The following is a 142,428-nucleotide window of genomic DNA, read 5'->3' as shown; positions in this document are numbered from 1 at the left end:
CTCCCCCTTTGATCACATAAAAATTGGGGTTACAAACAAGTCTAAGGTAAATTCAAACATACTTCTCCCCCTTTTAAGTGTAAAATATTTAATAATGTCTAAGTAAAGACACTCTTCAGAATTTTCGTTCGAAAAAAAATATTTTTCAGAGAAGAACAGTCATAAAAAAAATTAAGTTTAAAACTAATCTCAGCATTCCCCAAAAAAAAAATTTCTAATTAAAAGAATTCTAAGTGAATATTCATAAGAAGCAATTCTAAGTCAAAAAAAAAATGATAAGGCAATATTATAAAAAAAAACTCTAAGTTAACTTTTATATAAAAAAAATCTAAGTCAATTTTCATAAAAATTTCTAAGATAATAAAAAATTTCTAAGTTAAGTTAAAAATTTTAAATATTTTCTAACACAAATTGAATAACTCTTTTAAAGCATTAAGTAATTTAAATTAATGCTTTTTCAGTTAGTCAATTAAACTTTTCATTTCGATACTTGGCTTCCAGGTCGTGGCGAGGCACTAGGCCTTCTTGGTTATTGGAGCAACAACCACTTCCTTAGACAAAGCCTCATAAAGAAATTAGTTGTTTAATTTCCTTGCTGAAAATGCTAGGTCTAATTTTTAATTTTTAAATTAAATAGGTTTTTTGGAACCCAATAGAGGTTCCTACCTACAGGATTAACCAAGTATTTCCTAGGTATATAGATTTTTAATATATTTCTAATTTGATTTTGATGAAATCTATAATACCAATTTAAACATCCATAATTTCTAAAAGTAGAAATATTTGAACCATTAGATTTTTTCAATATTTCTATTTCTTCTTTTAGTTTTTCATTTTCAATTTTTCAAAATCCTCTATAAGACATGATTTTGCCAAAATTCTCTTTGTTTCTAAAATTTCATTTTCTAATTTGGCATTTTTATTTTCTAATTTATACATGGATTTAGTCATAGCTTTGATACCAAAGTAAAGTTCATCAGGGGGTAAGAGGCATACCTCACTTACCATATCAGACTTGAAGCCTGAATCTCCCCCTGCTTCACTACTTCCATCTGAGGTCGCTCCCCCTTCATCGATGCTGGGTTCTGATGTACTTTGTCCTTCGTGGCTTGCCATCAGTGCAATCCCTGCATATTCTTGAGCTTCTGATTCAGATGAAGAAGTGTCATCCCAAGTTGCTTTTAGGTTGTGTTTCTTGGGTGTCTTCATTTTGACCTTTTTGAGTTCTGGGCAGTCTTCCCTTAGGTGTCCCTCCTTCTGACACTGGTAGCACCGTACCTTTCTTCTACCTTTTTGATTCTTTTTATTCTGCATTTTAAATTTATTAGATCTAAAAAACTTTTTAAAGTTTCTTACCATGTACGCTTCTTGATCGTCTTCGGAGTCTGACTCAGGTTCATCCTTGTTGGTTGCGTTCAGCGCCATAGTCTGGGTTGTGTCCTTTGATATCTCTGCATATCTAGTTTCATGTAATTCAAGGGTAGAAAACAACTCTTCTAAAGTACTTACCTCCAGGTCTTTTGAGATGTAGTAAGCATCGACGATTGATGTCCACTCCGGAGTTCTTGGAAACGGGTTGAGCGCATAGTGTATAGTGTCCCGGTTTGTTACCGTTTCACCAAGGTTTTCGAGACCAGTAACTAGTTCTTTTACCTTTGCATGTAGACTGACTACTTTCTCACCTTTCTCCAGACGGATGTTCATCAGTTTGTTGCGGAGGATGTCCCTTCTAGCGAGCTTCGCTTCGGACGTGCCTTCGTGGAGTTCCAAGAACTTCTCCCAAAGTTCTTTAGCGGATAAATAGTTTCCGATGCGGTTGACCTCTTGAGGCGGTAACACGCTCAGCAGGTGATGTTTCGCACGGTTGTTTGCTACCGACTCATTCTGCTCCTTCTTTATCCAATCGCTCTCTTCTTTTTCTTTTCCATCTTTATCTATTGGAGCTACAAAGCCATATTTCATAATAAATCGAATTTCAAAATCTATTTTTAGGAATACCTCCATACGACGCTTCCAGTCTACGAAGTTCCCCTCGAATTTTGGTGGAACAATGCTTGGTCCGGCCATCTTTGTTGCTTCGATCGGCGGTTAGTGTAGGACCGTTAGATTCGATAGAAGGGGGGTGAATATCGATTCGAAAATATCGAGTATAAACGCAGCGGAAAAGTAAAATAGACACAATGGTTTTACTTCGTTCGGAGCCTGTGACGACTCCTACTCGAAGGCCCGTGGTCCTTGACCACTTTCGTTGGGCAATCATTAGCAATTCGAAATGATGATTACAAAAGAACCGTACAGGGAATGCTAATGAAAACTGAAAACAAATACCACCAAAAAGGGAAAAGAACGGAGCGTAGTGTCGGAGCTTTGTTGGCGTCGCACTGAACGTCGAGCAGCAAGACCAGCAGTAGAAGAGTTCTCAGCTTAATTGATTGATTCTGAAGCTCCTGCCTGGGACTTCTTTTATATGCTGTTCCGGGCGCCTGGATTCAGCAGGGATCTCCTGGTCCGTAAATTTCGGACCAGGGGATGGTCCACTGATCTGAACCTTTGATTTGAATGGACCCTATCTTTAAATAAATAGGGTTTATTCAAATCAAAGGTCCATATGTAGTGGACCATCCCCTGGTCCGCAATTTGCGGACCAGGAGATCTGCTCCCGCCTGGATTCCTTCCGGGCGCCTGGAATGTGACGTAACTGCTCAAACCGAGATGCTCCACGTGGCGACGACTTGGCTGGATAGAATTCGCCTTCCGGGCGCCCGGACCTCCGAGCGCCCGGATTCCCTCCGGGCGCCCGGACCACCTTGTTCCAGAAAACTCCCTTTTCCTACAAAACAAAGTTAGTCCGAGGCAAATATATATCCTGTAAAACAGATTGTTAGCACAGTTAAGGTTCAACAGATGGATAAAAAGAGTATGACTTAGATTCCGTCTTTCCGAGACCGGAATCTAGTCACGATATCGACTTAGACATCCGAAATGGATCTAAGCCGGATCGACGCCTAATGTCCCCTTCCCGGGAACGCGTCCTCACAGTCACTCCCCTCCAGTGACTTACCTCACTTACCTGCCAGACGTCCGGTCAGCCCGTCGACCCGTCTGGACTTCTCGCCAAGCGTCCGGTCAGCCCGTCGACCCGCTTGGACTTCTCGCCAGCTATCCGGTCAGCCCGTCGACCTAGCTGGACTTCTCGCCAAGCGTCCGGTCAGCCCGTCGACCCGCTTGGACTTCTCGCCAGCTATCCGGTCAGCCCGTCGACCTAGCTGGACTTCGTGCCAGACATCCGGTCAGCCCGTCGACCTGTCTGGACTTCTCCTGCACACTCGATCAAAGTGTCAGACAACAACAAACTAACTTAACCTGATTTGTCATTCATCAAAACCTGGGTTAAATCGTTAGTGCTAACCGCACCAACAATCTCCCCCTTTTTGATGGAATGACAACCTGGTTAAGTTAGTGAAAACATATGCAAGAAATAACATGCATTTATGTGGTTTTTAAGTTAGTTTGTATTTTCAATTCTGGTTTAGCTAACTTAACCACCTAACCCTCCCCCTTTGGCATTCATCAAAAATACGCAAGGGTAAACAATCATAGTGTAGAGTTACTGTAAAAAGTAATAAAATTTTGAAACATATATAAGTTTGGTTCAATTTTTAACACCAAGTTAAAAAATAGTCAAGTTGACTTGGGGGAGACAAGTTGAATTTTGAAAAGTATAAGTTTAAAGTTAATCAAGTTTAAGTAAAAAAAATTTCAAATCAGGTTTTTTAATTTTACTTTTCATGTTTAAGTAACATTTACTTTTCAACAAGGTAAATTTTCAACTTCGATTTTTAAAAATAAAGCAAAAATTTTAAACAAGTAAGAATAATTTTTCAAGAAGTAAAATATTTGCCAGGATAAATTTTTAAGGGTAATTTGATAAAAGCTAAGTTTGGAAAGTTGAATTTTCAAGCATATATGTTACAAAAACTAAATAAGTGTAAATTTGCTATACTCATCTTTTAAAATCAGGTTTTTAAAAAAAAATTAGGTGGGATTAAACTTAGTTAATTTTAACTTTTTGAAAACTGGTGTTTTAACATACGTTAGTTTTAAAACACATTTTTTTAAATATAAAAAGTTAATTTCTCCCCCTGAACTTGATACTTTATCTTTAACCAGCTGTCTAACCAATTAGGTACTAACTAACTATCAGAAGATAGTAGCGTTCACTTGGTTAGTCAGATTAAGTTGATTATAACCAGTCAGTGTTTGACTTGACTGATGAACTTAATCTGATTACTGTCTGATTTGTATTTAACGTCCAGACTTATGCTGATGCACTGAGATAAGCATCTTAAGTCCAGACAGTTGGCCTATGCATCTCACCCCTTTCTATGTTTGTCACACACAAGCAAGGTAAGCCTAAGGTGTTGGTGAGATGCTCAAAAACTAGTCCTATGGGTACATGCTTTCTAAGGATTTAAAACTAGTCTAAGGCCAAATCTGTTTTTGAAAGTCTAAAAATGGAGAGTTTTGAAAACAAACAAATTTGACTTATAATTTGAAAGAGTGATTTTTGAAAACAATTTTGAAATTTAAAATTCCTAGTCTATTGAGCACATTCCTAATTTTCGGCGTAAGTTGCTAAACTCACTTTCAGGGAGTGGTTTTGTGAAAATGTCAGCTAAATTTGATTTGGACTCAATGTATTTGAGTTCAATATCACCTTTAGTAACATGATCCCTGATAAAGTGGTGTCTAACTTCAATATGTTTGGTTCTTGAATGATGCACAGGGTTCTTGGTTAAGTTAATTGAACTTATATTGTCAATTAATACTTTTACATTTGTAATGTTTAAGTTGAAATCTTTTAGAGTATGCATTATCCATAGTAATTGTGCAACACATTCACCTATAGCTATGTATTCTGACTCAGTTGTAGATAGAGCAACACAATGTTGCTTTCTACTAAACCAGCTAACAAGTGATGAACCTAATAATTGGCATCCTCCACTTGTGCTCTTGTGGTCTAATTTACATCCAGCATAATCTGAGTCAGAATACTCTATTAGTTCAAAATTATTGGTTCTAGGATACCAAATTCCTACATTTATTGTTCCTTTAAGATATCTAAAAATTCTTTTAACTTGTGTCAAGTGGGATTCCTTAGCACAAGTTTGGTATCTAGCACACATACTAACTACAAATAAAATATCAGGTCGACTTACAGATTTTCCATTTGGGTCATTATCTAAGATTGTGTTCACTGCCATAGGTGTTTTTATTTCTTTTGTATTTTCCATTCCGAATTTTTTAAGTAATTCTTTAGTGTATTTGTGTTGATAAATGTAATTTCCCTCATTTGTTTGTTTGATTTGTAATCCTAAGAAATAAGTTAATTTTCCTACTAGGCTCATTTCAAATTCTTTTTCCATTAGATTAATAAATTCCTCTAAAAAATCTGAATTTGTTGAACCAAATATTATATCATCTACATAAATTTGTGCAATAAATATGTTTGAATTCAATGATTTAACAAACAAGGTTGGGTCAATTTGACCTTGTTTGAATCCTTTAGATGTTAAGTAGGATGTTAGCCTTTCATACCATGCCCTGGGTGCTTGTTTAAGTCCATATAATGCTTTCTTTAACTTAAATACATAATCAGGGTGTTCTAGACTTTCAAACCCAGGAGGTTGACCTACATAAACTTCTTCTTTTATTAGTCCATTAAGAAAGGCAGACTTAACATCCATTTGGTATAGTTTGAACCCTTTATGGGCTGCATAACTTAGTAACAATCTAATGGATTCTAATCTGGCTACTGGGGCATATGTTTCATCATAGTCAAGTCCTTCAACTTGACTAAATCCTTTGGCAACCAGCCTAACCTTATTTCTAGTAATTTCCCCAGTTTCACTTAGTTTGCTTCTGAATACCCATTTTGTTTCTATTATTTTCTTATTCTTAGGTGGTGGAACTAGGTCTCAGACCTCATTACGCTCAAATTGGGCTAGTTCTTCTTGCATAGCTATAATCCAATCTGGGTCTAGTAGAAATTCATCCACAGTTTTGGGTTCAATTTTTGAAATTAATGAAATTTGACTTAAGTTTCTAAAGGATGATCTAGTTTGAACTCTTAAGTCTGGGTCACCGATTATTTGATCAATTGGATGATTTGGGTTAACCCTTATTGTTCTAGGAGGTTGATTCTCTTGATGTTGTTCCTCTTCTTCATGTAACGACCCGCCTTCTACTACTAGACTGTAAGGCCGATCGCTACAGTTATGCTATGCTAACTATGCGGAAAACTGATCTAATTTAAATTTTTAGTTGCTAACTGATCACCATTCTTGGTTCTACATGTACTGGTGGATGTAATCTAAGGTATATCTAACATATACCACATCCCCTATGGTCAAAGAACTGAAATACATGTTTCCCGGCTGTTATCAGGCCTCCCAATCGATCCGTTGATCGATTGGAATGTCGGATCGATCCAGGGATCGATTCAGCCGGTTACTGTACGCGTGACGTAGGTTGGATCGATCCAGTGATCGATCCAGCACGCTACTGTGCCCGGGACGATATTCTGGATCGATCGGCTGATCGATCCAGACTGACCAATCGATCCAGTGATCGATTCCCAAACCTTCTGTTCGCGATAGAAATTGCTGGATCGATCGGACGATCGATCCAGAAACCTACTGTTCGCGGAGCAACTTGCCCGATCGATCAGCTGATCGATTGGGACCCTCCAATCGATCCACCGATCGATTGGGGTTTCGATTTGAAACTCTGATTTCAGCACTGGTTCGTGCCAAAACCTCACACTACAACTATCTAATGCATGATAAACATTCCAATGACATAGGACTAGCAATCTAACTCGTTATAGTGCATGGTTCTTTAATTTCTAGCATTGAACAACTTAAAATGCATAAAAAGCAAAATACTAAAAGTTCATGTTTCTAATTTGCTAAACTCTCCAAGGTCTTTTATTCCAGTTCCTGCCACACACACCATCCTTTGCATTGTCCTCCAGCTCCCTCTGCTAGTCCATCTTTCCTTTACCTTTATCTGCAGTATAAGGAAAAATAGTATCTGTAAGCTTAAAGCTTAGTAAGAAACCATCTACCTCACAAAAACATGCAAGCGATGCAAATATGCTTTACAAATCATGTTATTTGAAAACATGCATTGAGCTTATTAACGCATGGCATACTGAAACATGGTATAAACACTGAAACATGGCATGCATCATAAACTAAGCATATAATCATATCATAGCATCAACTAGAATAAACTATGCTGAAAACCGAACTGAAACTGAAACTATACTTGAGCTAAACTAGTGCTGTTCTGATGCTATAGTCACATATCTAAATAAACTTTGAAAGCTAATAGATATAAGTGAAAATACATAATCATGTTGTTTGGGCCCGGCAACTGTACTTGCTGTGCGCGCATCCCTAACTAGACCCGGGTTTGCAAGTCCCGAATTTAGTAGGGTTAGCTAGGTTATCTAAACCTAGGGACGACTGTGGGAGTCCAACCCAATGGATATCTGATCCAGTACAGTGCCACTGAAAATAAAATACTGAATATAGCTAACTGTTTTAACTTGCTGTTTCTAGGTTATCTGAACCTAGAGCTAGGTTATCTAAACCTAGAGGCGACTATGGGAGCCCACCCATTGGACCGTAGTCCCATGTAAGCTAAAATAAACTGATTTGCTGTTTTAAACGCTTCTAATGCATTTAACTGAGCTATTAAAATGCCTAAGTTGCATCTTTTTACTGATCTAGTTACTTTGTCGAACACCTAGTGTGCCCCAACTCTCCTCTTTATTAGGGAGATCACCTTTAGGCACCCGACAACGTCTACAACCCCAAACTGAAGAGGGTAAACGTGTCCGGCCCATCTAAAGGCGCTCAACTAAATCCCTAAACCTGCGAGGAGGGTTAAAACACCCTACATGTCGACAAAACCTGCATAAAACTAAACTAATACACAGGCAATCCAAACGGAGCTATTATACTGCAGGTGAGGGGTTTCTTACCTCCTGTATGAAGTTTCTTACGATTCTAATCGCTGGAATTCCGGTGGAGATGACCCTTTCGACGATTTACTCACGTCCACGTGCTCTACTCGCGAAGGGAAACGTCCTCGTGCTGAAATCGTCGTCTGAAAATATCCTTGGGGCCCTAGGGAAGGAACCCTAGGGTTTCCTTGGTGTGGCGCCAAAAGAAGGAGGAAGAGGAGAAGAGTTGGCGTGAGGGCTTCGGTGGAGAGGGATTTTGCCGAACCAAAATCTTAAAATAAACCAAACCCTCTTTAAGTTTCCTATTTATATTAAGTGGATTATTGAACCCAACTCCAATATAAATATAATTGGTTCCTCATTCTTTTAGCACGGCCCTACTGGGTTCAACTGGTTACTAACATTCTCCCTAAGCCATAGGTCTCGGGTTCAATTCCCGCTAAGGCCGTTTTCGTTTTCTAATTATTTTTGCTACTTCCGCTACTCGGAAAATTCCGGAAAAATATCTAAAAATTCCAGAAAATCACAGAATAATTCTAATGCAAGTTTGAGAATTTTCGGACGTTACAATCCCCCATACCTTATAAAAAGTTCGTCCTCGAACTTAGAACAATTCCGGGTACTTCTGTCTCATGCTGGCTTCTATCTCCCAAGTTGCCTCTTCTGCTGTGTGACTGTGCCAAATGACTTTGACTAATGGTACTTCCTTGTTCCGCAATTTCTTAGCTGCTCAGTCTATTATCTGAATAGGCCGACTTTCATAGCTGAGGTCTTCGTGGATCTGTACCGACTGGGGCTCAATCACCTGGGTGGCATCTGGGGTATGCTTCTTCAGCATAGAGACATGAAATACGTTGTGGACAGCTGATATTTCCTGGGGTAGCTCTAGCTCATATGCTACCTTGCCCACTCTTCTGCTAATAAGATATGGTCCCACATATCTGGGACTTAGCTTGCCCTTCTTCCCGAAACGCATTACTCCCTTCATGGGAGCCACTCTGAGGAACACTGAATCCCCAACTGAAAACTCTAAGGGTCTGCACCATGATAGCTCTTGGCGGCTTTGAGTGCCTCTATCCTCTGGCGGATCTGTGTTGGCTGTTGTGGTATCTGCGACTAGATCTGGCTCAAGCTCTAGTTCCTTCTGCTCACCACTCTCATACCAGCAGATTGGGGATCTACACCTCCGCCCATAGAGAGCCTCGTAAGTGCCATGCCGATAGTGGCACGATAGTTGTTGTATGCAAATTCTGCTAAGCTCGGATATTTGCACCAACTTCCTTGAAGTCTAGGGCACACGCGGAGCATATCTTCGAGTACCGATTTACTCGCTGCAGCCGACCATCATGCGGATGGAATCTGTCTTGAACTTTAACCGTGCCCAATCTTGTTGTACACACTCCCTGTAAGTGTGATGTAAACTTCTTGCCTCTCATCTGAAATAATGGTACGTGGGACTCCATGAAGTCTCACGATCTCCCGGAGACAACCGAGCTAGCTTCTCCATGGAGTAGGATATCTTGATAGCTAAAAAGTGGGCTGATTTAGTCAACCTGTCGACTATTACCCAGATGGCATCAAAACCATTCGTGGTTCTGGGTAGTCCCACTATGAAGTCCATAGAGATATCCTCCCACTTCCATTCTGGAATCTGTATAGGCTGCAGAACTCCTCCTGGTCGCTGATGTTCTGCCTTGACCCTCTGACAGGTGAGGCAGATGCTAACATATCTGGCGATGTCTCGCTTCATCCCGGGCCACCAAAAATGGTTCTTCAGGTCTTGGTACATTTTGGTGGAACCTGGATGCATCGCATAGGGAGTCTTGTGAGCCTCATCTAAAATCTATCTCCGTAGCTCCTCCTGATCTGGAACACAGAGTCTGTCACCAAAATACAACACCCCGCTATCGGACACTCTGAATTCTCTACTTTCTGATTCTGCTAGCCCTTGCTTGATCTTCTGAATTTCAGGGTCCTGTTCCTAAGCTGACTGAATATCACCAATCAAGGTGGACTCTAAGGTCATAGTAGAGAGCTGTCCAACGATGAGTTCGAGACCGAAATCTACGATCTCCTTCTGTAGGGGTGGTGACATGGCCGTAAGAGATAACAAGGTAGCACTGGATTTTCTGCTAAGTGCGTCGGCTACCTTATTGGCTTTCCCTGGATGGTAGAGGATGTCTATATCGTAGTCTTTGACCAGCTCAAGTCATCTGCGCTGTCGCATATTCAGATCCTTCTGAGTGAAGAAGTACTTCAAACTCTGATGATCTGTATACACTCTGCACTGAACTCCATATAAGTAATGTCTCCAAATTTTGAGAGCGAACACTACTGCTGCAAGCTCGAGGTCATGAGTAGGGTAATTCTTCTCATAATCCTTGAGTTGTCTGGAGGCATAGGCGATCACCTTGCCGTTTTGCATCAGTACTGCTCCTAGTCCCAACTTAGAGGCATCACTATAGATGTCAAAGCTGCTGGTGTTGTCTGGTAGAGCCAAAATGGGAGCACTGGTCAATCTCCTTTTTAGCTCGCTGAAGCTGTTCTCACATCCCGAAATTTCCTGTTCTTTCTGGTAAGAGCTGTCAGTGGGGAGGCTATCCTGGAGAAGTCCTCTACAAACTTTCTGTAATATCCTGCTAATCCCAGAAAGCTCCTGATTTCGCTGGCGTTCTTAGGTCTCTTCCAGTTACTTACTGCTTCTATCTTGCTGGGATCTACCATAACATCATCCTTGGAGATGATGTGACCCAGGAAGGACACCTGATCTAACCAAAATTCACATTTCGTGAACTTGGCGTATAGCTGGTTCTGCTGAAGGGTCTGCAATACTAGTTTCAGGTGCTCTGAGTGTTCTTCCTGAGTTCCTGAGTAGATAAGAATGTCATCGATAAACACAATAATAAACTTATCTAAATACTCCCTGAATACTCTGTTCATGAGATCCATGAATGTAGCTGGAGCATTGGTCACGCCAAAGGGCATGACTACGAACTCGTAGTGTCCGTATCTGGTTTTGAATGCTGTCTTGGGTATATCCCCTTCTTTAACCTTGACCTGATGATAACCCGATCGAGATCTATCTTGGAGAACACCGCTGCCCCTCTCAACTGGTCGAACGTGCATCGAACAGAGATGGACTCCTTCTTGATGTTGACTTGGTTCAGTGATCTGTAGTCACAATCGCATGCTTCCATCCTTCTTCTTCACGAACAACAGGCGCCCCCATGGTGAGTGACTAGGGCGTATGAAGCCCTTGTCAAGCAGCTCTTGTGAAGTTCCTTCAGTTCTGCTGGAGCCATGCGATATGGCGCTTTGGAAATAGGATTGGTGCTGGGGAAGAGATCTATCTCAAATTCAATCTCCCTGACTGGTGCTAGGCCTGGTAACTCCTCAGGGAAGACTGTTGGGTAGTCACATACAACTCGGACCCCTGCTAGCTGTTGGTCCTTGTCCTGGCTGGTATTGACTACATGTGCTAAGTACCCCGTACATCCCGAATCCATCAACTTCTGTGCCTTCATAGCTGAGAGAAATTTTCTGGCTTTTCTCTTTGGTTCTCCGATGTACTCGAACTGTGCTTCTGCTTCGGGTTGGAATACGACTTTCTGTTTACGGCACTCTATGGAAGCACCGTATCTGATCAGGAAGTCCATTCCAAGGATGACGTCGTAGTCAGTCATTTCCAGCAGGATCAGATCACAAAAGAGTTCCCTGTCTGCTATAATGACCGGCACTGCTCTGAGCCAGTGCGTGGATGCCATGATCTCTCCTGAAGGTAGTGCCGTCAAAAACTGACCACTGAGTACCTCTAAGGGTATTTCTAATTTTTCGGAGAACACCCTGGCTATATATGAATGGGTTGCCCCAGTATCAAATAGAACAGTAGCACTATACTGAAAAATGCTAATCTGACCTGTGACCACTATCGAGGCATTGGCTACGTCCTCTCTGGTGAGTGAGTAGATCCTCGCATTCACCGTAGCTGGAGGGGCTTCTAATCTGCCCTGGCTGATAAGTGGACCTTCTAGAGCGGCTTGCATCTGATATAACTGAGCTGGCTGGCCTGCATACTGTGTAAAATACCGGAAAAATGTCGGATAACGATAGGGGAATTTTCCAAAAATTTTAGGAATTTTTCGGGAATTTTTCAGAGCTCGTACGGACAAGTTAACGGGGATAAAAACGGGGCCCGGAAAAGTCTGTTTAGGCTACCCTATTTAAGTGAGGAAATGTTTATATTTCCTTTTCTTTTTATATTTCATTTTCTTTTACCTATTTTTATCACCGTTTTCTCTCTTTTCCCCGTGCCCGACGCCCGCGCCCCCTCCTCTGCCCTAGCCGTATTGCTCCGCCGTTTCCACCGAGCGACAGCGCCACCGCAGCGACGTCGTTCCAGCGTCCCAGCCGCCGGCGACGCACGGAGCAGCGCCGCACCCCCGGTGCCCTAGCGCCGATCACCGCGCAGCGCCTTTCTTCCTTTGTGCTTGTGCCGTAACGCGTCGACGCCCTCTTGGATCTCCTCTTCGCGACGCTACACTATCGTTGCCATTGCCGATCACCAGAGGCACACCATCGGCTCAGTGTGTCCTTCACCTACCTTAGGGTTTGGCCTAGATGTCGACACTGTGGAAATAGGTTTGGCTCTGATCTGGGTATCATGGATCGGCGATTAGTGTTGATTGTTGCTTATTGTGTTACTCATTTTCCTCTGATTGTAGAAACGTGCCCTATCATTGTCGCCGCTACACTAAAGCAGTCGTGGTGAGAGCCATCGTATCTCAAGCTTCACTGATCACCCAGATGGGTTACATTTCATTTCTTCGAATCACACTATCTGAAGTGGGGGTAAAAGGATCCGGAGTTACTACTCATCCATCTCTTCCTTCTGCTTCCAGATTCTTTCATCACGCAGGGATAGATCATTTTGGGGGTAAGATATGATCAGTGTATCAATATTTAAGTGTTTGTTCCATTTCTATACTAGATTGGTTATTTGATTATAGTTTTGGTTGGGTACGCATGAGATTTGATCAGTTGTTTATAATGGAGGGAGGAATTGGAATTATGGTTTGTGATGATGCATGAATTAATAGATCTATAGATTTATGGAGCTTGTGTTTGGAGATTAACATGATTAATTTGCTATCCATGCTAGTTGATTAGTTTTGTTATATGATTAGTTGTCAATGATTTATTAGTGGAATAAACCTAATTACTTCATTAGGTGGAGTGTGATATGAATTTATCCTTATCCAGGACTCAATGTAAGTTGCCATTAATATGATTTTACCCTTTGATTAAAATTGTAGATGATCTATGTTGAAAGAGGATCCTGTGAGTTGCTGACTCATGTCTTGGATTTAAAAGAAGAAAATGTGAAGGGATGATATAGTTCTGATTGAGGTTCGATTGAGGACGTTAGGGATCTTTTGAGGTGAGTGATATTCCGTTTGTTAGGTTAAATCTGTATGCTAGAATGATTGGGATTTTTCCCTAATTGGGCGTGAGTATTTTATTTAGCTGTTTAGTTCATATGAGTTTGACTAAATAAAATATATGTATTGATTTATACAGGATTCGGATTCGGGACGAGCACTTCGACATAGAGGTTGATTAGCTCGATCTATTGGAGGCGGGTACCTCTTGACTTGTCTTTTATGATATTGTCATTGGATATGCATAGTATTTTATAACTACAAGCAATGAACATGTTTACCTTTGGTATGTCACTGTTTGATATCCATAGCATGTTAAATTTGTCGCCTGTGAAGTATCCGTACTTATATCTCGTGATTTGTTACCATGAGTATCTTGTTGCCATGAGTACTTAATTACCATGAGTATCTTAGTTTCTAGAATAAGTGATATACCATGTTTTACTGAGGTTAGGACTAGGTTCTGGACTTTTGGTTTCAGTCATGTGTATCGAGATTATCTGATACATAGGTTTTTATGCCATGACTGGCTTGTGTACCTCTATTTGTATATCACATATGATTCGTGTACCTAGACCTTGATTCTTGATATGTGCATATTGTTGGTACATGTGTTATGGAAGGAGATATGTTTAGGATCTAGGTTGTTATACCATAGAGGACCTGTATGCCTTGGATCCGTGGATTGACCTACTGATACTGTGGTACCCATATTATGTATATATGGATTTTTCTATGCTGATCAGGATATTCCATACTTATTATGTTCAGGACATAGGTTTATGATATTCTATCTAACCTGTGTATTATAGATTTTGGTATGTGACCATCATTTTTACAGTACCTATTTTGTATATATGGATATGGTTATGTTGATCAGTTTTTGTTATGCATACTGACATGCATCATGATTGCATGCTGTGCGATTGTCGGCTCCACTATGGTTGAGCCCATCGCTAGTTACATGTACTGCACACACCCCCACTCATGGTTTAGTGGTATATCAGGCAGGTGTGTGGCGGTTCTGCTGTTTGGCTCCGTTGGTCATATGACCCAGCGTGATAGCCGGCAGTCAGTTCCGCTCTGTTTGGCTCCGCTGGCATTTAGTGTAGCAGCGTAGTAGCCGGCAGACGGTGGACTCTGTTTGGCTCCGTTGGTCAGGTGACTCAGCGTGGTAGCCGGCAGAGATACCTCCCCGTCATCGTGTACCGGGAGTTGAGAGCATTGAGCTCCCCCATTTATGATTTGGGGTCACAGGACAGGAGTACTCCGACAGCATCCCATCCACTCGGTCACTTATCAGGAGCAGTGACGACAGAGTGCACGGTTGTCACAGCCCTACCCACTCGGTCTCACCATTTGTGTGTGAGATGACTGACTGGCGTCAGGGGTGACCAGGACGCATCATTAGCATCATATGCATTGATGCATTTATATTCTTATGATTGTGTTTGCTGCATTTGGTTTTGGTTGGATGCATACTTTTGACCTGCATACAGGATTATTGACACTTTCGGTTTGACGACCCTTTTGCCTGGATAGGAGTTCCTGGTGAGTACAGCTTCCTCAGTTACCTTTCAGTTTTGCATATTCCCTATATATATAATTAGGAAGCTGTATTCCATGTTTGTTGCTGTTTGATATATCTTACTACTCATGTCCATTGGTATTCGCTGAGTTGTTGAACTCACCCCCGTTGACACTATCTTTTTCAGGTACCAGGTTATTTATGGTGTCGCTTGGAGCATCCTGTCTGCTGGTCCCCACGTCACATCAGAAGACTTATCGGTTTCACGTATGTTTTGTTTGTTTTATGCATCAGTTTGTTTAGCTCTGTACTCTGGTTTTATTTTTGAAGTGTTGATGTTGTTATGTGGTATTTTGTATCTGTTATTGGTTGTGTAAGTCTAGCCGGCTAGCAGTTTTGTGTTTGGTTTGTATATGGTTTCTGTCGTTTTCCGTTGTGTTTTGATTTTGGTACAGCCGAGTGGGCTGCTTTACTTATAACTGCGTGGTTGTGTTTTTAATGTATCAGCCGAGTAGGCTGTATCATATAACTGCGTGGTTGTGTGTATATTCCAGCCGCCTGTGGCTGAGGTATATAGTGCTTGTAGAAAAGTTTCAGATTGTCCGCCGTACAGGGGAGATGTTGCCGAAATTTCTTCGGACAGAGACTCCTCTGGGGCGTGACATACTGAATCTGCTGTGGCTGAGGAAGACCGGTCTTGTTCGGGCACTGCTTGGCCATGTGTCCTTCTTGTCCACATTCAAAGCATCCTCGTGTGCCCTTGCGACAAACCCCTGGGTGGAATTTCCCACAAGTAGCACACTTTGGATAACTGGGTCGCTTGCTAGATGGTCCTCCTTTTGGGTCACTCCCTGATTTGCGCTTGCTGTTGGAGTTCCCTTTCTAGTTAGAGCTGTGGCCTTGCTGTTTCTGAGTGTGAGAGTTTCCTTGGCCTTTGGACTCTGAGGAGACTTGTTTCTGCTGCTTTATGCTGTTCTGGTAATGCTCTGTGGTCAAGGCACTGCTCACTAACTCCTTTGTGATTTGTGGCCTATGTATGCCACCAGCCACGTTCACTGCTATCTCTGGCCTTAGCATCTTGAGCATCAACCGAATTCGTTCCTTCTCTGTGTTGACTAGCTCTGGGCATAGACGAGCCAACTTGTTGAATTTCTTCACGGCTTCCTCAACTGAAAGGTTGCCCTGACGAAACTCAGTGAACTCGTCGTAGTGGCGGTTTGTGACCCGGATGTGAAAGAACTTCTCGAAGAACTCCTCGAAGAACTCAGCCCATAACATCTGGTTTACTGGGCGCTTCATTCTGATTCTTTCCCACCACATGCGTGCGTCTCCTATCAGGCAGAAGGAAGCACACTTCACCTTCTCGTGTTCTGGCCAGTCCAGAAGCTCCATCGTGCTCTCCAGTGTTTTGAACCAGGCTTGCGCATCCCATGGTTCGCTAGTGCCTGAGAAGTTTTCTGGCTTGACTCGCTGCCACTGGATCAGATAGGATTCCTTTCTTGGCTCAGCTGTTGGGACTACTGGGGCTGGTGCTGGTGCTGGTGCGGTAGGCTGAGCTGGTGGAACCTCTAAGACTACCAGAGTCGTCAAATTCGGTTCTGGGGTGACTGTGGGGGTATTCTGCTGATTAGCCTTTAAGGTGGCTATTTCCTGTTGCTGTTCAGCTAGCTGCTGCTGTAACTGAGCCACTAATGCTGTAAGGTCTGGAGGAGGCACTGAACTGCCTGCCTCTTGCTGGGGCTCAGTAGCTAGTGCCCTTCTAGCTGGGCGTCCTCGTGCCATTTCTAAAGACATAGAGAACATATGTATAACTAATGTAATCACAGTTATATCACTACTGATATCATGTTTAAAAGACTATCACATACCAACAGGCAGTAGGCATAAAAACATGAACTGTAATAACAAAACAAGGAGTATAAATTAAGTAGAGGTATTCTTACTTGGAAGCTGCAGGTACAATGCTGATGTGTGTGTAGGAAGTATGGAACCTCGCTCTGATACCACTCTGTAACGACCCGCCTTCTACTACTAGACTGTAAGGCCGATCGCTACAGTTATGCTGTGCTAACTATGCGGAAAACTGATCTAATTTAAATTTTTAGTTGCTAACTGATCACCATTCTTGGTTCTACATGTACTGGTGGATGTAATCTAAGGTATATCTAACATATACCACATCCCCTATGGTCAAAGAACTGAAATACATGTTTCCCGGCTGTTATCAGGCCTCCCAATCGATTCGTTGATCGATTGGAACGTCGGATCGATCCAGGGATCGATTCAGCCGGTTACTGTACGCGTGACGTAGGTTGGATCGATCTAGTGATCGATCCAACACGCTACTGTGCCCGGGATGATATTCTGGATCGATCGGCTGATCGATCCAGACTGACCAATCGATCCAGTGATCGATTCCCAAACCTTCTGTTCGCGATAGAAATTGCTGGATCGATCGGACGATCGATCCAGAAACCTACTGTTCGCGGAGCAACTTGCCCGATCGATCAGCTGATCGATTGGGACCCTCCAATCGATCCACCGATCGATTGGGGTTTCTGATTTTGCACTGAAACTCTGATTTCAGCACTGGTTCGTGCCAAAACCTCACACTACAACTATCTAATGCATGATAAACATTCCAATGACATAGGACTAGCAATCTAACTCGTTATAGTGCATGGTTCTTTAATTTCTAGCATTGAACAACTTAAAATGCATAAAAAGCAAAATACTAAAAGTTCATGTTTCTAATTTGCTAAACTCTCCAAGGTCTTTTATTCCAGTTCCTGCCACACACACCATCCTTTGCATTGTCCTCCAGCTCCCTCTGCTAGTCCATCTTTCCTTTACCTTTATCTGCAGTATAAGGAAAAATAGTATCTGTAAGCTTAAAGCTTAGTAAGAAACCATCTACCTCACAAAAACATGCAAGCGATGCAAATATGCTTTACAAATCATGTTATTTGAAAACATGCATTGAGCTTATTAACGCATGGCATACTGAAACATGGTATAAACACTGAAACATGGCATGCATCATAAACTAAGCATATAATCATATCATAGCATCAACTAGAATAAACTATGCTGAAAATCGAACTGAAATTGAAACTATACTGGAGCTAAACTAGTGCTGTTCTGATGCTATAGTCACATATCTGAATAAACTTTGAAAGCTAATAGATATAAGTGAAAATACATAATCATGCTGTTTGGGCCCGGCAACTGTACTTGCTGTGCGCGCATCCCTAACTAGACCCGGGTTTGCAAGTCCCGAATTTAGTAGGGTTAGTTAGGTTATCTAAACCTAGGGACGACTGTGGGAGTCCAACCCAATGGACATCTGATCCAGTACAGTGCCACTGAAAATAAAATACTGAATATAGCTAACTGTTTTAACTTGCTGTTTCTAGGTTATCTGAACCTAGAGCTAGGTTATCTAAACCTAGAGGCGACTATGGGAGTCCACCCATTGGACCGTAGTCCCATGTAAGCTAAAATAAACTGATTTGCTGTTTTAAACGCTTCTAATGCATTTAACTGAGCTATTAAAATGCCTAAGTTGCATCTTTTTACTGATCTAGTTACTTTGTCGAACACCTAGTGTGCCCCAACTCTCCTCTTTATTAGGGAGATCACCTTTAGGCACCCGACAACGTCTACAACCCCAAACTGAAGAGGGTAAACGTGTCCGGCCCATCTAAAGGCGCTCAACTAAATCCCTAAACCTGCGAGGAGGGTTAAAAACACCCTACATGTCGACAAAACCTGCATAAAACTAAACTAATACACAGGCAATCCAAACGGAGCTATTATACTGTAGGTGAGGGGTTTCTTACCTCCTGTATGAAGTTTCTTACGATTCTAATCGCTGGAATTCCGGTGGAGATGACCCTTTCGACGATTTACTCACGTCCACGTGCTCTACTCGCGAAGGGAAACGTCCTCGTGCTGAAATCGTCGTCTGAAAATATCCTTGGGGCCCTAGGGAAGGAACCCTAGGGTTTCCTTGGTGTGGCGCCAAAAGAAGGAGGAAGAGGAGAAGAGTTGGCGTGAGGGCTTCGGTGGAGAGGGATTTTGCCGAACCAAAATCTTAAAATAAACCAAACCCTCTTTAAGTTTCCTATTTATATTAAGTGGATTATTGAACCCAACTCCAATATAAATATAATTGGTTCCTCATTCTTTCAGCACGGCCCTGCTGGGTTCAACTGGTTACTAACATTCTCCTTAAGCCATAGGTCTCGGGTTCAATTCCCGCTAAGGCCGTTTTCGTTTTCTAATTATTTTTGCTACTTCCGCTACTCGGAAAATTCCGGAAAAATATCTAAAAATTCCAGAAAATCACAGAATAATTCTAATGCAAGTTTGAGAATTTTCGGGCGTTACACTTCATGACTTAGAGTTTGGTTGGTTTCTGGAACAAACTCAGGTGTTTGTGTAGATCCTATGTCTTGTTTAGTTTCTTCAAACTTTACATTAGTAGTTTCTTCAATTTTTAAGGTAACCTTATTGTAAATTCTGTAGCCTCTACTATTTAGGGAATATCCTACAAAAATTCCATTTTCAATTTTAGAGGTGAATTTTCCTAAGTATTCTCTTGTATTTAAGATGAAAACTGGGCACCCAAATACCTTAAAATATTTTATATTTGGTTGTTTATTATAAAACAATTCGAAGAACGTTTTGTTATGAGTCTTGTTTATTGTTGTTCTGTTCTGTACATAGCAGCTGCCTAAAAGTATTTAGGTAGGTTATACTCATTTAACATTGTTCTAGAAGCTTCAAGTAAGGTTCTATTTTTTCTTTCTACAATTCCATTTTGTTGGGGGGTTTTAGGGCATGAGAACTCATGATGGTAACCGTTTTCTAGACAAAAGCTGTTAAAGTGGTGATTTTTAAATTCTCCCCCGTTGTCACTCCTAATTCTTTTAATTTTAATATCTTTTTCGTTTTCAATCTGTTTGCAAAAATTTGAAAAAATTTCAAAAGTTTCATCTTTATGTTTTAAGAATTTGACCCAAGTAAACCTAGAATAATCGTCTATAATTACTAAGCAATATAAGTTTCCATTTATATATTTGACTCCATGGGAGTCAAAAAGGTCTAAATGTAGACGTTCTAAGATTGAGTTAGTTTGTGGTTGATTTGTTTGTTTGTGGGTTGATTTAGTTTGTTTGCCTTGTTGACAAGCATTACATATGGTTGAATTTAAGTTAGGTAACTTTGGTAAGCCTTTTACAAGTTCATTTAGTTTACTTATATTTTTAAAGTTGGTGTGAGACATCCTCCTATGCCATAACCTTTTGTGTTAAATAACACTTAATGGAAGAAATGGTTAAGTTGATGACATAGATGTTGTCTTTTCTAAAGCCTTTTAGGCTTATGGTAGGATTATCTAGATGTTTGATTAAACACTCTGTAGATAGAAATTTGACCTTATACCGAGTATCACATAGTTGACTTATACTTAGAAGATTATATTTAAAATTTTCAACAAGTAAAACATTTGTAATTATAAAGTCTAATTTTAATTCAATATTACCTATACCAATTACCTTGGGTTTGCCGTTGTTTCCAAAGGCAACTGTTCCTAGGCTTTTGTAAGTAAGTTGAGTGAATTTGGTGTGATCTCCAGTCATATGTTTGGAGCAACCACTGTCCAAAATCCACTTGATTTCCTACGGTAAGTAAGATTTAAAGTTAGTCTTTTAGCATGCATTATTTAAGTTTAAAATTTTGAGAATAATTTTTAAGTTAAAATTATAATTTGGGAAAAAAATTAAAATTAATTTTTTTTAAGTTTAAAATTAAAATTTTAAATTAATTTTTAAGTTTAAAATTAAAATTTAAAATTAATTTTTAAGTTTAAATTAAAATTTTAAATTAATCTTTAAAAATTAAAATTTGAAATTAATCTTTAAGTTTAAAATTAAAATTTGAAATTGATTTTTAAGTTTAAAATTAAAATTTGAAATTAATTTTTAAGTTTAAAATTAAATTTTGAAATTAATTTTTTAGTTTAAAATTAAAATTTGAAGTTAATTTTTAAGTTTAAAATTAAAATTGAAATTAATTTTTTAAGTTTAAAATTAAAATTTTAAATTAATTTTTTAAGTTTAAAATTAAAATTTGAAATTACTTTTTAAGTTTAAAATTAAAATTTGAAATTAATCTTTAAAAATTAAAATTTGAAATTAATCTTTAAGTTTAAAATTAAAATTTGAAATTAATCTTTAAGTTTAAAATTAAAATTTGAAGTTAATTTTTAAGTTTAAAATTAAAATTTGAAGTTAATTTTTAAGTTTAAAATTAAAATTTGAAATTAATTTTTAAGTTTAAAATTTAAGCCTTATTCATCTCACCCGATCTATATTATCAATCAGGAAATCCTATGATTTTGTAAGATGAAATTGGTTTGATTACAGAGTTTTGGTTTAACTTGTGTTAGATTCAGACTTAGCATTGGTTTCCACAAATAGGCATTTTTCGGATAAACTTCTAAGCTTGGTGAGTCACATGGACATCATTAGAAGTAACCAACCTTTCGAGGTTTTCCGAATAGTCCTATCCACGGAACTTAATACTAAATCTTGGTCTAACTGGTTAGGATTCGTTTAAGGGTAGCTTCGGTCAGTTCCACTTGGCCAAATGCACCAGATCGAAGCCATATCTTTCTAGACATGCGATGCCCAAGCTTCCCTAACGTACTATCATCCAAAAACTTCACCAGTACCATGAGTCAAGTTAAGCTTGGTCTCTTTTTAACTAATCCTAATTACCCTGCCGGGTTAGTTTATTTTGGATTACTCTGTCGGGTAGATTAGTTTTGGAGGTGTCAGCTATTCTGGAGCCTCCCCCTGAATTATTGGCCATTAATTTAGATTTTGATTTTAGGCTTGTGTCGATTCTTTTTATAGTTATAGTTAACTTGGTGATAATTTTGTTGATTTTTAAACTGTTTAGATTTTGAATTTGATTTAGGTTTGTATTTTGGATTTTGGTTTGGTTTATTCACTTTTATATAATGTATTTTTTCTTTAGGTATATAATATTGATTAAGTCCTACTTGCGTGGTCAGACACGCTTTCGGAACCCAAGCTAGATTGGTTGATTTATATTGGGTTATTAATGATTTGAAGGTTTTATTTGAATTCGACTTATATCCTAGTCCGGTTTTATTATAACATGCCTTTTGATTATTTAGGATTAAGTCTAAATTTTTTGATCTTGTTATGAATTTTTCTAACATCTCCTTTAAATTGTTTATTTCATTTTTTAATGATAAATTCTCTTCCTCAAGTGTTAGATCTTGAGTTGGATTCGAATTTTTTAATTGTTCCTTGAGGTTTTGATTTTCCTCAAGAAGTGATTTGTTTTTATTTTCTACTTTAGTTAATTTACTATTTAAACAAGAAATGATTCTAAAAAACTTTTTGTTTAAATTAAAATATACCTCATTCGAGCCTTCGGAAACGAGTACGAACTCGTGGCTTGTTTCGGGTTCAGACCCGTCTTCATCTTCCGACTCATTTTCTGTTTCGGCTTCGCGGGCCATCAGTGCGAGGTGGCTCTGATGTTTCTGCTCTTCTTCCTCCGATTCGTCCGAGGAGTCGTCCCACGTTGCTTTGAGTGCCTTCTTTTTGGTTGGATTTGGTTTGTCGAACTTCAGTTTTGGGCATTCGTTCTTGTAATGTCCCTTTTTGTTGCAGCCGTAGCAAGTCACGTTCTTTTGTTCTGAGGGAGAGCTGATCTTTTGAAGGTCCTTTTTGCTGAAGCTCCTTTTTCTCCTGGTGAACATTTTTCTTACCAAATTCACCAAGTGTTCTTCGTCTTCAAAATCTTGATCGGAGTCTTCTTCAAGTTCAGGCTTGCTTTTCTTCTCTTTGGAGGAACCTGCAAATAAGGCTATACCTTTCTCGGCTCCAGCATTAGTTTGTTCATGTAATTCCAATTCACAGAAAAGCTCGTCTAATTTTAATTCAGAAAGATTCTTAGAAATTTTGTAGGCATCCACTATTGATGCCCACAAACTATTACGTGGAAAGGCGTTTAATGCGTACCTTATTAAGTCTCTGTTCTCCATCTGGTGGCCTATCGCATGATGCCCGTTGAGGATGTTCTTGATCCTCGCGTGGAGTTGATTCGCTGTTTCTCCTTCCTGCATTTTTATATTAAAAATTTTATTTAAAAGCAGGTCTCGTTTTGTTACCTTAGCGTCGCTCATTCCCTCGTGCAGCTCGATCAACTTGTCCCACAGCTCTTTAGCGTTTTTGTGTGGACCGACTATGTTCAGTTCTTCTCTTGTCAATCCGCACTGTAGAGTGTTGATCGCTTTATTTTCTGTTGATGCTTTCTTTTTCAGATCTGCTGTCCAGTCTTCAGGATCCACTAGATTCCCGGAGTTGTCCACTGGAGTTTTGTAGGGTCTCGTAATGCTCATCCACTGGTCGAAGTCTGTTTTGAGGTAGACCTCCATGCGCTTCTTCCAGTACGGGAAGTCGTCCCCGTTGAAGAGTGGAGGTCGCACTGTGCTGAATCCTTCTTGTTGGGACATTCTGTGCGCAGGTAAATAACAAAAAAATATCCCAAGACTTGGTCTTGGATTAGTAGTGCGGGAAGAGAGAAATAAAAAAACTAGATTCGTGTTGCACTAATTTAAGTTAACGATACACCAGTTTTAGAATTAATTGAAAAAAAATTCACCCCCTATCTGATTGGTGGTTGCACCAAATCAGAGCGGTACCTGCTCTGATACCACTTGTAGGACCGTTAGATTCGATAGAGGGGGGGTGAATATCGATTCGAAAATATCGAGTATAAACGCAGCGGAAAAGTAAAATAGACACAATGGTTTTACTTCGTTCGGAGCCTGTGACGACTCCTACTCGAAGGCCCGTGGTCCTTGACCACTTTCGTTGGGCAATCACTAGCAATTCGAAATGATGATTACAAAAGAACCGTACAGGGAATGCTAATGAAAACTGAAAACAAATACCGACAAAAAGGGAAAAGAACGGAGCGTAGTGTCGGAGCTTTGTTGGCGTCGCACTGAACGTCGAGCAGCAAGACCAGCAGTAGAAGAGTTCTCAGCTTAATTGATTGATTCTGAAGCTCCTGCCTGGGGCTTCTTTTATATGCTGTTCCGGGCGCCTGGATTCCTTCCGGGCGCCTGGAATGTGACGTAACTGCTCAAACCGAGATGCTCCACGTGGCGACGACTTGGCTGGATAAAATTCGCCTTCCAGGCGCCCGGATCCCTTCCGGGCGCCCGGACCTCCAGACGCCCGGATCCCTTCCGGGCGCCCGGACCTCCAGACGCCCGAACCACCTTGTTCCAGAAAACTCCCTTTTCCAGCAAAACAAAGTTAGTCCGAGGCAAATATATATCCTGTAAAACAGATTGTTAGCACAGTTAAGGTTCAACAGATGGATAAAAAGAGTATGACTTAGATTCCGTCTTTCCGAGACCGGAATCTAGTCACGATCTCGACTTAGACATCCGAAATGGATCTAAGCCGGATCGACGCCTAATGTCCCCTTCCCGGGAGTCACTCCCCTCCAGTGACTTACCTCACTTACCTGCCAGACGTCCGGTCAGCCCGTCGACCCGTCTGGACTTCTCGCCAAGCGTCCGGTCAGCCCGTCGACCCGCTTGGACTTCTCGCCAAGCGTCTGGTCAGTCCGTCGACCCGCTTGGACTTCTCGCCAGCTATCCGGTCAGCCCGTCGACCTAGCTGGACTTCTCGCCAAGCGTCCGGTTAGCCCGTCGACCCGCTTGGACTTCTCGCCAGCTATCCGGTCAGCCCGTCGACCTAGCTGGACTTCCTGCCAGACATCCGGTCAGCCCGTCGACCTGTCTGGACTTCTCCTGCACACTCGATCAAAGTGTCAGACAACAACAAACTAACTTAACCTGATTTGTCATTCATCAAAACCTGGGTTAAATCGTTAGTGCTAACCGCACCAACAGTTAGTCCTCCTGAAGCGCCTTGCTCTGATACCACTTGTTGGTCCCTTTGGAGGCCGGCAAGAGGGGAGGGGTGAATTGCCCTACAAAATAAAACTCGAACCTTTCTCGGATTTCAACTATATAATGAACACTTGTAATAAATAAATAAAAGAGACTAAGTAAAGAAAAGCAGATACCAGAGTTTTACTTGGTTTGCAATCAGGGGATTGTTAATCCAAGGAATGTAAGCGCACTATCTGATTCTCCTCTGGGCGGAGTAGCCTCTTTACAATGTTGACAGCACAAATGAAAAGAACAGAATTGAAAGCACAGAAGGAATTGATTACAAGTGAGTTATTTGATCTGTGCAGACCAGTACTATATTTATAGTACTGGTCCAAGCGCCTGGAAGGGGTTCCGGGCGCCCTGGAGGGATAAAATCTTATCCCCCAATGATCAGATCGCGTTTGACGCGATCCTGGTCAAAAGTCAGCTCCGGGCGCCCGGACCCCTCAAGTCAACTTTGTTGACTTTTTGTGGTCCGGTTCCACTGCTCCGGTTTAGCTCGTTTCGGTCCGGGTCTGTTCGCTCCGGCTCCGTTAGCTTGGGTGATCTCGGCCTTCCGGAATAGGGCTCACCCGAACCCATGTTCCGGCCTTCTCCTCGAGCAGCCTTCCTTCCCGGTTTCTCGTCCCTCGAACGCCGCGCACGTTCTTCTCGTCCACCGGTGTACTCTTCCGCGGACACCTCGTCCCTCGGACGCACCGAGCCCGTCGGCTTTCTCCCATGACGTCCTTCTCGCTAGCCGCGTCTTCCACTCGACTTCCTGTGTTCCTAAGCTCCTGCACACTTAGACACAAGGGTTAAACAAACGAGGACCTAACTTAGCTTGTTTAATCACATCAAAACACCTTGGGGTTCCAACATCACCCACTGATAAATTAAAGAAATAAATATTAAATATATGCGCTTATTATTATATCAGGATTAAGAGCACACACTTCCATAATAACAAAGGTATTGTTCTTTTATGTAGTCAGTATAAAAAGAAACTATCTTAAATGGTCCTACTCAATACACTCAGAGTGTACTAGTGTAATTTTATAGTCAAGATAAACTAATACCAAATTACACTACGACTATTCCAATGGTTTGTTCCTATCCATCTTAGTCGTGAGCTACTATTTATAATTTATAAGGAACTAATAACATGATCTTCTATGTGTGACACCACACGTCATGTTGTCTACAATATAAATTAATTGAATAACTATACTTAGCATATAAATATATACATTTGACCAATATTATTCTTTATTTCAAAGTAAATGTTTACAAAAAGCTAGACTTTTAGTATACACTCTAACAGTTAGAACTCAAACTCAACGTTCAAACACTACTGTTGAGTTTGTCGGGGGTAATAACAATAATGGAAATAATCTCAATTGATTGATATCTCTAATTGATTTCAATCAATTGAGATTTATTATATTTGGCACACAATCAAGATCGACATAAATCAAATACTAAAAATAATATTTCCAATCTATTATATTACTATGTTTATAATTATTATAATTGTATGTCTTATGTAATCTTTCTATTATTGTTTTAGACAATTTGTATAAATAAACCTATTGATTTTAGTAATAAGATGATTAAAAATATTTATATTATTTCTTTCCTCTACCTATTGATTTCTATCATTCTAATCTTGTTCTGATTCTATTATGATCCTACCAATTCTATTATGATTCTACTAAAAAAATGATTTCGCACGATTTAAAATCAATTCGATGTTCTAGATTATAGGATCGCATGATCCTATGATCGAGAATCACGATTTTACAAATCACAATATCATGAGTACCTACTCTGATTTGGCATATGTCCGGATGTGACGAGATTCAGACCAGCAATATCATTGGTTTTGTATGTTTTTCAATAATATATTATTTACCTATCATAAAAAAAAGACAATAAAATATTTTATGGGCAAATTTAAAAAATATATATGAAGATGTTTTTTATTTGGGCAAAAATTAAAATGACGTCCTAAATCATATAGATCATAAAAGAATGTCACTTTTTTAATTAAAAAAATAAAAATAAAATAAAATAAAAACATCTCATTCCATATTGTATCCTAAATATCTCGTATCCTATATCGTTGCAGTAGTTATCGAATAATGTAGCAGTTATTCGTTGTTTTTTATCAGCTATTATAAAATGTCGAAATTATTCTGTAGTGGTTACAATATGTAAAAACTATTTAAGTAGCTTACTTTAATTAATTTAAAATAATTTTGATAAAATTTAAACAAGTTTAATTAAGTTGGTGAAGTGTATAGATCGTATAATAGTGTTTAGAGTTTAATATTTAGATTTAAGACTATTTTAAATCATTTTGATTAATTTAAAATGATTTTGATTAATTTAAATAATTTTAATAAAATTTAAATAATTTTAAACAAGTTGGTAAAGGATATAAATCATGTAATAGTGTTTAGAGTTGAAAATTTAGATTTAAAATTTTAAGATTTAGAATTTAATCATAACATATAGAAATTACTTGATAGTTACTATAACATATAAAAATTATTCAAAAGCTACTCGTTAGTTACAATAGCGACTTTAGCTACGAGGATTTAGATTGAGATTAAAGAAGGATATTTAATATAATTTTTACAATCTTGACAAATGAAAATAGTTTTTTTTTTTTTTAAGATTGATTGTGACTTCAGTTATCATGCCCAATCTAGTAGACATAATGGCTCCACAATTGGGATTAGAATGAGACATAATTAATTATCATCTGAAAAAATTAATAGTAAATAGTCAATTTAGCCTTATTATTTAATTCCAAGAGGGGACCAGCGTCATATTCTAAAAACTTGAACGATGCATAATAAGCGATCAATTCACATGCAATTAACAGAGGCCCATGCAAATTATGATGTATGTTTTTATTTATTTATTTATTTATTTATTACTAGAAGATCATCGAATTATTATCCGGATATTCATCAATCAATCTCTAATTATAATAAATTGCTAGATTTTTTAAAAAATGGGACTTACAACGAATTTCAAGATAATCTATTATGAATACTTTCTAACTTATTTAACAATCGATAAAAAAAATTATATAAAACTCCGTCAGTTGTCTAAAAATCGATGCTGCCTGATTTAATATTTTTTTCACAATACAATGCCTTTTCTTTTAGTGCATTAAATTAGTTTTGAAAACTAAAATAGTGTCCACCATTATTTTAGTTCGGATCCTCTATTTTGAAATCATATGTCTGTATTTTTTTTATCAATCAGACGATCATGATATTTTTAAAATATATGTAATATCTTTGAGATATGATTTCATTTATTTAGTCGATAAACGAAACAGAAAAAAACACATAATTTTAAGACAAAAGATCCGAACTACTATTATTCTCGCGCCCTCTTGGAGATAAAAGAGGAGCACCCAGTTGCTTTATATATATATTCCCCACCGCCAATTTTCCAAAATGGAATATTCCACTTTAACCCTTCATCTTTCCCTACTTAAATTAATCCCATTCCACTTTCTCAACTCTCATCTAACCAAACGCACTCATGTATGTATTTTTAGGAAAAAATTGTAAGGAGGATCTAAAATTGTAAGGAGGACCTAAATTAAGAGCATCAAATGGGCATTTTCTGAAAAACAAAATAATTAAATGGATGCTCTATCAATAATTTTATCCCAAAAATACTTTTGACTAAGATTACTGTAGTAATTATCAGTAGCTACTACACCATATAAAAATTATCAAGTAGCCATTATAATCTATTCAAGTTAGTAACCAATTGTTATGTGTTGTAGTAACTACTTGCTAACTTTCTATCTAATTGATTGTGATCAAATAATGTTCATTTGAAATGTAGTGAATGTCATGAAATTTTCTCAGTTTATTTTTCTTATTAAAATATTATTTTAATCAAGTTATTACTCCCCAATTAATAAAGTCAATATAAGATAATAATATTATTGTAGGAGCTAGCAATCAGCTGTTACATATTGTAATGTTTTACTTGCTAACTTCTACACAATTGATCATGATCAAATAATATTCATTTAAAATATAGTTGATGTTATAGAATCTTCTTAGTTTATTTTGATCATTGAAATATTATTTTCAACAAGATTATCACTCTCCAATAAATAAAATCAATATATGATGATACTATTATAAAAGCTAACAATCAACTCCTCTATATTATAATAATTATTTGTTAGTTTCTACACAATTGATCATAATTAAATAATGCCCATTTAAAATATAATAAGTGTCAAAAAGTTCTTGTAATAAGTTCCTTCAAATAAAAATGGTAGTCTAGTACACGAAGCTGTCGTCATGTGGGGTCCCGAAGAATGATTCATTGTACACAGTCTTACTCTGTTTTGTGCAATAGGCTATTTCTAATATTCGAACCTGTGACGTTTTGATCATAAAATAATAATTTTATTATTGCGCCAAGACTCCCCTTCTTGTAAGCGTATATATGACTCCTTTCGATTTTTGCCAATGTTTTTTTTTTTTTTGTAAATTGTTTCCTAAAATAAATTTCACATGCTGATGTTGCTTAATATATTTGTTAATAATCTGAATGCATCCCATTCCTATGATTATTAAATTAATGGCCTAAAATTATGATTAATCAAGTCAACGGAGTGATCGCGACGGTTCACACACAGATTTTATTAAAGAAGAATTTTTTTATTTGGGTAAAATTAAAATGACATCCTAAATTATATAAATCATAAAGAAATGTCACTTTTTTAATTTAAAAACAAATAAAAAAAACATCTAATCTCAATATTGGATATTTTATCCCAAATATCTCTCATCCAACAATAACATTGTTGTAGTTATCCATAACTGCTATAATGTACGGTAGTTATTCGTTGTTTCTTATTTTGAGAGTTATTGACCAGCTGCTTAAAATATAGAAGTTACTCTGGAACGGATAGAATAGGTAATAATTTTGATTAATTAAAAATAATTTTAAAAAATTTAAATTATTTTAATAAGTTGGTGAAGTGTATAAATCATATAATAGTATTTAGAGTTTAAGATTTGGAATTAATACTATTTTAAAATGATTTAAATTAATTTAAAGTGATTTTAATTAATTTAAATAATTTTACTCAAATGGCTAAAGTGTATAAATTAAATTATATAATCGTTTGTAGCAGAAAACTCGAAGCAATCGTTAACACTAGGATTTACTTGGTATACACCTCCTTAAGGTGATTAATTCAAGGATCCACACAATGTACACAATACAAATGAAAACCTTACTTTCTTGATCTTTTATTGCTTGAATTTCTTTTGTAGACTCGAAAATGCAGTAGCATTTCTCTCGGAATCTTCCAAAAATTGGTGGTGAAGAGTGGAGAAGAAGAGGTGTCGAATCCCTTGTGAAAACGCCTTTTATCTCACGATCTAAGGTTCCCAATTGATTGACCTTACTCTCAATCGATTGTCATATCAAATTCGTCTATTCAAATCTCGTAATTGACTTTTTTCTGCTTTTCCCAATCGATTACGCAGATTCAATCGATCACTTGATTGATTTAGAAACTCACTATTCGCTCACGATCTTCTCCAAATCAATTACTTAATCGATTAAACTCCTTGCAAACAAAAACCATACCTAATTGATTAGCATAGATTGAATCGATTAGGTCAATCGATTCAACTCTTATTCTCGCAACTTCACTCCGCAAAACTCTCAATCGACTGTGCTTTCTTCTCAATCGATTCAACACTGCTAATCGATTGAACCAGTCGATTAGAGATGTCGAAATCGATTGCTCAATTGCTTCCGGCATCTTCTGTGCTCTTCGCAAATTAAGCTCTAATTGATTAGCTTAGGATCAATCGATTGCTCCAATTGATTATTCAACCCTAATTTGCTTAGTTCAAGTTTAGGATTTCCTTGTCCAACATCCGGTCAACCAAGACTTATTGGGACTTCCTATCTCGTGCTAACTTCTCGTCAAACTTCCGATCACAGAGTACGGTCATCTTTGAGCCACTTGAATTTTCCTCTTACCTAATCGCAGTTAGGACTTTCCTCTTACTAACGTGTGGTCCTCCTTGACCCACTTGGACTTTCCTTTGCCTAATCGCAGTTAGGACTTTTCTTTTCTAACATGTGGCCCTCTTTAATCCATTTGGACTTTACTCTTGCTTAACCCTTGAGTTAGGACTTAACCTTGCCTAATCTTCAATTAAAATTTTATGAGTTAAGTATCCAATCCTCTATGATCCACATGATTTCTCTCATAAACATTATCAAGTATTCGATTAATCTTAACCTACTTGATCTCTTCCCACAGATTATCTAAATATCAAAATTTAAACTCGAATCCACTTAAACTTAATTAAACTGATCAATCTTAATCCAATTACATCAATAATCTTCTAACACAAACTATTCAGTAAGTATTATAAGAGTGAGATCAAAGAAGGATATTAAATATACTTTTACAATCTTGATAAATGAAAATAGCTTTTTTTTTTAAGATTCAATGTGACTTCAGCTATATATCATGCCCAATCTAGTAGACGTACTGGCTCCACAATTGGGACTAGAATGAGACACATTTAATTGACATCTGAAAAAATTAATAGTAAATAGTCAATTTAGCCTTATTAATTAATTCCAAGATGTGCCAACACATACATGCCCAAGCGTCATATTTTACATCATATTATTAATCTTGGTGCAAGTGCATGCATATTGGCGCAAGTGCATGCATATACTAAAAACTTAGAGATGCATAATAAGCGATCGATTCATATGCAATTTTATATTCTTTTATCATGACTAATTATTATATTATTTATCTTATAACAAAGGCCCATGCAAATTATGATGCAAAAGTTTTTAGAAGATAGTTAAATTATTATCTATATTCGTGATTCAATTTTTAATTATAATATATTAATAGAGATTTCCTTTTAAATAGGACATGCAATTATAAAATATTAGATTTTTAAATTATCCATTATGAATATTTTTTGATTTATATTAATAGCCAATAAAAAATTTATATAGAACTCAATTGATCATCCAAATTTAATATTACGTGACCATGCAATACCTTTTCTTTTAGTACATTAAATTAATTTTGAAAACCAAAATAGTGCCCACTATTATTCTCGCTCTTGGAGAAGAAAAGGGTCATCTAAAAGGAGCACCTAGATGCTTTATATCTTCCCCACCGCCAATTTTCCAAAATAGCATATTCCACTCCAACCCTTTATCTTTCCCTATTTAAATTATTCCCATTCCACTTTCCCAGCTCTTATCCAAACCAACACACTCATATACTTTTTTGGGAAAAAATTGTAAGGAGGGCCCTTAAGAGCATTAAATGGGCATTTTTTTAAAAATAATTAAATGGATGCTCTATCAATAATTTTATCCAAAAATACTTTTGACCTACTATTATTATAGTAGTTATCCGTGGCTGTTACACCATATAAAAATTATCGAGTAGTCTACTTATTAACTTGTTTACAATAATCGAATCAAATAATATTTATTTAAAATATAATAAGTATCAAGAATTTTTTAAAATTTATTTTATTCATTGAAATATTATTTTAATTAGACTATCACTCTAATAATCCGCTCCTATGTATGGTAGTATTTTACTGATTAATTTCTATACAATTGATGATATAATATTCATTTGAAATGTTGTTAATGTGTCTCAGGACGTAACGCAGAAGGTAGATACATGATATCTCTGACGTAATAATCAGGGGTTGATTATCAAAAACTGACGATCTGAGGTTTACTCCATCATATATTTATGGTCTATGTACCTACATGAATCTCTCTTCATATCCATGGGATCAACATTAGAGGGACCATTAAAATAGCTGATCTATTTTTTTGAAATACCGTTAATGTCATAAGTTTTCTTAATTTATTTATTTATTAAAATATTATTTTAATTATATTATCACTCTCTATCATGTAGAATCAAAGGATACTGTCATAAAAATTAGATGTTTTTAGATGTTCAATTGAAATGTGTCAGCCTCCTTTAAATTTATTTTGCTTATTTAAATATTATTTTAATTAGATTATTACTTTTTAATAAATTTAAATTAAATAATATTATTCTAGACTAGGGTATAATATAGAAACTATAAATCAGTTATTATACGTTATAGAAATTAATAATTAACTGCTACATTATACGTTTTAAAATAGGATAGTTTACTCTAAAAAGGGACGTTTGATTTATATGGACTCCTTTCGATTTTTGCCAATGTTTTTTTTTGTAAATTGTTTCCTAAAATAAATTTCACATGCTGATGTTGCTTAATATATTTGTTAATAGTATGAATGCATCCCATGCCTATGATTATTAAATTTATGGCCTAAAATTATGATTAATCAAGTCAATGGAGTGATCGTGACGGTTCACACACAGATTAGCTCTCTCTCTCTCTCTATTTTTTTTTTAATTTTTAATTCCAAGTAAAACTAAAAAGAACACGAAAGGGAAAGAGAAAGGTTAGAGGAGAAAGCAAGGGCGGTGGGGAGAAGTCGTCTTTATCTATCGGAACTCAACAGCGAGTAGTAATGGGGAAGCCATCCCTCCTCCCCCTGTCGCTCTATAAAGGCGTCTCCTTTTCGCTTGTGTTCGTTTCATTTCTTTGTTCCGATTCCTATCGTGGTGTTTGATTCGTGGAGCGAGTCGCTGGGGTGTTGCGTTTCCGTTTCCTTCTCCTGCTCGGGGTGACTCCGCTTGGCAGAATTTGATGCAAAGGTGCTTCCTTTCTGCGGCCTTGGCGTCCTTGATTCGGCGTTTTCAGCTGCCGGGAGGCGAGGGCTAACGGTGCGGGGAGATGGCGCGGCGATTTGAGGGGGAAGGTTCGGGTCCGGGGATCCCTAGACGCCCGTATGATGATCCTCAACAGACCGGCGATGCCGTTGCAGGTGAGTTTTTTCTGGGTTGTTTTCCGGAGTGCGACCGTGAGAGTCCTGATTTGTTTGATTGGAAGATTCTTACGGCATAGCGTCGATCGGGAGCTAAAATTGTGTTTTTCTTTTTCAAACTATTATTTGGGTTGTCAAAGAATATGATTTGTTGTCTGTGTCTTACTTGGTCGGAAGCGGTGTATGAGTTTCATCGCAGGTCTTTTTGGTTCTTTTGCCGAGTACTAAACTTAGTCGCTCAAAATTTGCGAGGTCAATGGTGGCCTTTGGATCTTCAAGCTGACAGCTGCTTAACTAATATTTATCATTCCTCCATAGCTACTTCACCTGTTTTCTCAGCCCGTTTGTTGATTACTTGATTTACTTCGTACATTTGCTACATCTCTTATATGTTTTGCTTCGTGCAGATAACACCCTATTTGATGCCTCACAATATGCATTCTTTGGAAAGGAAGGCGCTGAGTTGGGGTGTTTGGAAGACGATGAAGGTCATAATGCTAGTTTTATTAGGATCGATGATGAGTACCACTTCCCTATTATTAAAGACAGAGAGGAAGTTGGTCCTTCCGGAGTACAAGATGTAAATGAGGTACCTTAATGTGATGGAATTGCATGTTGTGTATCCTTTCACGTGACGCCTAGTGCAACATGTTCTTTCTTCAGTAATTGAACCTCTTTCTTGATTTTAATTTCTTCTCTGCCCTGGCCGAAGGACAAACCTCAACATTTTCATCAAATACATAATTATTTGCTTTCCTACAACCAACAGTCTAATAGTCTTTGATATTCACCTTCTCATGCATGCCTAGAGTTGTTTTTTTAACAGTGCACAATTATCAAACTGGTCAAAAACAATCTGACACCTGCAAGGACCAAATGTAGTTATCAATTGTTTAACGTATCTGAGAAGGCTGAATTGGCACATTGATGTTAAACTGTTCAATGAATGCAGGATGCTACACAAACATGCACTCTATTTTTTTTTCTTTTGACCGTATTGACTTCTGAACAATAAACAACTCCATGTGATGAAAATACTGGCTAGATTTTAGAAAGGAAAATATCATACATGAACTACTGAGCAAGTTATATTGTTTCTATGCATGCAAGGGCTCTTTTGCTTTTTCTCCAGCATTTTTTGGAAATAACTTTGATTCATCCCCTATGGTATGATAATATTACCTTTAGTAGCATGACACTGCCCCTGCCAAAGTACAATGAGCGGTATGTTGGTTGTTGTCTCGAGTTTTAATTCAATTTCAGCATAGTTAGCCAAGACACTGCATTTCCGTGCGATATATTCTATAGAGCTTTTCCAATGTTTTTTTTGCTTATGCAACCACCATGAGAAATGTTAGTCTCAACTGATAGGCCTGTTATAATACTTACTTTCTACCCTTTCACTCTTTACTTATTTGTTTAGGGTCATAACTAATGATTCTTGTATAGATAACAAGTTCCCACGTGCATCTTCCTTTATGCAGAAGATTCTCTTTTTTTCATGGAAAATTATTTAATCAAAGATTTGGCTTAATCATTTTCCTAGTGAACATTCTCATTGTTTGCCTCTTGTTTCATGTGCAGGTTGTAGGGTTAGGCTATTTATCTGATGGTGATGACCTTGCAAGCACTTTTGCAAAGGTTGGTTTACTTTTCATAATTTACTACTTTACCATTGCTGTTTGATTTACATAGATCATGAATTTGAAATTTAGTATATTTTGTGTGATTACCAGTATAAACTATTGTTTGCATTATATTGTTTACTGAAAATGCATGTGCAAGAGAAAAAAAATTGTTTGACATTTTCCCCCAAAAATACAGATAAAAGATTAAATATTAAAGTTAGATGTTTAAATATCCTGTTATGAAAAAAAAAACATTTCTTGGTGGGGTCGATTTCCTTCCTATCTCAGCCTTGGGTTCATTTTATGATAACACTTTCCTGGTAACATAGTTACAAGTCCAGAGACTACTGGCTAAACCCACATTTTTGCTACAGCAGGCTAATCATTGTATTGCATTCTGCTTTGCATGGGTTGGTTCACATTGTGCATGGAATAAATCTTTTGTGTGTGCGTGTGCGTGCGTGCGTGTGCAAGCCATGTTCTGTTGGTTATACAGCTATCTCTTTGATAATTGGCTGATACCCTCTCAAGAAGTTCATAGGTTATCTTCTTTTGGGTAAATTCTATTCTTATTATTGTATTTGAATCAGATATGTGAATCCTTTTATCATATGTTTGATGATGCTAGAATTTGTTTCTAGTTTTCCATTTGGTTGAAGCAAGCTTAAACTATCATTGAATTGAAGTGTGGACATTATGAACTATTAAACAAGCTAGTGTATAATGCTGGTTGGGATTCCTGAAACAATAGAATTTGTTGCATAATTGCCTGTCAGGACCTGTCACTGCAAGCATGCTTTTGAATTTAGTCTCACTGTATATTTTTTACCAGTTTTGTATATGCTCCTTGTGCTTGTGTTGTATTGCTTCTGTAGATTTAGTGCATCTTCCATGAAATATAGTATTATTTTAGTTGCTATTTATGTATTATATGCTAGTCATTTGTCATTTTTTTTAGTTCATACTATTATTCTATGTTTACTTGTTGATCAATGCTACTGCAACTTTACTTACAGTTAAACAGAGTGGTTAGTGGTCCAAGGAGTGCTGGAGTTATCGGTGATAGAGGATCTTTTTCTAGAGAAAGTAAGTAGTTTTGTTTATCATCTATACTGCATATGTTTTGGGATCATTAGTCTGCCTGTGTGATGTCATACTTTTTGGTGGATTAACTGCTGGATAATCACATTTGCTCTTCTAGCAAGAATGAAAATAATGAATTTTTAAATTGATTGTAATATAAGGCCACTGTCAAATAATACATGATTTTGGGCCTTTTCTAGATTGAGTGAAAGAGTTTGCTAAATGTAGAGGATTTCAAGAATATGGTTTCCTGAATTTTTTTTATGCTTATTTGTTTAAATTAGAAAGAGTATAAGTTGTTGTCTGGATTAGTGTGTTTGGTTTGTCATAAATTTTCTTTTTTTTTTAGAAAAAGGAGTTTGAAAATTGAAAAGAAAATAAAAACTGAAACAAAAATTTAATTATGGAAACATTCAATAGATTCAATACTGTCATTCCAACACTCGAAAAGAAATAAATTCATGTTGATTGATCCAAATAAAAAATAGAAAGAACCCCAAAACTAAAACAAGAATTGGACGATGGGAATAACCAATAGATTCAATACTGTTATTCCGCCAGAATAAATACAAGTTGATTGATTGTTCCAAATAAGAAATAGGACTAAGAGTCCTTAAGCTAGAGGCAAATCCCATAACTAGAGAGGAATACCATAAACAACAAATACCTCCTGAAAAAGGGAAAAAAATCCCAATTCCATTAATTCAGAACCTCCTATCGATGTCCAGCAGTCCTCAAGCTGGTGAATTGATTTCTCTCGTTCCCAACTTGCTTAAAGCTGGAATCCTTGCATGTTTCACCCTATAATATTGAATAGGATTATTGACTATGCTGATAGAGAACATACTGTCACTATAGAGTATCATTGGACAAGCAAGTGACATTTGTAATTCTTCCATCAATCTTTTCATCCAAATTCCCTCCAGAATTTCCTGGGTAATGACTCTGAACTTCTGCAATAGTGCGAGCTGCAACTTATTGTTTTTGCCTTCTCCATGTGGTCAAATTCCCCAATAGCTGGTAGAAACCCACAAACGTGCGATCTACTTTTTTAAGGAAAAAGTTTTTCTTCTCTGTCAGTTTATCCAAAATTATTCAATAATAGATCTTTTTTTGGTTTTAGGTTCTTCAACTGCAGACTGGACACAGGATGAAGATTATTTAAACTGGATTGATCAGCAAATATTAGATGCTGAAAATATTCAGGAGGGCAAGAGATGGTGGTCACAACCACGTCCCTCATCGTCTCAACATTCTTTATCAAAACCATTGTACAGAGCTTCGTCATACCCACAACAGCCACATTATCAACAACCGTTTCAGCAGCAGCAGCAGCAGGGGAGGCAGCAATACAGTCAGGACTCAATCCTTTCATCCAGCTCAATTTTCACTTCCTACGATTCACATGGTGGACCATCTCAGTCACCATCAAATCTTACACGGCATTTAAGCATTCCCTCTCTTGATACTGGGTTCCAGTTACCTGGTCTAACTCTGGCCCCCTATTCTGATCCTCAGCAACATTCAGGAAGATTGGGTCATTCATCGCACTATGGTCATGACGTAGCCCACAACATAGTTCCTAGTCCTACTACTAGCGGTTGGACAAGGGACTATTTGCTGAACCATACTGGTCTATTTTCTAGTGGCAATGTGTCACCTAACAGGCTTCAGCAACAATTGTCTCTGCCAAGCAATTTGATAGCTTCACAAATATTAACACAGCATCAACAGCATAGATTGCCACAGTTCCAACCATCTCATCTCCGTTTCTCTCACTTGCAAGCTAATTTGTTTGACCCCCATTGTTCCCCTTCGCATATGAGGAACAAGTTTGACTTAGCTATTCCCATGCCTGATCTAAGAGACAATAGACACAGAGCATCACAAAAAGCAAGGCAGCATATTCGATTTTCTCATGGGTCCTCTGATACTGGCAGCTCTAAAGGAGATAACAAATGGCCACAGATTAGATCAAAGTACATGGCACCTGAAGAAATAGAAAGCATTTTGAAGATGCAAAATGCAGCAAGCCACAACAACGATCCTTATATAACTGACTATTATCACCAAGCTTGTCTTGCAAAGAAATCAACTGGAAGGCCGAAAAACAATTTTTATCCAAGAAGCATAAAAGACTTGCTTTCGCGGTCACGTGGTAGTAATGAATCACATGCATCTCTTCAGATTGATGCAGCAGGGAAGGTTCCATTCTCTTCAGTTCGCAGACCTTCCCCTCTTCTTGAAGTTGACATGCTGCCCTGTTATGTGGATGGCTTGTGTGAACAGAAGTCTTCAACGAAGTCCCTTGAGCAGGAGCCACTTGTAGCTGCTAGAATCACCATTGAAGATGGGATCTACCTTCTCCTTGATGTAGATGATATTGATCGGCTTTTGCAGTACAATCCTCCACAAGATGGTGGATCACAACTGAGGCGGAGAAGACAGGTTTCTCTGGATGGACTTGCAGCATCACTTAATCTTGTTGATCCACTGAGACCTGGTGGATCTGGTTATTCTGGTCTTGGTCCAAAGGATGACATTGTCTTCCTTCGCATAGTCTCTCTTGCCAAGGGCCAGAAACTCATATCACGCTATCTTCAACTCCTCAACCCTGGAAGTGATCTCACAAGAATAGTCTGCATGGCCATTTTCCGGCACTTGAGGTTTTTATTTGGTGGTTTGTCATCAGATTCCAGTTCATCAGAAACAGTAAAAATCCTAGCAAAGACTGTTTCTTTTTGCGTGCACAATATGGAATTAAGTGCACTCAGTGCATGTCTTGCTGCCATTGTCTGTTCAACTGAACAACCACCTCTTCGCCCAATTGGAAGTGCTTCTGGTGATGGAGCCACCATTGTCATAAAATCTGTTCTTGATCGGGCAACTCATCTTCTGACAGATCCTCATGCCGCAGGCTCTTACAGCATATCTAAGCGGACTCTGTGGCAGGCATCATTTGATGCTTTCTTTGGGCTTCTGACAGAATATTGTCTGAGTAAATATGATAGCATTCTGCAAATGTTACTCGGCGGGGCATCAAATAATGCGGTACTCGGTTCTGAGGCAACTATAGCAATAAGAAGGGAGATGCCTGTTGATCTCTTACGGGCGAGTCTTCCTCATACAAGTGAGCATCAACGTAAGGTTTTGATTGACTTTGCACAGAAATTGATGCCTGTTACATCTTTTAGTGAACATGGAAGTATTAGCTGACCAACAATCTTGGAATCTATTCTTAGTTGATGCCTTTGAAAAAGAGAAAATAGATGGATATCAAGAACGGTGTGGTAAATGGTATTTCTGTTTTCTCACAAAATTGGCTCTTCAATTAACTGAGCCATGGTTTGAATATTATGTTGGGCCAAGGAATTTGTGGGATCAGGTAACTTCTTTTCTCATGTTGGTAGTACTCTTAGCTTCGTTGTCTTAATAGGAGTTGTGCCACTTGTGCCCGGTGGAGTGGTGGTCAGTCTTCAACGAAGATAAAGATTGCTTCTCTGGAAGAACTCCAAAAAGACATATCAGAAGTGACTTGAGAGACAAACAAGCACTGTCGTTGCTACTTTCTCCCCCTTGTATTAAAGCATTTGGGTGGCGGTGGCGCCTAGACCATGTTATTTTCATGCTTTATTGGTAAGAAGATTCATCTAGCCGGTCTTGAGTACATGACTTGCACTATGCAATCCACACCCCTGTAGTTCTTCCTTCAAGGTTACATGGATTCATAATGGTTGTCACTTGTTAGTTTTAACTCTTTTAGATTGCTTTTTCATTAAGGTTGTGTGAACTGTATCTGCTCATTCTCAATTGAAGCATGAAAATTACTTCTACGACAAACTCTGCGCTTGGATCAATGATTCTTTAGCAGTTAAGATGCATGCCAAATGCAGAATCATTGTTGGGAAAAAAGAAGAAAAAACTAGTGGAGTGTGCAATTTTTGTTGGTTTAAACTCAGGTTCAGTGTGTATTTTGCAAAAGACAATAGTGATCAGCTAGTTTTGTGCTATTTATGATCTCATATTTGCCTCCTCTATCATCTATTATCAGCAAGGGTGCAATTCTAGTGTACTTCAAAGAAAATGATTGATTATGCTTATTCTAAAAGCTATGGGTTTTGTAATGAGTCTAGTATTGATAGTGTGGTAATTAGATGATATTTGTTTCTGATAATCCAAGTATTCAAGTTTCAGTCAAGGTAGATGATGTTTCCTCTAATTTGTAGATCATCTTTCTTTAGTTTGTATATGCCTTCGGGTTATGCTGCGATGGTAAGAGGTGGGATGAATTTGCTAGGTAATGAGTATATCTTATTTAAATTTGTGTTTGAAACTAATTTAATGATATTTTGTCATTAACTTCTAATTGAGCTCCTACTAATATATTGATAATATAATTGAGAAGATATACAATAATGAAAATATTATTAATTCTATTATTTGTACCAATGTAAAATATTAATAATTATTTATGTATTTTAGTAAACTAAAGCACATTTTAAAGTAATTTAAATTAAATTTTATGATAGTTAAATGAAAAGGGTGGAATTAATTTTTCTCTTTTAAAGTTATTTTAAGTTTTTTTATTTATTCTTATCGAGCTGAAGGAGGCTTTTTATAAGCTCAATTAAGATTAAGTTAAACATTTATCACATGTATAAAATTTATATTATTTAATAAGATTTTAAAAGTATTTTTATTTTAGAGAGCAAGCTTGTCCATGCTTTTTTTTATTTTTATTTAGTTTAATATGATATGATTTAAAATATTTAATTTAAGTTTTTTAATTTTTAATTTATTAATTTTTAATAATATTAATTTTTAATTTATTAACATTAAATCAGTTTTTAATTAATAATTTAAGTTATTTTAATTAGATAAATAATTACTTTTGTAATTAAGAATAATGATAAATTAATAGTAATTACAAATGTAATGACAACCTGTGCCTGTGCGTAATTTCTTCGCCGCTTCCTTGGGCTTCGACTGGTCTCTCCTCCTGGAAGACCCGCGAGACCGCGAGAGCTGCTCCTCGGCACCCTGCCGCTCCCTCGGTCGCACGCCTATCCTCCTCGTCGTTCTCGCTCTGGCAGCTGTCGCGGTTGATGCTGTCGCCGGTGGAAGCTCAACTCTGTTAGTCTCCAAAAGTTAGTTTTTTTTTTCCTTTCCCAGATCTAATCGAATAAGCCTATGCCTTTTCCGACCATCATCGCACCGAATTGAGCGATTTCGATCCGTTCGGTTTCTTCGATTTTTTTAAACGATTTAGACTATTGACTTTTCATGATTTGAGATATTCTCGGATCCGAGAAATTGTCTTGAATCGGATCACGAATAAGTTTAACTACCGTCGAATTACTTCATCATTTTTTAAAAATAATTCTTCTCGATGTCAAATTTCTCGCCCTGATGGGGGAGCCTTTTGGTCTGAAGTTAGTTTTTATTGTTGTGAAGGCCAGAAACCTCGCCATGCAGACGCATGAAAAGGAATTCGGTCTAAATAATTTTCTATAAAGAAGGTTATTTTATCTATGCAGATCATGAAATAGTAGAAAGATACTCATATAGATATTAATTAATTACCACAAATTAATGTAAAGGCTGGACCATGTTCTTTAGTGCACCTTGCTGTTTTGTATTGGCATCTGGAATATAGCATTTACATCATCAAATTATTGGAATTTCTTTGGTGGTTCTTTTATGCCATTTTTTATGAGATTTATGAAATTCGATGCACTCTAAACACTGCCATCTTTGTTGATAGGAGATACTTTGGCTTATCTATCAGATGCATTGCAGATAGTCTCTGTCTACAATGATGAAACGCTTTGTCTACATCAATGATGATTCCTCGCAAAACCTATACTGTGACAATAGAATATCAAACAGAAAATACACTATATTGAACTTTCTTCCTAAGAATTTATGGGAGCAGTTCAGGTTTGGAAGCTTTTTTGAACCTCATCCATTAGCACTTCAAGTTACTTATTACTTGTGTACTTTCATCATAATTATCTAACACTTTTTTCTTTGTTTCATTTTTTGGTGAGCATGTAGAATTTGTATGTGAAATAAATTAGGCATATCCCTTCAACTATTCATCTGCATTTACTGCATTATTCAAATTTCTTAACGAACCATTAATATAATTTATCTTCATTGCCAAAATCTTTTAGCTGCTACGTAATTAGAATAATAATCTGCTGCTAAACCAAAATCTGTGTAGACAAATTGCTGCCTGTAGGTTTCTTCTGTTCCAAGACCTTCCTGCTTTTTTTTTTGCCTTTTGTTGTTGTTTAGTTTCTGTTTCTATGAAAAAAAACCCCTGCAATAGGTTTGCTGGCATTATATTTCACATAGTTATGACTATGAAACTTTAGGGAGCCCGCTTAGAATGCCTTGCCTAACAAAGCCCTCTTCAACTTGGTTTATGAACAAAAACGTTCATACTTTGCTAACTAGGGATGACATCAAGGCCTACAATTTAAGTTAGTTGCATAAGCAAATTTCACAGAGAAAATATTTCAATAGTGAAACCAATATTTAAGTAGGAGATTGTTAAACGTGTGGATCCTTAATGACACTCTATATAGTCTAAGGTGCTACACAAGGTTTAAAGGACAACATCAATGAACATCAAGGTTGGTTTTGTGGGAACACTTGATCAATGGAACATCTAGCAGACAAAACATCTAGTTTGGTCAATATAACAGTCAACTCATACTTATATATTGGTTTCACTATTGAATTTTTCTCTCTGTTAAATTTGCTTATGCCGATCCACTCTTCATATGGGGGGCCCTCCTCAACACTGACCATGAAGGCCAATTGAGGCCCTGTAAACTGTAAAGGTTCAAATTTCTCAACCATCACTTGATTGGTTAGCATGTGTTGAGTTCTCTAAGCTTCATATTTTCACAGGTGGCAATATTCCATTATTCACCAATCCTCTGATGAAATGGTACTTCAACTGAATGAGTTTCATCTTTAAATGAAAAACAAATTTGCACTAGGTGTACACCGCCCTAGTTGTTGCGAAAAAGAATATTATAATCCTATTCTCTTAGAAAGTTATTCAACTAAATAATCTCCGTTATACCACATTAGATTATACAAACATTCTCAATTAGTGTCTACACCACCAATGACCCTTGCTCATTTGTAAAGTCAAACCTTTTCTTATGATTGCCATGCTTCATTCATTTCTTGTATGCCTAAGGACCCGTATGATGACATCCTTTTAGGTACTATGCGTTATGATGCTCTATGATGATTGCTAATATTGATTTAAAGGAACTTGCAACATCTATATGTTTTGGCTCATGCAGTTAACCACCTCTTGGCTATGCTTGAAGTTATCAAGCACTTGTGTATTACCTAAAGACTAGGATATAAAGAACTTCAGATCAAGGCAATTTTTCAAGATATATATCATAAGAGAAACATATAGGTTGATTGTTTTATGATCCATGTTTTATTGATTTCGAGTTAGAATAGTGCATGTGGACACAACATATATGACTCTAATATAACTAATGGCTAAACAAGAAATTTTGAACTAAACAGTTAATTGGCTAACCACTTATTAAAAAGGTTCAAGTTGTTGGGCAAGAAATCAATTTATCTATTATATTTGTTCTTTGGAAGGCATCCACACAAATGTATGTGGATAGGAATCACATAGCAGCCACAAATAACCATATATGACGAAAGCAACCTACATATGAAGAAAAATTCTTATCTAGACTTTAAAACCCTATGCTACCTTTGTAACTTGTAACTTGTATAACACTTGGTTGGCAAGTGATGAAAGCTTTAGATATTAGTTATATGCATGTTATATTTTACGGCGATTTACCAAATGGCGCACACAAAGTTGGGAAATTCTCAAATTGCGCACCATACTTTGAGAATGACCAAATGGCGCATTGCTTTGGGCATCCTTCTCGTTCTGCCCCTCCTGCCAACCGTAGGTTTCAATTCCTACTTCCAAAGCATCCAAACCACACTCAAAACATTAAATATAAAAATTATTTATGTGGTTTGGATGCATGCAACCTCAACATCTCTCTCCCTCCCACTCTTTCCACTAGTGGAAAGTAAATCTCTCTCTCACTTCCTCTCACCTGTCAATTTCTACAACTCGATTTTTTTTTTAATATAACTACTAAAATCAGAACCAAGATTTGACAATACTTTCTCCAAACTCTACTCTTTAATGTGGCTACAAATTCGTAGAAATCTAAATAGCCTAGGTTCATCAGTAGCCTAGCTCTTGGTTACACCAATAAGATTTTGCTTTTAGGGTTTAGGAGTTGGGTTATAGTATTAAACACAAAAAAATTTCAAACCGAAAAAATGTTTGAAGTTTGCACAGGGTGCGCGGTAAGGTTCTTAGGGTAACATTACTCTCTCTCTCTCTCTCTCTCTCTCTATATATATATATATATATATATATATATATATAAAATTGATTTCTGTAATTAATTAATACTCTATAATTTATTGATAATTTATAATTATTTATTTGTAGTTATAATTAATTATCTATGTATAATTAACTATTTTGGCATTAATTAATCACAGATAATGTGCCAAAACTGTACAACACAACATGTCACAGTATCAAAACTATACCATTCCAGTTCAAACGGAAACTTTAGAATGACTCGAGATTTGTAACCTTGGCTTGGTATTGAAATGCTGATAGATGTATTCAAATAAATTGCCCCTTTCTGATGTAGTGTTTAATTAATGTTTATTTTTTTTTTTCAATATAACAAACCTTCATATTGAAGTATTAGAGGCTTGTTTTGATTCATTGCTACCACATTTATATTGTAAGAAACTTTGATTTAGTATTAAAGGTCTTGTACAGTAAGAGGAAATGCTATGATTTTCTATTTAGCCATTAGGAATGGATTATTTGCTAATGTTTCTTGGATATCTGTCTTATATTGATGATGTTTTCAGGAGGTTCATGAATCAGTACTTTTTGCTTATTGCCTGCCTCCAGCTGTGGTCACTAATCACTCCTGTGAATCCTGCAAGCACATGGGGCCCACTTATCATTATATTTGCTGTCTCAGCGACAAAAGAGGCATGGGATGACTACAATAGGTATCTTTCTGACAAGCAAGCAAACGAGAAGGAAGTATGGGTTGTAAAGGATGGAATTCGGAAACATGTATAGATTCTTTTTAAACTGATTTTATTATAATTTTGTTTTTGCAACTGACTTTGCTACATCTGGAAGTACAGTTTGTTCCATTAGTTGATCTGTTTCCATCAATCTTATTTCCAAGTTTTTTTCATTGAAATGCTCTCTATATTTTTAGTTTTTACTCAATCTTCTTATGGGATCATGTCTGTTAAGGATTATAACATTTTATTTGTTTCTTTTGTTTCATCTTTAATTTAGAATGAAGTTTGCTCATTTTGGTTTAGGGAGCTAGGCATCTTTTGGTGGGACAAATTTCATATACCATAAACTGTTTTTTAGATTTTTTTTGGATATTTGGTTGAACTCCTTGTGGTTGATACAGAACTTTTTTGTTCTCTGTTATTTTTCAACCTTATGTTTATTTATAGAATCTTATAGAACTTTTAACTTAAGAGTTTTCTTCAATTCATCTTAGGTATGATGACAAAATCTCATGATTTAGTATTTTCTTTTCTAATTATTATTTACATTACTTGTATGTTTAAGTGTGGTAATTATACTCCAAAATCTTTCAATTTCATAACTTGTTACCTTTTTCTGCATTTTTTTAGTTTAACTTTTTTTTTTTTTGCAAAGATCCTAGGTTTACTTGTCCCATGAACAATTTTTTTGGGACTATAAATTTGGATACCAAATTAGACCTAAGCCATTTAGGTTTGTCTCAAATAATGGTATGCTTTTCTAGATTGCTATGGCAATGTCTTATTATATTGTTATATCTGTCTCTCTTTCTCTTTTTTTGGCATTACTCCATAATTTTCTTGATCCTCTTCTGCTGATTTATAGTTTTTTGAAGTAACAAACTCAAGTTGTTGTGTTTCCACTAGCAGTGCCATAGTGTAGTCGGATCCAAATTTTTGGGCTAGTCAAACCTGGTATCATTTTGGAATATTGGAGACTAGGATGTTACTTTTGATATTTAATCGTAGCTAGAGTTTGGAGGTGTCGAATGTGGAAAGGCTAATGTTATAAAATAATTAATTATCTGAGAATTACTAAGCAGTACTATGTAAATGAGGTTAGCAGTCTCCTCTTTGCTCCATTAGAAATTTGGCTGCTGGCATTGTTCATCTGATGATCTGGAGCAGGAATAACATAAAAGAACCAGCAAATGATTGGATTGGTAGGAGCTCTAGTGGGCAATTAGATGGAGATCGAAGAGGAGAGAAGGAAAGAAATTCAGGAGTCTAGGATGAAACACATTGTTTCAGTGAGGTCTGTCTATTTTATACGGCTGTAATTTATTGGTTTATGGTATAGTCCAAACTCAGACGAAACCTTACTCTAAGAATTAAAAATTGCTTAGGATTTTCAAACTTAGTAAGATAGTGATATATTCTGGTCCTCTATCCCACACATGTAGGCCTTAAGTTGATTGCATGTATACTATTGATCAGTTTGGAAGAACTTAACTTTATCGCATCTAATAAACCTAGATTGGTTTTCCCCCACAAATTCTAGTATTCCTTTGACGTCTTAATTTTTTTTTTTCCGTTTTTGTTTCTTAATTCCAGTTTTGTTGGTTGGTGACACATAAAGCATATAATTTTTGTGGGTTGCTGAAACTGCTAATTTGACTGAATTTAACTTTTTTTGATTTTTTACAATTGGGCCGGAGGCATGGCAGGGTATAGTCAGATTTGTCTGCAAAGGGGAAAAAAGGAGAAAAAAAACTTCCTATTGAGTATTCAGTAGGTAGTATCTAATGTTTCTGTGTTGCTCATGAATGATGGAATGCAAGTACTAAGTTTTCAACGTTTCTTGAAGACCTACATATTTGCCATGTGAAGGACCATCTTTATTACTGAAAATTCTTTCTTTATATCAATGGAAATGAATTCTTTATTAGCATCAAGTCGATTGGACAATTTGCAGTTTATAGTGTACTTGTATTTGTCCAATAGTTTCAGACAATGGACATATTCTGCTTTATTACCTTCTTGATTCTGTTACAGATTAAAGCACAAGATATTCATGTTGGTAATATAGTGTGGTTGCGAGAGAATGATGAAGTCCCTTGTGATCTCGTTTTGATTGGGACATCTGAACCACAAGGCATCTGTTATGTGGAGGTAATCAACTAAGTATTTATTAGTGTTTTCTCTTTAATTAGATTTAGTGCAACATGACACATAATAGTAACATTTTATTCGTTAATTAACTAGGGAGCTGGCTACAAGTATTTGGTCATCTAATTCATCACTTTGTTGCTTTGTCCATCTGGAACTTGTGCACCATTTTAGTTATTTATGGGCCACGATGTTATCTATTGTTTTTGGGGGCTTGTGGCCAAAGCCATGAATGCATCAGAATGTTGACAATAACAAAACTCCTTATCATCATAGATATTGATTGCCACATAAGTAAAATGACAATAACAAAACTTATGAGCTTATTTATTTTAGTTAATTATTTTTAATGTCAAAATAAGAAGGGGAGCTTGGCACAACGGTAAAGTTGTTGCTTTGTAATCAAAATGTCACGGGTTCGAATCCGGGAAACAACCTCTTGCAAAAAGCAGATTAAGGTTGCGTAAAATGAATCCTTTTTCGTGCACTGCCCTTTTTTTTATTTTATTTTTAATGTCAAAAGAACATATATTTTCTGAGCGCAACATTTTAGTGGAATTATCATATGGACCCTTGGTTTGAAATTTCGAACTATACTGGGTGACACGGTCAAAATATATCATTGTGATAAAATATCGAAACTCAATACTAGTTGGTATATGTAATTTTTGTTGTGTTGTTGTGTAAATGATGTCGATGAGTACTGTGCCATATTGAATTCGACACCCCGACATGCTACAATTGTGTGAAGATGAATTGAAATAGTTTGTTTTTATTTTTACCTTGTGTCAGCACAATATAATGTTAAAGATACCATTTCTAAATGGAACACAAAGTCTAAAATTAGATATATAGTTGTGTTCTCTTCTTCATCTTCTTGCTTCTTCCTCACAAGTTTCCATCAACACTATACATCAAGATAATGGTACGAAACCAAAATAGTATTGTTCAAGTCAAAGTTCAAAACTCTGGCATAGTTTGAGATTTTCAACCTTGTACTGAACCAACATACCTTACCTGTCAACACTCAACACTAATGTGAACACAGTGACTGACAGTTGAATCCATGCGTTAAGGAATGTCTGCAAATATCTCTGTTTATGCATCAGTGTGCAAGGATATGCAAGTAGTGTTGGTTCATTGCTTAAGTTACCCACAGTTTCTCACTTAGAGAAGTTGATGTTCCTTGCCACTAATCTGCAGTGATGTTATACTAATGTTTAGTCAAAGATATTTAGGGAAGTAATCAATATTTTGTAGGGAATTAATCAATATTTTGTAGGCAATGAATAACAACTTAGCTCAAGCATGGGAATCTTCTTGTTGCAATTTTTAATTGACTAAATTTTATTGAAATGTAGTTACAGGCTACTACTGTTTTCTATATGTAATTAGTTACTATATGATGTTTATATATAGTCAATACCTAACCCATGCTTATCTGATTGTCTCACAAGACCGCTGCTTTAGATGGTGAGACTGATCTAAAGACAAGGGTTCTTCCATCATCTTGTATTGGATTAACACCGGAACAGTTGCATAAAATCAAGGTACTTCACTATGTTTCATTAGTATTTTGATGAAGATTCTCCATATATTCTTAGTTCTTTTTCCCTCTTAAATGAACAGGGTGTGATTGAATGTCCCAATCCTGACAAAGACATCAGAAGATTTGACTCAAATATGCGATTGTTTCCTCCCTTCATTGATAATGACTTGTGTCCATTAACCATCGACAACACGCTTCTACAGTCATGCTATTTGAGGAATACTGAATGGGCTTGTGGAGTTGCTGTTTATACAGGCTAGACAGAAATTCTTGGAATTTTTTTTGTTCTCTTTATTTGTTTATCTTAAAATTTTAAAAAACATTTTTAATATAAAATGATACTTTATCATATAAGGAACAGATACCTACATCAATAATCATAACTTGACATCGTAATGATATTGTAGAATGAGTCCGCATATTTAGAGCATAATTGGAGCTCGTTATTTTAATTTTAAAATGAAAAACTTGTGGTTGGAACTTTCTGTTTTCTCCTTTTCCATCAGTTAATTTTTGGTAAAAAAAAGTCTATCTTTCTCTCATTTATAGAGCATTCCTTTTTTTTTGTAATTTTCATTGGAGCTTGTGAATATCTTTACAGCCGTATGTACAAATAGAAACATGTTCAAATTCTTAGAACTCTAGAATATAGGACGTTATAGATTCAGCCCAGTAGTTGGGAATAATTATCATTTTCTTCTATATGGTCATTTTGAGTTTTCCTCATTTTTGTCAGAACTTATAATTATCCTTTGAATGAAAGAATTCTTAGATTATAATTGGTGTTCAGTTCAGTATTCTTTCTTCCTTTCCGTGTATTGATTGCTGTGTATTGATTAGCATGGTTGCAGCTCAAAACAATAAATGGTAATCTGCTCCTTCATTTTTTCACAGGCAATGAAACCAAATTGGGAATGAGTAGGGGTGTACCTGAGCCAAAACTTACGGCTGTTGATGCAATGATTGATAAGTTGACTGGAGCTATTTTTTTATTCCAAATTGTTGTGGTAATTGTCCTAGGTTTTGCTGGCAACATTTGGAAGGACACTGAAGCCCGCAAGGTACTTTTATATTTTATTTATTACTATTAATTATATTGTCTAAAAACCAAATTTGAAGGACTCAGCTATCTTGTGAAAAATTATTTATGATTATTGCATTCTCCTGGTTAACCACCAACTGCCATCCATGTAGTTGCTTGTATAGACACCATGCTGACATAAGTGGTGTGTTATCATAATCTCTTACCAGTATGCTTGATAGTATTATTAACTGTGATTTATTTTTTAAAAATATTGGTTCCATGTATTCTTTTAGCAGTCTTTTACCCTAATTCATGTCTGACTTGATGATTTGTTGCTGAATGAAATTCTCCTTGATATTTCTTGTTATTCATTGAGAAAGTGAAATGGAAGTAGGCTGAGCTTAAAACATCACTAGCATGAGTACCTGGGCAATTCATGGGTTGCTGATTTCATTGCAGCAGATGAGGAAGATCATGAATGGAAAGGAGTGAGGTGGAGAGGGAGAGATGGGAGTCATTGGTAGGGTTGAGGGAGTCAGGGGAGGGTGTGATCCACACCACAAAAAAGGAGTTTGTGCGTCTGGCGACCCACACACAGACAAAGGATTTCTATGGCCAGACTATGCATGGGTGATACCGTAAGTGGTGCTTGTGTGTGAAGGGAGCAACAATTGTTTTGCGAGTGAAGCGAAGGATAGTGATAACTAGAGTGCACGTAGGAGAACCTAAACACAATGATGACTAGGCTACAATTTGGGGATTAACAAGTGATGATGACTCTTGTGTGCAAGGGGGATGATGAATGTAATGAGAGTGAGTTGGTGATTGTTAAAAGATGCACATGTAGGCCGTGGTGACTCCTAAGTAGACAATGGCGACATTCATATTGGTGAAGGATGAAGGTGGCTAGGCTACACATAGGTAGTGATGGTCAATGCGTATGTGAATGATGATGGTTGGTAGGTTGCATACGGGAGGAGGCAACACAATAATGGGTGTTACGAGTGACGATAGTGGGGCGATAATGAATGTTGCAAGAATGGGTTTGGATGTGTGAGAGGATGGTGTGACCGTGTGACATAAGAGGAAAGAGCTTGTAGGTGCAACAATGATAGTTAACTAACCAAATCAATTTGCTTTGATTTGGGTTGGTTGACATTAAGATTTAAGGGGGTGTTTGGTTGATGGGTTTGGGAATGAGGGAATGGAATGATAGTAAAAGATAGTGTTTGGATTGTGGGTTTGGGAATGACATTTTGGGAATGATTGCTAGATTTATGGGAATCAACCAAACCCATATAACTTGATGGGTTTCATTTCCATTCCTATTCCCATTCCACCCTACTATCAAACCCATACCCATAATCATTCCCATCATTTAACCAAACACCCCCTAAATTTGGTTATATCTCTCATTTCAATTTAATATTTAACTTAAAATTTACAATATTAAAATTTCATTTAACCTAAACTAACAGAACCAAATTGATAATTTCAGTACACTTTCAATTCTATTTAATTATGATTTTGATTTCCTTCAATTTTACACTATATGAATAAACTCCATCTATTCTAGTTCAATTTTGTATAGTTTCAGTCAAATAAACACCCCAAATCAAATCATTTCCTCAATTTTTTTGACAGAATGTGTTCAGTCTGTTTTGGACATCTTATAGTTTTGATTCAATTTTGGCTTGTTTGTAATTTATAAATATATTTGTGTTGCAAATAAATATTTATAAATTATAATATTTGGATGTGAAATCAGTTAAACTAAAATTAAACTGAATCAAATTGATAATTTCATCTTAGTTTGAATTCTACTTATATGCCAATTTGATTTGAGTTTATTAAATTAATATAATAAATTTAATTTGGTCTAATCGTGTCAATTTGATTCAATTTAAATCCAATGAATACTCTTAGTATAATTATATAAAATACATATTAGTAATATATTATACCACATGGATATGATTTTTCTTTCAGTTCAAATCAAAGCAAAGTAAACCAAGTTTTTCAATGTTTATTTTTATTAACCAAACTAAACCAAATTCAATCATGATCAATTTAGTTTGATTTCTATTAAATTTGCATTCAAGCATTAAAATTGTTAAATGTTATTGTTTGGATTTAATTTTTCACTGATAAAATTTTATATTAAAAACAATATAATAAATAAAATTATCAGTCTGCAATATATACTGTATATATGTTCAATTATTCAAAATATATCTCTATGGAAGATATATTTTATTGGTAAAAAAGCTAAATTTGAATTTTTAATTTGGTTTGATTTGTAATGAAGAAAATTAAAATTTATTATGATTCCATCAACCCTGGCCAAACCAAACAAATATGATTTAAAGAACTAAACTTGAATTGAATTTCTAATCTATTTCAGTTTTGTTTTTTGGTTTGAACCAAAAAATATGTTTATTTTTTATTTATTTATAATGAAATATATATATATATATATATATTAAAATTTCCATTTTTTATTCAAGTAAGGTAAATTGTTTTGAGAAAAGATTTTTAAAAGGAAAGAACATATTTAATTTTTTCTTACCCATATTTTTTTTCAATTTTTTTGTTATCATTTTTTAAATATAGGAAGTGTGTGCCCTCCCCCTTGCTACATGGCATGGTAGGCTATGGACTTTAATATAATAATGAAAGTTAACATTGTGATAATTGTTATCAGTGCTAAGGCAACTTATTTGCTTTAGGTGAGTTCTGTCTAGTTTTGCAGTCAGAACATTTTTGCAGTAGAAGTCATTCTTTAGAAAGTTTCTTTTGTATCCACATGTATTTGCCTCCTTGATATGTATTTTAGTGAAAGGGTGTATATATTAGTCTTCTCAGTTGTAAAATATAGCTTTTTATACTCAGAGATTCATCTAGGCATATATATGCAAGAACTTAATATGAGCTTACCTATTCACCAGTATAGTATAAATGTCGTAGCAGTCATTATATCATTTTGATACGCAACTTCGATGAAGCTGCAGAAGGTAACAGTGTTCATCCATCAAATTAAGATTTTCTATATCTTCTTTTCTTCTGTAGTTTATGTAACTCTGTGCGTATTAGATGTTTTTGATTAGTCCAAATATGGTGATTAAAATATGCCCAATGTTTACTTGATTAAGATAGTTGGTTAATGTACGATGAATTAAATTTATATTTAACTGGTGATTGTAGATGTTTACTTGGCTGCACTATTGCTTTTATATTTTTCCTTGGTTTTTGCAACTAATAATTTGTTTCTGGATTAATGTAGCAATGGTATGCCCAGTATCCTGAGGATGGTCCATGGTACGAACTCCTGGTCATTCCCCTACGTTTTGAGCTCTTATGTTCCATTATGATACCTATTTCTCTGAAGGTATGTTATATGCATATGGGAATTATTTTGTTTGTTAGACCCTGAACTTCATTTTCAATATTTCAGTTAGGATAAATACTTTTCAACCTTAGTGTTCTTTGTTAATATATCTACTGAAATATATTATTTTCGATAAGAATTCATGTTCTCATGAATGAAAACTAAGCAATGTGGAAGTATAACTGAAATAAATCCTCCAGAATCTCTGTAAATATGAAGCAATTTTCTCACTTCAACCCTATTTGTAATTTAACAAATTCTATATTATATACAATACTTTATTCCTCCTTGTTTTCAGCTAGCATCTCTGTGGTTTCTCTATTTTGTAGGTGTCTCTTGATCTAGTGAAAAGTATATATGCAAAGTTTATTGACTGGGATGAGGAAATGTATGATCATGAAACGATGACTGCTCCTCATGCAGCGAAGTAGGTGTAGTGTTGCACTCCTACCTTGTTCATAAGTGTGGAGCGTTTTTTGTCTGTTGGCACTAATGGTTTATTTCTTTCAGCACAGCAATAAGTGAAGATCTTGGACAAGTTGAATATATTTTAACTGACAAGACAGGGACACTTACAGAGAATAAGATGAGTTTTAGAAGATGCTGTATCAATGGTACTTTTTATGGCAATGAGAGTGGAGATGCTTTGAAAGGTTATTTTATGACTCAACTATTTCAGTTAATGCTATTTGGTAAATATTTTTGATTTTATCATCCTCAAGCATGTAGAAACACAATCAAAAGTGTGTATTTGATATGGATGACATGGTACAAATACCATTTTTCAAAATTTTCACATTTTTTTCTCGTGTTTCTCTCAAAACTTTGGAGGACTTTCTAAAACATCATTTCAGCCTATTAGTGAAATAGTCATGGATCCCTAAAACGGAAAGAAGTAACATGCTTTCCAGACTGGTGTTAAGAAATGAGGTTTTCTATTGTAATATTGTTGGAATATTTATATAGCTTCCAAGCCTAATCACATATTAGAAAATAACAATGCAGGATTAAACTCATTATGCATAACATTCTTCTTTCATTGGAGCTTAGGTATCTATCAGCATTGGCATTTTTGTTGCAGAGAACAATGAGTGGAGAAGGGGGATGGGGTGAACTGCAACTGATTGGGAATTAAAATTAAGGTAATATTACATGGATAGGGAATGAAGCTGAGGATAAGTGGTAGTGGTAGAGAGGACATGTGATCCTATGTTAATCAAATTTAAGCACAAGTATGCAATGAGTGTACATCCAAGTGTTCATCAACTGTGCTTCTATAAGTTTTTACACTTGAGTCGATTGATATTGGGTCTTCACTTAGAGTCTATGTTCAAGTGTTAGAATTTGACACCGGTATAGAATGGATAGGTGAAGATTGTGTGATCTGTGCAAAGAAGATGGGTAGACCAAGTATTAGCAGATAGCATGACACTAAATTCATTAATTCTTTAATGTGAAGAGAAACCCCTTCAAACTTCAATGAACATGTGTTCTTAGGAATTAGTTGGTACATTGCTTTTAAACATAAATTGACTGACATCACTCTCTGCTCTGTGCCACTGTGAAAGAACTATTGTTCTTGAGATTATATTGACAGGAGGGGTGCAATTTTTAACTTAGATTACACTTAGAAGGCCTGTTCTGAGAAATGTTTACTTGATTGTTCAAGGATCTCATAATCAAAGGGCACTAAAGTAGTCTTTAGTAAAAGAATGTTTGGTTGGCTTGCTGGGATTGTACAACATTACATGGTTTCTTTTTTGTGCTATACTAAGGAAAAAAAACTGTGGTTGTGCTGGATAATTTAAACTGACAAAGAATTGGTTAGTGAAGCTTGGGCCATGGTTCATATATTTTCCTTGAGATTGAGAAGTTGTTGTTGAAGCCCTGTGGGGGAATGGTTTATTGATGTCTGTATAATAAAACTAGCCAATCTGGTTACTTGAATCTCATTGTAGTTAAGATATTTGTTGCTTTTCTTATAAACAAGGATATAATAGTAAGAATTGTTTTGCAGAAGACTAATCACATATACTTTTCTGCTTGTCATACACTTTCACTATGCAGCTAGTTATGCTGATTCTTTTCACGGTTAACCTTGAAAATTAACTATCTATTACATGTATGTTACTGATAGTGCTCTATCACACTCCTATGTGGGAAGTTTTACTATTCTTGTATCTGATAATCTTTTTGTTTAGATAGATGTCGAACTGTTGAATGCTGTCATCAATAATGTTCCTGATGTAATCAGATTTCTTACAATCATGACAATCTGCAATACAGTTGTCCCTGTCAGAAGGTTTTTGACCCGCATTTGAATTTGTTTGTGGTTCTTTAATTGTTATCTATATACTGTTGAATCCTAAAGAATTCTATCTTCTTGTGTAGCATGAGTGGGAATATCTTGTATAAAGCTCAATCTCAGGATGAGGATGCACTTGTTAATGCTGCTGCTAGATTGCATATGGTTCTCATAAGTAAAAACGGGAACAGTCTTGGTAAGTTAGCCTGCTTAGGAAGGTAAGCTTGATGGTTGTCAGGCAAATCTGTTGATTTATAGCATTTTCACCAATGATGATGTTGATGTCTGTTGCTCTCTCAGTGTGCTCATCAGCACAGTTTCTCATCCAGTTGTTTCACATTTGTCTGGGATTATTCTGTTCCAGTTCCTTTTCTCTCTTTCCAGATAATATCCTTTTTTTGACTATTTATTTTGTTGGCAGAAATCAATTTTAATGGCAAACTGATCCACTATGAGATACTAGATACTCTAGAGTTCACTTCCGAACGCAAAAGAATGTCAGTGGTTGTTAAGGATTCTGAGGATGGGAAGATCCTTCTCTTGTCCAAGGGTGCAGATGAAGCTATCCTTCCTTTATCGTATGCTGGTAATTTACTGTTATTGTCATGGTTTGTCTACTTGACAAGTCACTTTGTAGTCGGTTGTGTTTCATTCATACTGTCATTTGATATCATTATCATATGTATCTGGATAGCTAGCCTTGTTGAATCCAGAATCTTTAGAGAGTGTTTATTTTTTATATATTTTTGAATTTCATCAGAATCATATGTATTCTATGTTATGGTTTTAGATATTTGATTGGAATGGGTAGTAACTATCCGGTATATATTTGTGCCTTGCATCATATATCATGGAAGTTTTATGGACCAGTTCATACTGGTTTAGACTTGGAGTCATGACCAATCCAGGCCAATTAATACATGTTCTAACCAATCAAAAGAGGAGTTTTCTAATACCTTTTCTTTCCTATCTCTTTAGTTTTTGTCTGTCTTCCACCTCTATTGTCTTTTCCTTGTCATTTGGGTCGTCTCTTAATTCCCTTGGTTCTCCTTTTCTTACTCTTTATCTCTCCACCTCCTGCACCACTCTTCTTCCTCATCTTTCTCCCTCTGCAATGGTAGCTTTTTATTGTTAAATTTGAAGTTTTTCCATGTTGGACTTCAGCAACATGACCGGTCTCTATTTTCATATTGAATATTTGTTTTTTTTGTTACAATGCAATTCACTGGAGTAGTTCGTATTTTGAACAATATACCATGTTGGATGTTGTTTCTGACTAATTAATTTACACGTGATTTTCCACAAAAAGAAAGCTAGGAATGGAAGTCTTTTCTTCCATATTCCTTGGTGCAACTTTCTTTCACTTATTTCAGTAAATAAGTTATAATTTGATTCTAAGTTGTCTGCAAAGACATGTCATTGTTTTCCTCAACAAGAAAGCTAGGAACAGAAGTCTTCTCTTCCATATTCCTTGCCTCCTTGGTGGAGCTTTCTTTCACTTAGTAAATAACTTATTAGTTTACATGCAGACTTCACTACACATTTTTTTGCCATTGGATCATTTCTACTATTGCTCATAAGAATAGGAAAACTTTTTATCTTGTTAAGGTTGACTGATTGAAATATGAAAAAAAATTATCTTGTGAAGGTTGACTGATTTCCTTATTATTGTTTCTGAAGTATTTGAACATCCAATGTTTTCAAGACCTTAACAGATTTTTCTTTACCGTATAACATGTTAATTGAATGCCATTAAAACTATTTCAGGGCAGCAGATTAGGCCTTTTGTTGATGCTGTGGATCAATATGCTCAGTTGGGTCTGCGAACTCTTTGTTTGGGATGGCGTGAGTTGAAAGATGATGAGTATAAAGATTGGTCACAAGCATTTAAGGAGGCCAGAAGTACATTAGTTAATAGAGAAGTAAGTCATAGTGGTATTTTGTTAAATTTTCATGACATTCAGGAATCTAAGCGTCTTGCTTCCTCTCTGTTTAGTGGAAGCTGGATGAAGTTTGCCAAAGATTAGAGCATGACCTTGAGGTTATTGGCGTTACCGCAGTTGAAGACCAATTGCAGGTTTATTCTTTAGATAATTATTAGCATTTTTTTTCTGTATCTTTAAATTTTCTTGGTCTCTCTTTCATATACATGACACGATGTACTAATGGTATTTTATATCAAACTTTTGCCTTTTTACATTTAGGATGGTGTGCCGGAAACAATTGAAACACTAAGGAAGGCCGGAATCAATTTTTGGATGCTAACTGGCGACAAACAGAAAACAGCCATCCAAATTGCTCTTTTATGCAACTTCATTTCCTCAGGTGCATAGATTTTTTATTACTTTTTTCTTTTGGGCAAATAAGGGTATGTGATATCTATGTTGACCTGATGAAGGTATGCAATATCTACATCAACCTAATGTGGGCGTGTGGTATCTATAATCACCTGATGAGGGTGTGTAGTATCTATAAAGATCCTGATGAAGTATGTGGTATCTTGGCTGGCTTGACTAGACTCCTTGTGTCTGTCTTCTGCGTGTGTGTTGCATGGAATTTCACCAGAGTACTTTCACTAAGATTTCCATATGTTAGATGCAGAATGACAGTTGCTCCGTACTGGCTATTCAATCTTTTTATAGATGTATGTGTAACAAAGGGCTTATGTTGCATGGCTAGGAATTATTAAGTCAACTGGGTGTGCTGGGTAGGTATCTATCTTTGAGAACTTTCATTGTTGTGGGTGCTGAAGGAACTTCCTGTACTTATGCAAACATTTTCCCCTTGGAATTTCGTAAGGTATTCAATTACTAGGATGGGAAGAAGTGTAACCTCAGTAGTTGGCTATCCAAGTATTGAATCCATGTGGCTAAAATTGCAAGTTTCTTAGTTGAATTCTATCTGTTGATCCTTAGCATTCGATGTGTCCTGTTCCAGGCCCAAGAAAGGAGAGTTATGTTTGGTAGTTGACAGAATTCCCAAAATACTGTATAATTAAATACAAATATCCCCTAAACTCTTGGATTAGCTGACCCCTTGAAATTACATGTACTTAGGTGTGGTGGGGATTATTAAAGGGATGTTTTCTTAACCTTAGTTATAAAGACCAGACTGGAAAAGTTTCAGCTTAATATTGACAAGTCAAATTATTGGTCAAATGGTCAAAATGCATAGCAAATTGAGAACTGACCCAAACAAGCTAACTGGTGAGACCAGCTCTAACTAACTTTTCTAATTGCATAACCATTTGCAAAATCCTAAATATATCTGTAGTTTACTATAATTAAAAACATAAGCATTGATAAAAAAAATTTAAATCTGAAAATTTCAAAATTATGTGCTTAATTTTTTAAACACCTAATAGCAGTTGTAAACCATACATCTCAAGTATTAAAAGTTTACAGCTATCACATCTATGCATCTAATACTTAATTATCTCACATTAAAGCAGATAAATGAATATTTTCAAAAATTTTGGAAGAATGACTAAACGGACTGGTTCCTCCCAGTTATCAGCCAGTTCAATTGGATTTTTTTTCCCAGTTGGATGCATATTTGATCCTGTTCTATAACTGGACAAGATCGGACTCGGTTCTGATTTTTTCTGGCCCGACTGACTGGTTCAATCCGATTATTGTGCTCTGAACCAGCAATGTTAAAACGTTGAGTGCCTTAGATTGTATCTGCAACCTATATTAGAGTAATACTTTCACACTGGTTACTTAATGGTTGAAAAAAAAAGTGAGGGAAGAAAAATGGATTAATGGAAAAGTGAAAGGAAGAGAAAGAAAATAAACAAATTGTCTTTTCCTTTTTCTTCTTGTGGGAAAATATGCAAAAGTGGAAGGGAAAGAATAATATGATCTGCCCAGTAATAATTTCATTTACTTGTCATCCACTTTTAATATGATTTGACCAGTTCTTTCATCTGCAATTGGGCTGATTAATATTGGGAGCAATAAGTGATCAGCAATTCTTTTTCTTGGAAGAAAACAAAGAATGGGTGTCCTTATTTTTTCACATTCAGTTTTTCAAGTGACCACTTACTATGGAATGGTCTTATAGTTGGTTGGTGTTCCTGTAGATTGAAAGGGTAATAGTACCAATTAGAATCACCAAACTTCACCTTAACCAATTAGATTGAAAAGGATACCTTAAACAAGGATCTTGAATCATGTATTGCAGAATGCCATACTCCTTTTGGGGGTGGGATCGCTTTCTAACTTCTATGTTCATAAATCACAGTGAGTTGGTTGTTCTGTCTTAAACAAGGATCTTGAATCATGTATTGCAGAGATTGATGTCATACTCCTTATGGTGGTGGGATCCGGTTCTAACTTCTATGTTCATAAATCACAGTGAGTTGGTGGTTTTGTCCTCTGCAACAGCATGAGAAACAGTATGACCAAATGATCTGCTCTTTAGAAGGGAGGACAAAGAGGAAGATGATTCAAAGATAGGGTAGAAGTAACAGGTTATTTAGTTCAGGTGCACATATTTTATTTTGAAGGTTTCTATAATGTTCATGAATCTACTATCTAAGAGGTGATTTTAAATCCAATGAAAACAGAAGAAACACCAAAATAAGAAAGAACTAGAAGTCAGAGCCAACTCTTTTGTCAAAGTTATTAATTATTAGTAATGCAAGTGGTGCTTTGTTCCCTCATTTTTGTGTCTTTCCTTCACTTCCTTGCAACTTTGGTTTATTAAGTGTTGCATATCCTAACTTGGGCAAGCCAAAATTCCATGAGGATCTCAGATAGCTTTGCTTTGTTAAACATTGTCTTGGTCCTGACCTACTTGAATCACACTTTCTTACAATGAACAAGGTTCTGGATGTACTCTATTTCAAATAAATTTTATGAGAAAAAAGTGAAGATGACATCAAATCTCTGGTAGATTTATTTTGTGCTAAGTTGTCATCCTTCTGTTACAAATGGACAAAAGGTACAAAGCAAGATCGTTTAAGGAAGAAAATTTTTATGCAATTATTAAATCAAGTTCAGATTAGATTTTAAACTTGATTTAAGATAAGTGATTGGATATTCTTATGTTGTTTAAGAGATATTCCAATGTGAAGTCTCTGAAAGTTGTAAAAAGGAAACAAGATTGGCCAAAACTCGTGACAAATGTGCATTCAAACAATTACCAAGCTTATTCTTATCTAACAGAGTCCTAAGTAACCCATAATAATCTGAACCAAACTGAAGCTATGTTTGACTTGATTCTTCTGAGAATATTGATGGAATTAGTTTTCAGCTAGCTCTTCTTTTACATTAGCCTTACTCTTTTTTAGCCTTCAAATGTTTGACTCATAGTTTGATCCTCAATACAATCTAGTTTCCTTCCTCCCATCTCTTTATATAAAGCTTCTAGTGTAAATTTATATAATGGTAGGTCGTCTGACTTTTTAGTGTTTCTTGGGAGGGGAATATTTTTCACTTCATTTACAGTTTTACATATTACTTTATGACCTCACCACTACATACATTTTACTATCATCAGAACCCAGAGGACAACTTTTGTTTATTAATGGTAAAACTGAAGATGAAGTTTTAAGAAGTTTAGAGAGAGTCTTACTTACAATGAAGATAACTTCTTCGGAACCCAAGGTACTACTCCTTTGTGACCTGATCTTTTCTACTATATGATCTATAAAATCAGTTAGTCATTGATTTTTATTTGCACTTTAAGTTCACAATAACTATATCATTTGAAATTTTTTGCTGCTAAATCTGGGAAGATAAATAATTAAATCAGTATTGTGTTAGGCTTTATGTAATACCATGTGAACAATTTTATGAACATCCATCTTTATCCAATGGCGTCAAATGGCAATACATCATATTTTGTTGTTTTTAAGCAATTGCATCAGAAATTGTTTCCTCAACTAATACCATAAGAGCAATTGTTTTTTTTGTTGGCTTGAACCTAGAGTGAATTTACTTCTATTGTCAACATATTATTTGGTAATGTAGTTTTGCCTTGATGATGCCCAAACAATCACTGGCTTAAGTTTGCTCACGAATGGTTTGACATGTAAACCATATTTTCTACCTACCTTCCAGTTTAGTATGACTTGTTGATCACTGCAATCAACTATGCTTAGTGTCTTGCAACTCTCTCATAAACCCTTCATGTGTAAATAATGAATCATTAGAGAAACTAGGAATTAAATTAGTTGTCTTGTAAAGGGGAATTATTATGGCATTCCCCTCTACCTAGTTATTATCCTATTATCATCTTTAGTGTTGCATCCTTATGGTTTGTATATTTATAAGTAAACCCTTGTCTATTTACAATTAGTTCTCTAACGCTCCCCTCAAACTTGTTCAAAAATATTGTAAAATCTATCTTGTTATAAATTTGTTCAATTCTAGGACCTCTAAAAAGATTTAATCCTTCTAATTGAAGATTGGAGCTAATAGATGATGTGGTGATCTCCTTGGCTTGCAACTTTTTTTTAAACAAGGTGGCAATTGATATTTGTATGTTTTGCTCTCTCATGATATATTGGAACGGAGACAATGTTCAGCTTGACTATCATGCATCTACTCAGTAAGAGTTGTATCAACTTAGTGATCAACTATTTGCGCCAGATGAGCTAATATGTGGCTGGAGTCAAAATCTTGTATTTTGCCTTCTGATCTGGCCACTAGAACTTGCTTTTTGCTCTTCCAGTATATTAGATTATCTCCAGAATAACATAATAGCTTGATGTGGATTGCTTATCCATGGATGAACCTACGTAATATGCAAATTTGTATCTTACAACTTGAGATGGTTATGATCACGCTATATTGGCGCTTTTCTTGTTGCCCAATGATCATGACATAAAGTCTCAGAAATTGCTTGATCACATTCACAACAAATGAGATGATTAGTCTAGTGACTGTTAGGTTAATTTTCCAACTATCCCCAATACTGAGCATCAGTCTAACATTTTGCGTAGGAGTTTAAATAGCTTAGCTCTTAGCATAGTAACTTTCTCAAGTATATTAAATACATATTTTAATTAAGGCATCAGTGTGTGACAGTGTCTCCCATTGAACAGACAACCTTTATGCCAATGAAATACTTCATGCTGCATAGATATTGTTGAGAAAAAGAATTATTTAGATTTTCATTTTAAACTAAAGAAAAAAAAATCAATTTTCAAAAATTGCAAAAATTTCAGGATATGTTTGTAGATGAAAGTAAAAAAAATCAACCTTAGAATTTGAAAATTATTATTGGTGGTAGAGAAAAGTCATATATTTCATATCTTTCAATAGCTCGTTTGCGATAAAAAAATGTCAGTAGTCATCTTGTTGTACGATTGACATAGCATTAGCTGGGAAGATGCAATCATCTCATAAACACAAAAAATATTGCCACAAAATATTGCGCTTATGTCTGTCCGGTAGCAAGAAAAGAAGCATCAAAACATGCTCTTGAGACAAAAGAATCATGTGACATCATGAAGCACCACTACTAGAACACCATTGCTGGAATTGGACAAGGGATGGCATTAAACACCACTGCTGGAATGTTATTGTTGTGGTGGTTACCCACAAAAGAGAGCAATCAAGGAAAAAGAATGCTATTGTTGTGGAAGTTTATATATGTTATTTTTATCAATGTAAACAATCTTAATATTTTTAATACCAACAGCATCTCCCTTTTATGTGCTATGCAGTGAGTGCAGTGAGTCAATTGCACACCACTTGCATATGCCTTTTAAAACCTTGTTTTCTTGATTTGAATCTCCATTTTCTTGTTCTTGTATTTTATGGTCATCGTCCTCCTTTCTGACTGGAAACTCACATTGAACAATGCACAGAAAAAATGAACCTTCTAGGAGTATAGATATATATGCAGGCCTTATTATCGTCCTTCTAGTCTGTTATCCTATCCTATTGTTAAACAAATGATGGTTAGATGTAAAGATTCAGTCTCTCTAATTATGTAACGTTCAGTAGGCTCTGCATCCAATTAAAGATTATTTGTGTACTATTACTTAATATTATCTCTGACTTGTGTTTATTTTAGTTTAGTCCTCGTTGTGCTGATAATATGAGACTCCTGAAATAAAGGTTAGCATTCTGTGTGTTTTGGTTTAATCTGCTGACTTGGCTGAGAAATTAATTGTATGATCAATTTGAAACAAGGAAATAACAGAGGCCAGTTTTCAGAGAACAAGTGAGACTATTGGTCTGAGAGAAACAGTTTGATCAATTCAAACAAAGAAATAACAGAGTCCAAATTTTATAGAATATATGTAAATAAAAAATTTGGCATGCACAAGGACAATAAGCTTGTGGAACAAAATATTAAAGAAAATAGAAAAACAAATCTTAACGGCTTCTTTTACCTGGTTATTTACTCATTGGCAAAGATGAGTAAGTTATTTTCTGATGCCAAAAATCATTAAGAAAAGGATTACTCTTTTTATTGTTTCAGATGTGTACTGATCACGTCTAGTTTTATTCATTGCTTCAGGCTTCTAGTTTGAGTTTTTGTCTTTCTATCCAGTCTTCTACATCACCTGTTTGGTTGTTTCTCTTTCTTAATGCTACTCAGTTTTTTAACATGCTATTCTCCATTAGTTTTTTAACGTTGCCATGGGTGATCATTACTACAACCATCAAAACCATGAATTCTACTACTATCAGATGGATAATCTTCCAATTCAAGCTCTCAGTATTGCATTTGCTGACACTAAGAGTAGATACATTATATATGAACATACTCCAAAGTCTAAATCATTCAGACTACCAAATGTTTTTGTTGAGAATCTACAATTTCATTTTCCAGGACTCATGTATGCGTGAATGCACTTATCAGAAAGTTACATTGCATGCACTTTATGAAGAACATATAAATCTAGGTGGCTTCAAATATTTCAGCAAGTTTTTATTTTACATTTTCTTTATTGAATTTCTCCTGCATCATTGCTTATGGTACCATTTACTGTTAGTTTAGATTCAATTATTAACTCATTTGATCGCATCTTAATTGTCTCTTCTGTGAAATTAGACAATAGAACTGCATGTCTTCATTAAACACTGACAAATATTTGGTTATTGAATACAATTGGCATCTGATCCAACAGCTAATTTAACAGGACTTAGCTTTTGTTGTGGATGGTTGGGCCCTTGAGATCATTTTGAAACAGTATAGATCTGTATTCACTGAATTGGCAATTCTTTCAAGAACAGCAATCTGCTGTCGGGTGACACCTTCCCAGAAGGCCCAGGTGACCTTTTGTTGATGATGCTTAGAAATTCATTTTGACATATTTCCATGTTGGTGTAAATCTGGTGAATCATTGAAATATTTAACTGTCCAACTACTAGTGTTTCAGTTGTAAAGTTGGTGTAAGAAGAATTTCTTCAAGTATAAAAGAAAACATTAAGATTTATTTATGAAATTGTCTTGCAAGTTTATCAAGAACCAGTATAACAACTAACAAAATGTGGTGTTATTGTGAGTTGAATAGACAATCTTTACTCCCAAATACAACTGATTGCTTTGTGATCACGTCCAGTCATCACACCTATTTAATTGGTTAATCTCTATATATGTTCTTAAGTCTGTCATAGTAAATCTGTAGTAAATTCTTGATGTAACTCCTACAGACTCAGAAATCATCTCATTTTCATTGAAAAAAATTGTGAACTCATTCTGAGATTTTGATTTTAACAATGAATTTTTTTCCTAACAAGCTGATGAGTTTAAATAAAAGTTTGGTCAAGCCTAATGGTTTGCAAGTTGGAGAAAGCATTCTGACTCTAAAACTAGTTAAATCAATCCTAAATGCAGTTAAAAAGAATCATTAGTGATTTCTTTGTTGAATATTACTGGAGTGTTCTATTTAGTCACTTGTAAACTGACCAAATCTCTGGCTTACACCTAAATGATAAAAGTTCATTCCTATTTCTTAAAGCTTGTTGAGCTGCTTAAGTCATGTGATTACCGGACTCTAGCAATTGGTGATGGTGGAAATGATGTGAGGATGATACAAAATGCTGATATTGGCGTCGGGATTAGTGGTCGTGAAGGGCTGCAAGCTGCAAGGGCAGCTGATTATAGCATTGGAAGTGAGTTGCTAGTTTAATTCTCTTTCTATTTATTTGTATTTTACTGATTCCAATTATTTGAGAAATTTTTATAGTTTATCCTCCATGACATTCTTGGTTGACACTTTTTGTGTGGCTATTTTGTTCATAGTTTTAAATTTTGTTTCATCTTGCCCTATATGGGTGAGATGGTCTGTTCTATGAGTGCTCCAATACTGAAACTCTGTTGAAAGATGTGGATATGATAGGGATCATTAAAATTATGATTGGGACCATATTTCAGGGATTCATCGTTTGCATTATTCATGAGGAAGGTTGAATGTATAAGCAATGTGAACAAGAAGGGCTGATGTCGATCTGCTTCAATAAATCCAAAACCTACGGCTTACTTGTTCAATGGATTAGACTAGGTAGTCCTCTTCTTTGTTTTGCTTCCTTGAGGGTGATCTTTGTTCTCTTACTCTTTATTCTTCCCTTATTTGTTCACTGCATCCTCTTTCTTCTTTGTTTTATTCCCCCTCACCTTGATCGATGTCAGTCAACACAAACTCGCTGTGACATATGGGCATCGAAATAATCCCACTACTGCCAACCACCCCAACTAGGCATCAGAATAAGATCCTAAACCTTGGTTTTGCTCATCTATAGTACCAAGGTAGATCAATTATTTTATTCAAACATTTCTTTCCACTTCCACTAGTATCATTAGAATATTAATCATCCAGTAACCATGGTTAGTAATGGAGATGCTAGCCATATCATTTCGAACTACTAAGGTTTCATATCCTACCAAGGTGCTGACAATTGTGAATCATATCCGAAGGGATATTTGAACTGCTATTTGAACTACATTGATTTTCCCATGAAATGTTAGTGAAGGAATTAGATTTTTTGCTTGGGTTGAGCATGTGTGGGCTGAAAGTCGCTATGATGTTTGAGAGACTTTGAATATGCCAATTCTTGAGACGATAAGCATATCTTAAAGACCACAAACACCAAGAGTTCCACATCTTGAATTACCAGATGTGACATATCATCAAGTGTTTGCATGGTAGAGTAATGCGTTTGGTTCAAATTATCATGCATAACCTTGGATATGCGATTATTAGGTAATCGCATAACCAAGATTATATGGAATACAACATAACCTAATGTTGTTTGATTCAATCATAGTAATGTTATAACCTAATTTAACATTTGCAATATTACCCTTGATTTAATTATTTTAATAAGAAAATATAATTTGGGGTGAGAAGCCTATTTAAATTATAGGAGTTGATTGAATCAATTAACTAAAGTTTAAATTAAAAAACTAAAGTTCATTCATCATTGCACTGTGTCATTGTCGTCGTCTTCACCTTTGTCGTCCTTTGTCCGCTTTGCCCGCCGTTGCAGTTGTGCTCAGAAACCATCGTTTGATCGCTTCGCCCGTCGTCGCTGCTCCTAAGAAACTACCAATCGTCGCCGCTATGTTCTCAAAACTGTCGACCGCACCATCCTTCGCTGTCCGTCCCTTCCTCTCCCTAGACCCTCGCTTCGCCCGTCGTCACTACACCTTAGAAACTGTTAGCCGTCTCCCTGCCTCATAAACCGCTGGCCATCGCCGCTGTGCTTTGACAACCACCGGATCTCAGCAGTCCTTGGCGGGGAGAGAAGAACGGGCAGCAGACTCCTCTTTCTGATGAACCATGTCCCAGAAGAAGTCGGTCACAAATTCTTTGTAATAAGGCAACTTGGAGTAGCTAGCGAGGTAGTTGATGTCAATCATGAGGTAATGGTGCCGGGTCAACATCCCTAATTATGTCGAAGGTGAAGAGACACAATCTCGTGGCCTACCGCAAGCCCATTGTTGTCTTGAGAAAGCTCGATAGAGGTAGCTCTGCCCATTTGACCTCTTTAGGTTGGAGGCGACAGAGTGGTGCTGCTTAGGCGGTTCGTCTGGGAGGGACTTTCTTCTCACTCATTGCACAAAGTTTCCTGTGACAAACCTTGAAGATGACGCCGCCCGGATTGACGAACTCCTGGAGTAGGAGAGGAGGTTTGAACATGAGCAGGTCACCCTATTCGTAAATAAGGGACTTGGCGCTGCTGTCGGAGACCAGGGACTTGGCGGCAAAATCCACAAGCTAGGCCTTCCATTCGACGTCGTGGAGCTTGTTGATCACACAGTCGAAGGGGCCTTGCTTGGCGAGTTGCTGCAAGGGGTCAACGGGGACGAGATAAAGGCCGCGAGAAGATTAGGGTTCATACCTTTTCCGATCGCTTTCCAATAGCAGAGAAGAGGCAGAGGATAATTTTGGGAACATTTTTTCATTAATCCTGGAATCATCAAAAACCATCCATTTTGGCAGTAATCCCATTCTCAGTTTTGATGACGTTTGCTGATGTGGTGGGAGTGATTGATTACTTGGGAATCGTTTATTACCTAAACCAAACAGGGTTAAACAATGTAACCTTGGTTCGATAACCAAAGTTGAGTGATTACCCCTAACCAAACGCACCCTAAGATGTAGAATGGCAAGAACAAAAACTGGCTTTACTTTAGAAATGTTTAGAAAACTTTTCAGCCACAGGTCAATAGTAAGTGTTTACATCATGGTATTTTACCAAGTTGTGTTTTTTTCTTTTTGAGCAGATAAATATCTATCCAGATCACTTGTTAATTCTAAGTTGCACAGCTCCATTTTATTAGCAATTATATATCCTTTCTCTAAATCTGAATGTTGACAAAGTATTCTCCTTTTACATATTGAAATTTTTCATGAAAGTTGCCAGCATTTGCCTTATTACTTCTTCCTTGGAACTGCTACGTTATGTTAACTATGCAACTTTGGTATGGTTTGTCAGAATTTAGGTTCCTTAAAAGGTTGATTCTTGTTCATGGGCGCTACTCTTACAACAGAACGGCGTTTCTCTCACAATACTCCTTTTACAAGTCATTGCTGATATGTTTTATACAGATATTGTATGTTCTGGTCCCCTTTGCTATCGGTTTCTGTTTTATTATGATATATTGTAAGAAATCTGTAACAGTTTAATTATCTTATTGACTATTCAAATATTTTTAAGCTTTTCTACCATCAGTAATTTGTGTTGCTTGCAGCTTTTCTTTTTTCTCAGGTGTCTCTGGGACCAGCTTATTCAACTCTATTAGCCTTATGGCTTATAACGTCTTTTACACTAGTGTACCTGTTCTAACAGTTGTTCTTGACAAAGACCTCACAGAAAAGACAGTAATGCAGAACCCCCAAATTTTATTTTATTGTCAAGCTGGAAGGTTAGCAGAACTTGTTCATGCCCAAATAAACTGGTTTAATTTCTTTAATCCTTTCAGCAGCTCCTTCAGGCTTTTCTATCAATACAGTTAAACTCCTGTCTCATTCTTGCTTTCCATTGGGTTATTTGTGACTGTCTTTATTATGTCTAGGCTCTTAAACCCAAGCACATTTGCTGGATGGTTTGGTCGATCATTATATCATGTAAGTGGTTTAGTTTGTTGCTTCACCGTATCCCTTTGAATTTACAAGTTGCAAGTGTCGAGATATACATTGGGCCATTTTGACTTTCAAATTTTCAGGTGTCTACTACCGGGAGACAAATAACTGTTTATATATATGTGTGTTTACTTGTATACAGTTTTTATGCATGAGAATTTTTTTATTTGAAATTAATTTTCTTCCTCGTCCTACTGTTTCTAAACCAAAAAGGGGAGCCTTGGCACAACACTAGAGTTGCTGCCATGTGACCTGGAGGTTACGGGTTCGAGTCTTAGAGACAATATCTTACGAAGCAAAGTAAGACTATGTACCCCACATTGGTGAGAGCTTTGTGTACCGACTTGCCCTTTTAGGGTTCCTAAACCATATATGTTATATTTTATGTTCTTAGCTTCAACTGTTGATTTTTTTTCTCTACGTAACTGAAACTTTTAACAGCTATTTGTATTTCATGCAACCACATCTGCAAACTGTATTGATGTGAGATCTTTTTTAACATTCCTATCATGTCAACATTTTCTTGTTTATAAGCTTCCATCATTGCAGAAATAGTCAGTGTAATCTTCACATCTATTGTTTTTTCTTAGTCGAGATGAGGTTGTAGCTCCTAAATTAATCTTCAGAATTCTTATCCAATTCTGTGCATTCTCGAGTCTACGAACCTCGGTGGTCTGATCAAGAGACTGCTATGTATATAATATTCATTAAGAAAAGGGAAATGGAAAATTGCATGCCTATTCGTTTTAACATAGAATTAGCATCTGGTCTGTCATAATTATCTAATTGGTACGCAATTCGCACAATTAGCTCATGTAGTTGCTAATATTCTCATAATATCAGGCTCTTGTTGTTTTCTTAATAACGGTACACGCATATGCTGATGAGAAAAGTGAGATGGAACAGCTATCAATGGTTGCCCTCTCAGGTTGTATTTGGCTGCAGGCTTTTGTAGTGACAATTGAAATGAAGTAAGCATTTACATCGATATCACACTAGTAGTTCTCATCCAAAATTCTTTGTCCAATCTCTCAATTAATGTATTGTTGAATCTTCCAGTTCCTTCACCATCTTCCATCACCTTGCTATCTGGGGCAACTTATTGTGTTTCTATGGCCTCAACTTAATGATCAGCGCCATACCATCGGCAGGACTGTACACGATCATGTTCCGCCTCTGTAGACAACCATCATACTGGATAACTTTATTTGTGAGTATCTGTCATCCTCGCAATTACTATTTCCAACCTTGTGCTAGCTAACATTCCCTGGTTCCAGCTTATTACTGTGGTAGGAATGGGTCCCGTGCTGGCTCTCAAGTACTTTAGATATACATACAGATCGAGTGCAATTAACATACTTCAGCAGGCAGAGCGATCTCGTGTAGCCACATTCTCGATACGAGACCTTGACTCGCAGCTGAAGTCAATAGAGAAGGATGTTGGCTCATTGGCGTCGCGGAATAAATTCAAGAGCAGTGTTTATGAGCCTTTGATAACAGATTCCCCAACAGCTACCAGAAGAGCCGTTGGGCCGTCTGCGTTTGATTTCTTACAACCAGCTCAATCGAGGTTGTCTTCATCTTATTCGAGAAATTGCAAAGATAATTGACGATAATTTATTTTTCACATACTAAATGAGTATCCTTTAGAACTTTACAGGGATGATCAGAATGCTGGTCTTCTGGAAATTGTATGTATGTTAACAGAGTAGAGATGCTACATCACTTCAAACTTTTGGATGGAATTCTAAAATCAGAGGCTGATAATAAAAACAAATTTTTTTTTAAGATTTAAACTGGTTTTTGATTTCCCATGTGATTCCTTCTTAGAAACGCTTTTGCCATTTGTTATTTCCAGCTTTAAAATTAATAAAAAAATGCTCTTGTTCAGATTTGATAGGGGAAAAACAGATGTACTTTTATCTACTCTGCCTTAATCGTGATAGCTCTTGATGTTTTCAATGCTCTTGTGTTTATAGTAGATTCTTTAATTCAACAATAAAAGTCTTCTAAAGAACGATAAGATTGATTGGTTTAATGTAAAGCCCTCCAGCGGTTAGGTCCTTTAAGAGTCGAATTTCAGCTGCGGACAATTTTAAGAATGGCCGCTTAGATGGATTTTTGAGAACATTTCTCTTTATTTTAATGGTCAGTAGAAAATTTTTATTGGATTGGCTAATGTAATATGTTTTTTATTTTAAAAATATATTTTTTAAAAATAAATTGGTCTATGAGTGAGAGATTGAGTTGGAACGGCTCAAATCAAGTTAGCACTGGCATGATCACATTTGAGCTACATAAAATACAGGTCCACAGAGCTCAGATACGACCTATTTGTCAGATGAGATCTTTTGTCCCGAAAATAACGTGTCCCTGTGTCTCTTCGTCGATTGGACAGCTATGACATTCTCGTGATGTACACTGCATCATTAAAATGTAATTTAATTCGTCCGATCGACGAGAAGACACATGGACACACCATTTTCAGGACAGAAGATCTCATCCTCCCTATTTGCACCATCTTACATAATCAAACTTATTTATTATTTTAAAAAAACTATCTTTACATTTATCCTAATGATTTTTTCCAATATATATATATATATATTATCTCAAGTCAACATCAAGGATAATTCTATCTCTATATTCCTCAAGATTATCAGTATACAATTATTCATAATATTGTCAATATAAAAGATAACAAAGTAACAATTAGATAAAACAATTACTTGAGAATCATTACCAAGATATAAAATAAACAAAACACAATATTTATCTACTAGAAATTCAATCTGTAGTAACCTAATTACAATGTGCTTTATACCATGAGACTTAGATGTCCTCCTGCCCCATTATTATTGACATCAAGAGTAGTAAAAGGGGGAAAAATGTATAAAAACAGATAAATCGAGATCTACTATCAAAATACTAAAAGTTTCACAAAAATACTTCCACAATATTAGACTTTTGTTTTTTTTTTCTTTCTTTTGCAGGCTTCACAAAAAACACCAATCCAACAGAAGGGTAGGTATACAACTTTTCTTGCAAGCTTCATAGAAGCATCAGCCCATCTGACCAGTAACAATATATTTTGCCTGACTAGAGACGCCGCAGTGATGCCATTCGCTTCTCAAGATCATCAACATGAGAATTATCTTGAACTACATTCCTGAAATCAAAGGAATAAAATATTCTTTAACAGAGAAAACGGTGTCTTAGAGCAAGAGAGGAAAAAAAAAGACAGTCCGGTGCACGAAGCTCCCGTCATGTGGGGTCCCGGGGAAGGATCTATTGTACGCTGTCTTACCCTACTTTTATTTGCAAGAGGCTGTTTCCAGGATTCTAACCCGTGACCTTTTGGTCACATGACAACAATTTTACCGTTGCGCCAAGACTCCCCTTCTCTTAGAGCAAGAGAGCAAGGAAATAATTATGAAAATTGGATATGATACCTCAGTTCTACTAATTAGTTTGTCTAAGTCAATTCTCAGTTCGAATTAAAAGGTTCCAATCCATTTTTTATGCATAGGTTCAGAGTTCAATAGGAGGATAAGAACCATACAACCAGATCTAAATATATTTAGGACTAACATAGCTTGGGATTATGAACTGATAAACTGTAACGACTAATCAAATGACAATACTGCAGTAGGAAATTGAGGTATTATTAGAGACAGCAACCATGTAGTAGAATTACTATATAGATCATTATTGTGATTTGCAACAGTTTGTCTCTAATCTTGACTACAATGCATAAAAGTGAAAATCATCTACAAACAGAATAGCATAATTGAAGTTGTAATGTAATGGGGTTGTTCACTAACAACCATATAAAATACCTTGTGACAGCATCAGCTCTCTTGCTGTTGACGGCAATCCGGCCTTTGGGAGCCGAAGATAGCTGGAAAATAAATGCCAAAGAACAGATGTTGAGCTAGCATTGAATAATTAAATAAATCCAGGATGATGAGTATGAAGTTAATATTTAAAATAGCAGACTACACAGGCATGCTAAAGGTGTACCTGTGAAGCAACATCAACACCAATTTCATCAAGCACCTAGAAGCATTAAATGATGGGAGCATGGAATAAGTACCAAGTGAAATGCGAATTATAAAAAAGAAACTGAAATCCAAAGAAGATAGTTTTGGTCCTCCAAGAAGTTGCCATCAATTTTAGCTGGCTATGCATCTATGCTATAACTAAGCAAAAATTGTATTTACCTGGTTCGTCAACTCTTCTGTTTCTTCTTCTGCTTCATCTTTGTCCAAAGTTTCATCAATGGTCTCTGACATCATTTCAAGCTGGCCAAGTTTGAGTAAAAAATTTAACTCATGGGAATCAAACACATGCATATAACACATGGAAATAAATTATAACCTTAAAATGCATTAAATTGAGTTACGGTATTGTAAAATTTACAGATAAATTCTCTATATTTATTCAAAATAAAATTAAAAAATGACAAATATATGTATAGATATTAGTATTTACAAGGCATAATTTTGATGCTTTCTTTGGTTTACAAATGAAACCAAAAAAACTTTATTTCTATCAATTTAAACCAAAATGAACCAATTTGGTCCAAAACTCAACCAAACATAATTTTTCGTTAAGTTTGATCATGGTTTGAGCCAAAAAAGAAAATGACCAACCCTGATTTCTGCACCTATATTTTGCATTTTCATTTTGTTAGTGTGGGAAACTTTGGGAGTAGTATATTGCAGGAGGGACCAATTACCGCCTATCCAAGGGGAAATAATTTAGGACAGATGAAATTGGGATAATCAGATATATATTACTCCAATGTTGCTAATGCATAAAATAAAAAGGAAGAAAGAAAAATGTGGACCCAAGATATTGACAGAATAATTCTCTAAGTATAGACCTACTAATAGGTATCGAAATCCCACAAACCAAAAAAAGATGCTCATTTTTTTCAGCTATTTTTACTGAGCAACTCCTAGAGTCACATATAGTTCAGCAAATATATTCATTGGAACACAATCAACTGAAGTTGCAAACCAATCCTACAGCTGGTGACTAGTTTGACAACATGGATTTAATGAATCTAATCGTTAAACAAAACAAATTCATCTTTTAACACCAAAATTATTATGAATGTAAAAGTTGAAAGCTCAAGGGACTAGAGTTCAGGAACAATACTGTCATGTCCATCTGTGAGGATTGCTTCTGGAATTCTTTCATGAGTTTTGCCTGCTTCCCTGGTTCCATTTGCTGAAAAGTATAATTTGCATGCCAGTGTGTCAGAATAACTGGGCCAACATCTAAGTAACAGTTTTTTCCTTCAACCTAAATTTCTCATCACCTTGTTCATAGCAGCCATTGCCTTGCTTGCACCTTTCATTCCTGTGGAAATTGAGGTGCTTGCATACATTGCCTGAAAAGGTTAAATATCAATTTTCCACATTCAAATCCAAATCCGAGCAATAACATTTCCATAACTCAAGTTGATCAAAACTTCTTGACCTGAGTGTGTGTTGCTATGCCTCTTATCTGAGCACGACTGCCTTGCAGATTAGTAATTTGCTGCCTTAGACGAACAAGCTGACGAGCTAAAATCCGGGTGGCAGCCTGAAAGAGTAAATGCCAAAGCAAGTTGTGTAATATTCATTAGGTGCAGAAAAGTACATGCACGACAAGAAGATCATGTTATAACTTATTATAGAACTCTATAATGATGAGTGCATTCCTGAACAATGAAGAACATTGTTGGAACAAAAAAAATGTCATAACAATGAACAAAAAAACAAGTGCAAAACAAAACTTTCCTCATTCCCAGTTTGCGCAGTCTTCTTGATTTCTGCAACTAGTTTTCTCTCCTGTTTTCATTCATTTGTAAGTAACAATTAGTATGACAAAGGAAATAAAAAAAGTTAATTAATTTAAGTGTGTTGTACTGATGAACACCAAAACCTCTAACTGCAGGGAAGCAATCTCTCGTTCAACACCTGAAAACAAGATAATAGGATCAGAATCACCACTAACATTTGTTCTTATAGAAACTCATAATTTGCAGAAACATTAATGTAAATGTGCTGGACACAAACTTCCTGACTCTGAGTTCTGATCTAACCTAAGATACAACGCAAATAACAACCTTTTCCAATGATGAGCAAACACAGTTAAAAACTCCCGGAATAAAACCTTAATAATCTAAATAACACGGTATACCTCTTGTGGCGACTGCCATTTCTCTTTTACTCGTTCTGAGAGCATCTGCGATGAAGAAAATAGGCACGATTAAAGAGGAAGGTCCAAAATTTTCCCATGCACCGAAGTAATATCAAAGAGAAAAACAGCAAATAAAATAAAACGGAAACAACAAGAACACGTCATTTACTTTTGATCGCACACCACCATCCCGATCCCCAAACATAGCATAGGAGTGCAAATTAGAGTGCCTATCGGCACAACTTGGGTGTGAAAAACAAATGCGATAGCAAATTCATTCTTTTTATGACGAAGAGGAAATGCATCACGCCACTATCAGATCAAAACAAACCGAAACACATGGAATCAAGCGAAACGGGGAGGTGTATGCAATTACAGATCAAGAAAGTATTGTTAATCCTTGCCTTTGGGAGAAGTCTTCTTCTTGAAAATGTTCATCTCTTCCCTTCTCCCGAGCAGAGCGATCGAGCGATCTAAATCTGAGATCGGGAGCAGCAGAGCAGGAGATGGCTAGGGTTTTGGTTCCCAATGATCGAACGGCCTCCGACACTGGCTCACTCGCGCACACAGCCGCCGCGCAGGAAAGTGCATTATATTGCAAAAAAAAAAAAGCGAGAGATATTGCCATATACACGTGTGCCAATGGGAAACGGAGGACCCACTCCAGAAGGTTCAAAGCTTCGACGGCAATAACGTGGGTGGATGGCCGGAGTACATTTAGACTTTCTACTTCTTCCGTGGACCCCACTCCAACGGCTTAATTTGGTATGTTTGAAATAAAAGCAGCGAGTTTTGTTGATTAAGAACATCAGCATTAAGATACGTGCTAAAATCTAATTAGTTTTTTTTTTAAAAAAAAACACAAATTAAATATCGAGATAGATTGATTCACAACGCTATTGGAACGACATCGATGATTATTCTATCAGGCTTCTTCTTCACGCAGTGCCGGAGGCTGCGAATTCGAAGAACTGCGCTCATCTGCGAAATCCAGTCACAAACCTCTCGATCCCTGCAAAGTCCGGCACGATCTTCACGCTGTGGAAGAGCTTCGCCCACCTCGTCGTCATCAAATTCGCAATTAACTTCGTTTGCTCGTCGCCATTCGTCTGCAATCAACTTGGGGAAATCAGCAATGCAGATGAGTTGCGATTAAAGGGAAGCATAAACTTGCCTCGAAAGCAAAGAAGCCACCGGATCTGAGTGCAGAAGCAGAGCCCTGGCACAGATGAAGGAGATGGTCCGTGCCATCTGCACCTCCGTCTAGGGCAAGCTCTGGCTCATGCTGACAAACTTCTGCTTGTAGACCGGGAATATTGCCACTGGGAATGTATGGAGGGTTGCTGACCAGACCTGTAAGTTTGCCTTCGACATCTCGCAGAGGTTCAAACCAGGAACCTTGCCTTAACTCAATTTTATCCTACATGAAAAGAAGAAGATGAAGAAGAAGAAGAAGACGAAGAATTGATGGATCGATAGAAGAATCAAACTAACCTTTAATCCATACCTCTCCACATTGAGCCTTGCTATCCCCAACGCAATAGGACTCAGATCCGTGGCGAAGACTCTCCCTCCCTCCCGCAACATCCTCCCAATTCCGACAGAAATGGCTCCGCTCCCGGTGCCCAGGTCGGCCCACAAGCCCTGCTCGAAGCCCTCCACCTCGGCGACCAGATCCACCACCATCTCCGTCTCCGGCCTCGGTATCAAAACCCCATCTTTCACCGCCAAGACCAAGTCCCGCCAGTGCTCGCACCCGACGATGTACTGAAGCGGCCGCCTCTCCTCGATCCTCTCCCTCCACAGGCGGTAGAGCTCCTCCAGCTCGACCCGGAGCCGGACCGCGCCGACGCCGGGGTCAGCTGCGGCATCCTCGAGCATCCACGCGAGTTCGCGGCGGAGGAGGTCTTCCCCTGGTCCTCCGTCGGAGCTGAGGCGGGGGGCGGCGGCGAGGGCGAGGGATTCGGCCCAGCGGCGGAAGTCGAGGAGGTCGGAGCGGGAGGCAGTGAAGGACAGGGGACGGAGGAAGAGCGGGTTTAGATGCTCGGCTGTGGGGGATGGCGGCGGCGGAGAGAAGGAAAGGGCGGTGGCAGCGGGCGGAGTAGAGGCGGAGAAACGGCGGCGGAGGGACGAAGCGAGGTTGGGTGGGAGAGGCGAGCAGATAGAGAATGGAAAGCGAAGCGTCATCTCCGCCGTCCAAATTGAACTCTTTCTTTAGTTCCGCTTAAAGATATGTATCCAATGCACATCCAACCGTTGATTTAATGAATTTCATTAAATCGACGGTGAAGATGTGCCTAATAGCTACTGTATAAACTGCTGTACCCTAAACCTCTGGAAGTGGTGCGCAGCTCTTCTTCATTCCTTTCTCGTCGTCGTCGGTGATATATCCGTTGCTTTCGATTACAACGAGCACAATGGCGTAAGCAATCTTGTTCCCAATTTTCATCGCCTCGTGCATTTTTTTTTTTCATCCGATGCATCTGTTAGGTAGAAGTTTGATGATAATTTCGTTACGATTTTGATGTGGGAAACAAGGTGGGTATGTGGACTTAATTAGAACATGTTCAATTAATCTTCTAGATCTCTAATCTTATTCTTTTCGCCAAAGTTCTTCTCTTTGACCATTAGCATGCGTTTTTTGAGTTTATACGTTGTGAATTTAAGGAATAGAAATGAGAGGGAAGTTAATAGAAAGAAGATGAAGAAGAGTATAAGGAGGAAGAAGATAAGCTGAAATGATTTTTGATTTGATACATTATTGTGAATAATTTAGATAATATTTATATATAGTTTACATCGGAGAGAATGATTGTCAGTCCTTTAATTGTAGCATAATTAATATGAGTAAATATTCGATAATATTTCCTTGATTAGAATGATCCTCAATCCCTTGATTGTAGCATATAGTTGTCTTATCTTTATAAGATTTTGGTGTGATTATTTCTTTCCTTATCATTCCCCCGCAAATGAAGCGGTGTAGCACACACCGTGAGTTTGTCACGTAAAAGAGCAAACCGGTGAGAAGAGAGGCACTTCGTTAGAACGTCAGCCAGTGAGTGAAGATATATTGGATGATGAGAGTCTTGCGGGCAACACGTTCACGAACAAAGTGAAAATCTATCTCTATATGCTTTGTATGAGTGTGAAAGATGGGATTGGCAGCGAGGAAAGTTGTGCCAATATGTTTTGTACGAGCGTGAAAGATGAGATTGGCAGTGAGGAAAGTTGCGCCAATGTTGTCACACCAAAGAACCAGAGGAGATAGCATAGACACTCGTTCACCTAATAAAGATTGAAGCCAATAGAGTTCTGCAGTAGCATGAGCTAGTCCCAATATTCGGACTCAGTACTGGATTGGGAAACATTTGTTTCTTTGAATTCCAGGAGATGATATTGTCACCAAGGAATATACAGTAGCTAGTGGTGGACCGACAATCATCGGGACAAGCAGCCCAATCAGTATCTGAGTATGCTGTCAGAGTGAGAGAGTTGTTGGGCGCAGCATGAGGCCATGACAAGGGTTGACGAAGATATCGGAGAATTCGTTTGACCGCGATACAGTGAGTCGTAGTGGGTTTATGCATAAATTGACAGGTTCGATTGACAGTAAATGTCAATTCAGGACGAGTGAGTGTCAAGTACTGTAAGGCGCCAACAATGCTCCGATATATATGAGGATCGGGAAGTGGGTCTCCATCATGTTGAGATAGAGAGGAACCTCCAGACATAGTTGTCAAAAGCGCAAAGCGCAAAAAAGTGCTTTAGGGTCTTGGGGCTTAAAGCACAAGGCGAAGCGCGGGCTTTACGGAAAAAAAACATAATAAACAAAAGGGATATTATATCTATTAAAAAAACTTTCAAAATGTCTTTGAAAATTCAAATAACCATAAATAAAATATTCTTTGATGAAGTTGCAGATTACTGAAAATTAAAAGTCTTTGAAAATATGATACATGAAATATCAAATATCAAATATCAAAATAATCATCTTCTTCATCTTCATTGTCCAAATCTATGTCATCAGCTCCATCGCTTGATTTGTATACATCAGTATCTTCTTCTTCAGTTTCATTATCAAGATTAATTTCTTCTTCATTACAAGACTAGTTTGAGCTGAAGACTGCTTTCTTTTTGCTAATGCAGATGATGATGTCCCTTTTGAAGAAGACGTATTTCGAGATCGAAAGTCATATGCACTTTCACCAACCCCAGATGCTTGTGCTACATCACTCCAACGCAAATCTTCACCTTCAAAGACAAAATCATTATCATTGTCTTTATCACTGTCATCCAATTTTCCCAACAACCATTCATTACTATCATCTATCTATGACAAAGTAATAGGATCGATCTTATCTCGCATGTCATATCTTCTTCTCAAAACTCTATTGTATTTGATATATACCAAATCATTCAATCGTTGTTGAGACAACCTATTTATTTTCTTAGAATGTATCTACAAAAAAAATAAAAAGTAAAAGGTTAAGTTCATAATATAAATTTTAATACGTATTAAAAAAAATCCAACTTACATGTTCAAAAACACTCCAATTACGTTCACAGTCTGAAGAAGAACATGTGAGGTTTAAAATCTTCATTGCAAATGTTTTTAATTCAGGCGTTGATGCACCATAAGAAGATCACCAATCAGCTTGAAAAACAAAAACATATAAATTATAAGATTAACTTTATTATCATCCAATATTAATATTGCATAATATATTATTTATAAATTTACCTGCCGATTTTAAAGTTCTTTGTCGGATAGCCATTGGCAAACCAAAAAGTCCTTCTGCTTTCCTGTATTTTTCCAATTGATTCGTGATCTTATCTTGTAAATCCTCACCTCTCACCAATCTAAATATGCACTTGTACAAACCCTCCATCACTTCTGTATCATTTTCTATATCAGGGTTTGAGTAAAAACACTCTGGATTCAAGAAATATCCGGCTGCGTGCAAAGGTCAATGCAGTTGAATGTTCCATCTTTTGTCAATGAATTCAAAAATGCTACGATATTTCTCTTCATTATTGTTAAATTACGCAGCGATAGCTTCTTTGGCCCTGCCCATTGCCTCATAAATATAACCCATAGGAGATCGTTTTTCACCGTCTACCAGCCGTAATACTTTCACCAATGGACCACCAACTTTTAATGCAAAAACCATATTTTTCCAAAAAGAAAGCATCAATATCACTTCTGCTACACGTTTTCCTGCGGCCTCTTTAGAAAATCGACTATTTGCCCACTTTTCAGATGTAAACATCTTTCTCAGATTTGCTTGTTGTACATGAAACCGCTTTAAAGTCAAAAAAACGGTTGTGAAACGTGTCTTTGCGGTTCCTACCATGTCTCTTTGTCCAGTAAACTTTCTCATCATGCTCAATACTTGTGGTCTGTTGTAAATATAACCATTCACCATCAATGTTCGTTCATGTAATTTTCTGAGATGAGGAATTTTGAATATATCCTCAAGCAATAAATCTAAACAATGAGCTGCACAGGGAGTCCAGTATAAGTGTGGAAATCAGTTTTCCAAAAGACGACCTAAAAAAACAAAAACATTTAATCAAAAAAAATAAAAATATAATTCAATTATTAATTGGAACTTGGAAATAACAGGCTAATATTTAACAAAAATTTAAAATATTACCTGCACTGACATTGCAGCTTGCATTATCTGTTACAATCTGAACCACATTTTTTTCTCCAATGCGATACACAAATTTAGAAAGCAACTCAAACATTTTGTCTACTGTGTGAGAATAGCCTGAAGCATCAACTGATTCGACAAATACACTTCCTTTGGGACCATTCACCAAAAAATTTATAAGAGTCCTACCCTTTTTATCTGTCCATCCATCTGCCATGATTGTGCACCCAAACTTAGCATGATCTTCTTCATGGGATTTGAGAAGTGAGTTCGTATTTGCCAACTCCTTCTTCAAATACTTAACCCTCACTTCATGATATGATGGAGGTTTCATCCCAGATCTAAATTGTTCAATAGCTTCAATACAAGGCTTAAAAGAATCATATTTAACAGTATTGAAGGGAATTCCAGCATCATACATCCATCTTGCAAATTTCTCAACTGCAATATCTCTTAACTTCTTTTTATTTTCATCAAATTGTCCTTTGCTTTTTGCACGTCTTTGTTTGACAATTTCATCGACATCTTTCATAAAATAAAGATTAATAGGCCCAGTTTGTTTACACTTTTTACCTTGGGTCGTAGGATGGTTGCTTGAATATGATATTGATCGTTTCCCTTTCACTTTAGTTTGATGATCATCTTCTTCATCTTCTTCCAAATCTTCCAAATTATCAACATCATCAGAATGAGGAATTTCATCCATTTGATTCTTCAAATTATTCTTTTTTTGCATAAACTCTCTAATTTCTTCTTTAACATGCTCGGGACATTTCGGACAAGCTTTCACATTTCTATTGCCCCCAACTAAATGTAACTTGTGTCGATAAATTCCACCGTTTGTTATTTTATCACAAAAAATACAACTGACAACATTTGGATTTTTAGGATCTGAACATGTTGCATAATTCCAAGCAATATCTTTTCGAGTGAATGAAATTGTTATATTTGACATGGTTAACTCAAGAATCAAGAGTCAAGAGCGCTGCAATTAGTAATAAACAATCAATAAGTAAAAAAAAATATAAAAGAGTAAAAAAATATCAAAATATAAATCTGATTTATACAAATTAATTACAATTTTTAATTTTAAATATATATATTTTTATATATTTAAATCTGATTTATATGTATTAATAAAATTTATTAGATTTTTTTTTATTTTACATATATTTTTTATATATTTAAATGATAAAATCTGATGTATATGTGCTAATAATATTTATTAGATTTTTATTATATATATATATATATATATATATATATATATATATATATATATATATTATATATTTAAATCTGATTTATATGTATTAATAGAATTTATTAGTTTTTTTATTTTAAATATATTTTTTATATGTTTAAATAATTAAATCTGATTTATAATTAATAAAGTTTATTAGATTTTTTTTAAAATATTATGTTTAAAATTTAAATAATTAAATCTAGTTAAAATTAATAAGATTATTAGATTTTTTAAATATTTTTGATACATTTAATTAAAATTTAAATAATTAAATCTGATTTAGAAATTAGAATTAATAATATTTATTAGATTTTTGTTTATTTTAAATAATTTGTATATATTTAAATCTGATTATATAAATTAATGCAATTTATTAAGTTTTTTAAAATTTTAATTTATTTTTTTATATCTTTAAATTTAATTTATAAGAATTAATAAACTTTATCAATTTTATTATATTTTAAATTTTGTTTATATATTTAAATTTGATTTAATAAAATCAAACTTTTTCTCCTTTCACCGTTTCACGTGAGTCGCGACCACGGCCATCGCGATGCTCGCGACACCATCAGAGCCGTCGCCGGAGGCCACCGATGTCGCCGGAGGCGTCGCGGGAAGCCTCCGGCGTCGGAGAACTCCCGCGACGCCGCTAGAGGCGTCGGGTCCCTCCCGTAACGCCGCTGGAGGCGTCGGGGTCGTCTCGCAACGCCGCTGGAGGCGTCGGAGGCCTCCCGCGACGCCTCTGACACCACCGGAGGCATCACGCGATGCCGTCGGAGGCGATCGCAGAATGTCCAGGATGCTTCAAACTGAATTTAAGTAACAGAAATTGAAAACTTACTTGCAGGCGCCGCGTGAAAAAGCAGCAGCACACGTGAAGAAGCAGCCACGACAGATTCGTCTAGTTGCAACAGCGGCAGACGCAACGAACACCAGCGGGAGACGAAGAGACAGGTTTAAAGAGATTAATTAGGGCTTTAAATAAAATTTAAAACAAAAAAGGAATCTTTTAGGGTCGCTGTGCTTCGCTCGCTTCTGTGCGAACGCTCGCACTTCTTAAACCTGTTGCGCTTCCAAGTTCTCGGAAGCGCAAGGGCTGTGCCTCGCTTCGCTTTGCACTTAAGCGAGCGAAGCGAGCGCTTTTGATAACTATGCTCCAGAAATAGGGTTGTTGAGTGGTTTAGCCTGATGCATGTTTGTTTGAGAGAGAATGTCATTAATATATTTGGACTGGCATAGGAAGAGGTCAGTTGCTGTGCGAGTAGCCTCAATACCAAGGAAGTAGTGTAGCTCGCCCAAATCCTTGAGAGGAAAAGAGGTGTCTAGATGAGTAGTTGTAGATGAAATAAAGGAGGAAGAGCTGCTGGTAAAGATGATGTCATCCACATAAACCAAGAGGTTTGTCGTGATTTGTGCAGAGTGAAAGAGGAAGAGCGACGTATCTGACCTGGACTCAGTAAACCCTAGTGAGTAAGGAAGCACGTAGGGTGGCATGCCATGCTCGAGGGACCTGCTTGAGACCGTAGATGGCTTTGTGTAGTCGGCAGACATGGTCAGGTTGGTCAGGATGACTAAAGAGGTTGAGTCATATAAACCTCCTCATGAAGAGTACCATGAAAAGCGTTGCTGACATCTAGATGGTGTATGGGTCATCCATGGGTGATGGAGACAGAGAGAATAGTCCGGATGGTTGTGGATTTGACAATCGGACTAAATGTCTCTGCATAGTCAATACCAGGTTGTTGGTGAAAGCCTTTAGCAACAAGACGAGCTTTGTACCTGTCAATAGAATCATCTGCTTTGCGTTTAATTTTGAATACCTATTTGCATCCCACGATATTTTGGTGAGTTGAGCGTAGAACTAGTGACCATATGTGGTTCTGAAGAAGGGCATTGTATTCAGATGTCATAGAAGACCGTCAAGCTGGGTCTTTGTTGGCAGTGGTGAAGTAGGTGGGTTCTAGGGAGTCAGTCTTGACTAGATGACCACCTCGAGTCTTAACACGAGTGCACATAGGATGAACAGAGCAAGCAAGAGCTCGAAGTGGAGACCCGTGAGGTAGAGAAGAGTCATCTGGAGTTGAGTTAGGTGGAGCCAATGAGGAGATAGACGCATTGATATCGGGATCCACCGAGGATGGCAATTCACTAAAATTGGGAAGATCAGTGACTGGACATTGTGGTGCACTTTGTGATCCTGAAGGAGATTGTGCAGCAACCTGTAGATCAGGAGGAACAGATACTAGAAAAGGGGAGGAGATAACCTGATAAGGCGGTGATGATGATGATGCAATGAAAGGAAAACTCATCTCGTCGAATTGAACATGACGAGAGATGAATATCCATCCTGTTAACATATGAAGGCACTTATAACCCTTATAAGAAGAGCTATACTCAAGAAATACACATTTGACTGAGCGGAAGTCAAACTTATGTTGGTTGTATGATCGTGTAAGCATGCACACCGAAACACTTTAATAAAGTTGTAGTTTGGTGATTAATCAAATAATACCTCAAACGGAGATCTTCGAGCAAGAACTGGCGTAGGTAGATGATTGATAAGGTAGGTAGCAGTCAAGAAGGCTCCATCCCATTAGCAGAGGGGCATAGATGCATGAGCAAGCATGACGAGACATGTCTCTGTGAGGTGTTAAATTTTATGTTCGACAATGCCATTTTGTTCGCTGGTATGAGGACATGACAGCCGATGCTGAATACCATGAAGTGCAGTCAAGTTACTGAGAGATTAAAACTCACCTCCCCAATCAGTTTATAATCTTTTGATTCGACAATTGAACTAAATCTCAACCAAAGCTTTGAATTGAGTAAAAATGTGAATCACATCTGACTTGTGTTTGATAGGATATAGCCAAGTGTAGTGACTGAAATCATCAACAAAGTGTACAAAATAGCGATAGTCAAATTTAGAGAGTATTGGGGCAGGTTCTCAAACATCAGAGTGAATCAAATCTAAAGGTGCAGTAGATCTAGTCATAGATAGTTCAAAAGGCAGTTTACGGACCTTGCCTAAATGACATGCATCATAAGAAGAAACAGTCTTATTGTCTAACACAGACAACTGAAAATGCAAAATAATATAAGAGGCCATGGTTGTGGATGGATGGCCTAAGCCTTGATGCCAGATGGTAGTGGAGCACCGTGTACCAACAAAGGCTTGTTTGTGGGGCACGCTGTGCTGATGAAGACAATAAAGCCCGCCTTTAAGAAATCCCCGAAGGAGTTCCATCTTTGTATACTGGTCCTTTACAACACAATATGTTAGCAATAATTTCATATGACGTTGTTTATGCACCATTAACAAATTGGTACAAGTGATACCCCTTTAGCATAGGGAGTATCTGTGATTTCCACAGCACGTAGTTATTCTGGTCGAGCTTTGTTGATACGGTTTGGCCAGAGAGGAGGGTTTGCTATGTCGCCATACAAAATTGAAATTTGGCAGTTTCCCTTACGCGCTCTAATACCAAGAAAGAAGATGAAGATGAGTATAAGGAGGAATAAGATAAGCTAAAATGGTTTCTTGATTCGATACATTATTGTGAATAATTTAGATAATATTTATACATAGTTTACTTCGAAAAGAATGATTCTCTATCCCTTGATTGTAGCATAATTAATATGAGTAAATATTCGATAATATTTCCGTGATTAGAATGATTCTCAATCCCTTGATTGTAGCATGTGATTACCTTATCTTTATGAGATTTTGGTGTGATTATTTCTTTCCTTATCATTAATAAACTAATTGAAAGAAGTAAAGGATTAGTCACGTTTAACCTTTACCTATAGATATTATATGAAGGTGTGTGTAACTTGTTTCTCTTAATGATGACCTTGGCCTCTTCCTTGATATGAATGACTCAAAATCATTGATTTGCTATTGTAGACAAGTAGGAAGATAGAATATTTGGAATGTAAACCATAACATATCATATTTGCTGATATGCACTTAAATGTGCTTTGGTTATGATAAGAGTAAATTTTGATTTATTCCTCTGCCAACTTTCTGTTGGAATGTTACTGGTGTGAAAGTTCAAAGAGTTTTCCTGAGCTGATTGGTTGTAAGCACTAACAAATTTGAAAACAAGAGGTTCTTGGACGTTGATGTTATTTGAAATCAGTTGGAGATTTTTTTTTTTAATCTTAAAAATGACTATGCAAATAAAAAAAAAACTTGTGGCATTAGAATTACAACTTTTAGAATGGTAAGTTGTGTTGATGCAACTTTCTCAATTTAAAAGGAATGATTTAAACAATTTAATTCATCCAAAAATCATGACAGTTTGTTTAATTTCTTGATATGCCAAGTCAAGCTTTTTGGTGTACTATTGTTTGAATTATTTAACTGGGAGTCCAGTCATAGTATTAACCGATTACATGGGCAAAAAATAGTGGAGATGATAAAAGTAGGAGAAAGTACCGAAGATAGCCACATAATAGTTTTTCTAAGCAATCATCACAAATATACAAAAATAGAGGAGAGATGAGTGATTAGTTTATCCCTTAAATGTGCAGCCTATCATATCCCCTCTTTACCCTGCAATTGTCAAGGTGTGGTATCCTTCTTACAGAGAACCTCAAAAGGTGAGCACAATTGTTGAGGTGATTTTTTTTTTTTTTTGGGTAGGGTACATCTAGGAGTTATTGCTAGTTAAGTTTGCATTTGCTAACCTTATTTCATTGGTTGAGAGGCTTGCTTTTACTCAAGCAAACATCAGAACATCCACAATGGGAATATTTGGAGAGAATATTTTTTCAAATATTTTCAAATCCCAAATCTTCACCACTAGAAGGGGTGGAGATTGGGATATTAGAGCTTTCACAATAAGAGCAAACATTTCTCCTAAATATTTGTGATCCCTATGTCTATATCATCAATTAAATATCTCACTCCTCAAATGTTCCAAATTCTACAATCAAATATTCTACAAACTAAATTTTTATAATCCCCACTCATCAAATATTCCACTCCCAAATATCTAAAATTTCACAATCAAATATCTCATCAACTAAATATTCATGGGTCTCATTTTCATTTTATTAATTTACATCTAATTTTACATTTAAATAAAATTAATTATATTTTTCAATTGAAGGGGAGTCTTGGCGCAACAGTAAAATTATTGTCATGTGACTAAAAGGTCATGAGTTCGAATCCTAGAAACAGTCTCTTACAAAAAAGCAAGGTAAAGCTGCGTACAATGGATCTTTTCCCGAGACCCCGCATAACGGGAGCTTTGTGCACCGGGCTGCCCTTTTTTTATATATATATTGGACTATATAGGATGTATAAATTTAAAACAAAATAGAACAATATACAAATACAAATGTTTCATAAATTTGAAATTGAAATAATTAAATATTTCATAGATGATATGTTTTCCAGATGTGTTCAACTAAATCATGATGAAATTAATGATGCACCTAAATATCAAGTAACTCAGAAGTTTTTGAATGTATTCAGCAAATTTGATGGTTGAGCCCTAATTCGTTGTGATAGTATCTTGTTCTTCGCGATTCCAAATCGATATTGTATTACTTTTGTCTTCCACAATCATGTTGTGTAAAATAATACATGTATACATGATTTCATTGCATTTATCCATGAACCAATGTCGCCTAGACCTCTTATAATTGTCCAACAAGCTTGGTGCACCGCAAATGGCTGCTCGACATTTTTCTTGCAGCCTCCTATCTTTCTTTATATTTCATTCTTTTCGGATTTGGGGCAAGAAAAACTCTTGATGAAAGTGGTTCATTTCGAATATATACCATATGTTAGGTAGTACCCTTTTGTATATTGTGTACTATTTACAATAAAATTAACTTGATCTTCTTCTTTATGTACTTTCATAATAATTTTGCATAAATTTAGTCACTCTAAGTTGATTGTGCACTATCATCATGAATAACACTTCACCGGGATTTGATGTTGTACGGCTCATTGATATCTAGACACTACGGATGGTTTGCAGTGGTCGGTAGGTAAATGGATGGTGCTTGAAGAAGATGACTCATCTTCGGATGTTGAACTTGAGACAAATATTGAGATCTGATCAGGCAGCTTTAGCTATTGCAGTCCAATAGCTTTCGCAACTTACAAGATTAAACATGTTCCTTGGGTTGAAATACATTGATTGAACTAGGAAGTCAAGATCTGATGAAACTGCATTTAAATCTATCTGTTTTTGCAAATACAGTGCAGAAATTAATCTTCCAAGTTCAACATATTTGGTAGAAGAGATTGAAGTTCTATAGCAACTGTAATCAAGATTCAACACATTTTAATTATGGCCAATTCTTTCTAGGTGGATTAGTTGAAATACAGAATATTGTTCATGGAGTTTCTCATTGATTTATGAATAAAGTATTAGAAAATCTGATATGATCGAAGTAAATAATTCAGCACTAGTTTTATCTTTGCCAAGATAATTTGATGGATTGAATTGTATGACTTATTAATTTATTTAGTTAGAATTTTATACTAGAAATAATTCAAATAGGAATAAAACCTATTTTTAATCAGGATTCATATAACAAATCAAATATAATTAACTAACAATGATAAATTGGTTGTTTATTGTCTTCTAGAAAAATTGATGTGGCAATAGAGGATAAGGTGGTGTTTGTTTTGTATTGGAGGAATAAGAATTGGAATGAGTTTGATAGTAGACTGGAAAGGGAATGAGTATCATTATTTCGATATAGTATGTAGTTAGTTTGATATTTTGGAATGAGAATAAACTAAAATTCCAAAAATGCCTTTGAAGATCACCATCCGTCCACATCTTCCTCTTTTAAAAATGTCCTCTCATCTCTCAAAAAATGTCCTCTACGTCCACATCCTCGACTATTTTGGCGTTGAGAAACTTCACAAGATTACTATCTTGGCCAAATTGTGACCTTGAAGACCACCATCTACACGACGAATATATCGTCTGATTGGTTAGAAGTTGCATACTCCTAAACCAAACGCCACCTAAGATTAGTTGATCTTGTTAGTTGCTTGTGGATCATTTTTCTATTGATTTCATTGTGATCATAGATTAGTTTCATATCCTTTGTTAAGATCTTGGTTAGGTGCGTAGGTTTTCATTAATTGCAATTGTTCACTTGACTTGATCTTAGGATTTAGTTGAAACCCCAAAACCCCACTGAAACTTTGTCTAGAAATTGATATTCACCATCATGTTCTTCGAGAGACATCCGGGTCATGCCTCTATGCTATAGTAGTGTAGCGGAGTTTGGTAATTAAATTGCAACCGTAGCATGACACAGAAAACGATTATTAGTTTGCAAGTTGCTTTAGGAAAGTTCTGGCATGTTCCCCTTCAGTTATTGAGTCTATAATTGGTTTTAGAATTGAAAAATTCATTGTGCTTAGAATCATGTGATTTGGTCGCTCCCCATTTTCAAATTCAGCCGTATGCTCCGTAGTGGTAGCACTAGTCATTGACTTTAGTCAAACTGACCAATCAATTAAAAAATATTATGTGCTTGACTTCAAGGCCAGTAGTCGATTGTTATAGAACAACAATCTATTGATGGTTGTAGTCGAACCGACCAATCGATTAAAAACTCTTCTGTGTCAGAACATTTGACCCATAGTCAATTGATGTTTGACATCAGTCAATTGCTAGAAGCAATCAAACTCACTAGTCCATTCGCAGACCTTGTGTACGCAACTTTGGCCATAGCAGTTGATTGACATTGTATGGCAGTTAATTGATGCAATTTGTCAAGTGCTCTGATCGATTATGAAACCTTTTGTGCCCGAGTTTACGCACAACAGTCGATTGCAAGGTCACAGCAATCAAATGATGTTTATGCAGTTTTTCCTTTTCAGATTAAACGTGTCGGTTATCCTCAAAAACAGCAGCAATTGCCGCTGTTTTTCGTGTTCTTTGCTAAAAGACATGAGAAACTCAATAACAATGATGCAGTTTGTCCTTTTCAGATTACATGCGACGGTTATCCTCAAAAACATCAGCAATTACCACTGTTCTTTGCGAAAAAAAACAAGAAACTCGATAACAAAGTCTATCCTAACTTTATCACTATAAGATTGATGAAACGGCCTGTTTGATACCACTTGATGAATGTTTTCTAAATATGAATTTTAAACCGTATGAACTAAAAAAAAATAGAAAACACACAAATAAAGACGATGAAGGTGAGTCACCTAAGTACAAAAGAGGCATTTTTCATATCTGCATTGCCTTGAAATTATCACCTTGATGTTTTTTTTCCCGTTTTGCATTATATCAAACCATACAATTTGCCTTTGTCCTCCTGAATTGAATTGGTTTCTATTCGATCCAAAGTGTGATCTTATGTACTTTTTTTTAATGGTTTGATCGATTTATCTAGTGGAATTTGCCATACCACACGGATTAGTGAGATCTTTTGGTCAGTCTCGGATTGATATCTTTTTGCAGCTTCAAATATCTCTGTATTAACATGAAAATCATTATGTTTGCATTGTAAATTTTATGCTACTAGATGAAAAAGTGCTAAATTCTCAAACCGTTTTGTGTTTGCTTTGAATAGGTACTCTTATTGCCTCATTCAACAATTTTTGAGGATTCTGAACTGTTTTCATTGGCAGGAAACATAAGACAAGAAGAGGAGATTGCTGGAGGCAAGACTAAGGAACCGTAAACTCTTGGCTGAAGTCAGGTATTACATTTTGTTTCAACATGAATCGTCCGTGGTTGAATTATTTTTTATCTGTTTCAGAAAGATAATTTCCTGGTTTGAATGTCACATCCTAGATTTTGAGAAGAAAACTTGAGACCTTTTGCAAACCATATCATCAAAGAAACTACAACTTGAAACTCCAGTCATCAAACCTCCTACAGAAAAGAAACCCAAAGTATCTGAAGTTGCACGCACAACAAGTAACTACAACTTGTATGCAAATGCATCTCGGTATCAATTTAAAAAGAGGTCTCAGAAAAAGCCAGCCAAATCCATAAGGGCGATTATGTGTGCTCTTAAAAAGCATTATTCTTGTAGTGGTTCATCCCAAGGGAAGTCTCCTCTCAAAACATGATGACAATGGAAGCTACAAATGCTATCACTTCTACAACTCTTGGTGCGAATGAAGTATCCTTTAAGGTATTGTCACCGTACCCAACAACTTACACAGTTTCATCTTTTGTCGACTTGCAATATTAAGTCAGTTATTAATTTCAGTTGGAGCAGTATCACATGCAAATGTAGAGACTCAAAAGAGTGCCTATGACTGGAGGCGGCTCAAATGACAAGTTAGCAATTTGTAGAGATCTTGGAAACAGCTCAAAGCAGATTAGTAAGAGAGAACTCTCATGGAGAGACCCACTGGTGTTGAAGGCTTGAAGGCTTGATGCGAATTTTGTCTTGCAAGAGTTGACACAAAATAGAACTCTTTTCTCAGTTGTCATTAGCTCATGCAAGATGAGATGGAGAGGACATCTGTTTTACTGTCACTAAGTGGTTCGTCCATGTTCATCTAAAGATATCTCGTGAAGAAGTGAGTTTGCCTATCTGTAATCTAAATGGTACCATTTGAATTCATTCAGTTTGATTTATAAATGAATTATGTTCTAACACACGGTATCACCGAGCAAGTGATAGATATCTTGGCTTACCTCAGCCCAAGAATCACAGATATAACATAAAACAAGCTTACATTATCTTGACTTGTCTGCGACCAAGTAAGAGTACCTTCAGCTTCTTGCATGACTTGTTTGTCCTGATTAATTTTTTGGGTGTCGTCAGATATTGTCATCGTCTTTCATTCAATTTACTTCAATGCAAGGAACATGCTTGATCTTGTGATAATCTTCTCCAGTATGTTTGTCGACCCTTCTCTCTATGATTTCCATTCCGCTTATTTCAATTTGTTTGAGCTCAGTCAATCTTACAAGTCCCTCTGGTAGCATTCTCATGTTTTTGCAGTCCCAAAGTCTTAGGTCCCGAAGGAGAGGCATTGCTCCCTCTCCCACTTCCCACTGCTCCATGGTGCTCAATCTATACAGCACGATCTCTTGGAGACGAGGAAACCCTCCCTTTGGAAACACCAAAACTCTTCCTACAAATGCATCAATACGCAATTCAAGAGTCTGAAGGTTTGCAAGAGATGCCAGCATCGCAATATCTTCATCCTTTTCCAACCTTGTTTGCCAAATAGCGAGACAGATAAGGTTGGAAAATATACTGGAATTTTCTGCATCTATGTGAATCCTTGCAGGCCTTACCCATGGTCCTCTCAAATACAGAATCTGAAGATGACGGCAACAAGATGCAGTTAGGAGGACGCTCACCGGCAACGATTCCCCAAACAATGTCAACATCTCGAGCCGGGAAAGGTTCTGGATTGCATTGGCTAAAGCATCCCCATCAGAGCTTGACATGTTCTTCAAATGCAGTCTTCGAAGATTTCTCAGCTTCTCCAGCACACCACCATCACATATCCATGGACCACTTGAAATATTCACAAGTGTCTGAATGTCCTCCGGGCAGTATGTTGCTTTAGGCATGCTCGTGTTCTCGTTATTGAGGAATACATGTCTCAGTGTTCTGATTTTCCAAAATGCATCCGGCAAATGTTGAATCTTAGTCACTCGTATATCGAAAGTCTGCAAGTGGATGAGGTTTCCAATGGATGAAGGCAGCTCCTCCAATTTTGACTGGCTCAAATTTAGATACCTTAACAGGATCAAGTCCCCAATCTCCTTTGGTATGTGTTCAATAGGCAGTTTCTGAATATCCAAGATTCTGAGGAACTTCGCTCCGGCGATGGCAGCTGCCAGCGGTCTCTGAAAACCTTCATTCAGACAAACTACAAGTGACCGTAGTTTAGTGGTAGAGCAGTTCGATGAGATATGGTCATTGACATTTTCGGTGACACTGAGTCGCCGTAAAGCTCTTGGATCGTCTTCACCTATATCATCTATGGACCTGAAGAAGTGAAGCTCACGAGCTTCATGACGTGCTAGATCAAGAAGAAGATCATGAATGCGAACTTCCTGTGCATAAAGCTGACTCACTCTTTCCATTTGTAACATGGACCTGTCGATCAAATCCATCAAATATGCCTCGGCGAGGTCCTCCATTGTTTGATCCACTTTGTCCTTGGTTTGTATGAAACCCTCAGCGATCCATAAAAGTATTATCCTCTCTGCACTGATACTATAATCCTCAGGAAACGCTGCAAAATAGAGGAAGCAAGGCTTCAAATGATGCGGAAGATCATGATAACTGAGAGCTAATATTCTGAGGATTTGGTCTTCTCCTTCTCTGAATTCATAAGAAATATACTCCAGCTTTTTCCTCCATTCACTAGCTTGATTTGTACCTCTCAAAATTCCTCCAAGCACCACAATGGCAAGAGGCAGTCCTTTAGTTTTTTTGAAGATATCTACCTTGAATTGCTCCAACTCCGGCGGGCAGCACGCTGTGCGGAAAGCTTTCCTGCAGAACAAATTCCAGCTCTCTTCCGCATTCCAAACTTTCAGCTTGTGTGGAGGAACATCTGCAACGTTCGCAACGTTCATCTTGCGTGTGGTCAGCAACACTCTGGATCCAGTCGATTCTTTTGGGAAAGCTGCTTTAATGGCGTTCCAAGCTGCCACCTCCCAAATATCATCCATCACGACTAGGTACCTTCTTCCGTCGCTCAAGTGCTCCCACAACTTTTCCTTCATCTCTAGTTCTTCCATACCTTTTTCTTCCCCATCCTTGAAGTCGAACACTTGCTTGACAATGCTGCGCAAGAGTTCTTGAACCTCGTACTTCTGCGACACGAACACCCATGCCTTGCGCTGGAAATAGTTTTTGACATCTGTGCTCCTGTAGATCTTATTCGCCAGCGTTGTCTTGCCCAAACCACCAGGACCGACGACCGAAAGGACAACGCGAGATGTTGAACTAACGTCGAACAGCTGCCTTTTGATGTCTTTCATATCTTCGTCAAATCCGACAATGTCTTCTTCTAGTTCAAATCTGTAGATGTCAAAATTAATGCGAGATCAACTTCGAAAGATCCAACAAAATTGACCACGAAGATGCTAGAATTATTTACCTTCGAGCAAGCGTTGCGCTGGCTGCAGAGGAGGAGGAGGAGGAGGAGGAGGAGCCTAATTGGATGCCAAGTTGCGATGCTTGTTTGCATACATCTTGAAATCTGGCATGGATGTCCTGCAGGCGGCTCGCGAGCCTATGGCGAGTGCGGATCCGGGAGGGGAAGGCGGCGATGCATCGGAGACGGCTCTTCCGGCTGCCGTTGGCTGAAGCGCGGCCTAGCCGCGTCGCGTATTCGTCCACCAGGTCCTCCATCTCGAACGCCAAGTTCCGGATCTGCCTCATCCACTCCTGCAGAGAGTGGCTCTGCTCGTGTCTGGGCTTCTGGTCGGCATCCCTGAGAAAGGATTGAATCAGTGCCAGTGTTTCCGTCAGCGACTTGACCTCTCCGTCCACGTTCAGGAGGCCGACGACCTCGCTGGAAGCAAGCTCGCCCAGCTTCCCCAGCACCAAGTTCACCGCCGTGTACGCCATCTCGGCTTCTATGAAAGTCAACGGACCAAACCAGTAGGTAACTTACGACGGATGACCTACTCGACAATCCACGAGATCTCAAACAGTCAGCGATAAATCTTCATTCATAAAGCCAGTGCTGAATTATTTACTATCAGATTTTCTCATACTTCATTCATAAATCAGTGAGAAACTCCATGAGCAATATCCTAAGAATTGGCCATAATTAAAATGTGTTGAATCTTTATTACAGGTGCTATAGAACTCAAAGTCACGGTGAGGTGATCAGATTGTACATATTTGGATGAACTAGCTCTCAAGAATAAGACCCCTAATATAATCCCAAATGAATCTAAATTTGATCGGAATTACAGGATACAGTTCCTTCTTATGAATAAAACTCCCAGCCTAGAGCCGGTTGGCCCAGCACTGGTTGGATTTATGGAACTTAACTCCCGCCTCTCAGTATTTCTCATAAGTCAGACTTTTAGTATAATCCCGAGTGGGCACATGACCAACTGGAGCTATGGGTTTAACTCTTCATGCTTTATGAGCCTAGCTCTTAGCATATAGCTGCCAAGTCTAGAGCTGGTCAGATCTCTAGATCGTAACTCCTCATTTCTATAAGATAACTCTCAGTATATAGTTAGTCAGTCAAAAGTGCCCGTCGAACCTTTCGAAACTTAACTCCTCATGCCTTAAGGACAAGTCTCACCGTATATGATTGGTTGGCCAAAAAGTCGACTGTACATTTAGAGTTCAACTCCTCAAGGGCCAACCCCTCGCATATGGCGGATAAGCTTAAGAGTTCGTAGGACTTATGAGGCTCATCTCCCCCATCTCTTATAAACAAAGTTCTCAGCATATACCCTATATACCCACCTAGCCCCAGAATTGATCGAGTCTTCTTTAGGAGATAATATTATCAGGGAATCATAATAAACCTATCATAAAATAACAATTATTCATAAGAGAATAACAATTAGTCTGATATGTACATGTAATGGAACCTTCCTCTGCCCGATGCATCTGTTAGGTAGAAGTTTCATGATAATTTGGTCATATGATTTGTCTACGATTTCCTTATGATTTTGATGTCAGAAGCAAGGTGTGTTTTGGGACTTAGTTAGAGCATGTACAAATAGTCTTCTAGATCGCTAATCTTACTCTTTTTGCCAAAGCTCTTCTATCTGACTGTTAGCATGCATTTTTGAGTGTATACATTATGAATTTGAGGAATTAGGTAATTGGTAGAATAGAAAAGAGAATAAAGGATTAGTTATGTAGCACCTTTACCTATAGATATTATATGAAGGTGAGTATCAGTGTAACTTGTTTCTCCCATGAATAATGACCTTGGCCTCTTCCTTGATATGGATGACTCATTATTGATTTGCTATTGTAGACAAGTAGGAAGATGGAATATTTTGAATGTATTGGTTATGGTAGAGTAAATTTTGATTTATTCCTCTCTGCCAACTTTTTTTGTTGGAATGTTACTTGTGTGAAAGTTCAAAGAGTTTTTCTGAGATGATTGGTTGTAAGCACTAACAAATTTGAAAATTAGTTGGAGATTTTTTTTAATCTTAAAAATGACTATGCAAAAAAAAAAAATGGCATTAAGATTACAACTTTCAGAATGTTAAGTTGTGTTGATGCAATTTCCCTGATTTAAAAGGCATGGTTTAGACAATTTAATTCATCCAAAAATCATGACAGTTTGTTTAATTTCTTGTTGTGCCATGTCAACCTTTTTGGTCTACTATTGTTAGAATTATTTAGCTGGGAGTCCAGCCATAGTATTATTTAGCTGGCCTCTTCCTTTTAAGTATGCTCTTAATCCTTTTTTGATTTGGCAGTGAAGATGCTGTTGCCGAATCTGCTCCAATTCTTGGTGAGCCCATGGATTTAATGACAGCTTTGCAACTGGTGTTGAAGAAGTCATTGGCCCATGATGGACTTGTTCGTGGACTTCATGAGGGTGCAAATGCAATCGAGAAGCATGCTGCTCAGCTTTGCATTCTAGCTGAGGGCTGCGACCAAGCTGACTATGCAAACTGGTTAAGGCACTGTGCAGGGAACATAACTTGCACTTGGTAATTGTGCCAAGTGCCAAAACTCTTGGCGAGTGGGCTGGGGTGTGTTGATTTACTCTGCCTTTTCGCCATCTCTTTTTCTATAATATATCTTCGTTTTTATTCCTCTTACTCGCTAAGAATTGAGATTATATATCCTGACCGTTTGATTGCTTCATCTTCTAAATAGCAACTACTGTTTATGCAGCTTTGCAAGAATCAAGATCGATTCAGAGGGCAAAGCAAGGAAAAGTGGTGGGATGCTCGAATTGTAATTTGCTGCTTACCTGCATTCCATTTTCATTTCTGGCAGGATTATGGTTAAGAATCTGATGATTATCTTCTTCGTGTTGACTTTGAGATAAATTAACGACGACGTTGAGAACAAGCGAATACATCTTTTGTCACAAGGAATATGTCAAGTCACATTAACTATTGAAGTTTTATTCAACTTTGTGGTTAAGTGTTATGAGAAATTACTATGATATGGGAAGAAGCTGTTGGTGATTTAGACGCTCATTTATTACTATGATATGGGCCGAATGCTCATTAGTTTTTGGTTTTTTTTTTGTCATCACCCGAACCGAATCATCCTCGACCATTTTTCTTCCTCTAAAATTCGTACACTTTTGTAGTGCTCCAACACGCTCGGAATCCAAACTCCAAAGTCAACTCCAGGAGACCATTAAAAAAAACCAAACTGAACCGGCCTCGTTTGACTATCTTCGATTAAACCACAACCGACGATCGTTAACTGGCCAAATTTAAAACTTGCACGATAAAATATTATTCTATATATGTCTGATTAATGCACTTAATTATCTATACATTGCTATTTGCTACAGCTTGGCTAACAAAATACAACAGCGGTTCGGTTCAAAAGTAATCGAACCGTACGGGTTCGTTGGGTTCGGTTCGAGCCTGGCCGGGCACCGTCGGGGGGCGGTTCGTGCGAAGCAGTGCCCATTTGAGGCCCTTGAAGAAGCGGTGGGCCTTGACGTCAGCCGCGCCCCGTCGCGATCCCAGGCGCGCCGCCGGGTCCTTCGCGAGCAGGCGGCTGATGAGGTCCCTCGCGGAGGCGTCAGAGGGGCCGGTCGCCGGCGGAGGGAAGGCCAGCGGCTGTTTCACGATGTTGCGGAGCGTCGCCTCGTTTGTGGCCCCCGCGAAGGGGGTGCGGCCGTAGAGCAGCTCGTAGAGGAGGATGCCGTAGGCCCACCAGTCTACGGCGCTGCCGTGGGGCCCGCCGGAGGCAACCTCGGGCGCGATGTACTCGTGCGTGCCGACGAAGGAGCACGAGCGGGCACCCACCGGCTCCGCCACGAACCATGCGGGCCGGGGAGGCGGCGACGTCCGCCCGCCTCGGAAGGGGAGGCAGGAGGGCTCGACGCAGCGGTCGCCGGTGAGGGACTCAAGGGTAGGGGAGGCGGTGGATTCGTGCGAGAGGTCGAAGTCGGAAAGCATGATGTGGCCGTCGCCGCGAATGAGGATGTTCTCGGGCTTGAGGTCGCGGTAGACGATTCCGAGCATGTGGAGGTATTCGAGCGCCATCAGCACCTCCGCCGCATAGAACCTGCCGACGTAACCAAGCAGAAAGATGCGGTTTTGATCTCAAATGGACGGCGAGAACACCAAAGCTCAAACAAACTGAAAGAAAAGATTCAATTTTGTGTTGTAAAGTTGAATCACAGACCTGGTGGCGGCGACGGAGAAGCGGAGGCGAGGCTGGCGGTGGCGGAGGGTGTGTAGATCGCCGCCGCTGCAATACTCCATCACCACGCAAGAGTAATGGGGGGAAGCGTCGAAGTCAGCGAAGAGAGTAGGGAGGAAGGGGTGGTCGAGGACGCGCAAAATCCTCTTCTCCGTGGCCGCCCTCTCCTGCTTCTTCTTCTTCTCCAGCTCCAGCTTGTCGACCACCTTCATGGCGTACGCGCACGGCGACGCGTCGTCGTTGAGGCAGCAGAGGTAGACGGTCCCTATGTCACCGCTCCCGATGCGTCGGACCAGCTTGAAGTCTCGGTGGCCGAGGACTCCGTCCCCCGTGACAGAGGAGCCCCGCGACCGAATGGCCGCCCACGCGGGGTCAGACCCGCGGTGGGGTTTGGAGGGTAGCCTCGACGGAGCGCAGAGGACCTCGCCGGAGGGAATGTCGTGAGCGGCCAGTGTTAAGGAGGCGTTGAAGGAGAGGCGCGCAAAGCTACTCCGGCTGTCATCGCCGCTACTACTCATCGAGCTCTCGCTCGAATTCGAAACCTCCATTCCGCTCTCACCGTCGGAATCCGGCGCCAAATCTAACATTTTTTGCTTCAACCCTTCAAATCTGCACTCTTTAAATAGCCAACATTAGCGAACAACACAATCGAAGACGACGACGACAAAAAATCCAATCTTTTTAATTTCCAACGCCAGAACAGAGCATCGCAAGAGAAGAGACATCACTCAGACAAAAAGGAACAAAAAAAAGACACTTTTTTCTTTTTGAATCTTTCTCCGGAATCAAACCGGACAGAGCTCCACCGAAAGCGATCCTCTCGTCAACAAACGAGGCGACTCACCGAACATTGAATTCAACAAAGCAGCAGCAAAGCGAAGAGAAGCGATGCTATTCCCTCCCGCTCTTCTCCATCAGTATTTAGTCCAAGTCAAAACAGGAACCAAAGGAAAGAACCAAAACAGTCCCTTCAATCTCCGTCACATCCGATGCATTCGGCACCGACTGCAGCATCCAAATCCAGCTCCGATTCCTGCCGCAAGAAACAGCAAACAACAGTTGTTCTTGGCGGAAAAAGGGGGCAGAGGGGGGGAGGAGCTGCAGCAGTCGCAAAGCCGAGGGAGGGGGTATCACGTTACTCGCCACGCGGATCCACTGTCGCTGGACCTATGCGCGTCCATGGTATTTATACGGGACGGCCACCCCAACAGCTCATCAAGATTCAAGAAGCAAGCTAGCAGCACCTGCGTTGCGTTTGCGTGTTTCCGGCGACAACTCTAACCGCAGGTGAGAGTAAGTCTCTGATCACCTACGAACCCAAAGGTCGCCTCCTCACTTGCCTCCCACGTGATATTCCTCCGTTGACTTATTTCCCTTCCCGTGAGCCGCAGCTGACAGCATGCGGTAAATAAATAAATAAATTTTTTTTTTGATGAATTAAATAATTTTATGGAAAAATAAAAATAAAAATAAAAATAAAATGGGTAGGGTTGATGGAAGACAAGTCCAGAATAATTGCATCGAACCAGATCAGAGATGTACTAAAAGTAAGATATCGTATGATATGCCGAACCACGACAAACTTTATTCACATGTTTAATCACAACAATAAAAATAAAAAATAATAATAATAAAATCAATTTTAATTTCTGGTGGACATTTAGCATTTTACCTCCCGAATATATGATATATTCGAATTATGTAGGGGACCAAATGCATGGCGGAAATAACATTAAACATTTGGGTGATTAGCACATAATGTCCCTTTTAAGCTGTAAATCCAATGTCCCCCGGAGGTACACCAGGTGGGTCCCGCTAGTGATGGGCACAACTCGTCGCAGAGATGCTTGTTGGTTGGTTTACCTGGGCTAGCATCATGCTGTATAAGAGGAAGATTAAACATGTATTTTTATTTATTTATTTTAGAAAAAATGACGAATTAATTCAAATAATGAGTTTTTAGTTTGGGGAATTAGGTTGGAGGTGAGCTTAATGGCACGTGATGTGTCGTCATCACTTTAGCAAGATTTTTGCCTGGCTTAAGGGTCCTTTTCTTCTTTTCGACGTCAAATCCGTCATTAATGAGCACAGAAACAAAAAAAGGAAAGAAGATCTATATTTGTATGGATTTTAAATTTAATTTATTTAAGTTTGATTTATTTAAATATTATTTAACTCGACTATATTTATTTAATTGTCTACCATTTTTATATTTTGAATTTATTTAAATAGTGATTTAGTTTCGATAATATAAATTTATTTTACTATTTTATAAATTTTTCTAATTTATTAAGTGTTTTATTAATGAAAATCGTTTGTTTATAAATATTATTCATGAATATTGTTCACGAATATTATTTATGAATATTAATAAGCTAAACATATATGTATTTGAGTTTGTTTGTTTAGTTTAACGAGTTATTCAAGTTTATTCAATTAATTGATCTTTTGTGTATAGAACAAACATAAATAAGTTCATATCAAGTCGAATATCAAATTTGTTCATGAAAGTTTGATTCATTTACAACCCTAAATGCAGTAGTGAATCCAGGAATTCAAGTATGGAGGGGCGATTTTTATACGGAATAAGGGGTGGTATCCTTTATCTCCACCGGTGGAATCCCATAATACTAAGGGTTCCACCACCGATAAGAGGGTGGAGGGGGGAGCATCGTCGTCGATGCCCCCCCCCCCCCGCTGGATCCGCCTCTGCCTAAATGGTTCATTCACAAACTAAATATTTCATATAGGAGCTCGATGTCGTCCTTCTTGTGTTCGAATTTCTTTTTATTTGAATGGTTTCTATGTCGATATATCAATTATAGTAAAAAAGTTATTACACTCGCTTAGACGTCCCTTATAATATGTCCTCAAGTTATATGAAGAAAGATAAATTATAGAATTAGCTTAAATGTCGATATATCAATACACATTAGTAATCCAAGCGTCAATATGATCGGCATGACCCCCTTATGATCAAATCAGTCATAATAAGTTAAGAAAAAAAAGGAAATGGAAAACACGAATAAGAGTCGAAAAACTTACCTTCAGTGACCACCTGTCGTTATCCACGTGGGCCACCACATTTGCCTACGAATTATGAGGGATATGGAGTCGTGTAAGACGTTAGAGATTGTAGGATTGAAAAGCGCTAGAGGAGAGGAGGGGGGAGGAGGTGAATAGTGCTCGTGGTTTTCACGTTCGTTTTTAAATAATCGATTAAAAATACACAGCGGAATAATAAAACTCAAACGCAAACACTAAGATTTTACTTGGCTCAGAGTCTGTGGCGACTCCTACTCCTAGACCCGCACGTAAGAGTCTTTTGGTGGACAATTACTATAAATTCACAGAATTACAAGTATAATGATTAAATGCAATAATGGAAATTATACCGACAACTAAGAATAGAGAATTTAAAACTTCCAGTCATCAGAGTCGAGTTACGGCATATACAAGCTAGGCGCAGTCGAAATATTGCTAAAATCAAGTCTTGGTATGGTTTCTGCTCAAACCAGCCATATACAAGCTGTTGAGGGTGCCTCCCATCCCCATGCGAGGCGCCTCCAATCAAGACTTTTATTCTGAATCTATAGCGTCGATAAACTCCGCAACACCCGCTGCTTATCCACCCCAATGCGCTTGCAAGCTCCATGGAGGGTGCCCTCCATCCAGCGTCCAAGGCGCCTCCAGCAGCCTTGGAAGACGCCTTCTGCCCTGCTGCACGGATTCTTTGACTAATTCACCTGAGGCGCCTCCAAGCTCCATGGAGGGCGATTCATCCGAGGCTTCTCTTTTGCAACTCCCTTCCTGCAAGGCATATTAGTCCACAAACAAAGTATATCATACAAAACAAAGTTAGCACAATAAAATACAAATAATATAAGTATTTGACAGTCATCGGACTGTCCGGTTCAGACTTCAGATTTCCTCCGGAAATCCTAGGTCGAACCGACGCCTACTATTCCCTCATTGGGGAATGCGTCCTGACCTACTCTACTAAGGAGAGTTTACCTGTTGACAGATCGGACCTCCAGACCGACTGAACTTTCTGCCTAAGGTTACCACCCCTAGGACCTAGGGTTACCACCTCCTGGGGTTTTTCATAGCTTAGGATTACCACCCCTAGGACATAGGGTTACCATTCCCTAGGGTTTTCCACAACCTAGGGTTACCACCCCTAGGACCTAAGGTTACTACCCCTAGGATTTTCCACCTGCTTAATCGCAGCTAGGACTTTTCATCACTTAGGGTTATCATCCCCTAAGACCTAGAGTTACCACCCCCTAGAGTTTTCGACCTGCCTAGAATCCACTAGGACTTTTGTCTAAAACACTTAGAATTTCCTACAAGCTCATTCAAACTTGTTAAATCACAAGACAACTTAACTTTGGACCCTTTGACATAATCAAAATCCAGGTTCGATCATCGGATGATTCCCGCACCAACAGAGATATGGCATCGTGCGTCTCATTTATTGTTGTCGGTCTTGTAAATGGTAGTTACTGACAACTTTATATCGAAGCCAGAACCATGGGGATGCTTGGATATTCAGATGGGTAGATTCGATTCAGCAAAGATAATTTTTTTTGTATGAGATGCTCTTATAATTTAAACACACCGTCTTGAGGATGCTCCCAATCGAGAATACTTCCATAATATAATGTATATGGAAATAATTTTTGATCGAGGAGGTTCTCAAAGTGGTGGTAAAAGGTGAATACGCTCGTCCCAGCACCCTCGCCAACCTGTCCTAGGGCTAACACGGAAGAGATAAATCATGGGCGGCTAGTAGCCGTTGGAATAATGACTAATATATAAAGGAGACATTTATCTCGGTTTTGCCGAGATTCAAACCCTAGATCTCATGGTGTCAACACCTCATGTGCTAACCACTAGATCGTCTCAAAGGGACGAGGAAATTCCCAAAGTTAATACATGGTTAGAGTCCTATATTATTTCGGAGATATTTTGAAAGTAAATGTAGGATCAAAGTCTTGTGTAACCTGTTTTAGAGGCATTCTAGATCCGAAATACTAATGCACGATTGAAGTCGTGTGGCTTGTTGACATACAGGCATCGACTCAATAAGGCCATGTTCCCGAGTGTATACTTTCAAATGGTGCATACTTTCCGCGCGAGTTCATATCCTGAACATATATGCTTGTGTATCTCAAACTGAAAAATAAATAAAAAAGATAGTTCTTTTTTAATAAAAGATGATAATGTTCCTCTCAGATGACCTAATATCATAAAGGTAATCCACGGACTTCCATACCCGAATCGATGTAGATCTATTTATGGCAACCTGTCACTATGTGAATCATTTGCGTCGGGCTAATAAGATGATTCTTTCGAAAAGGCCCGACAGAGTCGATGATCTGATGGAGAAAGGGATTAATCAGAGAGTTGGGTCGTGAGGAAGAGATGATGCCGCCACTTTTGGTGGCATTAAACGCCCACGTTAAGGCAGGAAAAGAGTTTGTTAATGATGGGCAAAAAGTAAGGTTTCAGAGGAAGACATGATGCCCAGAGGGCCCGAACTGTTCACATAAATTATGGCATCGAGTGTGGAAGCTGTGGAACTTTTCGTCGTTGATGAGGACGAAGATGAAGGTGAAGTTGACGTGACTTTAAATCGATGCTTGGAGGGAAGTTAGGCTCCACCTAACTACAGTTATGTTCTTTCTGTTTGATGGGAAAGAACTCTACTCCCCAGTTTATTACTGTCGTGTTCGTTGGAAGGTTTAAGATTTAAAATTTTTAAAGTTTAAAATTTAGGATTAAGGTTTAGAGACGAATCTCGGCTCCTAGAGCGCGGGTTCAGATTTTAGAAAAACGTAATTGGGCTGTGGGCCCAATTCAGATCGGCCCATTTGACCCATGAAGCTATGGATCTGGAGCCGTATACCATTCTTGTCTTCGAACTGGAGCGATCTAAATTCCGCACGTACGTATTTGTACGCGGTTCTGTTAACCGGTCGGCGATTTCTCGTCGGAGGATACGAGGGGCGGGCGATCGATCGATCGATCGAACGGGGATGTAGATTTCCTTCTCCGACGGTACGGCATGAGGAATTTCGACGCCCGCAGGTTGGTGCTTTTTATTCCCTTTTTCGCGAGCGTGGGATTCATCTGGTTTTTGAATCCCTCCTTCTTGTGGACTCTTATTAGGGTTTCGATTGGTTTTCACCCGTATGTTACGAGAGTCTTGGTCCTGTATTTTCGTTAGGTTCGGAAAATATCCTACGAAGTGTGATGAAATTAGTGCAATTTAAATGATTAGATTTTATTTTTTGTAACCATTTCATCCTGATTCTGTTAAATACTTTTCTTATATTTCTAGGGACTATAAAAAGGGAATCACGAGCTTTTGTTTGCTATAGTTTCTCTCTTGGGATTTCACATTCTTTTGTATCCATTATCTCATTGTAATTACCTTTTGCTATTATGATTATCTTCCTAGTTTGAGCTTTTGTTTTCAGAAATTCTAGTTTGTTAGTGTGTCAGCTCTTGAAAGCCCATGCCATTTATTGCAACATTACTCATTCTAATTTGAGGTTTATTTGTGTTTATCACAATTACTCATTTCAAGTGGAAATTTTTTTATAGACATTTGAATCCTGTAATGCCGGACAAAGTATCTTAGTCATCCTTATTTCAGATATGAATTCTTCTTTAAACTAATCTCCATAAACTTGAGGACTTTGTCTTTTATGGTTCATGAATATTAGATACTGAGGCTTGTTCAAACAGCATTCTAGACTTATTAGGTGCATTGACTCAATTAACCATTCTGCTTTTATACTTTGAGAAGGTAGAATTGATATGGTCAAATATACCTTCTTATTCTGTATGCAAAATAAAAATGATATTGGTTTGTGTTACCTTTCTGTCAGTTATATGCCAATCCACAAACATGAAGAATTGCAAATTAAATCCAAATCTTTGGATATCTGGACGTTTGGCACCTCCAAAGTCATGTAGCAGATTCATCAGCTCCTGCACCATTCAAGCCACCATCTTCAGGCAGTACCAGCCATGTTGTTGAAGCATCCGATACTGCAAAACCGGGTGAAGTTGCTCCAATTGTTGACACGAATGTAACTACTACCAACAATACTCTTACAAGGCCTGTGCCTCCTAGGCTGTGGCATAACTATGGTACTAGTTATGGAGGTAAAATGTTGGGATCTTTTCTGAAATGTTATCTTCAACATTTTTATGAAGGCACTGTATGTCTCTCATTTCTCGAGCAGGTTATGGATCAAACATGTACAATTCGAGCTATGGATCTGGCATGTATGGTTCATATGGGGGTCTTGGAGGATCATATAGTGGTCTTTATGTTTTTTTTTTCACTCTCATTTTGAATCTCGATGACATGTTTGGCTTATTGTTTTCCAATATGGTTTGCAGATGTAAGGTGTTGTGAATTTCTTTTGTTGAATTTCTATACTAATTGATCAGAATACTCAGGCCTTTCACTTGTTCATGACCGCTATTCTCCAGGTTAGATTTCTAGCCAAACTTGGCTCTATCTTTATTCTTCCAGGATGCCGCAATGATTTTTGACCAGGTAGCAAACATCTGCAGTTTTTTTGACCATTCCGTATTGCTATATGGCGAGCTTGCAAGATTTGTATTGAGGATACTGGGCATCCACACAAAGCCTAGAAAAGAACAACTGGTACCGTTGGGTGAATTCCCAGCTCCTCCTGGCCAGCATTTCCCGAGGGCCCTAGAGGATAATGTTTGGACTGATGATACGAAGGGATCTTCTTAAACAAAGGGTAAATTCTTTCTGCCCAACCTAGAGGATGGTAAATATGCCCGCCTAGGAACTTATTCAAGTTTTGGAGGAATACCGATATTTTCTCGTGTGATATAAATGATATGAAGATATTTTTCAATAATTTAGATAGTCAAAATGATGTATTTTTGTTGTCCATTTGATATTCGTTCATATCCTCACCTTAGTCCATGCTTTTGCTTTCGGGACTTCATCTTAGCTCTCACCTTTTACCCATTCATAATCAGAAAGTTTCAAGAACAATTGATGCAGGTTATTGAATGGTCTTTTAACATTGAGCTGCTTCCTTGTTATGGTGTGACTCTGGGTTTTGCATTGTTTTTTTATATTCACTTTTAGAATGCATTCAAGTGCAATGTAAAATCAAATTTCAAACAAACAAGCTCCATCAGCACAATTTAGTCCATAAAGCAGTTCAAGTAGCAGTAGTTCAGGTCCATAATAAGGCAGTAGTTCTTTCATACAATAATGCATAGAGGATTTCCATCACTTCTGTGCCGATGCAGATGATCTTGAAGTCCCCGATGCAGAAAAAGCCAAGAATGAATTGCCTAGAACAACCATGTGAATGATGCTTTCCATTTGGTTGTCCAGAGTTGTGGAGGGTAGTCGACAAGCCGTGCTGCCACTTCTTGATCACCCTCCGCTGCATGTCTCTTCAGACTTTGAGGAGATCGCAGCAACCATCATCTGCTGTTCCTGCTGCTGCTGCACCCCATTTGCCGTAGATGTCACTTTGTTCTCCATTCGTCATACTGAGATGGGAATGGAGATGAGACGGATGCAGACGCCGAGCAAGAAGGTTGTCATGATCTATCAGTTCCTGCGTGCACACGCTTGAGACTTCACACCCTGATGCGCTTGATGACCCCCCGATTGCGGAGTTCAGATTAGCGCTCTCAGAGCTTATAAATGCCGCAGAAGGAGATGGTGTGCATTCCTTTTTGGTGTTCACGAAACGACCACTACAGCCTCGGACTCTTCGCATGGCGTGGAGATGGCGTGACTCGTGCAAATATGGCTGTCGAAAAGCAAAATCAAATACAATTCTAAGAACAAAAGGTCTTGTACTCCATGTAAACTCTCAGACATACCTTCCTAGTTTTACCGATCTTCTCTTTATCTGCCTTGGCACGAGCCTTGCGGCGACGGAGAATTGCGTGGAACTGCTTTGCATTCACATAGATTGGTGCTTCGGTCGTCATCTCCATTGGTAAAAGCACACGCCCGTCCTGCAATTATGCATGCATCATTCACTCATTTGTAATTAGAATCAACAGAAAAACCATATGTTTAAACTTTTATGATGTATTTGGGTCATTGAAATAGTAATTCTATTCCTTAAATTCTTATGTTGTTTCTAGATTTGAGTAAAAAACAAACTAGAAATAATATTAATTCCTATAGAAAGTATTTCTCCTTTATTTGATTCAACCTGAAGAGATTTGAGGAATATATGATTGAGAGGTTGATAGAGTCATTTCAGACATGTACAATCTGATGTACCCATAAAAGAAAACATTTTACAAAGCTATTGTATGATAAACCATGCTTCAGTTAAATATATTCACTTGTGTATTCGATACACAAGATACTTAGACCAAGAAGTTTTATTAGTTGTGTATTCAATCGAAAAATACATAAATCTAACCATTTCACTTGCACGAATGATTCACAATTGGACTAAGGAAGAAAAGCTACAAAAGACTTAAAAAGAGTCATTGAAAGGGAGAAATAAAGGAGACTAACCATTGCTTGAGGTTCATAAGTTGCATATAAACCATAGCTAGCACAAACCTACATCGACATCGATACGATAAACAAATAAACTTTCTGTGCGATATCATGGGAAATAACAGCCTGCGGTAGACTGACCATCAAATACCTGTTCCAAAGCACCAGGATTATCCATTAGTGATGACTGTAGATACAAGGGCATAAATTGGTGCTGAATCTTCTGCTCCTTCCAAATATCGTTGGGGCCTAAAATAGGGATGAAAATGATTGAATTTATCGTAACAATTATGAGTTAGAGTAAACACATCATGCTTACAACAAAGACAACGAACATGAATCTAGATAAAGGATCTTACAACTATTCAAACATATCGTCTTGATTAGTATAGTATCTTCCATATGTATGCTACTTTACATTTGCACTGCCAACTAATACACATGTTTACATTCAGCAGTGAATGATTTCTTGTAATTATTGATTTACCTTTTGTAACTTAAACATCTCGTATGTAATATTGTTTTATTACATTTTCGCTATATATATCTACTTTTTTGTTAGCATTCAGGAATAAAATAGTTAATTGAACCCAGTGCATTACATGGAAATTCTGCTGAACTTTTGAATTAAGTTCATTACACATAGTAGAGTCCAGCATTTGCATCACCTATAGTAGTGACACTCCTAATTCCAAACTTAGATTTACTATTGCAGGACTTACTATACCATGACAATGAACTTACTATACAATGACAATGAACTTAGATTTTGCTTTGCTTATTTCCACCAAAGAGATTGAAATAAGAGCAATCAAGGAAAATCAGACCCAATAACCTTCTGCAGGCAATGATTACAGTAACAAATGCAACAAAAATGAGCATTTTCCTACACAAACATTAACATACAGTAGCATTAAGTTCATTATGAAGTATGAACCAAGTTATCATTTATTTAACATTGTCAAGCGCATAATAATTTGGACTTGTGTGATCGCCATGTTGTCTTCCAAGTTGAGAAGGTATGAGTGATTCCTACGATACCTCATTGGATTTACACATTCTACTTTCTCCTCCCACTCAAATTCATTATTCCTGTCAAATTGTGTTATGCTTTGATTTTCTTTTTAGCTCTATGAAAGGGTCAAAGGACCCAAAATTGAACCAAAGTCTCGTATCATTTTGATAGTACTGAATCTAAGGTGCTGCTATAATATTGTTGTGTATGTTCAAACCGAACCATAGCTCATACATAGAAAAGAAAGTATTCGGTTATATCATGAACTAAATATAAATTATCACTACAACTAGAACAAAAGTCAGAATAAGTAGAAGGTTTCAACAAGCAGAACTGTTCCAGTAATGTTTATCATTATGTCTACAACATGGTCAGATCAGATAGGCCCATTCCCTTACAAATTATCACTTCTCATTCAGTCCTGAAACAGAAGATGGATGTTAAAAGGTAAGCCCTGTAATGCAACGTCTAAGCCACGCTCTTAGGTTCCTAAAAGTCGGAATTTTCATACAAAAATTCATAGATTGGACAGCCACACAACAAGACGGGAAAGTAGAATGAATCAAACAAATGATGGAAACTTCAGCAAGAACTATTCGATGAAATCGAGTACACCTTGAAATGGAGCAATTTTCATACACACAGTCGTTATTACTTTTAGAAATGACAACCAAGATTACCTGGAAATATAGACAACTTGGGTATGCAATTCCACCCTTTATCTGGGATTTCTTGCCTCGGATCTATAACATGATCATCCCCATTGACATAGTTGACATATAGAGGTTTCAGCTGGCCAAAAGGATCTCCATAATGGCTTTGAGATCCAACCAATAGAGGCACTAGATTTGAATGAGGAGCCATTACTTGGCTAACTCCATGATTCCTGAAGAAAGCTTTTGCATTGTAATCACTCCCCAAAACCCTAATCAATCAGAAACTTGTTTCATGCCTATCTTGAACTATAACCAACGCCAAAACCAAAACACAAACAACGACAGCAATCGAACAAAAAGTATCAAACTGATACCAGACATCAAAAAGAACCAAAGAAGAAGGAGAAAGATGCAGTAAAAAAGGCTCTACTTCCCCCTTTCCACCGCAAAACAAAACTTTCCAGGAAAGCGATTCTCGCTTCTCTGATTCCCGTCCTATTACTGAGAGATCTAACATCCAAAACATACACACACACACACACACACAAACTCCTTCGAGATTCAAACTTTCCATCAAAACTTGTTCGACAAGCCAAATACCAGAACCAAAACCAAGCATCCATCAGCCACAGGAGGCTGCAAACCCAGCTCGCACAAAGCAATAACCAACTTCAAAACACACACAGAGACACGCGAAAGAAGAAATAACACGAGCGATTGGAGAGGCAGCAGCGCTCACACTTCAGTCGAAGCAGCCGCCGAAACCCCACGATCCATCACGCGGTGAAGTGACTGAGACGCCGAACGGCGGAGGAGACGAGGGCCAATGAGAGAGCAGCGTTCCGGCCCAATCTCTTCAAGGCATTGGAATCGAGTGGATTAATTGACTATTTTCCTGTGCTTTTTAATCACATTTCCTCTTCCTTTTTTCTTGCAAAATTGTTTGTCTATAAAATAGCGGAAAAACTTAAATATTTAGTACAATATTAAACAAATTGAAGACCAGAGAATGCCAGTAATAAATTTCAAATGATTTTTTTCACGATAAAACATTATTTGAAAACACACAAAAAAGTTTATGAATCTTTTTAAATTTAGTATCTTAACAATAAGCCGAACAGAACCATTACATTCTGCTTAAAAACAAGGATATGGAAGCATTTAAGAGTGCATGAAACTTAAGAAAAGTAAACATCATAACGCGTAGTACAACATGGCGATCTGATTGTATCGTCGTAGTGGATCGACTTCAGTCCCCGTTTGAAGTTGGGTATACGGACGGAGTAATACATTACGCAGACCGTGGACTACCCGACCAAGCTCATGTAAATATGTACAATAAAATGTTTGATACACAGGAACAAAATCCTAGGATTAGATACTACAACAACAAATAGAAAACTCAAATTGGACTCTCATTTCGCCACTAATCATCCATTTCAAACTTTTGTGTTATCCTTGAGGGGCTTCTGATTCGCTGACCGGTTGGTTGCGACTTCATGGGAAGCTTGTTTTCTGACTCCTAAGCCTGCATGTTACCCAAACATGTTTGTGAGCAAGCTCAAAAACTAGCTGAATGGTTGATCAAGATTACTGTAAAGCATTCGAGAATAAAGGATAGGATTATCGAACTTATATCGGTGTGTCAGTGTTAGGAAAGTACTTATCATCAAATTGTAAGAATAGAAAGTAGCAAATGGCTGGTTAGATAAGTTAACTACTATAAAGAAAGGTGATATGAGGTATGATCAGACGCGCAAATACAGGATACATAAGAGAGAATAAGAAATGATGTTTGATTTTAGGAAAAGCAACTGCTGGAATTGAATGAATATGGAGCGTACGAGGTAAAGTTTGAGCATGATATGTTTCTGGGAAATTTCATACCGCTGTTCGGTAAGGACAGCCTCTTGGCCTGTGATTCCATTTGAGAAGTCCTCTCCTTTGGATTGCTGTATGATCTAGAACCAATTGCAGAAACTCGGGAAGTGGCTTCTCCATAAGCCTCCTCAGGTGTTTTTTGTTTTGGCCTACCTGAACGAAGGGCAGAAGAGGTCATCAAGCTGGCAGATCTGGTTGATGAAGAACCACTTCCCTCTGACATTGAAGGAATGGTTTTATGGTTTAGGGAATTGGATTGGAGACTTGAAATGGGTTTCCGGCCAGTTGCTTTGGGCAGAGTCTTCGATGCGCCGGCTGCAGTCTTTCCTTCAGCTGCTCCATTTTCGTTAAGTTTAACCCCATCATTAAGATTAATATCAAGGAACCTATTCTCCCACGGGCGCACAGCCATCCATCTCTCTAACCAATTCCAACCCCAATTATTTTTATCTGGTTCAAAACCTGCAGGGACAGCTGGCTTCCTCGAACCTGCTTGCCACTAGAGCACAAGTGATCATTAACAAGAATTAGAAGGATGTTATCAGGAATTGACACACTCGACAGCTACTCAATATTTGCAAATAATGAAATGCTCCGAACAAAACATACTTAAAAAGGAAATAAGAATGCCATATTGAATCGACACAAGAAAGATTTAGTCGCGTGTTAGATCGTATATTGGTTTCCTTTGCTGTAGTAAAACAAAAAGATATAGAAAGAAATTATATAGCACAAAGGATATAGGCGACACAAATGACTGTCCATACAAAATATTAAACAATCTTTACAGGAGTTTTTTTACCATAAAAATCTCAACCCAATAAGACAATATGAACAATTATTCTAACATAGAATAAGATTCAAAGTGAATCATGAGTTATCTAGGTTGAATGATGAAATGAATTCAAATGTTTCAGGCATGATGTGCCTGTTGCTCTAAATTTGGTTCATGGAAACTGCTGCTGGTTTTCATCTTCAAGAAAAAGGAATTTGGAATTTGAGGATTCAAATTACAAAAAGAACATTTGTCATCATCAATTAGGCACCATTTCATAATTAATTTATTTTATATATTAGATGTTTGATCTTCCTAAAAACAACAATTCTTAGGTTAATACACAAATTTAGCATAATCTTTGCATGCTCTTTAAAAATCTAACATAATGTTTGTTAAAGTGTTAAAACGTAGCACCTGTTAAAATTCCATCTAACTATCATTAAAAAGTTGATGTGACAGCAGCATTTTACCAACTCAGCGAAGTATGATGCCAACATTGACACCTAACATTTAGGATCCACTGATGGGTTTCTAGATTTTAGGCTCCGTTTGGTATGCATGATAGGATAGGATTGGGTTGATTAGGATAGGATAAATAATCCCTCTTGAGGCCAAGGTATTATGAATCCTACCCCTAATCATCCATAATCCTACCTCTAATCAACTCTACCAAACACTTGATTAAAAACTTTTTGAAAATATAATCCTATGGTTTGTGGGATAGGATTAATGGTGTTAGGGATTATTGGTGTGATAGAGAGTGTTTGGTAGGTGGGATATGATTAATAGTATAGGGATTAATGGTGTGATAAATAATCATTGGCTCTCCCAAGAGATTATTTATCACACCATTAATCCCTATCCCACCTACACCATTAATCCTTATCCCACAAACTAGACGGAGCCTTAGGGTAATTAGCATAGTAAGGGACAAACAACATATTTTATCTATGTCGAGATTGGAGTGTGCACTTTATTAAGTTGGCAAAATACTACATGGTTGCCAATGCCAACTTTTTAACATAAGCTAACAGAATTTTAAGGGGTGATAGACTTTTAGATATTTTATAAAAATTATGCTAGATCTGGAAAAAAAAAATTGTTCAGCTATATTTGAAAAGATAAAAGGTTAGGCTAGATTTTTTTAAAAAAAAAATTGTTATACTAATTACTAAACTTATTTATTAATCAAAAAATATTATAAAAAAATTGTTAATGAAAAAGGAAAACTGGAAAGTTTTCTTTGGTTGTACAATTAGCCATACATTTATATGTATATTATTACTATTTTCTTCCTTTTGATGGAATTGGAGGGAACAATTTAAAAGGGACAGCATAAGCTAAACTAGCCTAAATTCATACATTGCCATGGTAAAGGCTTTAATGAACATATCGAGCTTCTGAACTTCATAATCAAGCTTCCTTCTACATGATTATATGTTCTCATAGAGGATACCTGATGAGTGAGAGCATATGCCATTGCTCTTTCACGCTTGGCTGCAGCTTCTTGCCTCTTCAACAACTTTGCCTGAATTTCCTCCACAGAGCCAACGCTGTCACACCAGCCTTCCTGTATTAAATAGTCAAACAGAAGTTTCTCAAATTTGTTTAAACAGAAACACCAATTTATTTTATATTGGTGAAACAAAGATACAAGCAAAAAAAGTCAAAATTTCATAAAATTTGGCACATGCTGGACTAATCTATGATATCATTAAGAAAGCCTTTTGTAGTTTAGTAATTGGGAAAGCAGCGAAAAGAATAGCATGTGGACCTCCAAATGAATACCTCTGGCTGTTATAAAAGGATTTTATATAAAAGATAGGGAGTGGTCATAAGACAATTAATTAATGAAAGTAGCAATAAAATTCAGATGGTAAGTACAAGGTCATTGGTTCCAATTCAAACTTCTAATAATATCAATTTGCATTTAACTAACTGTCGTGTAAGATAAATGGCTTCACCTGATTTAGATACCAGGAAAATACATTAAAATACTCCTCTAATTAGATTGCTTAGGTAGTTGGGACTACAAACTCATAAAGACTGAGAAAGAAATAGGCTTTGCCATCATTCTTTGCAGCCAGTTAGTTACAATACATGAGAAAGAAGAAATACAATTGGTCTTATCCATTTTATAGCCGTCAGTACTCAGTAGTGTTTTGGTAGCTTACCTCTATTTCTCTCACATGAGATTCATCTGACTCCTGTTCCTGATCCTTTTGATGCCCCAATTGACTTTCTAATGCCATGCGAACTCGCCTAGCTCTTACACGAGCCTGAACTCTGACAAGGGCTTGCATGCAGCGAAGAGTTATTGCAGCTTGTTTTCTCACAGCATGACCCCTAACAAGGGCTTGCAATCTGACCAGCCCTTTAAGAGCTCGTAAAGCTCTTCTAGCCTGAAATGGAATGAGATTTACAATCACAAAAAACAAAACAGTTCATATAAGGTCCTACTTCATCATTAGTGTTGCATATCTCACTAAATTAGTGTCTCATATTGTTGTAAAGATTATTTACAGCAAAAAGTAAGACTAATTTGATATTAAGGAAAATTGCTAATAACATTTGCAGTACAACAGACAAACTCAATTTTCATACCAGGAACGCCCGAAAAGCAGTTTGAATGATTGTGGCAGCCCATTCCTCTCTTGTTTTTTCTTGAGTTTGTCTGTTATTTGATGTGGCAGGAGAAGAAGCAGAGTGTGAATCTGACTGGATGTTCACATCTCCTGTACCAGGAGCAAACACAGCTTCTTGAACAGCCACAGAATTTTTCTTCCGGCCATGTGATTTATTAGCGGATAAACTATTCTGTAATATATTCAGACCATGAAGCAGCGAATAACAAGTATATGGACAAAAATGCTGCAACAATATCTAAAGAAAATATAAGATAAAGACGTAAAGCTGATAAAAAGCAAGAGATACTGCTGAACACCACAATTATTTCAATTTCCAAATCAATAATATGTGACCCAAGTCCTAATAAGTAATAACACATGTCAGTCTTCGTTGATTGTTTATCATCATCATCTATTCTATGGTTATTTGTAGAAGCATAAACTCTACACAATTAGTTTCAACTCATTAATTTCAACATTGTCCTGGGCCTTTCTACATGATTAATATCCAAATTGGATCAGAATGAAATTTCACAATTATTCCATTTTTGTTATTTATTTATTTGTTGATGAAATCCATTTTTGTTATTTATTGATTTGGCATATAGTTGATTTGGAACAAAACCTTGTCCTATTCTTATACATGAAAGCCAAAATCCAAGACGAACAAGATTAAACTTATCACCAGAAAAAATGATGGTGCTACAGATATAAATGGAGGCAAACTAATATAAAAGTTGCATCTAAAGAATTTTACTCACATTTTCATCATTTTCCAGATATTGATTTTTTTCATGTTTCCTTATGCCAACTAATGATCTAAGCCACTTTGCAGAGAAACCCATGATGCTTGCCAGTCAAGCTTCAGACAATAACCTGAAAAAATAATGACAATGAAATTACAATCTAACCAATAGTGTGACCCTGATAGGAATATGAATGCCATTGGATAAAGAGATTTATCAAATCACAGGCTATTAAATCATTTATTTGCACAAAAAACAGAACAATCAGAAGTGCAAACTAGAACAAATGTTAAACAATTATACTATTGCAAATAGAAGAATATAGTGGAGTTTGGGACATAATATAGGCATTTGTACCAATAAAGTTCAGTTTCCAGTTAAAATTAGAATTGAACTGCTACTAGGTTTAGTTAGACCTAGATTCTGGACAGACATTGAAAGAGGATTGATGTTCTTCAGGGGAAATGAATTTCTGAAAATTTCCAATAATTCATATTCATCTGAAACGTCCAAAAAAAGTTTGGCAATTACCTTTGATTCACTGGAATTGGCAAGGAAGCGTTACTAATCAATCAAAACTAGCTGATCCTAGTTGATTAAGATATTTCTTGGAATTTACTGCAGCATTATTAATGCAACCAATGGGATAGAATTAGCTGGCACAAAGTATAGATGGGAACTTTTCCACTAAAATAGGAAACCTCAGCAACATCAGTCTTGTCCAATAGACATAGTTCAGATAGGAAAGAAGCATTCAGCACCATTTGAATTAAGATAAGTTCAACTGGACATAAATCACTTTAGAAAAATGAGCCCCTCAAAATCTATGTCAAATCTAACAGAGTCAGGCAATATATCAGTATAGGACGATTCAGTTAAAAAGAAGTTTTTGAGTGAATGTTAGCATGGAATAAGTTTGTTCTTTTGCTGAATAATAGGTCACCTGTTCTTTATTTGATTAAATATATGTAAAGAAAGCTGGATTAGACTATTATATTATATGAGATTGTCGAAACATGGCAAAAATTACAGGTGTCGCAAGCACCAAGATTGTGGAGAGGAGATATACAGAGATGGTGTGCTTCTTGATGCACCCTGGGTTTCATAATGCATTATTCCATTTATTTTTTCTGAGGCATGTTCATTATTTGATCCAAAGATTGCCTTGTATTATCTTTCCCTTCTCAAGACAAATATTTCAAATGCAAAAAGATGAGATAATGGATATCATGGCAGGTTAGAATTAGCTAACTCAAAGAACTAACGTTTTGACTGTAGTTGAGTCGCCAATTGCCTACCTTACCATATGCCTTACATTGGAACTAGAACAATCACATCAGTTTCAGCCTCAAATAAGAGAAATTGGACCAACACTGCTCGTGCTTGACTTTCTGACTAGAGCAGGGAAAAGGAAAGTTGAAAAAAAAAATGAAATCCAAGTAATTAAAGGGAGTGGATCAGAATCGCAGGATAATCAGATAACACCATGCAAGAATGCAGAAGAAAATTCACACCCAAAAGAGAATGCAGAAAGAAAGATGAAAATATCATAAGATCCAAGACAGATGTAATACGCGAGATAGTGATTCGAGAAGAAAAAACAAAAGGTTCAAACAACTAATTAAGACCAAATGTAAAAGTCAAATGCCCCTCTGCAACTGTGAAGTGTATACAGACTGCCGAGAAACCAAATACAGTAAAGTGGCTAAGTTTGTGAGCATGGATTAAACCAAATCGTAGAACCATTTCACTCCAAGCTAGCAAATTGACCTTTTTCAGCTCAAAATAGGCACTTCGCATCACTCATCTAACAATGTGGCAAGATTAAGATAAGACTAAAAATTCCTCCCAGGTCGTAAGGAAATAGAGATTCAGTTGGAGTCCCAAGAGATCCCATGGCACCCGATGCAGGGAAAAGTAGAGGGAAAGGAAAAATTAATAGTAACAAAAAGGTCTCGCCTTTGAAGTGGCAGAACCCAAACAAAAATCTCAATTACGTCGGATGGAGACTACAAATTCCTCCAATGTAGCAAAGAAATCGCGATTCAACTGGAGTACCAAGAAGATCCTACGCCGCCCAATGCAGCAAAAATTAGAGGGAAAGGAAAATTAATAATAACAACAAAAGATCCCTCCTTTGAGGTCGCAGAACCCAAACGAAGGTCTCAATTGCATTGGACAGGAATCAAGAAGAAGATGGCGGCAGACAAAGCAAGAAAGCAGATCTGGTATCCAAGTCAACACTAGAAAAATCCCACAGGAGAGAGTGGATTCCACAACTCACCTCGGGAGATCGATTCGAGGGACGTACCATCTCTGATCTCCTCCCCTTTTCTCTTCGCCTCCTTTTGCTTGTGGCCGGCAATTTCTCCTGCCCCGCTTCGTCTTTTCTCGCTTTTTTGCTCCTCCCTTCCGTAGACGAGAGCAGTTCGCAGGCCATTTTTTTTTTTATTTAGATAACGGATAAATAAATAAAAAGGCAGAAGGTAACTTTTCACTTTTGTCCTTCGAGTATAAAAATTTCACCTTTTCTACGAATTAAGCTACAACCTTATATACTTCATCATCCAAAAACATATGTGGCAAAATACTATTGGTTGCCCGAGGACAGCACAGAGGACACGTGCTCTTGCGGGAGACGCAAAACAGCACTTGCTGGTCTACCAGACGGTACTCAATTCGGTACCCGACTCGTGACTGTAGGTAGCGGTGGGTCCCGTGATTCTCGCTCGAGTACAAATGCTGTAGGCGATTGATGAGTGCGTGGCTAAGTAAACAGATTCGCTTTATTGAAAAGACAAAATCACGGAAAAAGATATTTTCCAATTTGTCTTTTTTGTATTTTATTATTTTTATTTAAGCAGTTGGCGAACCAAATAATGAAGGCCATCGAGACAATTATTTATCATTGAAATATTTTCTCCCTGTGTTTAAAATTCAATCATTGCCTCCGCCTAAGTATTTAGCGAATTAAGAATAAATTCTTCTTAATAAACACTTACTACATTCGAATATTAGAAGTCATTTATTGTAAGTGCATTTCAATTTATCACGAGACTAATAAAAAAAAGTTATATGAGGCACCCTTAAAATTAATAGCTTGCATATCAGAGGTTAACTTTAAAAAAATATCAAGCATCTTTCAAAATATATAATTCATATTTAAATATCCATAGGTTTTAAATTTATATAAGGGTGAGAAAATAGTTGACAATTGAGGGCATTCAATGACAAAAGACCTTCAATAATAGATCAATACGAAAAAGATAAATCATGAATGATTTATTAGTCATTAATGTAAATGACCAAGGTATAAAGAGAACATGCTCAAACGTGAAATTTTAACTCCAAAAATTCATGTGAAAATACCCAATATCTCAACCACCGTGATGATTTTTTTTTTTATTACAAAAGTTGCCTTATCCTCTGTGGTACTATACAAGATTATTATTTCTCACCTAAATTTATCATCTAAATTTGAGTCGATTGGACACATTATAACCATTATAATTTTATAATATTTTATAATTGCTACACATGTTCGTGCTTAGCAACTATAAAATTTTAACTATTATAATACATATTTAATTTATTCAAAAATATTCACGATGTAGTAGCGATGATTTTATAATTATTATAATATAAATTCATCTATTGTAACAACTATAAAATCATATCTGCTATAATACTTATATTTTTTAAAAAAATATTTATATTATAATAATTATGATTTTGTAACTGTTATAATATGAATTCATAACATTATAACAGTTATAAAATCATAATTACTACCACATGAATTCAACTTGCTCACTAATATTCATATTGTAACCATTACAATTTCATAATTGTTACAATATAAATTCAACCTACTCACTTATTATTCACATTGTATCAAGCATAAAACTATAATTGCTACAGCATATAGCAGTAATTGTTACAATATATGTAGCGACTATATTTATCACAACTCATCCAATCAATCCAGAAATTAGTAGGAGATTTAATCATCAGATAATAATATTATTAAACAATACTAGAAGACATTTGGACAATTATACCCGGTTGAATAATAAAGTGGAGCGTCTTTTTAATAATAATAAAAAACTTAAAAATGAGACCCCTGATTTGGAAAAAAAAAGGCCGCCTTAATCTTTATAGATTCTTGAATTGGGGATGAAGTTTTCTTCTAAGTTCTTACAAACTGGAAAGTATCAAACTACAGATCGCATAACCTATTTAGTTAATTTGCAAATAAAAAGAAAATAGCAGCCTATATGTGCCTCATTTCGCTCACTGGAAACAAGCATTTGCAATAATAGAACAGACGGTACATTGTATAGAACAACAAAAACATTATCATTAGCAAGAAATTTATCGGTCAAGCAGGTTTCGGTTGATTCATAAACGAGCCCACGCTCTTGAACCAGCGCATGAGGGTTCTATGGTCTTTAACATATAGCCATGCTTGCAGGAATGGGAAAAGCTTCTCGTCGACACCGCGTGTATGTATGAAGATATGGAATGCATTCCTGATCTTTAGATCTAGCTCCCTGGAGTTCAATAACAGTGATCAAAACATTGTATTGTGCTGCATTAATAAGAATCTCAATGAACTGGTTCTGAAAGTGTGATGTTATCTATAATAGGCACTTGAGCAAACTTCTTTCAAAACTGAATGCCTCGCTGACAATTTTTCTATCATGTTAAGCTTAAAAAGAGGTTAATTAAACTAACTTATTAACATCTTTCTAGATGTTTACCGCTAATAGCTAGACAAAAGACAATCACAGGCATAAAATTTAATCATTTGAGCAATAACAACTACAAAAGGTCGCATAAGCATGCATCTGAGTGACAAATGCTTCGATCAAAGGACATGTTTGTATATGACATAGAAGGCCAAGATCCGCATATAGAAGGGAAATTCAACTTAAACCATCCACATTTGTGATTATTAAAGGCATAAATGTACTAACTACTTAAGGAAAAGAATATGAAAGTTATATCAATAGCTCCAAATGATTTCAAGGATATTCTGCAGGAGAGTGGCAGACCTAGTTTAGTGCAGATAAACCAAAAAAAAAAATTCATGCATTTTGTGTTGTAGTGATATGTAAGCTCAGGGAACAGTCACAACCTAAGCATGTTCAATTTCTAGTAAACTAAAAAATTATATATATTAATATTGACCTTCTAAATAATCTTCTAACTTCTCCAGCCATCACCCGTTCACCCTTGTTCTAAGCACAATTGGCAAAAATGGCTCCTTTGAGCAGGCCAAGAAGCGTGAAAGAGATCAGCATCCATACTCCATGTCTTGATGCTGAGATGTAGGTCCACTAGACCAAACAAATGCTAGTGGGGCATGGCAGTTGCAAAAAGACAATTTTAATGAAAACAACCAAATGAAAATTGGCTTTCCAAATACTAGCCTTTCCGGCATCTTCAAGTGTATAGGGCTTATGCTTCATTGAGTAGGTCTTAAGCTTCAGTTGGTAGGGCTTAAGCTTCAGTTGGTAGGGCTTAAGCTTTGAAGTAATAGTTTCTTTATTTGCACAAGGTAAGTGTATATTTCTATTCTAAAGAAAAAGATAAACATCTACATTCAATCACAGACCTCTCTAAGCCAGCCCTCTTTCCTATCCATCTCATTAACAAAGTAAAACAGCTTTAGTGTTGAAAAGAATATACGAAAATTTCTATGCTCACTAATTTGTTGAATTTGCATACCGTTCTTTGAGAATAATAGTTGTCAACTGGTGATTGTTGAAAAGAAAATATAAAAATTTTGCATGCTCATTAATTTCTAGACTCTATGTATCATACGGTATATTGTGTTCATGTGAAATCAGGCATCAATAGAATACATGGAGTGCTAAATTGGGTTAGCATTATATATGATAATGAAATACAAGCATGCCTATAAATTGTTGTTATATTATCTTCTTCTTGTTATAAAAGTTAAAATTTGGTGATGGCATGAAATAAAGATTACATGAAGATGTATCAATGTTGAACATAAGAGTATTATAACAAAGGTGAATGTAACTAAACTTCGATATCAACCTCCAGATGGCTCATTGATAATACATGAGCATTATACCAGCAGCCCATTCGATTGATTGTCAGTGAATGTGCAATTTGGACTGCTAGTGATAAGAGAGTTGTACCCGAATTTGAGCACATGCAATGTACCACTCTGTTGTGTTGGAGAGTAGGGGGAACCCATAAGTTCCACACTCAATAGATAAACAAGTGAAATATTCAACCAAATATAATTGTGATTATATTGCATGTTATATTCCATCCACCCTTTTTCTTCTGTTTCATACAGTTGGATTCTCACTCAGTTTTTCCCAGCTAACACTCTATTGTTGTTTATCACCAGATTCTTTTGTGGCAGATATTAGTGGCAGTTAGCACATAATGTAAAATGCATTTGTTGTTGGGTTGGAGTTCTTACCGATTGAACTTTTTGAATTTTCATTTCTTTACTCTCTGTTTCACATTTAGATTATTGTAGTTTCAACTATCTCTGTTCTTCTCAACATCTGACCGCTACTGTGCTTATTATATCTGTATTAATAAATGATCCTGTCCAAAAATGAGAGGGTAGAAAGCTGGGATATGGCTGTTGCGTTAACTGGATGTAGATCACCTCCCACTCTGCAAAACAAACAACGTCAGTGCCAAACCAGGGAAAGGGTCCCCGGCATTGGCCCTCCGACGCTCAAGTCAGTCACCGAAATTGTAGAGGAAAGCGGAACAACAGTGCACAAACAATGAATAACACGTACCTTCGCCGGTGCTTGAACCCCCTTTATATAGAACCCTGGTGGGCGACGTGCACACTCCTTGAGGTGTGGACACGTTCTCCAATGTGTCCTATGAAAGGACCTGTCAGAAAAGTGCCTCTAACACTATACCTTAATAGGACATGCATATCCCTGACAAGACAGTAGAAGCTTCCGCCGTACGATCCACCTGTTGACTATGCCTTGTGTCAGCGGCACTATCTCCCAAAAGGATATTGAGAGATATAATAATAGTCCCGCTGCTTGGCCGAGCGAGGTAGCCGCTCGGCCGGGACTCCTCCGCTCTGTCGGCCTCAGCTGCTCTTCCTTGCGGTGACTGGGCGTAGTAGCTTGTTCCTCCCGATCAGAAAAGCTCTTCAGTCTCCTCAACGTCCTGCCGTCCCGCACTGAGCGTTTGGCTGTCTTACCGTATTATCCCGAGCTGGACGGGTAGTCAGCTCGGACAAATTTCTTGCCGATCGAACATTGATTGTCCCGACCGGCCGTTGTAATCGATCTCCGCTCGGACACAGTAGGCGAGCCTTTTGGCACCCTGGCGTTGACCACCTTGACTTTTGACCTCCACCTTGGCATTTGACCTGGGCCGGGCGGGCCCTCCTTTATCACCGCATCAATAAAATTATCATTTTATTATATCTCTTGTTGTTTTATAAACCAATAAAAAATGGAGGGGTTGGATAGAAGGCAAGCTTTACTTGGTGGCCAGTACTGAGATTGCTGTGTCACTAAGTGAACTCAATCCCTATCATGGGAAAGAATCAACTTAGGGCATGAAATGATGAGGACTGATATTCAAGTCCAAATAACATAGTCGTGCTGTCAGTTTATTGGAGTCAAGTAATGACGTACAGAGAAACAAGCAAATTGTAGAACTGTATATATGCTTACGGAATGAAAATACTAACACATTATACCAAGGAGGGCCTGTACTAGACTCTGCCCACAGTTGTTTGAAACAAAATATAAATTTAATTATTTGGTGGATGCTGCTTTGTAAAAAAAAAAAAACAAATGAGACTAGTAAAAAGAAAAAGGGAACCAGGATCTCCTGTCCGTGCAGCAAAAGAACCACATTATCTGATCAATTCACTAAAAACACCATGAACATCAAAGAAAGTTGGTAATATCTCCTATACAGAAAGAATAGAAAACAGAATCGAATAACTGATACTGAAAGAGAAAATGAAGAAAAGGTAAAGAATTGAGAGAGTAGAAGAGCATACTGAAACACGCGACCCTCGAACTTGGTCATATTGCTCGTGCCGGCGACCTTGGGTCGCAGGCTCACGGAGTGGATCCCGACGGCATCTGGATACAACCCGCAAAGGAACTGAATCGACTTCTCCTGCCCAGGCTTGGACACATCGACGTGGAGGAACAGGCTAATCGAGTTATCGCCTTTATCATCAGCGGCGCCAGAAGGAAGGATGTTTGCAAGTCGCATCACGGATATCGAGATCTCCTCCTCCTTGCAGGTTCTGCGGAGGACGGGGCCGTCACGGTCCAGCGCGCTCTTCACGATGGAGTAACCCGCCGGTGGATTTACTTTCTGAGCATTAGAGAAGACAAAGGAGGTTGCTTATCCTGGAATCCTAGTTGAAAAGCAGCGAATGAGAACCATAGGAAAGGGGATAAACGTACCGGCGGCGGAGTCATCTTGGAGACCTGGAAGTAGTGTTCCTTGAGGGAGCGGAGGATGATGGAGTCGACGGAGGAGGTGGCTTCGGAGGATAGGGATCTTCGGTCGAGGGAGCGCCAGAGCAGGGCGGCGGCGACGGCGGCGGCGGCGTCGCTGCTGGCGGAGCATCGTCCCAACGTCTGTATGCTTCGTCGCCACATCTCAGCGGTCGATGGGGGTCCGATCTGGGGGTTTCTGGAGGAGGAAGGGATACTTGTTCGAGTTGGTTTAACTCGCTCGGACTAGGACTCAACTTCGGTTGCCAAAAAATACTCTCCGTTCAAAATAGAAAATTGTATTCCTTAATTTGTTGATGCAAATAGTGCTTTTTTTTTGTTATTATTAAAAAAGTATTTTATTTTAAAAATAATTTTAAATAATTTTCATCTTAAAAATATCAATATTTCATTACTACACTATACAACAAAAATTGCTTCGATTATATCCTACACACTCCTAAACGTCTCTCATAAATCCAAATACCCAGAATCCCTCCTAACACCTCTTGTACCAAATACCCAGATCCCTCCTAACTGTTGAGTTTTTCGGACCGCGAAAATCACTTTTCGCGTCACGGAAACCCTGAATCTCCCTAGCCAACGAATCCGTGCGAAGAATAAAATTTTTCGAAAAACTACGAGTACGAGTTTACCTAGATCTACACTTAGATCTACAAAGGAAAAAGATTATACCTTTGAAGCGAAGCCCTTCGCGTTCCCGCTCGTCCAAATGGTGTCGGATCTCGAAGTTGTCAATGTAGGCAACTCTCTATAAGTATCCACACGAACAAGATGTGTTCTCTAACACACAAGGATGGAGAAGAGAACACCACAAAAGTGTGCTAGCACTTCTTGATACTCTCGGATGGGATTGGAAGAAGAAGAAAGGAAAAGAAGAGAACACACTCCTCTAAAAAATCTCTATGTGACTTTCACTAACCTTTCTTCTTGGATTAGACTCACTCTCCTTTCTTCTCCCTTGCTTGAAACCCACGACCAAGAGAAGAGAAGGAGCAAAAAGAGAGTTTGAGGAAGAAGATGATGTGAATGTAAATGAATGAAAAATTCATTCTCATTCAAAACCAAAAAGGTAACCCTCATTCTCATTAAATGTGGCCATTAAAGAGAATAGATTTGTAACCCCCATGAGGTGGCACACTTTGATGATGTGACATATCATCATTAGTCCTCCTAATGCCAAATCACTAATGATGTGGCAAATAGTCAAGTCAAACTTGACTCTTCCTCTTCCTCTCAAGTCAAGTCAAACTTGACTTAATCTCTCTCATGGTTGATCTAATCCAACCATTTAATTCAAGTCAATTTAATATAATGAATCTAATTCATTTAATTAAATTGATTCAATGAGTCATAATCTAAATTATAACTCATTGAACACATGAATCAACTTGAGTCCAACTCAATTAGCCCAATTAGGATTACTCTGAATCCAATTTGATTCATCACATGAATCTAATCCTCTTGGTTCATCATATAAACCTAATCTCCATCCACTTGTTCTTTGTGTGTGACCCAATAGGTTATTGTAACTTTGGCAATGCCCCTAAATCCATTTAGGACCATAAGTAATGAGCGGTATCTAGCAATACATCATTAATACCCAAGTTACAAGAATGTTGAGATCCAACATCACCTTGTGACTACTAATTGTGACTCCTCACAATATATGACAAGTGTCCTTCTATCCTAGACATCTAGATTGATCAATGTGAGGCATAGACCGTGTCATCCTCTGACCAATCTAAATCTTGAACTCCAAGTAGACTCACTAAATCAAATGAGCTCAATATCTCATATTGACTCATTTGGGCATGGCCATGCACTTCGTGGTCTCACTCTATCAAGAATACCGATGTCTCTCCCGTCATATAGGAGGGATAGATCCCATCTACATCACTCACATCCCTCCGCATAATTTGTTACATACCCAGTAATCGTCTTTATAGTCCACCCAGTTACGGGTGACGTTTGACGAAACCAAAGTACATAACTCCTTATGTAGGGAACTATGGTGACTTCAGGTCTAAGGACTAGTAGTCATACTAATAGCCACATGAGAAAGTATATGATACTCATATAACGATCCATGATACTTTCTCATGGTGGGTCATTCAGTATACATTCTCTAATGCATACCCATGTGTCAACTTGATATCTCTATATCCATGACTTGTGAGATCAAGTCATCGAGTTGACCTACATGCTAGTCTTATTACATTAACATTGTCCCTGAATGTTAATACTCGACTAGGAATGATTAAGAGTAGTGTTCCCTATATCATCTCACTATCGATTCAACCAATCGATTGATATAGGTAAGAACCTTCTACTCAAGGACGTTATTATACTTAGTTTATTTGACACCACACTACAAGAAAATTGGGATTCTACAACACTTAAACGACAACGTTTTTTATAAAAAACGTTGTCTATTTTTTTTTAACAACACTTTTAGTGAAAAGCGTTGTCTATTTCATTATTTTCTTATTAATAGACAACGTTTTTCTAAAAACCGTTGTCTATTAGTGATTTTTACAGGTCAAAGACAATGCTTTGTAAAAAGCGTTGTCTATTAGACTGATTTTTAGTGTCTACGACAACGCTTTTTAAAAAGTGTTGTCTATGTTTAAAATCTCATCTAAATCTTGATTAATACAAACCGTTGGATCTAAATCTTGATTAATACAAACCGTTGGATCTAGGTAAGGAGTAGAAAACTCAAACCCTTCTCCCAACTTCTATCTTCCGATCATTTTCAAGTCCCGAACCTTTCTCCCAAGTACTCCTCATCTCGCGCGGCCTTCTCCATCCAACTCCTCTCTGGCAAACTCCTCTCCTCTCCAGCAAACTCCTCTCCGGCCCCAGCTGGGCGGAGTCCCCCGTCTCCGCCTACATGCGCTACCTCGAAAGCTCCCTCCTCAGCTCCGACACCTCCCGCCACCCCCGCCCGCCGCTTCCCTCCCCAGGGCTGCTCCCTTCCCCGCGCCCTCCCTTCCCCTTCCCTTCCCCTTCCCCCCGAGGGCTCCATAATTCGGCCTCGCTTCCGCCCCTTACTCCGTCGTCCGCTTCCCTTCTCCGACCGCGTTTTTGGATCTGCTCTCGCCCAGATCTCCTTACCCCCTGCTTTCGCCGGGGTTCCGCTACCCTACGCCGTTGACTCCCAACTTTGCCCTCTCGTCGTTGCCGCAACCAGGAATTTTGGGGGTCGGGCCGTCACCCGGGCTGCAGCCGTCACCTTCCCCCGGGCTCTGGTTCCCTCAATCGCCGTCAGGGTTCTTGCCCATACTGAGCCCTAGATGGAGGGATATGTTATAAATTAATGATAGTTGTGCGAAGCCCATACTCTACTCCTGTGTCAAACCTTGCGAATTTTAACATTCTCAAAATTGGTTTCATCTATTGGTCTGACCAAAATCCGAAGCACAATACTGAAGATGATGATGAAGACAACTGTTGGCTTACGGAATTCCTCTGGAGATATTGGTGGTATTGACTCGAGAGTTCAAGATCCAAGTGTGGCTGGAATTAGGTAGGTGAAGTGCAGTATATTTAAGTTTCTTGTTGTTACTATACATTTCTCTTGCAAAATATGGGTGGTATTTGATTTTGAAATGATCCTACTTAGTATACTGCTTTCATTCAAATGAAATGATGTATCTTTGAATCGACTGGTCCAGGAGAGATCCCCAAAGTAGTACCTTGTCAACATGATAACTATCCCCAATTCATTTCCTAACATGTCTGGAGTGTATGTATTGCATACAGGTTAACTTCATTTGACTGCATCGCAACTATTTTGCAGAAATCGATTTCTATTAAGAAAGACTAGCGTGCTTCCTTTAGTTAGTAGAAATGTCAATTACTGCACCACTAACATTCTTCAGCTTGTTGCTTGTAGCTCTCTTCTTTAAGTTGTTGACTGAAGTAGTAAATCCTTAGCTTAGGCACTCTTTCAGATGTTTTTGAAATGAAAATGACAAAAAAGGTAAGTTTGAAAGGCTAAACCAAAGGGCAAGTCATTTGGCAGGCAGACTAAGTGGTGCATCTGTAGATCAACTTGTATTGGTGCCATGTAATATCGGGTAAGTAAGAATTAAAACATCACTTTCAATTGTTGTCTTTTGATAATTTATTGAATTATATGCACTAATTATGTGTTTGTTGCATAGTTTCCATTGGATTCTCACTGTTATTGACCCTTACAATGAAGTTATTTATTTGTTGGATTCTCTAAGGCACCGCATTCATGATGAGGATTGGAAATATATAGTGGAAATGTGAGTTCATATTTCTTTTTTATTAAGCATTTATGTTAATACAAAACTCATATATAAAAAAATCATTAACGTATGAAGGGCCTTAAGATTGTTTAATTCAAGCAAGGGAAGAAAAGGTATAAAAAAGGCTATGTGGGTAATAGTAAAGGTATGTGTAATTACATATAACATATATTTTAATGTGTATGTTTATCATTAATAATATGTCTCTAATTTCCATAGGCTCCTCGACAACAAGATGTCAAACAATGTGGTTACTATGTGATGCGATTTATGAGACAAATTGTTGAAGAAGTTGAAATTATCGAAAGAGATTCACTACGATCTATAGTAATGTTTACTTGCTTATGTCTCAAATTATTTGAAATAAACTATTTAAAATATGCAAAGTCAATGTTGATTTTTTTTTCCTCATTAATGTTCACAGTTCACACAAGCAGAGTATTCTCGAGAAGAAATTGATGAGGTGCGATCGGAGTTGGCAGAATGTATACAAGATCATATTTATGAGTAGGTGCATTCCCTCACCCCCTTCATATTTATGATCGGAGTTGGCTGTTAACTGGAGTTCCTTTTATCTCGTGCTATCCCTCACCCCTTCAACTCTGATATTTCAACTTGTCTAATCACAAAATGTGTTTGTTATCTATTAGTACTGCTATTCTACTGAACATAGTTTCTCTTATTATATCATTTATTAGTTTATTCTGAATAGTAGCATTTTTGTTTTAATTATGAGCTGCTGCTATTTGTGCTATCCCTCTTTTTCCTTGTTCTATTTGATATCTTTGTTCTTCGTTTTCCTTGTTCGATGATCTCGTTCCATCTCCTCACTATGAACTCATCATGATTCATTAGAGGCGATTAGGGTGAATCATTTATGTTCGGCTTGTTTGCTTCCATTGAGATTTAAGGAGCCAAGTGTTTTACATTCTTTTTTGTTTGGTGTATCAGACTGATGCTGCTATTTATGCTATTAGCATGCATTGCTTCACAAGACTAATTCTTTGAATAAAGATACTTTTTTTGCCCGTTTAGGGTGATTATTTCAGGTTTCATTGATTTCTCGTCCGTCTGGGCGCTTTTACCTTGTTTCTTAATTGATAATCTGCCATTGAGGTTTAAGGAGCAAAGTGTTTTTACATTTCCTTTTTTTTTTTTTTGGTTTATCAGATTGTTGCTGCTAATTAGGCTGTTAACATGCATTGCTTCACAAGACTTTTTTTTTATTTTTTTGAAAAGATACTTTTTTTATTTTCTGTGATCTTATGTTGGTTTTGATAAAGCAGGATCTTGAGTTGTGAGATTCACGTTCTTGTAAAGCATGTTAAGGTATGATCTCTCTTTCTTTCTTGCTTTCTTTCTCAAAAGAGAAAAAATATATATATGTTCTTTTAGTGTTCAGTTTCTTTTCATGAATTTGGTGCTTGCTCCACATATTTACAGTCGTATTCCTATTGTGTATGTGTCTTTCATCCATTCTTTGCACTATCTATCTATATAGGAGTCCTGGAGGGATGTATGGAAAAAAGATAGTTTCTAAGTTCTGTATGCAGTTGATGTGTTAAATGTAAATAATGATTACTTGTTTCCTTATTCAATTTCTCATTGACCTTTCTAAGTTGTCATTCAATCTTATTCCTCAATTTTCATTCACAGGAGAAATGCTCAAACTACATGGTAGAGATGGCATGGATAGAAAATGTGAGTACTGAATGATCACATTCATCCCAATATAAGATTTTATTTAGTAGTATTATAGATAAGTTCTAACATTGTTTGGAATAATTTCACTTATCACTTAAAGTGAAAATAAGTTGATTTGTATACTTTTTCATTCTTGTAATGCTTATTCGTTATGAGTTCTTCGTTTGCAATTTTATTCAGCTTCATCTAGTTTGGAAATAGATATCAATTCTCTGGAATTAGTAAGCTTTAGAATATAATTCACATTGGTCCACACCAACAACCATTAGTGTTGACATGACTGTTCCTCGTCCATCAAAATCATAAATAGTAGATAATTCACTGAAAACAAACTGAATGTACAATGCACACTATGATGATTTTCCCATGAATCTTAATGTGCTCACAGGATTAACATAGCTGTCCAGACCTAGACATTCAATGCTTTAGGATATTGTGGTATGAGGAAATGCCATTTTGTTCAATGAGACTTCAGCATAAGTCTGAAATTAACTGTTAATTAATTATTTGGAGTACATAATTATTTTCTTTTGCTATTAATTTTGGAATTAGTTAGAACAAAAGGGAAGAAGCCAGTTATGTATCAATTTCTTAATGCTCTAAAAAAACTGTTGTGGATGGCATATGGTCACTTTGTTGCGTAGTCCATATTTATTTATTAACTTATTTTGCAGGTTGCATGTTCAAGTTTTAAGAAAATCTATTTCAACTTTTTCTATATGAATACTTCATCCAGTTCCATGGAAAGAGGGATAAAGAAATGGTTCAGTTTAATAAATCTCGGCGAACAATCTATGGAAAAAAGATTGTTAGAATTTCACTCCAGTAAATTTGAAAACGACGAACAATCTCGGCGAACAAGCTGCATGAGATCAGTTTAATAAAGCAGTCAGATAGCTGCATGCAATTTGAAAACTATTTTACATCAAGGATCTGAAATCCTTCATTAAGATTAATGTAAATTTTGTTTCTTTTGGTAGAAAGTCATGATGATTGTTTTGTTTCTTTTGAGAGCCATCAGTAATGCTCATATATACTCATCAGTAATGATTGTTTTGTTTTGTTTCTTTTGTAGGTGGATACAGGATAGTCGAGATCAGTACACTAAGGAGCATCTGGATTCAGTAATTGATCAGTACACTAAGCGTATGGATTCAGTAACTACTGTACTATTTTGAGTAAACAGATTATTGGCTACTTCAGTATTCAGTAAACAGATTGTTGGCTAAACAGATTGTAGATGTTCAAAACAGATTTTTTGTGCTCTTTTGTTTTATATGTGAATATCACTATATACTTTGAAACAGAATTAGTGTAAATTTTGATATTTACTAGCTTTTCATGTAATTAATTATTAATATTACTTCAACGTCAGATTTCTATTATTTTTATGAGTTTGAAATCATTAACCGAGTTGATTATATGTAAAATTCGAATCTAGACATGGTAAAAGAAAAAAATAATAGTTTCGTAAATATAAAAATAATGATTTTTAAATATATTTTTTTTTCTTTAAAACGACAACGCTTTTAAAGCGTTGCAAGAAGTGTTGTCTTTGTAAAAAACAACAACGCTTTTAAAGCGTTGTAATAATGTTGTCTTTGCAAAATATAACTACGCTTTTAAAGCATTGCAAAAGCGTTGTCTTTTCTACCAAACACAACGCTTTAAAAGCGTTGTAAAACGTTGCCTCTGCATAAAACGACAACGCTTTTAAAGCATTGCAAAAGCGTTGTCTTTGGTACAAACGACAACGCTTTAAAAGCGTTGTCGTTGAGCAGACTTTTTACAACAGTGCCTTTAACAACGCTTTTTCAGGCAAAAAGACAACGCTTTAAAAGCGTTGTCTATTAGCTTTTTTCTTGTAGTGCCAATACAAGTAAGTATAATAACCAAAAACCAAATGTCTTTATTTATATAGAATATGATACAACAAGTCCATAATACAATTATCAAATGATTGGCTCTAGGGCTCTAGCTAACAATCTCCCACTAGCACAATCAGTGTAGGCTCTGAGCCCCAATGACCTAGTGTGACCATCATGTTTCCTCTGTGCCAAAGCCTTGGTCAAGGGATCTGCGATGTTAGCCTCTGTGGTTACTCTGCATATCTTCACATCTTCTCTCTCAATAATCTCTCGAATGAGATGGAAGCGCCGTAGTATGTGTTTGGTCCGCTGGTGTGAGCGAGGTTCCTTCGCCTGTGCTATAGCTCCATTGTTGTCACAATAGAGTTCAATAGGGTCAGCGATACTAGGTGATCCTGTCCGAATCGGTTATCAGTGGACGCTGGGCACGTGGCGCTTCCTGCTAGATCCTCGAATGCTCCGGTGAACCTGCAACAAAACCGAGCCGGGAGGGGTGTCCCGGCGACGGCCCTCCGACGCTCAAGTCAGGCGAGGAATAACAAAAAGGTGGCTTCAAGATGAAGATTTTTCATACCTCCAGTGGAGAAATGGAAGCCTTATATAGATCTCTCAAAGAAGCCTGGGCGTGCCAATCAAAGCAACCACCTGCCTTTGACCATGCCCAGGTATGGGTCTGTCAGAAGGGCCATGTCTGAATATGGATCTGTCAGGGAGACGTCCATGAGACCATACTGTTACTGTATCAGCCTCTCCATGATGTGACGGCAAGATCGTGCGATCTTGTGTACGGCCTAATCATCAGACATGCTTCTGCTGATATCTCATATCCTGAGCCGAGCGCATAGGCCGCTCGGCACCCTTTATACCCTCGCCCCTATTTGGCCGAACGGACAACCCCCTCGGCCCTTGGCCCCTGCCGAGCGGACTCCCGCTCGGCCCTTCGGTCTTCCTGCCCTGGCGTCGGAAACATGAGCCCATGGATGGGCTTATCTCTAGCTCCGTTCGGACCTACCCATCCGCTCGGCTCGGCCATCCACCGCATAGCCTTTCATCAGTCCTCAGGTCGATCCCCTTCAGGAAGTGGGTTCCCCATTCTTACTGCCGGATCACTTGCCTTCCCTTCAAGTCTAGTCGAAGGAGGCAGTGAGTCCGACTGACTGGACTATATGTGTCCGAGCGGGCGGTCGCCGCTTTTCCGTAGCTTATAATATCACTGGGGCCGTCCGGCCCTTCTACCAAATTCAGCCGCTCGGCTCTTTATTTTGGTTGTCTTGTCGCTTAATGTTGATATTTGCTTGTCTAGATCTCCTCGGAAATTATGCAAATCCTCTCCATTAAGTCGAAGCATGCGCAGTATGGGCGCATTAATTGCACTCGGTGACGGGGCGCCACGTGTCGACCCTTGTGTGGCGGCGGCGTCACTTACGATGGGACGCCCCCGTTTGAAATGGACGGCCCGATGGCGTCCTTGTTTCTCGTGACCTGGATCGGACGGCGGTGGCTGACCGGCCTCGGCCGTATAAAGCCTCCGTCCCTTTTTTTGGCCGCACATTCGCTCGCGCGTTGCCTTCTGCTTCGTTCTGTTGCTGCGGCCTCCGGCGATCTAGTGTCTGGTTTTAGGCGGCGATCACCTCATCGGTGATTCTTTCCACCCGTTTTCTTCCCAGTGAGTCCTCTGCCTTCACTTAATAGGTCTTCCCTGCTCATTTCGCTCCTTTCGTTTCCCTTCCTTTGATTTTTTTCTGAGATGGCGAGTTCCTCCGAACCCGCTGTTAACATTTCGGGCCCCTGGTACCTGACCATGGAGAGCCGATTCGATGAGGAGCATGCCCAGCGCCTTGTTCGGACATACGGGCTTCCTGATGACCACGAAATAATTATAGCCGGCCTGACCGACCGTCCACATGACCCGCCGATCGGCTCCATTTGTTTCTTTTCGGACCAATTCCAGGGCGGCCTTAGATTTCCTACCCATCCATTTATTCTGGAGGTTTGTAATTACTTCCGCATCCCGCTCGGCCAGCTTGTGCCGAATTCCTTTAGGTTGCTAAGCGGGATGGTCGTCCTCTTTAAGTTGCACAGTATTCCTCTTGACCCTAAGATATTCCATTTCTTCTTCTACCCCAAACAATCCGAGCCGGGCACCTTTATCTTCCAAAGTATAATAGGCTTTAAATTTTTTGATAACATGCCGACCTCCAACAAACACTGGAAGGAGTTTTTCTTCTTCATCCGACTTCCCGATCGGCCAGCCTTCCGCACCCAATGGCAGACCGCCGTGCCGACCCAGCCGGAGCTCGGCAAGTTCAGAAGTAATCCAGCCTATCTTCATGCGGCGAACTGGTTGTCCGGCCAGCGATACAAGATCGACCAGTTGCTCTCAAGGGGGTGCTTCTCTTAGTCTTTTTATCTAAGCGATTTTAATTTCTTTCACTGCGGTGATGTCATGTGGCGCTCCAAGGCTACCGCTCACTTGAAATTGAAGTCCGTAGAAATTGAAGCGGCCACCAAAAGGAGCTCGCCGAGCGGGGTTTAATCCCTAGCCGCCCGGCAGTGCAGGAGAGGGAGGGCACAGTCCGCTCCTGAAGCAGAAGCTGCCTCATCCGCTTCAACGGCGGTTGAATCGATCCTGTTTCCTCGGCTCCCGCCGAGCTGGGCCCCAGGTTGGAGATCCACCTTTGGAGGTTCGGCGAGCGTCGAAGAGACCCCCCCCGCTAGCCCAAGAGGGGAACCACAGGCGCCGATCGGCGTAACCGCCCGACCGCACGCCACCGGATCGGGACCCCTATGGCCGCTGCCGCCAGCCTCGGCTCTCCTCCCCGACCTCGCCGCCGCTTACGTCGGTTGGGCGAAACTTCCACCATAGGGGAGTCCTCGCATCAGGCGGCCGCGACTGAAGAAGCGCCGTCTGGCCACCCTACCATCAAGACTACCCTCCGATTCCCATCGGAGGAATATTTACTGTTTGCCGATCGGCCATCGAGCCCCGTTCACGAAATAACCCTGACTGGTCCGCTCGCCAAACTCTTCGAGGACACCCAGATTCAGGTGGCCCTTATGATGCCCAAGCAGCTCGGCGATAACAATATGCAGCAGGCTACTCAGGTAAACCCGTCTTCATTCCCGTGTCATGCTATTATTTGATTCCTGACATTATTATTTCCCTTACAGCGCTGGGCTGAGCAAATTGCCACTAGCCATCGGCTAGCCGAGTTGGAGGGCCTTCTGGAAAAACTCCAAGTGTCGGAAGGTCCCACGGCCGAGCAGGAGAAACAAGCTTTTGAGGCCGAACAGAAGAAGGCTGCCGACCTGACTGCTGAAGTAGCTCGGCTAGCGGACTTGGTGAAGAAGCGTGACAAAGATGTGAAACGCGCCGGTAGCCGGAAGAGGCAGGCGATCGCTGACCTGGACAGAATGAAAGTAGATGTCCATGCGCTAAATCAGCGATTTAAGGATCTGGAGGCCCAGCTGAAGCAAACTTGAAGGCCCTCCAAGATTCCTTAACTGCTTCCCGGGCGTTGCTCAAAAAATATAAGGAGGGAGAGCCTAGTCGCCTAGCTGTAGCGCGCCAAGAATACATCCGCTCAGAGCGATTTGGTGAAAAGTTTGGTGGCAACGTCTCCTCCACCTTCCTCGAGGCGGTCAAGGTCACCACGGCGTACTTCAAAAAGGGGGGGCATCTTCCTGCTGACCTGAGCATTCCCCCTCCCGAACTGGCGGCCATGATCGACGACATCCCGGACACCTTTTTTAATTTTGAGGACCCGGAGTGATGTGGGTTATTTCAAGCACTTTTTGTACTTCCTCCGCTCGGCGGATGTGAAATTTTTGTACGTGCCGTTCGGCATAATTTTTCTTCTAATGAAACGATGCCCCTTTTCCTGTCTTCCTACCCATTGTCCATAATATTCTTCTGTTTGCCTAACACTAATGCTGGTAAGATTTTCGCCAGTCGTGCTCTTAAGCTTTCTCCCTCACGCGTCCGATAGGTTTGGCTCATTGCATAAAGTGCGAGTGAGCAGACCTACTCGCTCTGCACGTATCTTGCTTGCGTGAAGTCAACAAACGCCGAGTGTTGAAGGACCAACCCCCCTTCGGGCCTGAATGCTTTAATATTTATAGTTTCCGCAGTTTCTTACTCCGATATTCGCCCTTCCGCTTGGTATATTTATAGCCGATCGGCGCGGCTCTCGATTTTTAACGACGGAGGCTTTCCTTCGGATTATTTATAGGCCCGTCTCGATTTTTAACGACGGTGCTCGTCGCGGTTATTTATCGGCGCGGCTCTCGATTTTAACGACGGTGCTCGTCGGCTTTCCACTCGGATTATGGTACGCCTCTCGATTTTTAACGACGGTGCTCGTCGCGGATATATAGCCGGCTCGTCGCTCGATTTTTAACGGCGGTGCTCGTCGGCGCGGATGTCTATCGGCGCGGCTCTCGATTTTAACGACGGTGCTCGTCGGCTTTCCTTCGGATTATTTATAGACGCCGGTCTCGATTTTTAACGGCGGTGCTCGTCGGTAGCGGATATTTATAGCCGGTCGGCGGCTCTCGATTTTTAACGGCGGTGCTCGTCGGCTTTCCACTCGGATTATTTATCGGCGGCTCTCGATCTTTAACGACGGTGCTCGTCGGCGGAGATTTGGAGCGGCTCTCGATTTTTAACGGCGGTGCTTGTCGGTAGCGGATATTTATAGCCGGTCGGGCGGCTCGATTTTAACTACGGTGCTCGTCGGCTTTCCGCTCGGATTATTTATAGGCCTCTCGATTTTAACGACGGTGCTCGTCGGCTTTCCGGATTATATAGACGCCGGCCCGTCTCGATTTTTAACGACGGTGCTCGTCGGTAGCGGATATTTATAGCCGGTCGGCTCTCGATTTTAACGACGGTGCTCGTCGGCGCGATATTTATAGCCGGTCGGCGGCTCGATTTTTAACGACGGTGCTCGTCGGCGCGGATATTATAGCCGGTCGGCGCGGCTCTCGATTTTAACGACGGTGCTCGTCGGCTTTCCGCTCGGATTATTTAGACGCCGGCCCGTCTCGATTTTTAACGACGGTGCTCGTCGGTAGCGGATATTTATAGCCGGTCGGTAGCGGCTCTCGATTTTAACGACGGTGCTCGTCGGCGGATATTTATAGCCGGTCGGGCGGCTCGATTTTTAACGGCGGTGCTCGTCGGTAGCGGATATTTATAGCCGGTCGGCGGCTCGATTTTTAACGGCGGTGCTCGTCGGTAGCGGATTATTTATAGACGCCGGCCCGTCTCTCGATTTTTAACGACGGGGCTCGTCGGCGCGGATATTTATAGCCGGTCGGCGCGGCTTTCGATTTTTAACGACGGTGCTCGTCGGCGCGGATATTTATAGCCGGTCGGCGCGGCTCTCGATTTTTAACGACGGTGCTCGTCGGCTTTCCGCTCGGATTATTTATAGACGCCGGCCCGTCTCTCGATTTTTAACGACGATGCTCGTCGGCGCGGATATTTATAGCCGGTCGGCGCGGCTCTCGATTTTTAACGACGGGGCTCGTCGGTGCGTCCCAGTGAGACTACACACCTGGCCGAACGGCTCAGGCCTTCGTTCCAGGCCATAACCTCCCGCTATCACCCTGATCAGCGCAGGGTTTGGGTTTTTCTTTCTGCCACCCTAGTATGCAGCCCGACCGAACAGCTCGGGGTCTTCAAGTTCGAACGGTGCTTATATTCTATACGCAGCCCGGCCGAGCGGCCTGGGGTCTTCGGGTCCAAGCTCCCGACTCGGATATGAACCTTACGGCCGAACGGTGAACCGTTCATCGGAGAATGCTCAATGTGTTTTTATCTTTTTGCTTCCTGCATCGCAAGCATATAGGCGACGAAAAAGTATCTACATTTATATTTAGCGCACCTGTCACCCAGCGCGGAGAACGCACTCCCGACCGAACGGCTCATGGTCTATTTCGTCCCCCGATTTTCGAGCGCTTGGCTCGACCCATATACCTCCGGCCGAGCGGCACGGGGCCTTCGTTTTTCGATGATAATGCCTTGTTTTCGCTCTTTTGACCTTTCATTTCTGCATTTTCAGTAATCAGTCGAAAAATGTACACATGGTGATTTACAGTGATACACCTTTCACCCCGCCCGGTAAGGCTGGAGGTGGTTCGCACTCCATGGTCTATCTAGCTGCCGACCGTCCTCATCCTCCAGATAATACGCGCCCGAGCGGAGCTTTTCGATGATTTTGAAAGGACCTGCCCATGGAGCTTCAAGCTTGCCGACGTCACCGACCGGCTTGATCTTCTTCCAAACAAGATCGCCGACCTGGAATGATCGGGGAATGACGCGCCGGTTGTAGTTTTGCTTCATCCGTTGACGGTATGCCATCAGCCGAACGGACGCCTTCGCCCTCTCCTCTTCTACCAAGTCCAGCTCCATGTTTCTTCGTTCGGCGTTGTCATCATCGTAGCTCTGGATCCGGGTTGACTCAACTCCAACTTCGACCGGAATGACAGCCTCACCGCCATATACCAAATGGAACGGTGTGACTCCTGTCCCTTCTTTCGGCGTCGTTCGGATGGCCCACAGGACGCTCGGCACTTCATCTGGCCAACTCCCTCCCAAATGGTCGAGCCGAGCGCGCAGAATACGAAGTCGGCTTGACCGTTGCTCGAGGATAGGCCACGGATGTGAAATGTTGCTCAATGCCATAGCTCTTGCACCAATCCTCTAACATCTTCCCTGTGAATTGCCGCCCGTTGTCGGACACTAGTCGAACCGGCAAATGATGTGTTGCCAGATGAATTTTTTAACCATTTGTTCAGTAATCTTTGCGAGCGGCTCGGCCTCCACCCACTTGGAGAAGTAATCCACCGCCACTAGTAAGAATTTCCTCTGCCCGGTCGCCATCGGAAATGGACCCACAATATCCATTCCCCATTGATCGAACGGACATGAGATGGTTGATGCCTTCATCTCCTCTGCCGGTCGGTGAGAGAAGTTGTGATACTTCTGGCATGAAAGGCAAGTAGATACTACCCGAGCGGCGCCAAAAGTATCCGGCTAAGAGGATCTTTTTGGCTAACGAGCGTCCTCCCGGATGACCTCCGCATGATCCTTGATGTACTTCCTGGAGGATGTAAGCTGAGTCCTCCGAGCTTACACATTTCAGCAGAGGACGCGAGAAAGCTTTCTTGTAAAGCTGATCTCCGATGAGTGTAAATCGACCAGCTCTTCTTCTGAGGAGCCGGGCTGCATATTCATCGGATGGTGTGGTGCCCGAACGGAGAAATTCTATAATAGGTGTCCTCCAGTCTCTTGGAAATGTGAGGCCTTGCATCCGGTCGACATGCGCCACCAGCAGCGTTTTTTCAATTGGTTGCTGAATGGCGACCAGCGTTATTGAACTCGCGAGTTTGGCTAACTCATCAGCCGCCTGGTTCTCCGTTCGGGGAATCTTCTGAATAAACACCTCTCGGAAAGTAGCTTTAAGTGTTTCAAAGGCCTCCGCGTAGAGCTTAAGCCGAACACAGTTGATTTCAAAGGTGCCGGAGAGTTGCTGAGCGGCTAACAGTGAATCCGAATAAAGTGTCACCCGACCGGCCCCCACATGCCGAGCGGCCTGCAATCCGGCTATAAGGGCCTCGTATTCGACTTCATTGTTAGTCGCTTTGTAATCTAGCCGGATGGATAAGTGCATCTTTTCCTCCTGAGGCGAGAGTAGTAATATTCCGATCCCACTTCCGAGCCGGGTGGAGGATCCATCCACATATATTCTCCACATAGCCTCCGGCTCTGGTCTTTGCACTTCGGTCACAAAATCAGCCAAGGATTGGGCTTTAATCGCCGAGCGGGGCTGATATTGGATGTCAAATTCACTTAATTCTGTCGTCCACTTGATAAGCCGTCCGGACGCTTCTGGATTCAACAGCACCCTTCCGAGTGGACTGTTCGTTCGGACAAAGATGGTGTGAGCCAAGAAATACGGTCGAAGGCGCCGAGCGGCTAGAACCAAAGCTAAGGCCAACTTCTCGAGCCCAGTGTAACGAGATTCAGCGTCTTTTAAAATGTGGCTTAGAAAATACACCGGCTGCTCCTCGCCGCTCGCCCTCACAAGTGCTGAGCCTACAGCATGCTCAGTCGACGACAGATACATATAGATATGTCTTCAACTCTTCAAATGCTCGGTCACACTCTTCATCCCACTGGAACTTAGTAGCCTTGCGCAGGATCTTGAAGAATGGCAGGCTCCGGTCGGCGGTTCTGGAGATGAATCTGGATAAAGCAATTATCCGACCGGTCAACCTTTGCACTTCTCTTGTATTTCTTGGGGGCGGCATGTCTTGCAGTGCTTTCACCTTGCTGGGATTTGCTTCGATTCCCCGCTCGGTCACTATATACCCCAAGAAGCGCCCTCCTTTAGCTCCGAACAGGCACTTCTGGGGATTTAGCTTAACTCCATATTTACGCAGTGTTCGGAAGGTTTCTTCCACATCCTTGAAAAGATCGGCCGCTCGGACGGATTTGATAAGAATATCGTCCACATAAACTTCCAGATTCCGCCCGATTTGCTCCTTGAACACCTTGTTCATCAAGCGTTGATAGGTGGCCCCGGCATTCTTCAATCCGAACGGCATCACATTATAGCAATATGTGCCGTCGGTCGTTACGAAGCTTACTTTTTCTTGATCTTCTCGGGCGAGCGGCACTTGATGATATCCTTGGTAGGCGTCGAGCATGCAAATTAATTCGCAGCCGGCTGTAGAGTCCACCAGCTGATCTATCCGGGGCAGAGGATAAAAGTCCTTGGGGCATGCTTTGTTTAGGTCTCGAAAGTCGATGCAGACCCTCCACTTGCCGCCCGGCTTGGAGACCAATACTACGTTGGCCAGCCAGCTCGGGAACTGCACCTCGCGTATGTGGCCGCCCTTCAGAAGTTTTTCTACTTCTGCTCGGATGATGGCATTTTGTTCGGCACTGAAGTCCCTTTTTCTCTGCTTCACTGGCCGAGCGTCCGGTCGGACATGCAACTCATGCTGCGTCAGGCTTGGCGAAATTCCAGGCAACTCATGTGTCGACCAGACAAAGACATCATGATTTCGCTGGAGGCATTGGATCAGCTTCTCCTTCTGCTCTTCTTCCAGATCCGAGGCGATAAAAGTCGTGGCCTCCGGTTGGGTCGGATGGATCTGAACTTCCTCCTTTTCATCATAAATTAAAGCAGGAGGTTTCTCGGTTATGGCATTTACCTCGATTCGGGGCGCCTTCCGAGCGGAGCAAGCTTCTGCTCGGATCATCTCTATATAGCACCGCCGAGCTGCTAGCTGATCTCCACTCACTTCTCCTACTTTGTCCTCCACGGGGAACTTTATCTTCTGGTGGAAGGTTGAGACAACCGCTCGGAATTCGCCGAGCGCCGGTCGTCCCAAAATGACGTTGTAGGATGATGGAGAGTCGACCACCACGAAGTTTATTGTCCTGGTCCTCCTGAGCGGCTCCTCTCCCAGCGAGGTGGCTAGCCGGATCTGTCCGACCGGCTGAACTTCGTTGCCCGTAAACCCGTAGAGCGGGGTCGTCATGGGCAGCAGCTCGGCTCGATCAATTTGCAGCTGATCGAACGC

General features: G+C 38.3%; 10 protein-coding genes, 1 long non-coding RNA gene and 2 pseudogenes across 19 annotated transcripts; 6 read left to right on the top strand and 7 right to left on the bottom strand.

Annotated features, from left to right (window-relative positions):
- Positions 1-33,521: 33,521 nt before the first annotated feature.
- On the top strand, positions 33,522-40,698 carry LOC121984001 (protein PAT1 homolog 1-like). Its single transcript, XM_042536747.1, has 5 exons — positions 33,522-33,965; positions 34,373-34,554; positions 35,550-35,606; positions 36,610-36,679; positions 37,800-40,698. The coding sequence occupies exons 1-5, from the start codon at positions 33,875-33,877 to the stop codon at positions 39,890-39,892; spliced, it is 2,493 nt and encodes an 830-aa protein (XP_042392681.1). The 5' UTR covers positions 33,522-33,874; the 3' UTR covers positions 39,893-40,698.
- A 921-nt stretch (positions 40,699-41,619) lies between these two features.
- Positions 41,620-71,683, top strand: LOC121983996 (phospholipid-transporting ATPase 2-like). Of its 3 annotated transcripts, none has more exons than XM_042536739.1 (26): positions 41,620-41,809; positions 42,441-42,616; positions 45,650-45,863; positions 47,855-47,971; positions 49,426-49,518; positions 49,598-49,772; positions 50,412-50,578; positions 53,825-53,929; positions 54,259-54,356; positions 54,440-54,582; positions 56,135-56,231; positions 56,321-56,430; positions 56,656-56,820; positions 58,002-58,156; positions 58,231-58,311; positions 58,439-58,559; positions 61,740-61,846; positions 65,341-65,472; positions 66,163-66,316; positions 69,143-69,260; positions 69,399-69,572; positions 69,723-69,774; positions 70,633-70,760; positions 70,849-70,999; positions 71,067-71,359; positions 71,450-71,683. In XM_042536739.1, the coding sequence occupies exons 2-26, from the start codon at positions 42,492-42,494 to the stop codon at positions 71,499-71,501; spliced, it is 3,327 nt and encodes a 1,108-aa protein (XP_042392673.1). In that variant the 5' UTR covers positions 41,620-41,809; positions 42,441-42,491; the 3' UTR covers positions 71,502-71,683. The 3 variants fall into 3 exon arrangements, with proteins under 3 accessions (XP_042392673.1, XP_042392672.1, XP_042392674.1); XM_042536738.1 differs by having other exon boundaries at positions 41,620-41,823; XM_042536740.1 differs by having other exon boundaries at positions 41,620-41,823; positions 71,067-71,683.
- An 856-nt stretch (positions 71,684-72,539) lies between these two features.
- On the bottom strand, positions 72,540-76,604 carry LOC121984032 (vacuolar protein sorting-associated protein 2 homolog 2-like). The gene is made up of 11 exons (XM_042536796.1): positions 76,389-76,604; positions 75,985-76,029; positions 75,727-75,761; positions 75,582-75,632; positions 75,280-75,384; positions 75,119-75,190; positions 74,956-75,027; positions 74,013-74,093; positions 73,813-73,848; positions 73,629-73,690; positions 72,540-72,958 (listed from the first exon to the last, which is right to left on the bottom strand). The coding sequence occupies exons 1-11, from the start codon at positions 76,420-76,422 to the stop codon at positions 72,889-72,891; spliced, it is 663 nt and encodes a 220-aa protein (XP_042392730.1). The 5' UTR covers positions 76,423-76,604; the 3' UTR covers positions 72,540-72,888.
- A 134-nt stretch (positions 76,605-76,738) lies between these two features.
- On the bottom strand, positions 76,739-78,375 carry LOC121984024 (release factor glutamine methyltransferase-like). The gene is made up of 3 exons (XM_042536779.1): positions 77,479-78,375; positions 77,159-77,404; positions 76,739-77,093 (listed from the first exon to the last, which is right to left on the bottom strand). Exons 1-3 carry the CDS (start codon positions 78,169-78,171, stop codon positions 76,962-76,964), a joined length of 1,071 nt encoding a protein of 356 aa, XP_042392713.1. The 5' UTR covers positions 78,172-78,375; the 3' UTR covers positions 76,739-76,961.
- A 14,076-nt stretch (positions 78,376-92,451) lies between these two features.
- Positions 92,452-95,551, bottom strand: LOC121984000 (disease resistance protein RPP8-like). Its single transcript, XM_042536745.1, has 2 exons — positions 94,976-95,551; positions 92,452-94,896 (listed from the first exon to the last, which is right to left on the bottom strand). Exons 1-2 carry the CDS (start codon positions 95,446-95,448, stop codon positions 92,691-92,693), a joined length of 2,679 nt encoding a protein of 892 aa, XP_042392679.1. The 5' UTR covers positions 95,449-95,551; the 3' UTR covers positions 92,452-92,690.
- A 664-nt stretch (positions 95,552-96,215) lies between these two features.
- On the top strand, positions 96,216-97,867 carry LOC121986472 (40S ribosomal protein S12-like). Its single transcript, XM_042540441.1, has 4 exons — positions 96,216-96,238; positions 97,287-97,523; positions 97,711-97,773; positions 97,816-97,867. Exons 1-4 carry the CDS (start codon positions 96,216-96,218, stop codon positions 97,865-97,867), a joined length of 375 nt encoding a protein of 124 aa, XP_042396375.1.
- Positions 97,868-98,265: 398 nt separating this feature from the next.
- Positions 98,266-100,466, bottom strand: LOC121984019 (protein kinase PINOID-like). Of its 2 annotated transcripts, none has more exons than XM_042536770.1 (3): positions 100,055-100,466; positions 99,193-99,826; positions 98,266-99,072 (listed from the first exon to the last, which is right to left on the bottom strand). In XM_042536770.1, exons 1-3 carry the CDS (start codon positions 100,059-100,061, stop codon positions 98,379-98,381), a joined length of 1,335 nt encoding a protein of 444 aa, XP_042392704.1. In that variant the 5' UTR covers positions 100,062-100,466; the 3' UTR covers positions 98,266-98,378. The 2 variants fall into 2 exon arrangements, with proteins under 2 accessions (XP_042392704.1, XP_042392705.1); XM_042536771.1 differs by having other exon boundaries at positions 99,193-99,819; positions 100,055-100,461.
- A 5,682-nt stretch (positions 100,467-106,148) lies between these two features.
- On the top strand, positions 106,149-108,369 carry LOC121986471 (annotated as a pseudogene).
- LOC121984027 (nuclear transcription factor Y subunit A-10-like) lies at positions 107,357-111,310 on the bottom strand. 4 transcript variants are annotated; one of them, XM_042536785.1, is made up of 6 exons: positions 111,168-111,310; positions 110,453-110,658; positions 108,909-109,006; positions 108,773-108,820; positions 108,118-108,255; positions 107,357-108,044 (listed from the first exon to the last, which is right to left on the bottom strand). In XM_042536785.1, the coding sequence occupies exons 1-6, from the start codon at positions 111,203-111,205 to the stop codon at positions 107,682-107,684; spliced, it is 891 nt and encodes a 296-aa protein (XP_042392719.1). In that variant the 5' UTR covers positions 111,206-111,310; the 3' UTR covers positions 107,357-107,681. The 4 variants fall into 4 exon arrangements, with proteins under 4 accessions (XP_042392719.1, XP_042392718.1, XP_042392721.1 ...); XM_042536784.1 differs by having other exon boundaries at positions 110,453-110,697; positions 111,168-111,309; XM_042536787.1 differs by lacking the exon at positions 111,168-111,310 and adding an exon at positions 111,029-111,090.
- A 252-nt stretch (positions 111,311-111,562) lies between these two features.
- Positions 111,563-118,896, bottom strand: LOC121984022 (protein IQ-DOMAIN 5-like). Of its 3 annotated transcripts, none has more exons than XM_042536774.1 (7): positions 118,745-118,896; positions 116,476-116,590; positions 115,692-115,904; positions 115,262-115,489; positions 114,544-114,657; positions 112,316-112,808; positions 111,563-111,956 (listed from the first exon to the last, which is right to left on the bottom strand). In XM_042536774.1, the coding sequence occupies exons 2-7, from the start codon at positions 116,557-116,559 to the stop codon at positions 111,868-111,870; spliced, it is 1,221 nt and encodes a 406-aa protein (XP_042392708.1). In that variant the 5' UTR covers positions 116,560-116,590; positions 118,745-118,896; the 3' UTR covers positions 111,563-111,867. The 3 variants fall into 3 exon arrangements, with proteins under 3 accessions (XP_042392708.1, XP_042392709.1, XP_042392711.1); XM_042536775.1 differs by having other exon boundaries at positions 118,772-118,894; XM_042536777.1 differs by lacking the exon at positions 118,745-118,896 and adding an exon at positions 118,420-118,693.
- Positions 118,897-120,740: 1,844 nt separating this feature from the next.
- On the bottom strand, positions 120,741-125,190 carry LOC121984031. Its single transcript, XM_042536795.1, has 3 exons — positions 124,920-125,190; positions 124,502-124,827; positions 120,741-121,013 (listed from the first exon to the last, which is right to left on the bottom strand). The coding sequence occupies exons 1-3, from the start codon at positions 125,115-125,117 to the stop codon at positions 120,842-120,844; spliced, it is 696 nt and encodes a 231-aa protein (XP_042392729.1). The 5' UTR covers positions 125,118-125,190; the 3' UTR covers positions 120,741-120,841.
- LOC121986470 lies at positions 125,129-128,399 on the top strand (annotated as a pseudogene).
- Positions 128,400-129,473: 1,074 nt separating this feature from the next.
- On the top strand, positions 129,474-132,164 carry LOC121984041. The gene is made up of 4 exons (XR_006112757.1): positions 129,474-129,583; positions 129,681-129,767; positions 130,913-130,957; positions 132,036-132,164. It is a non-coding gene; the product is annotated as an uncharacterized LOC121984041 (long non-coding RNA).
- Positions 132,165-142,428: the final 10,264 nt, after the last annotated feature.

This window comes from Zingiber officinale, chromosome 5B (assembly GCF_018446385.1).
Source record: "Zingiber officinale cultivar Zhangliang chromosome 5B, Zo_v1.1, whole genome shotgun sequence".
Classification (NCBI taxonomy): Eukaryota; Viridiplantae; Streptophyta; class Magnoliopsida; order Zingiberales; family Zingiberaceae; genus Zingiber; species Zingiber officinale.
Note: the sequence above shows the minus strand (reverse complement) of the source record. Positions and strands in the feature narration are given on the sequence as shown.

What these genes read in the sequence shown, in the direction of transcription:
- LOC121986472 (XM_042540441.1), top strand. Translation starts at nt 96,216, where the DNA reads ATGGCGGATAAGCTTAAGAGTTC. An exon ending in GCGGATAAGCTTAAGAGTTC is followed by an intron (nt 96,239 to 97,286) that starts GTAGGACTTATG and finishes TTGATTTGGCAG; the next exon opens with TGAAGATGCTGTTGCCGAAT. An exon ending in AGTGGTGGGATGCTCGAATT is followed by an intron (nt 97,774 to 97,815) that starts GTAATTTGCTGC and finishes CATTTCTGGCAG; the next exon opens with GATTATGGTTAAGAATCTGA.
- LOC121984001 (XM_042536747.1), top strand. Translation starts at nt 33,875, where the DNA reads ATGGCGCGGCGATTTGAGGGGGAAGGTTCGGGTCCGGGGATCCCTAGA. An exon ending in GACCGGCGATGCCGTTGCAG is followed by an intron (nt 33,966 to 34,372) that starts GTGAGTTTTTTC and finishes TGCTTCGTGCAG; the next exon opens with ATAACACCCTATTTGATGCC. An exon ending in GAGTACAAGATGTAAATGAG is followed by an intron (nt 34,555 to 35,549) that starts GTACCTTAATGT and finishes TTTCATGTGCAG; the next exon opens with GTTGTAGGGTTAGGCTATTT.
- LOC121984022 (XM_042536774.1), bottom strand. Translation starts at nt 116,559, where the DNA reads ATGGGTTTCTCTGCAAAGTGGCTTAGATCATTAGTTGGCATAAGGAAA. An exon ending in CTCATGTGAGAGAAATAGAG is followed by an intron (nt 114,658 to 115,261) that starts GTAAGCTACCAA and finishes TATTTAATACAG; the next exon opens with GAAGGCTGGTGTGACAGCGT. An exon ending in GCTGTCCTTACCGAACAGCG is followed by an intron (nt 111,957 to 112,315) that starts GTATGAAATTTC and finishes GGTAACATGCAG; the next exon opens with GCTTAGGAGTCAGAAAACAA.
- LOC121983996 (XM_042536739.1), top strand. Translation starts at nt 42,492, where the DNA reads ATGATGAAACGCTTTGTCTACATCAATGATGATTCCTCGCAAAACCTA. An exon ending in ACAGTTGTCCCTGTCAGAAG is followed by an intron (nt 56,232 to 56,320) that starts GTTTTTGACCCG and finishes CTTCTTGTGTAG; the next exon opens with CATGAGTGGGAATATCTTGT. An exon ending in CATACTGGATAACTTTATTT is followed by an intron (nt 71,000 to 71,066) that starts GTGAGTATCTGT and finishes CCCTGGTTCCAG; the next exon opens with CTTATTACTGTGGTAGGAAT.
- LOC121984000 (XM_042536745.1), bottom strand. Translation starts at nt 95,448, where the DNA reads ATGGCGTACACGGCGGTGAACTTGGTGCTGGGGAAGCTGGGCGAGCTT. An exon ending in AGCGCAACGCTTGCTCGAAG is followed by an intron (nt 94,897 to 94,975) that starts GTAAATAATTCT and finishes TGACATCTACAG; the next exon opens with ATTTGAACTAGAAGAAGACA.
- LOC121984031 (XM_042536795.1), bottom strand. Translation starts at nt 125,117, where the DNA reads ATGTGGCGACGAAGCATACAGACGTTGGGACGATGCTCCGCCAGCAGC. An exon ending in CCAAGATGACTCCGCCGCCG is followed by an intron (nt 124,828 to 124,919) that starts GTACGTTTATCC and finishes TCTAATGCTCAG; the next exon opens with AAAGTAAATCCACCGGCGGG. An exon ending in TTCGAGGGTCGCGTGTTTCA is followed by an intron (nt 121,014 to 124,501) that starts GTATGCTCTTCT and finishes ATTGAACTCCAG; the next exon opens with GGAGCTAGATCTAAAGATCA.
- LOC121984027 (XM_042536784.1), bottom strand. Translation starts at nt 111,205, where the DNA reads ATGGATCGTGGGGTTTCGGCGGCTGCTTCGACTGAAGT. An exon ending in CTTATGAACCTCAAGCAATG is followed by an intron (nt 108,256 to 108,772) that starts GTTAGTCTCCTT and finishes GCATAATTGCAG; the next exon opens with GACGGGCGTGTGCTTTTACC. An exon ending in AGATCGGTAAAACTAGGAAG is followed by an intron (nt 108,045 to 108,117) that starts GTATGTCTGAGA and finishes GCTTTTCGACAG; the next exon opens with CCATATTTGCACGAGTCACG.
- LOC121984019 (XM_042536770.1), bottom strand. An exon ending in TTCTCCGTCGCCGCCACCAG is followed by an intron (nt 99,073 to 99,192) that starts GTCTGTGATTCA and finishes TTACGTCGGCAG; the next exon opens with GTTCTATGCGGCGGAGGTGC.
- LOC121984024 (XM_042536779.1), bottom strand. Translation starts at nt 78,171, where the DNA reads ATGACGCTTCGCTTTCCATTCTCTATCTGCTCGCCTCTCCCACCCAAC. An exon ending in TGGAGAGGTATGGATTAAAG is followed by an intron (nt 77,405 to 77,478) that starts GTTAGTTTGATT and finishes CTTTTCATGTAG; the next exon opens with GATAAAATTGAGTTAAGGCA. An exon ending in GTGGCTTCTTTGCTTTCGAG is followed by an intron (nt 77,094 to 77,158) that starts GCAAGTTTATGC and finishes AGTTGATTGCAG; the next exon opens with ACGAATGGCGACGAGCAAAC.
- LOC121984032 (XM_042536796.1), bottom strand. Translation starts at nt 76,422, where the DNA reads ATGAACATTTTCAAGAAGAAGACTTCTCCCAAAG. An exon ending in TTGCTTCCCTGCAGTTAGAG is followed by an intron (nt 75,633 to 75,726) that starts GTTTTGGTGTTC and finishes GAATGAAAACAG; the next exon opens with GAGAGAAAACTAGTTGCAGA. An exon ending in GCATAGCAACACACACTCAG is followed by an intron (nt 75,191 to 75,279) that starts GTCAAGAAGTTT and finishes TAACCTTTTCAG; the next exon opens with GCAATGTATGCAAGCACCTC.